At 39.5% G+C, this 144,179-nt stretch overlaps 3 protein-coding genes across 7 annotated transcripts; all 3 read right to left on the reverse strand.

Annotated features, from left to right (window-relative positions):
- Positions 1-3,664: 3,664 nt before the first annotated feature.
- AFTPH (aftiphilin) lies at positions 3,665-68,365 on the reverse strand. 5 transcript variants are annotated; one of them, XM_007189738.3, is made up of 11 exons: positions 68,119-68,364; positions 43,828-43,917; positions 39,059-41,025; positions 28,722-28,873; positions 26,782-26,908; positions 26,317-26,373; positions 23,320-23,442; positions 17,278-17,338; positions 15,667-15,750; positions 11,671-11,794; positions 3,665-4,803 (listed from the first exon to the last, which is right to left on the reverse strand). In XM_007189738.3, the coding sequence occupies exons 3-11, from the start codon at positions 40,991-40,993 to the stop codon at positions 4,659-4,661; spliced, it is 2,808 nt and encodes a 935-aa protein (XP_007189800.1). In that variant the 5' UTR covers positions 40,994-41,025; positions 43,828-43,917; positions 68,119-68,364; the 3' UTR covers positions 3,665-4,658. The 5 variants fall into 5 exon arrangements, 4 of the variants coding, with proteins under 4 accessions (XP_007189800.1, XP_007189799.1, XP_007189802.1 ...); XM_007189737.3 differs by lacking the exon at positions 43,828-43,917 and having other exon boundaries at positions 68,119-68,363; XM_007189740.3 differs by lacking the exons at positions 15,667-15,750; positions 43,828-43,917 and having other exon boundaries at positions 68,119-68,362.
- A 33,908-nt stretch (positions 68,366-102,273) lies between these two features.
- On the reverse strand, positions 102,274-103,728 carry LOC103020077 (probable RNA-binding protein 46). Its single transcript, XM_028168434.2, is given in 1 exon segment — positions 102,274-103,728. A coding segment is annotated over 1 exon segment (1,455 nt).
- A 24,727-nt stretch (positions 103,729-128,455) lies between these two features.
- LGALSL (galectin like) lies at positions 128,456-135,772 on the reverse strand. The gene is made up of 5 exons (XM_007189736.2): positions 135,325-135,772; positions 134,483-134,554; positions 134,254-134,342; positions 133,408-133,585; positions 128,456-131,580 (listed from the first exon to the last, which is right to left on the reverse strand). Exons 1-5 carry the CDS (start codon positions 135,358-135,360, stop codon positions 131,437-131,439), a joined length of 519 nt encoding a protein of 172 aa, XP_007189798.1. The 5' UTR covers positions 135,361-135,772; the 3' UTR covers positions 128,456-131,436.
- Between the last annotated feature and the right edge of the window lie 8,407 nt (positions 135,773-144,179).

Here is a 144,179-nt window from a genome sequence, read left to right on the forward strand (position 1 = left end):
TTAAAAAAGTGTCTGAAATAAAATAAATATGAGTCCCTTTCTAGTGATGAAGCAACATCTGGCCCAGTCTCAGGAGCACATTTTAAGAGGAACTTTGGTAAACTGGAACAATGTCCAGGGAAGGATGACATATATGGGAAAGGCCTGGAAACCATGTCATCCTGGGAAACTTTGTAGAAGAAGGGGACAGGGAACATGATAGTGGTCTTCAGTATTTATGGTAAAGGGATTAGGTTTATCCCGTGAAGCTTGAGAGGGGATGGCTTGAACCAACAGGAGGTTATGGGGAACCAGGCTTCCACTCAGTAGAAGTCCTAAGAATCAGTTCTGGCCAACAAAGCACGTGTCTTGGGGGGCAAGCGACCTTGTGAGATTCTGAGCACATGAGAGGTCCCTGCAAATGTTCAGGCAAAGGCTGGACTGGCTGCCCATTCAGAGGGGAGATGCAGGAGGGTGTAAATGAAAAGACCGAGAATCGGGAAGCTGGGTTCATGTCCTGCCTCTGGTTATAGATGAGTAATGTTGTGAAAGCCCATTTCCTTTTCCAGGCTTCAATTTCTTCAGCTCTGGAAGTTTAATCATCATTGGCTTTCGACGTTTGGTGGCAATGGAACCCTCTTATCAAATGAAATCTTCTGCAAATCGCCCTGCTCCCCGTATAAGCCCAGTGTGTTACTAGCGGACACGCCCGTGACTGCAGGGCTGAGCTCTCCTGCAGTGCTCCTCCTGGAGTGGTTTGCAAAGCACTGGGCCAGCTGAACTTTCAGTCCTAAAATTCTGATTCTCTAAGGTTTCTTCCTACTTTAGCTTTTGATTCTATAGATTCCACTCCCTCATTTTATGCATCAAGTACCTGTGACTCAGAAAAGGGGTTTATCCAAGATCTTACAGGTGACTGGTGGCAGAGCTATACGTAGAACACACAACTCCTAGCTTAATCCGCTGCCCCTTCTACCTCACCAGGAGGCTCCCTACTTTCACCCATGATTTGTCTTAGCATCTGTGCCCCCAGAAGGTACCGGTAAACCTGAGCTGCCCCCTATTGATTCTTTACCCCCTTGGAAAAGCACCAGGAAGGCAACAGATCCTGTTTGAGGCATTGCTGCAGCGTGAGACAACGATCCCAGATTTCATTTCACTGTGTTATTACTTTAGTTCCATGAAATACTGTTTGTGTGGACTGAGAAGTGAAAAACAGGAGTGACTCAGGCTTCCGGTTGTCCTACATGATCTGTTCTCTCCTTCCTTACTACTAGAGTCCCTTTTAGATGGCCACCCAGAATAAAGGTATTCCCCAGTCTCTTTTGCAGCTAGATATGGCATTGCAACTAAGTTCTGGCCAATAGGTTGGAATTAGAGAGACTTATGCAAAGTGTCCTTAGCAGGAAGGAGCATGCCCTTCGCCCATGATGGATGGAATGCAGACTTGGTGGCTGGACCCCCAGCAGCCACCGTGGACCATAAGCTAGAAACCATGTGTTGATAAGGGTGGAACAGGATGGTAAGAGCTTGTATCTCTGATGAGCTTATGAAGCCTCTTTACCAGCCCCAGACTGTTTCCTCATGTTTTACAGGCAAGAGAAATAAACTCCTAACGTTGAAGCCACCGTTACCATTTTCCATCAACTGTCATTGAATATAAGAGCAGCGTTATTTCATACATCACTAAGAAAAAGAAACTACTGCCAATTAAACAGCTACCCCATCCAGCTAACCCATTCCAACTTCAGAGAAGTTCGAATGTAGCAAAAGGATGAGTCTTATTACATGAAACGCAGTATTTTTGGTTTTTGTTACTCATAGCCAAGCCTAATCCTGATTCAAGAAACATGAGGGAGCAAAAAGACAAGTTCTAAATAAAGAGCATGACAATCATGTAGAGGGAAGAACAAGTCTCTATAAAAGAATGACTCATAAAAATAGTAGTGACACATGACTCAATTTAGGGAAGTTTCTCCTATAACTTCCCAGTCTGGCTTGAATTAACTGGGGAATTATGTATGGCTATTTGGATTTGGCCATCAAGTGAGATGAGACTCTAGGGGATGAGTGGGCTGGTTTTAAGATGTCAAAGACCCAAAGGGGATTGCTAAGCCAGTCTCCATTGTGTGTGATTTGGTTTTAGGGTCTCTGACTCCTTGGTTTCTTCTCCCCAACTCTGCAGGGTCCTCCTGGCTGACTTTGAGAAGGACAAATGGGCAGCTGCTGCCAGAAGCAGCTGATGACCAAGACAAGCTTGCAGCCAACAGGCTCTCCCTTAGCTGAGATTCGCATGGAGATGCTCACGGCTTTTCCAGCACCAGCCCTGCTACTGCTTTCCAGTGTAATTTGAGCCTTGATCTGGTGCAAAGCTGAGCACTTTTGGTCCTCAGGACTACAGCCCTGACCTTAAGCTATGGCAACCCAGTATTAATGTACCTGAGTGATTAAAACATTAAAGGCCAATATGACACACGAAAGGGAAAGGGAAATCTGGCTTATTGAAGATTGGTTATAAGATGGACTACCCACTTTGTGTGTCATTAAAGCAGGGGCACTTTCATGAGAAATGCCCACTTGATCACTTTTAAATTATAACACAATAACTTATTTTAAGTGATCCTGTCTCCTGCGACTGCATCTTCAATCTACCGGAACACCAGGGGCCTTTATAGATTTTGTGGACTCTATGCTCTGGCTATCGTTTATTGACGGTCTCCTGTGATAAATGTTTTACATCTATTGTTTAACACATCAACCCCACAGGTAGGTGGTTTCATTCCCATTTTTAAAGATAACTAACTGTGGCTCAGAGAAGTTGATTAACTTTCTCATGGTATCACACACAGCTAATAAATGGGCTCTGAACCTAGGTTGATGAAGGCTACCATTATCATTTAGTTGTAATGGACTGTAGAAGCAGCCCTTTAAGCTTCAGTTACTGAAACATGTAAAGGTCTGCTGAGGAATACTTTTATCCTTCCATTCAGAAGGTCCACTGGGCACTGAAGACTTGTAACTATTCTGAAGGAAAGCCTTCTTTGAAAAAAAAAAAAAAAAAAAAAAAGTTGGGGAAACGGCAGGAGATGGGATAAGCATTCTTGCTCCAGGCCTTACTTAAATTACACTCAGGCAACTGTTCCAATGGCCCGTGTAATAACCTGGCAACACAGGAACCTCTGTCAATGACAGAGGTGCAGAAGAGTTCCAATGGAACATTCCCATGGCTGATGAGGTGGGCTACTGTTGGGCTGATTGCCTGTTTTTACTGAAATACGTCATGTGACTTTTTGCTGAGGCAACATCTAATCTAATAACAATATTTTAAAAGTGCTTTTAAGAAATTTTCTGCTCACCTTAATTTCATGCATATATTTCCTTGGGAAGAAAAAAGTTCCCTACAAATCCCTATTTAACTTTGCCAATTCTGATGAAGATACATTACAATGATCATGGGAATTTCTTGTATGATCTAATGTTCTACATAAAAACAGCTCAGCTACTTAAAGGGTTGATACAAATTCTTATGGGTGAGAATCTAATTCTTCTTGGTTTTAATAAACTGGAAGCCCTACCAAATGATTTCCTCTGGATTGAAACACATTAAGATGAAATAAAACTTAACGTTCAAATTCATTACATTTTCCCTCAGATACCAAAGTACAGACACCAGGCTAAATTTCTTTTAAATTATTTTATTTTTGTGTAAGCTAAAAGGAAATTTACACACTGAAATCTCAAAAGACCTTGGGCATGCACATTAACCTTGTTAGAGGTTCCTCTACATGTCTCTTTTTTTCCATAGGAATTTCCCCAAACATTTAAAACCCATAGTTTTTACTGTATATACAGCCTAAACCATAGCAATCTATGATTATGTCATTTTACACTGTGCAAAATCCTCAAAAAATAGTGGTATGATAGAACAAAAAAATCAGTAACAAGTAAATTTCATGGTAAGACATTCATGTAATTTGGTCCTTCTCTAAACCAAACTGATTTAAAACAGACAGACACAATCTCTTTAAACCCCTTCAATCAAGTTCTGACAATGATCCATACCCTAGAACAAAAGAGCAATCGATGAAAGTACCTTGCAAAAGGTCAAACAGCAACAGGCCAGACTGTAAAGATTAAAAAAGAGCACAAAAATGGTAACAAAAGCCAGATCTGAAACAAACCCACCACACATAAAATTAAAAAAAAAAAAATTTAAACAGGGACTTGGAGCTTATTTATGAGAGCAAAAGTAATTCAGTGTATGATGTGAAAAATTAATAGGACAGTCAATGCAATCTGAAAAGACTGAAGGGGATTTCACAGACAGTGGAGATTTGACTTTTTAGTTTTCATTTTTTTATTTCAAAAGTTTTGTAAGAAGGACACCACCAGTGTATTTCACAAAGACATAAATGTATACACCCCAGCAACACAAAAAGAATAAATCTTCAAAAATGTTCACCCCGATTATTTACATTTGTTTCTAATATAAATTTAGGACTTCAGTATGTAAATAAATATACATTACTATGTATACCTTTCTAGTGCGGCTTACCAACAAATCAGCTGAACTTTAATTTTTTTTTTTTTTTTTTAAATTAGAGCAGGTATGCTTTTGATGGTGGGGAAGGGCTGGAGGGAAGGAAAAGCAATTGAAACCGTCCAGTTCACGTCAGTCATCAGTCTGCCTTCTCTTGGGAGCTTGTGGAAGGTGTCAAGGTGGTTGGGAACATCAACACCTTGGCATGCATGAACGTCAGGTCAGGAAGGCTGGCGATCACCTTGATGGCTTCTTCACTCAGGTGCTCTTCTCTTTTCGGTTTCCTGTTGACAAATGAAAAAAGAGAAGTGTGTTAAAGTGACTTTTGCTGTAGGTCAAACGGGAGAAAATCTACTCTCAAGGTGGACAGCAATCTGTGGGGACTTGAGTTATCTTTCCCTCTGCCAGTCCCTGAACCTCGTAATACCTTTGTGTTGAGTGCTTCCTGTGCCAGAGGCCAAATCTCTTACAAAGATTCACACTGAATTTATGTATGTTCATTACAGTTAGGCATGTACATAGACATTCACATGTACCTATGCACAGCTCACAGCTCTATTTAAGCTTAGAAGCATCTACCTAGGCATACTTTTAAAATGTTACTAGGGAACTCCCTGGTGGTCCAGTGGTTAGGATTCCGTGCTTCCACTGCGGGGGTCACGTGTTCGATCCCTGGTCGGGGAACGAAGATCCTGCATGCTGTGTGGCGCAGCCAAAAAAAAGTTACGAAGCAGAAATATAATGCTGAAGCCCTAGTTAATAACACTCTGCCCAACTGGATTTCCCCCTCCCCCCCGAGAAACTACCAAAGTTGCCTCAACATAAAGCAAAGTGTCTGGCACGGTCCTTGTAAGTCATTTTAACCTCAGGCTTTCTTCAACCCCAAAGGGGAATTCCAGGACAGAAAGCCCTCAGCTCAAAAACACCCAGCCTCTGCCCCACTGGGATGCAGCTAGATGGTTAGGTCCAAAGGCCGCAGCACTAGGGCCAGCTACTCATGCCGAGAATGCACCCGGGCAGGAAAGACTCAGGTAGAGGGGAAATCTCGAAATCTGTTGGGTCCTATAGATGAAATGCCCCTAATATAAGAAGTGAGCAGCGTGTCGACACAGGGAAGAAGAGCTCCTGCTGACCTGGGTCTTCCCAGCAGGTGAGCCACAGAAAATGCCAATTGAGCCTCGAATGTGGCTCAAATTGAGCACATGATTGTAATCCAATCTTTATTTTTTCTAGGATGTTAAATATACTGAAAGATAGCTGCAGTCATAAAGATATTAATTTTAGATCAAAGTAATTTAAAATTGTTGACTCTAAAAGGCCCAATTCTCTTTTATGGTAAATGATAGTTGGTACTCTATTAGGTGTGACACAAGTTATTTCTTCCACCTAAGTATTTTCTTTGTCCTTGGGATGAGGTGCAGGAGGTCAGGAGGTGAAACAAGAAAAGAAAAGATAGATGCAGGTCTTTGTTTTATACCTGAACTTTTCTGTTGTTACCACATTTAAGTTCAGGCTGAAATAAAAAGATTTTACGGAACGACTGAAAAATCAAACATCAGACTTTTAGGACCAAAGTTCTTCAATATGGGGGTCAGCTTCAGGCACACTGAAACCATCAGTAGATCAACCAATACTGAACTCAGTTCCAGGGTTTCTCAGAAGAATGGAATAGCACTCCAAATTTTTTCCAATTAAAATCTACATTTTTAATTGCACTTAAATCCTGGTAAAACTATTAAGTGGATGGTTGATAGGAAGTTGCCTATCTGCATCATTCCAAAATAAAACCAGATAGTTCACTTTTTTTTTTTTTTTTAAAAATGTGTTTGCCTTTATTCTTTTTTTTACTTTATTTTTTTGGCTGTGTTGGGTCTTCGTTTCTATGAGAGGGCTTTCTCTCGTTGTGGCAAGTGGGGGCCACTCTTCATCGCGGTGCGTGGGCCTTTCACTGTCGCGGCCTCTCATTGCGGGGCACAGGCTCCAGACGCGCAGGCTCAGTAGTTGTGGCTCACGGGTCCAGTTGCTCCGCGGCATGTGGGATCCTCCCACACCAGGGCTCGAACCCGTGTGTCCTGCATTGGCAGGCAGATTCTCAACCACTGCGCCACCAGGGAAGCCCCACTTTTTAGTCTCAAAGTGAAAAACTGGAAGACTACGTGGGAAAGGGCAGCATCTCACCATGGTCAGTCTTAGCATCACTCACGATGGGGTCAACCAGACATTATGTGTCTTCTGATGCGATACAACACCTATGATGTATTCCAGCCAAAAGGTTTTACCTGAATCCATCAAACCTTTAGATATAATGTCCAGTTTACAGGAAATAAGGGGAATAGAGAAATATTTGAAAACTACTTGAAGGAAGCAAATGGACAAATCCACAGATTGGGACCTTCTGCAGGACAAGTGGACCAATCTTTCCAACAAGCTAGTGTTACTAAACTGAAAAGCAAACAGAAGGGATGGGGGTAGATATACTAGGTTAAAAGTGACTTAGCCATAGCAGCTAGGTACAATAATCCTAGATTGGATGTTGATTTGGAGAAAGCAGAGAGAAAGGACATTGTTGGGGAATTTGAATACATATAGCCTGGGTATTAGATGAAATGAAAATTTACTGAAATCAATAGATGGAGACCACTGACTGCAAGGGAAGGCTCAATTCCGTATAGACTATAAAATCTCCTTTTTGGTTAAAACAACACCCATATGTGTATATTTGCAAAGATAAATACCTGAAAGAATATGCACTAAGGAGTTATAGTGATCTGACTGGTAAGAATGTGATACTTTCATTAAAAAATTTTTGTCTATTTTCTAACTTTCTACTCTTACTGCTTCTGTAAAGATAAAAATTAAAAACAGTAACTAGTAAAATTGCACCTAAATGGACTTCCTCATTTGTGGAGTGCAGCTGGGGTGTGGGGAAGGAGAACAAAGAAGAAGTTTTCACCCAGGGAATGGTTGGTAAATATTATTCTAGAGTTTCTACCAATTGCCTTATTTCAGAGACACTACTTGAAGGCTGTCTGAAGTTGTATTTAAAAATACGAAAAAGTTTACATAGTTCATAGTTTGTGCATTTATCTGTAGTCGCTATGCGTTGATGTGATCTAGTTTTCTTAGAATATAAGAAAGAAGAAAATGCTTGAGGGGAATTTGAAAATAAAAAGTTACATCATGACCTTTCCTCGAAGCCAAAGGCAGTGACCTAATTTTGATTTATACTCTCCCTAGTTAAGATTTATCCTTTTGGCCAATGCAGTACAATTAAGAGTTCAGAAATAAACCCATACATTTATGGTTAAACTGATTTTCAACAAGAGGGAAATGGGGCAAGAACAGTCTTTTCAACAACCAGTGCTGGTACAACTGGATATCCACGTGCAAAAGAATGAAGTTGGACCCCTACCTTACACCATATTCAAAAATTAATTCAAAATACATCAAAGGTCTAAATATAAGAGTTGAAACTTTAAAACTCTTAAAAGAAAACCTAGGTGTAACCCTTCCTGACCTTGAAGTAGGCAATGGTTTCTTACATATGACACCTAAGGCACAAGCAATGAAATATATATATGTACATATTTATGTACACATATATGTATATCTATATATAGATATATATACACATATACGCATATATATAGGGCTTCATCAAAATTAAGAAATGTTTGTGTTTCACAGGACACTACCAAGAAAGTGAAAAAACAGCCTGCAGAATGAGATAAAATATTTGCAAATCCTGTGTCTGATAAAGGTCTAGTATGCAGAATATGTAAAGAGTTCTTAACAACAACAACAACTTCCCTAAAGAAGAGATACAACTGGTCAATAAGCACCTGAAAAACTGCTCAATATCACTGGCCATCAGGGAAATGTAAACCAAAATGACAATGAGATATCACTTCATACCCATTGGGTTGACTATAATCAAAAGACAGTAACAAGCCTGGTGAGAATGTGGCGACATTGGAACCCTCAAACTTTATTGGTGGAAATGCAAAATGGGGCCACTGCTTTGGAAAACAGTTTGGTAGTTCTTCAAAAAATTAAACATAGTGTTACCATATGACCCAGAAGTTCCACTCCCAAGAAAATTGAAAGCATTTGTTCACACAAAAACTTGTACATGAATGTTCATGGCAGCATTACTCATAACAGTCAAAAAGTGAAAACAACCCAAATGTCCATTAATTGATTAATGGGATAAGCAAAATGTGGTATAGCCACACAATGGAATATTATGCAGCCATAAAAAGGAATAGAAAGTGCCAATACATGCAACAACTTGGCTGAGCCTGAAAACATTATGCTAAGTGAAAGAAGCCAGACATAAAAGGCTATATAATGTATTATTCTGTTAGTATGAAATAACCAGAATATGCAAATCCATAGAGATAGAAGGCAGATTAATAGCTGCCAGGGGCTGGGAAAACTGGCATACAGGGAGTGACTGCTAATGGGTACGGGGTTTCTTTCAGGGATGATAGAAATCTTCTGGAATTAGATAGTGATGTTCTGGAATTAGATAGTAATGTTCTGGAATTAGCAGTAATGGTTGTACAACCTTGTGAATATACTAAAAGCCACTGAATTGTACACTTGACAAGGGTGAATTTCATGGCATGTGAATTATATCTCAATTAAAAGGTCAAAAAAAAGAAAAGAAAAAACCATGCATGCCTTTTGGCAACTGGTCCTCTGGCCTGTATAATCTTCAGTTGGAGGTCTGTGCCTACTAACTAGCTGGCTACCCACTGATTAAGATTAGGAAGTAATTTTTCTCTGTATTAGAAAAGGTAAGCAAGAAGATGGAGCTATTTTAAAACTGAGAACTTGCATTTCTTTAAAATAAGAAGTCACTTTCACAACCTATGTTTAGAAAGTGAAGAGCACACGTACTTTCTCTTACATACGCAAAGGCATTTGGAAGAGTATGGGATGTTGTTTGCTACATGGCAAATTTCCTCTACCTAGACCACTGTTTCTTAACCTTTTCTTACCCCACAGTTCTTCAGTGCTTTTTCACTCTATCTTCTGTGTATTGACAAAAGCCAAGATTTTGCTGATGTGTACACTTTAAATTTTATTTTATTCAAAAACAAAAACAAAAAATGAAGCAAAACCGAAAAACAACAAAGATGCTTAAAATTCCTTTGGAATTATGCCACCCTGCCTTTCTCTTCCCTGTACAACTGAGAATCACTCATGGGGGCATTTTACAGTATTACCTTCTAATTATAAGACTTGTGAATATTTGCACTTCTCACCACTTTCAAATAGTTAATTCCTCCAAAGAGAAAACACAAAGTTGACAACATGTTTTCTTTGCAATTTATTTTGTTTTAAATGTGAAGCTGGACAGGTACCAGAGACTAATTCAATACAGTTACAACACTGACCCCAGGATACACACTATAGTTTCAGTTCATTCCAGAATAGTACAGAATAAGAGAAAAAATGAAAATAACTTAAAGTGGTAGGAGTTCGAAGAGTGCCCTAGTGTACAGAATGTTTTAAGGGTGAGTTGAAAAGTTAGGAGAGCAAGCAAGTTAACAATGTGGCTTAGAGCTCCTCCTACTGGCACAAAGAATGAATTCTCACCACCGGGACTTTCAACACTACTACAGTTCACTCAGTGAGACTGCAGAGGGAAAAAGGTGAGGAAACACTAGGACTGTCCTTAGAAACGGTTGTCCAAAAAGTAGCAGGAGAAAGCCCAAATGATAAAAGCATCAGTTTTTTGTTTGTCTGTTTTAAAAGCCATTAGCTTTTGGTTAACATATATAGAAAAAATGGATGAGAAATTTGTATAAGGAGAACATTAATTTGAAAATATGATTTATTTGGAAAGAGAAACTAGAAAGCAAGCAAAAAATCCACACTAGCTTCATTTACAAGCAAGTTCACTTAATAGGAGGCTTTAACAGTGCCAGGTAGTGTTACTACAAAGAAATAGGGGTGATAAGAACAAGGGAGAGAATCTGTGGCTAAACAAGAACGTGCAGACTACAAATCCATTCCCGGGAAAAGTTCAGGGTAGCCTTAATTATAAAACAAATAATAATGGATTTTCATGATTATAAATATTAATTGTATTAGTAATAATAAATATCTGTTGAATAGATACTTAGGCACACAACGCAGTTTTAAAGGTGATGTGATAATTCAAGCCAAAGTTTTAAGACAGGTAAGCATTTATTATTTGCAAGGAAAACACGGCTTTATTAAATGGATGTTTTTCTACAGAAGAATTGATTTAAAAGATAAATCTGAATTTGATGTGTGAGTGGAATGTATTTAAACAGGGGAAAGAGCTATAATATCTCTGCCTAACTGGGCAAAAACAGGTAAATATTTTCACTTTAAAGTGCTGATGAATCATAGATTTGGTACAGCAGAGTTGGTATGCCAATCAACCAGTATTTGGTCCTGCAGTAGTGATTTCCTGGTTCATAATGATTACCTTCTTATTAGAAACTGCCTTATTCTTATGGCTAACATGGCAAAGCAATGGATTATTCCAGTGCTTAATTATGTAAAACAAAAGGTTTCCTGAATCCTGCACACAACGCCCACATGACATTCCTGTATCTGAGATAACTGCTTTTCTAAAGGCCCTGCCCCTGAGGGGCTCCCAGAAAGCTTGTTAAAAGCAAGGCTTCACGACCCAAATCAGAGGTGCTACACATCAGCGAAAACTCAGAAAATAAAACAGTGGCCATTCCCTACTCTCTCTTAGCCCAGAGGTGAAAGGATCAGCCTAGGTGACTCTGGGAGTGTGAAACTGGGTTCCCAAAGATGATCATCTCAGTAGTTATGAAAGAAAAGGGGGAGCATTTCTGTAATGGCTTTATGATCTCCATTCTTTTATCAGATTCTGCTCTACAAAGTTGGGTGTAGGGGTAGGGAAGGAGAGAAAACATCTGTCAGCCCTTTCCAGTCTCTCATGAAATAGCTCCGCTCTAGTAAATCCATAATTAAACATAATTTGATACTATTTTCTGGAATTAGGCATCTATTGGTTTTATAAATGTAAAGTGAATTTTAATATAATATATTGAAATACTGCCAACTTATGTGCTTTCCCATCTGGGCTACTTTAACACAGAATTCAAAATTAGGGTGTAATGAGCACTAGCTTTTACCTGGTAGATGTGCTTGTCTTCTCTACTGTGGACATGAGTCTCGCAAATGCATCAGTCACTTTGAGGCTTGAGGTGGAGATTTCCAGCTTAGAAGTTGTTAACTCATACAACTCTGGATCCACACCTTATAGTATAAAATGATAGTCAGTGAGGGCACGCTGCAATGGGTACTCAGCCACAATCCAAGATGCAAAAGGCAATTACTCTGTAAACATCTGAGTCTTTATAAGCACAACACATCATTAGAACACTGTAATATTGCATTTATTTTTTAAATTATAAATTCCACTCTTCAGAGTTTTTATAAAGTAGGAAAATACTCTTAAAATTCCACTTTGGTGTAAATATAGCCTTAATTAATCTAACGTTTATGTATAAGATACCATCAAAATACTTCTCAAAAATTCTATCTGCTATAGAAAACTCCCTAAATTTTGTATTTGTGATATGAAGGTTATCAATGCTTTATAAATAGAATGCACATGATTTGTTACATAATATGACACTTCAATTTTTAAATTGACTGATTTAACCTCATTTTTTGAACCTCCCTTTTCCCTTACCTCCCTGACCATTTGTCCTCCATTATTTTCGTCCATACCCCCAAATTTGTAAGTTAATATAAAGTCTCAGATACAGTAAATGATTTGGTTTAAATATATTCTGACTATCTGAGGACATGAAATACTACCCAAAGTATCAAACTATTACTAAAGAAAAGTTATATACCACACTGTTCTTTCTTCAGGTAAGAAGTGGGGAGGGTAAAATATTTTCAGAAAAAGTGAAAAAAAGCACTACTTTTGAACAAAATGAAAACTGTCTCAAGGGTTATACTTCTATTGTCTCATAGCTGAACCTAGTGGCTAACAGTTCAAATATCTTGTTAGAAAAATTCAAAACAAAGCTGAGTTAGAGGATTAGATTTATTGTAAAATCTATTAAAATCCTTCCCATCTGACTTCATTAAAATATACATACATATTTAAAAACTTCCCTTGAACATTAATTTATATCAAATATGATGACTACAAAAAACAAGGAACAATTAAATATTTTCAACTCAAGCTAAGCTTTGGAAAATAAAGATAATCAGATAAAAAATTTTTAATCCTACACTCTCTTTGGTTTTAGCAAATTCAGTAGTTTCAGGGTATAATAGAAAAGCAGACTGTAAGTACAAATGTCTTACAGCTTCATCAATTTCTACTTATTATTTCTAAAAACGCCCTAAGATCTGTAGATAAAATTGTATATACATGTACCATATCGATATTAACAAACAAGTTTCCTCCTTTAGGATATTTCTAGGTTAAGAAAAAAAAATCAGGAACTGCCTTCTATTAACCAACTTTGTAGCTGACTAGCAGATGTAAACACAGATCTCAGATGTTTACAGAAATCATACTAGCAAAAGCGGCTTCCACAGTTACCATGTCCAACAAGGGAGGAAGGCTATAGAAAATGTTTGTTGACTCTCCCAAGTTTTTAGTATTTCATTAAGGTACAGTTTCAAAATATAATTTAAAAGGCCCTCTCTTTGTATTTCTATAATAAGTATTAAGGTTGCAATTAAAATGTAAAAATTTACAGATGCCTGTAAAGGGACCAGATGTACCCAAAGCACCTCCTTCCTCCACTATGAAAGGTTAGATTTCAAGTAACCACAAAATTTAAGCAGATGGTGAATGCACAATGCAGAGTAAACAATTGCATTCTGACTGGCAACAGAAAAGTGCTAGTAAAAATTTAGTTGGGTTTATACAATACTGACAACTTGGCTGTCAAACAGTGAAGTGGGAGATTTAAAAAAAAACCCTTCAACCTCCTCCAACCTCCCAAAACCATTATCACCAAAAAAAGTACTATGGCTATATTTTATACTTTTCAAAAACAAGACAAATATTTACTCTACACAAAAAACTGGAGAGTAATTTTTTTAATGGAAGAGTTTTTTTTTTTTTAACAGAACCTTAATGAGGCATAGTTTAGTTACATAAATAAAGCTAGCCAACCAAGTTCTATGCCAACCTCCTAAGTCTCAAACACAAAATAATTAAATAACCGCAAGCTAAGACAAAATGACTTTCCCAGAAACAAGTCAGAAAAAGTGCAAGCAAGTGGTGAAATGGAATACTCAGGAAAGTGTTGACACCTGTAGCTTGATGGTAAGTTTTAACAAAACCCAATAGCAATAAAACAAGCAAAAGCAAATTTATAGTAATCAGGTTTACACAGCAGCTAGAGTATATTAATGAAAATATGGAAGGAAAATATTTAAAAGGTTCCAAAGTAATGAGGACCGCCATTGACCATGCTAATTTCATTTCCATTACAGCTCTAAGCTTCTGAAACTGCTTGCTCTTCTCAAAGCTGTGTATGTATACTGAGCCTGGTTTATCAGGTCATTTCTGTACTTCTTTATACGGTCAGATGATTTGTGCTCTTATGGGTGACTTTTAACTGAGTTTGAAATGTAACCAAAAATTAAATTTAAACCAGACACCCAAAAATAGTGACCTCATTTAAATTATGATACAGTCCATGACAAAACAAAGCTGAGAGCAAATTAAAAATAGGAGCTTGGTAATTCATTCTTGGGATTACAGTAATAAGGAAACTGATACACAAGTTTTTGGGTTTCTTCCCCCCATTAAGTATTAAAAACTAATTAGCTCACCCAGGTCATTCCATAGCTCACATGTATTTAGAAGTAATTTAAATAGTGAAATATCATTTTGAAGTCAAAACCAGACACATTAGTTTTTCATATGCTTGTAAAATCTTGGAAACAATGAAAATGATAACCAGGGGATTAGATATGCGGAATCCAGTCATTCTACAAAACGGCCTTGGAATGTCTTTATAGCACAATCAGATTTCCATAACCAGCTCTTGGAGAAGGGCATTCTGGGTCCCAGGTTCACCCTTAGCTGATTGTCTTAGTCTCCCCCATTTCCCATCATGGCTCCTAAATTGCTAGAAGTGGGTGGCAGGGTTATCTAGCTGAACAAAACCAGCAGATTCTCAGGAACCAGGCTGGCTGTCTAACTGATCCTAGTGGAGACTGAGAGGGACCCTCCCTATGCATTCTGGGCATTGGCATCTACATAGCACCTCAACAGCCGTCTGGTATCAATGGGCATGATTACCAGATCACAAGTTGGGATGACAGGGAGTCATTAAAATCATATTAAATAAAATGTAAACATAAAAATGCCATTATATTTTAATCGTTTATTCAGTTAGAAAGTACATTAGGCCTTTGGTCAATGAACTGAACTTTTGCCATTTGGCTGAACATTAATTTAACAGGCACTCCAGTAAGTTTTAATTTCTAGCTTTTAGTATCTCATAGCAATTATTTTCTATTATTACCTTTAACATTTTTTTTTTCTCCATGGAAAACAGTAAACTTTCTATTCAAGAGCTACATAAAAACAGTAATAATTCTACGTGGGACTATATAACTAAGTGTTAGACTCCAACATTTTGGAACCTAATTATACATTTAGCAGCACTAATGAACAACTAATTGAATGCTAGAATTTGTAAAAGGTTCTATTATCACGGACACTATAATGTAAAGTCATCTTTGTGTACTAAAATATTCTTATATCTCTAAATTTGTATTTTTTCAAATGGCTTTGTAGAATATGCTTTAAAAAATAAGCATATAAAATATCACATTTTCTATTTACAGGGGGAAAAAAAACCTCTGCCTTTAACTGTGTAAGGACATTAGGGCTGTTTTATATCTAGAAACTACTTTCAGCTCTGAATATCACACTCTGACAAAGCTTTCCTTAAAATACATTTCACATAAGTCATTTGTTTTAGTTATACTACTAGAAAATAACAGTAGATAGATGAAAGAAAAGTAGTAGACATTATAGAGAATACAATCTACTTGTTTCCTTGTTTATAGGAAAGTCAAGTGATGTGGTCATGCTTTTAGTAAATAAACTAGAATTATGGTTTTAACACTCTGCTGACCTGGGATTGTGGTGCTGCTGCTAGAGCTACTGTCATCCACGGGCCCAAAGAAATCAAGGTTCAGAAGAGTGGAACCTCCACTAGCTTGAAATTCAGTGACCGTGTTGGTAGGCAGCCACACAGAAGGTAAGCCAAGGGAGGAGGGGTTATGTGTAAAAAGGGGTAAGACACACACTTGAACATGCAGGTTATAATTAGTAGTCATTACATATTTTAAAATCAACATTAAAACAATGTGTACAGTATTAGTTTTTCACTGCTAAAAGGACATTTCTAAAGTAACAATTTAATTCAATGTACATTTTCTCATGTACAATGTAAATAATTTGACACTTAGTAAGGTTTTAGTTAGGAGTTCGGTTCTTTCAATCGAAACTCGAAGCCATACCAGAAAGACCAAGGGGAAAGTGTACCCGTTAAAGGGAAACAATACTTTAATCTCAACCCAACATTAAATCACTGTACATGCCCAAATAAATCTTTTATGTTAGTAGTTTGGTTTCTAATTAATGCTTTTTAAAAGTGACAAAGTTGTCAGTTTCAGGACAGGCACCAATACATTAACTTAGCTTAAAATAAAATAACGTAATAAGGAATGTCATAACTGCCCTACCCTGATGTGCAACCTCAAGCTGTACTGTTCCCCTTTAACTCTGAAACAGTAATCAGAAATAGTATACATTTTTAAAGAAGTTGTTTGTTAATAAAAAGCATGATGATTTGACTGAATAAGACACCAGACAACAGCAGAAGGTGCATCCAGGCTTTCCTTCAGCACGGATGTTCAATTGGATGCTTTCCAGATATCCTGGGATCCCCCACTCTAAGGTAAAGCTGATAGAATAACAGGTGTTTTAGACCACGGCTCAAACAACTTATGAAGTATAAGGAGTAAGAGTAATTATACCTTAGAGTCCAATTAAAACTTGTGATGTCAACACACAGGAAAACTAGCATTTTGTATTATTTAAAAACCCCACCTTATTGGATTAAGTTAATCCTTTTTCAGGATTTTCTTTTAAAGCCATAAGTGAAACCAATTATTTCTGGAACTACCTACTAGTATTTTGAGGTAAGTTTTAGAAAAGGATCATGAAAATCATTCGTTTTTCATTTGCACATAAGTGCGCTACAAAATATTATTAAATCTGAAAACTACTTTGAGTCAATAAATATGGATCTATTTGCACATTGTTTTCGGTTAAATAATTGTGCTTTGTGCTTTAAAGCAGCCTCTACACACAAGACTTTGCATCCAAGAAAATTCCATAAACTAAAACTACAGAAAAAATTTTCAAGTAAATTGGTCTTACCTAAAATATCATTTAAACTGCCTAGATATTTGTGAAAAATAAAGAAGCTTGTTTTTGACTTGCGATAAAGAAACTAAAATTTTATCTGGCTACTACTACCTATATATGGACATTAATACTGTTAATAATAGTAACAGCTGGTTTCTTGAGCAATCACTATTCAGAAAGAAAGCCTGAATTTCCAAAGATAAGAAGTTATGTTCAAACAAAAAAGGAAGTCAGCAGAGAGAAGTCTGTCTGAACTTTGTAGCTTTCTTAACTCTAGCTCTGGTGCTAGAGGCTCTACGGAGAGACGTACCATCTAAAGGGTTAGTAAGGCCACTGCTACTCCAGTCAAACTGGACGGGTGGTAGAGACTCCTAGAGTTGAAAACCAAAAAATCAAAATTAATCAGTACAGGTTGTAGCAACATAAAGAATCCTTAAAAATAAAACGAAACACTATTATAGCAAGATCATTAGGCAATAAGATACCTAAAGACAAAACTGGGATAATTTACAATTTCAGAAGGTTATCTACAAATATTAACACAAACTGAAATTGCAAAATTTATAAACAGTACAGCTTGTTGACATTAAAAATGTTGTACCTGAGAAATGGAATTATCTTTACATTTTCAAACAGAAATTTATGGACTGATCCTATGTCAAGATTTCAATCTATTCTCAAATCATGATTTAAACTACTGGCTTGATTACAATAAAAATATTTAAAAACATCACTGATTTTTTTTCACTAAAGAGTTATCCACTTTATTTTAAATGACTATCCACTTAAAATTTCTTAATAGATGATATAATGCAATAGAGAAGGTACCACTGAAAGTGAGGCAATTTGGGTTATTAAAGACTAAGTTAACTAGTTGTATAAACATGTATGGTTAATTTAGTTGGTTTCCTTATATATAAAAATTTTTTTAAAATTAATCATCTTCTTTAATTTAGAAATTACTTACAATCAGTATTAGAATTTAATTTTTAAAATAATGTACTGAAAAGTATACTCAGAACTCATTTGAGTATTCTAGGTTTTAAAATTCTGTTAACTACTGAACACATAAAGATAAAATGAGCAAATGATACATAGAAGATGGAAGGTAGTACAAAACATTTAAAAATGATCACTGCTTTATTTTAAGAATATTCTTGACAAGAAAAAAAATGCCTTTTTTTCATTTTCTTCTTTTATTTTGAGGGTGGTGTTGGCAACAATTATTGAAATAACCTGTGTTTTATTAGACTCTTACTATCAACATGTTGCCATCTTTTTTTTTTTCTGTATTGCTCACCACCATGCTTTACTGTAAGGTAGGCACTTATTAAAACTTTATAATCGGGGCTTCCCTGGTGGTGCAGTGGTTAGGAACCTGCCTGCCAATGCAGGGGACACGGGTTCGAGCCCTGGCCCGGGAGGATCCCACATGCCACAGAGCAACACGCACACCTCAGCAATGAGTAGCCCCTGCTCACCGCAACGAGAGAGAGCCCGCGCACAGCAACAAAGACCCAACACAGCCAAAAATAAATGAATAAAATAATAAATTAAAAAAAAAACAACTTTATAATCATTTTTTCTGTGTAGACAAAGACATTGTTCCCTGTAGGAAGGGAATATGAATTGGCTATTTTTGAAAGTCCAATCCCATGACATTATAATACAATTGCTTTGATAACCAATTATAGGAATGTTACTATAAGCACTTAGTCTCCCCCATATAAGTCGGGCCTGGAGGTGGAGGGGCTAGGTATAAACAAAATAAAACACTAACATTAGTGGTTGCCAGGGGTGAGAGAGAGTTGTGGGAGCTGGAGTGGGGTGGGGCGGGGGCTTGGCTGTGGCAATGGAAGAAATGCTGTATGCTGACTGTGGAGGTGGTCACATGGAAAGATGACATAGAACTACACACACATATTGCACAAATGTCAGATTCTTGGTTTTGATCTTGTACTATGATTATGTAAGATGTAATCACGGGGAAAACTGGTGAAGACACAAGGCACCTCTTCTATACTACCTTTGGAACTTCCTGTGAATCTATAATTATTTCAAATAAAATTTTAAAAAATCCTGGTAAAAATCTAGTTTATAACCTACCTGCAAGACCGATAAATAACATTTAGAAAAGATCTTCTTTAGCTGATCTCAAAAACAAACAAAAAGCTCTAGGCATTCCAACAGATTCAACTTATATTATTCTGCTTCTAGATCAGAAACACCTTTAGAACTATTCAACACTGACTGGATGGACCAAACCCAGATTTACATAATAACAAAGTTTCTGGGTAAATGGAGCAAAGGTCTTTCATTAACATGTTTTACCTAAATGAAGTCAAGTAGCTGGATGTTTTGAAATATTTCAGTGATTTTCTGGAATTTTAGCTTCTCACAGAGGCTTATGGCCTTTTGAAGACACAGCCAATATTGTAATAATGAGGTGCTAAATCATGAATCAAAATTCAGTGGAAAAGAGATAGATGAAAAACAGATACCTAAATAATTATAGGCTAACTAACGGCACAGACAAGTAGGCAACTTAAAGAGAAAGCACTGGAATGAAACATTTTCAAACAACTTTAAGTAATGCGGCATGAATGATTACTGCAGAGACAAAAGAAAGGAGACAAGGTCATAATAAAAAGAGGGGGAAAGAAAAGACTAGAGACAGGAGACTCTGGTTCTAGTCCTAGCTATAGCACTGATGTGTGCTTTTGGGTAAATCACTTAGTCTTTCCTAATATGTTTTCTAAGTGTAAAAAGAGAGTACAGTGTTAGATAGTCATTTTTTCTTTCTTCTAACTCTAAAATTCTGATTCACAACTGAAATAGCAACATAAAGTAGCCTAAGAAAAGAAGTTTGCTAGTGGTGACTAGTTGGATAACTGCTAGCCAGAGAGCTGACTTTACTCAGCAGTGAACAGAGTGTGGTTAAAGTACTGATCTTAGAGGGGAATCAATAATGGCACCCTGAATGGTGTGACCTTGAAATTCAGTGGATAAAGAGGCAAACAACAAGAAGAAAAAGTATCACTACTGCTTTTTACCTATAAACTGTTTTTTCAGGTAAAAGCATCTTTTAAAAAAACATTAACAGTTGTTAGTAAAATATTAAATTCCTAAACAAGAGATGCAATGGCTATAAGACTGATGAGTACAAACTGATGCGGAAGATAAAAATTCAATGGGTACCAAACTGAAATAGAAAAGACAGACCAAAAAGAATGCAGTCATAATGAGAATTATACAACTATGCTAAGTTTGAAAGTCACTGTTCAATGATGCCAAAACATAAGAGGAAGGTCTGCTATATGTTTTGGGTGGGGGGGTGGGGGGGGGCGGGGGAAATTTAGGTATTGAACAGGTCTTTCCTGACACATTTTGCTAAGCTTCTAGCACTAATGGCTATGGCTGTTTCATCTGAAAATTATCACCAGGAGAAAGACTGCATGGCCAAAATGTTAAGTGAAAAATATATACATGTTTATATAATGTATATATAATATATACATTGCATGCCAAAGAATAGTGGTAAGAAATATCACTTTATATAGAGCATCTTTACAATGCATTTCAGATGTTTGTTAAGTATCTTCACCTGAATCAGAAGTATGGAGCCAAGCACAGGTCATGCAATCTAGTGATGGAGGTTAGGCATCTCAGCACAAAATTCTGATATGCATGCTGAACTCTTCAATTTGAATGTTAGAATGCAGACCTACACAGGCTCAAGCCAATTCAGAAATAAGTTTGAATTTCCACTGGGAAATATTGTTTTCACTGGTTTCCCAAAAGCCTAAAAGCTAAAGCCTGTGAGGATCACAAACTACCATAAAAAAGTACAGAATAAACTTGTTAATTCATTATTTATATGTGTATTTTTTAAAAAGAGAAATGTGTGCATGAAACAGAATAAAAGGACATATTTGCTTAAAAAGAGCTTTTAAAAAATATAAGTAGGGCTTCCCTGGTGGCGCAGTGGTTGAGAATCTGCCTGCTAATGCAGGGGACACGGGTTCGAGCCCTGGTCTGGGAAGATCCCACATGCCACGGAGCAGCTGGGCCCGTGAGCCACAATTGCTGAGCCTGCGCGTCTGGAGCCTGTGCCCCGTGACGGGAGGGGCCGCGATAGAGAAAGGCCCGCGCACCGCGATGAAGAGCGGTCCCCGCACCGCGATGAAGAGTGGCCCCCGCTTGCCGCAACTGGAGAAAGCCCTCGCACGAACCGAAGACCCAACACAGCCAAAAATAAATAAAATAAATAAATAAATAAATAAGAAAATCCTTTAAAAAAAAAAAAAATATATAAGTAGCAAGAGACCAAGTTCCATCTTCCAGCAAAAATGTTAGATATGCTTAAATGTTGCTGAAAATTCCTACACTTGCTTATAAATAGGGAGAGAGTCCCTTGATTACAAGTACATAGAGGTGTATATGTATGCATAGAGGTGGCAGCAGCTGAATACATATGGAGCTGCAACTAACCTCCATTAAATTAACACACATTAATTTCTATTAAAAATCTTCTGTTAAATTAACACACATGCTTTTTATTAGGTTATCTAGACTTTTAATCAAGTCTATAATTAAATTATATAAGAAAGATGATAAGTATGAGGTATGACTAGGCAAAAATGACAGGTGACAGCTAACTCTGATAAAATAAGCAATAACTTGTGGGGCTGTAACACGTGGAAGTGGTTGGATAGAGAAGAGGAGAAGGAGGCAAGTAAAAGTAGCAACAAGTGGCCTCAAGTAAGAACAGCTCCATTTCCAGAAAACATACCAGGCAGTTACTCAAATTACTTTCCTAATACCTAGCATTGTAGGAATAAGAATGTTGACTGAGGCAGAAGTGAGAATGTGCCGTGGGAGAAGTAATTTTGGAACCTGCATAGACATGGCAGGCCTGGGAGAGCAGCTGATAGCCAGAGGTCAATATAAGGCCAATGAAAAGAAGAGAGCTAAGGACAGATTCAACCTACTGAGACATTTTGCCCAAGGCACCTTGCCTGTTGCCCAACCATCAATAAGGCCAGGCATTTTACGCATTAGGTCCCCTTGCCCACTAATTCAGTGCCAGTAATAAACTGGGTTCAGAAGGATGTTTAAGCTAAGCCCAAGTATAAACCACAGTGGTACACAGCAGTAATATTAGATGTTTCTTGAAACACACCTGAAAAAGTAGGACCTTGCTTTACAAAATTATTTTCCAAAGTATGTTCTTCAGAAAAGGGTCCTGTGGCCAAGTAAATTTGAGAAATGAAGTAAAATTAAATAGGGTTATTCATTGCAAGATTCTTCAGAGTCCTTAATGTGTGGGTTGTGAATCTCCAAGGGTGGTTGTAGGGTATGATATGAAATATTTCCCAAACTTACTTCACTGTGGAACCCTTCTTTAGTGGAGCATTTCTGGGGATTAGTGTTCAATGGAACACACATTTTGGAAAAGGCTGTCCAAACATACATTACTGTGTTAGACATAATCAAAGATGATATTTAAGGTTAAGAAATGACAAACACAGCAAGAATATGTTTTAGAAATGGTAATGTTCATTAAGAATACTAATATTTTAAAAAACAATGTTTAACCAGCACTGAGTCAGTTTCTAATTCGATGTCAAAAAACTAAGCAAACCAAAGTGGCTATGTTCTCTCAGATAAAAAGTGAGAGGGAAGGCTCTGATATTAAACATATTAGACTGAAATACGATTTGTGCTTAAATGTCCCAAGGAGGTAAAGGATAAGAAAGGTAAGAGAGCTTTCTTTTTTTCCTAATCCACAGAATGTTTTGTTAAAGGCTACATCATTTTTAACTTAACAGCTTTATTCAAACTCTCAAAACAACAGTTTTTGATGTAATAAACACACCTAAATTTTATTACTTTATAAAATTTTTGCAGGCTTCAGGAAAAACACACTACAGCAGACTTGAAGAGCTGGTATAAATGCAGTGTTTTCCATTTTTTTGAAATCTAGCACTTACCAGATTTGTGTGTCAGTAATAATGATCACATAATGTTCAAGCCGTAAGGGATTTTTAGAGATGCTTGCTTCAAAGTCCTCATTTTATAGGTAAGAAGACTAAGTCCTGGATAGGTTTAAAGGACTTACCCATAACCAGCCAGTTCTCAAATTGCCTTTTCTATTTTTTAAAATTAAAGAGAATTTGCTCATTGTATTTCAAGGGATGTTAATAAGTAACTGAAATCACATCCATCATGAAACTAAATTTTAAAAATATTTTAAAAACTGGAAGTTATATATTAAGGGAAACAACAATGTGTGTGGACATACATGTATATACATGCATAAAAATATCTACATACATCCAGATATTTTTACCTGGAATTGGTCAGATGTACATGTGTTCATTTCTGGTGACATAGTGGTTGTCTGACCGATGGAAGCGATTTTCTCTGCAGCAGATAGTGGTTTCAACGGTTCCTTGGTGGGCTCTAACATACCCTGAAAAAGGCATATTAGCCATTAATGGGGGGGAAGGATCAGCCCATAAACTTTACAAGAAAGTTAATCTAGCAGAAAGCAGAAAGAAAACAGGTCATCTGGAAAGAACTGAAGACAAAAAGGAACTAGTCCTAAATTTTGCTTAGTGAAAATCTTATAGCACTATAATGGGAAATGTTTCATAATAATACCTTTGGAATCCAAACTTTCTGAAGCAAGACGTTGTAATTGAACTGGATTTGTTGTAAAGTGCCTGGTTATCACTGTCACACAAAAGCATAAGCACATGGGATGGTGGGGTTGGGGAAGAGGCAAGCAGAACAGTATATTACATCCATGCCCTAAGAATCCAACATTATTCTGATGTTTCAGATCTGAAACTGCAGGAAAGGGAACTCTTCATACACATTACACCAAGGTGGTGCTTGGAGAGGTGAGAGCTGATTCTAAAACACACCATATAATGTGATGACGTCTACATGCTTCAATGTGAATTTAGTGTTTGATCCTTGTTCCACTATAGATGGGAACCTTAGTTCTTGGTTCTTTGGACTGGCAAAGCAGAGACAGTCATTTCAGAGGGGAAAACATCTTACATATTCCACTATGAATCTAACACACTTTTTGAGTAAGAGAGAAAAACATTCAAGATGGATGTAGAAACAAAGAAGAAGAAAAAAATCAGCATTTTGCATTAATGTTCTACCAAACACTAAAAATAATGGGTAATAATCCAGGTTACTGGCATGAAAAAAGGCCCAAGCTTTTACAAATTTAAAAATAATACTTGATAAGCTCTTGAATAGTTATCAACCAAATAAAAGTCTCCCTTTACTACTGGGGAAAAAACCCCAAAGCTGCTAAGTCAGGAATCTTATAGTTAGAATCTATACATTTCTAAAACCAAGTTTTCAGGAGACTCCCCCTACGCTCATAAAATCAAGCATAGGCTAAATAAGCAATTTACAGATTTAGTTCTTAACAGTGCATGTGAAAGGCTTTAATCTAGCAGCTTGAAAAATGAAAATAAATTCATGGTCTAATTCAATACCATACACATTATACAGGCTTTCTAGTGTGCCCTTCTACAAAGGCTCCATGCATTTGGCAAACAATTACTAGTCTTAGCCAACTTTTCTAATGTGAGCTCTCCCTTAAGTCAGTGGTTCTCAAAGTGGTCCCCATCAGTAGCTTCTCTATCACCTGGGAACTTGTCAAATGTGCAAATTTTTGAGCCCTACCCCAGACCTACCGAATAAGGAACTATGGGGGTGGTGCTCAGCATTCTGTGTTTTAACAAGTCTTCCAAGCAATTCCAATGCACATTGAAGTCTCAGAGCCAGTGACTTAAATGACAATTTCAGGTACTATTCCTCCAGATGAGATCAAAAGATACTTAACATCACATGTGTGTAAAGCACCATGGGAAAAATTCAGGTATCATTAAAATTTGAAACCAGATATGAAAAAGAATAAGTTTCTAAATATAAGGCAACACAAAGATGGAGGAGGAGATGATACATTCACTAAACCAACTTTGGTATTAAAAGCTTACAAAAATGGTAAAATTACATTACTAATAAAAGGTTGTAATTAAGATAGGAAAAAAAGCATAGACATTAGTCTCTAATTCCACATAAAACTTAAAGAATTGGCTAATGTGCTGACCCTAACACAGAGCATTAAGTAGGTTACTGTCGCCAACATGCTGAATGAAAAGTGCCCACAAATTAAATTTCCTACTTCCTATTCAGAATGTGACAATAACACCACCAACAATCTCTAGAATGCTACTCCCTGAGGAAAGAGATCCACATAACCAGAAAGTTAAAGAAACGTTCTGGATTACATTTACCTACAACATAAAAGAGAGTAGGGATGATCAAGGTGTTTTGAAAATACAAGATAACCATTCACAAAGGAGTAGAAACTGATTTTTTTAAAAAGGTCAAGCACAGAAGTTTTTGTGCAATTCCACAAAACAAAACAAAGCAAACATTTCAATTTAATAACAATAATTAGAGCTTATTCATGGAAAAGTTTGCAGATTAAAAAAAGGTCAAGTTCCACAGCAAATTCATTTTCACATGCACATAAAGGGTTTTTAAACTTAAACTCCATACCAAGGGTTCCTCAGTTATTTTTTTCTCTATCTTAAACACAGTATTTTTTTCTTATTTTCAAGTTATTGGTGAAAGAATTTAAAAATATTTTTAGTTTGACAGGCCATTTTTATGCACCAATAACTCAAAGACACGCCAAAAACCACAAACAAGTCAAACTTTAAAATGTGACTGAGTCTTGATAAGGTACAGAATGAAAATTCCTCAGTTTTCCTGGACTACCTGGCATATCTGAAAAAACAAAATTCAACACGTTTAAAACATTAATGGAAAAACTAAATACCAATTATGGGTCCTGACTCATTTTCATTTGCTATAATTTGATATTTCCAAGCTTTGATATACATCCATGGCTTCAATACTGCATTATTTTAAAAAAATCGCAAATGCATTAAAACAAGTGATAGCTAAGGCTTCAGATACTTCAGCTTCTTCTTTTTAAAAGCAAATTAAAAGAGAGAGACTTCCAAAGGTGCATTTTACAAAAAGTTATGAGCACTAATATTACTAAGATAAAAAATAATCTTCAATCTAAAACAAAAGTGTCTATAATTAATAGAATACAGAAAAATATCCTCAGATCAAGACTTGAAGGGATTTATGAGATCGAAAAAGGATACTGTATTTATTCTCTTAATGGCCCCACAGTAAATGCCCCTTAAAATACACTTTCCATGTCGTGCTATGTAAGATGATTTTACAGAATAAATGCAGCAATGATAAACACATGCAAAGACATCTTTGTACTTACCAATCCTGCTGCATACATGGGCACTATAACAGGTTGCTTCTTATTGCCCGTGAAGAGCTATATATGTACGTTAGAGAGAAAGAACATATATTTAGAGAATGATCTGTCACAGAATGAAAGTTTCCAAAATATGCTTGTAATGCTTTATTACATATATCGTGAATGATAAATTGAAGAAACTGTTAAATTGCCCTTATGGGGTTATATTTTTGATCTCCTAGCCCAATTCCTTCATTTTATAGTTAAGGAAAAACACTAAAACAACTTTTCCTAAAAATAAGAAATATTACAGAAAAATCTAGATAGATTTATGCTTAAAAGTTGGCATATTCAAAAATACATGAACATGTTAAACCAACTAATATTTATTTTTCTGAGGAACTAGTTTCAACAGAAGTGTGACAGAATTTAAAAACATTTTTCATAGGCTGATTAAAGGATTTTCCAAGGTACTAATAAACTCACAATGTTTCGGGTGTCTATTCCCAAGGAGCACAAGAGCTTCTTGTTGCTATGGGAGCCGCCCCACTGATATCTCAAGCCATGTGCATCATGGATGTCCTGTAGCTCAGCCCACACATCCAGCAGTTCCCTGCAAAGGTCACGATGAAGCCACCAACAATGGGTTACTCAATAGCTTTCACCATGAATTCTACTTTTAATGTGACTGTGAAATATACATTTCAATTAATCTTGTGTCTAACATGAGTATATAAGTACTATCTGAATGAAATCAACAGCCAACACTTAGTCATTGGAAAAGTAACTAAGTTAAACTCATTTGAAACAATCAAGCAAAAATTGGGCTGGTATGTTATTCTTTTTAAATTGTAAGGCAAAAATATTTAAAAGGAGGAAAGATACCACCCAGCATCCCACCATCTTTCTGGAGCTATTTAATATGTTTTCTCCTTGAGTCTTGACCCACAAATACACAGTTGTAATTACAGCATATTTAAAATTCTGTATTCTATTTTCAGATTTTAAGCATTTCCTTATGTACATATGTATCTTTTTCAGTGGTTGTGTAATGTTCTATTAGACAGATGCATCATCATTTATTTAGCCACAATCCTACAGTTTTAATTAAGTTGTTCTTACTGTTTGGCTCCTATTGCTAGTAGTGCAAGAATATCTTCCTGTATTTTATGGTGTGTGTTATTGCAGAATTGTGTTATTTCCTTAGAATGAATCTCTTGGGTCTAAGAGTATGAACTATCTGCACAGCTAGCATATTTTTAAAAAATATCTACAGTTTAAAGATGGCAAAACATCAACCTTTTTGTCCCCTTCTGTTCTCAGAAATCACCCCAAAACAAAAGTCAAGAAGCAAAAATAATATTCATCTTCAATGAAATTAAGAAATACTGCCTCCAGAGGTGGGGAGTAATGAAATGTAACAGAAGTACCCAGGAATAAGAATAACTTAGAAATTAAAATTAGCAAGTCAATCTAGACCCTCTAACATCTAATAATTAATAGGAGTTCCAGAAAGAAAACGGAGGCAATGGAGGGAAGGTAATTGTCATTATAAGAGAATTGCTCAATACTGAAGAACAGAAGCTTCCAGATTGAAAGGTTCCTACCTAGTACTCAGTCCAATGAATGAAAAAAGATTCATATCAAGATACTTCATTGTGAAATTTCAGAACACCAGCAACAAAAGACCCTAAATTATAAATTTGATGTAGGGGTAGAATAAAGTAAAATTTTACCTCCTGTGTACCTTTTTCTCTCAGGAGGCTATTAGAGGATGTGCTCCACCAAAATGGGATTTAAGTGAAGGCAAGTCCCAAGACAACATGTGTTTAGGGGGCCTAGACTGATCCATTCCAGATTGGAAGGAATTGGAAGATGGAGGACTCCAGGTAAAAAATGGAATGGTCAGCTTGATAGGTTTTATCACAAGTAAAATTATATTAACAGGCTGTTGGAGGGTAGGGAAAGACTCAGTAAATGAAAAAGAGAGGCAATTATTAAATCCAGGAAAAAGGTATACTATAAAGAAAATAGTGGCTTAGCTGTGAACACTATATATATGATCATAATAATGAAAATACCAAATAACAATTTAACCAAAAACTATGATATAAGTATACTGGGAAGATGAAGAGAAGAGAATAGCAGATGTAAGATCTAAATTTTCATCTATCATACTAGGAAATCAAAAAATAATATATAAAATTGATTAGAATATCGATTTAGAATTTCTTTTTAAAAAGCTCAAAAATGGACAAGTAGAGAGTCTTTTAAATCATATCTTTTAGCACAATATAATTTTTTGAATTTAAACACAGTAATGTTTTAGAACCTTAATGGTTTAAGATAACCTTAGATAACCTTATAAATTAGAACACTTGATACTAACAAATATACATGCTATCTGAAAAGTGTCTACTACTTACCCACTTTCAGCTAAGGCCTCTCTTCTTTTTATTGGCAAGGTGCTTGTTTCCAGCAAGTGCTTCAGGGAAGTAACTTCTTCTTCAGTATCAGGGACAAATATGGAAGGAAAACATGCTTCGAAAATTCGCTCCAGGCGGTTTAGTAAAGCTGTCTGCATCAAAACACCCCCCAAAAGTTTATTTTCATTTTTGTAATTTTAATAATGTCATAGCTTTATCATTAATACACACACACACCCCCATACACCAATATCCTGTCCGCTACTAGGGGGTGGGGGAACTACCAGTCAGATACAGGAAACACTAAGTGAAAGAAGCATAACTACTCATAGAACAGCTTTAAATAATTGTGTAACGACAAATAAATGTTGTTACACACCAAGCATCATGCCTGGCACTTTACAAACATTATCTTACTTAATCTATTACAAAATTCTACAAAGAAGAAATTACTACCCCATTGTACAGTGAGAAAGCAATCTCAAAGTTTGAATAATCTGCAAGCAAAAACAAAACCAAAAAAACCAGACAGTATTCATAATCTTTCCATAACACTGGGGTGTTTCTTACTAGCACTCACATACTCTATAGAACAATAAGATTGGTGCTTGCAAAAAGTATTATCCTATTATAGTTGAACAGAACCTGGATATGAACACGTGAATTCTGAAAACCTTATTTACAATTTTTAAAAAATTTTACTGAAGTATAGTTGATTTACAATGTTTTGTTAATTTCTTCTGTACAGCAAAGTGACTCAGTTATACATACATATATATTCTTTTTCATATTCTTTTCCATTATGGTTTGTCACAGAATATTGAATATAGTTCCCTGTGATATACAGAATGACCTTGTTGTGAAAACCTTTTAGAAATATCTGCTAATAGAAGAAACCAAAGTAGGAAAGAATGTCTCAATTTTTACTAAGAAATTCAATGGCTCATTTATCATTTTGATGATCTGTGCTATCTTTTAGAAATTCCATTTCTCTACTCTTCTATGGTGTGCATATTTGTATTTCTGAATAGTACACTACCTTTCCTCCAAGCAAAGCCTGCATATTCCCTAGAGTATTTTCTCTGAGAACACTGGCATTTTTGCAGTATTTTTATTAATTAAAACTTGTTGGATTTAGATTAACTTAGATTTTGGGGGTACTAGTAGGTTTAGTCTACATGAGTAACCTACAATAACATTTATTCCCACTTTCCTAACTTTATTTCAGATACATGTAAAATATTTTCAACTCAGCTTACCTTACTACTTAAACATCAACTAGGAATACAAACTTTTAAGTCAAAACTTGTTGGAAGATTAAGTGTACTACTGAAATGACATCCTGTGTACAAGAAAATGCCACATCATGGTGGTACTTCCTGCCAAGTAACAAAACAAGTTAATGCTTGATTTCTGTTGTTTAGTATAGTCAGCAAACAGGAAAATTAAAAACAAAAGGAAAAATTTTCACATACATATTTTCCAAAACAAAATCTCTTTTGGAAGCAGTATCAGAGCAAAAAACTTAACGCTGCGTAATTGGTCTCAGGGTACACTTCTGCTATCTCTACAAAAGTTTAACACCTTCATTATATTCATGTATGTGATATGGGAAAAGGTTCTCAGTATCAATTATGAAACCTACAGTAAAGAGTAGACTCAAGATCCCAAGGCTTGTGAAACTTGAGTGCATCAAGGGGACCCATACTTAACTCACTTCAACAGAGGGAATGGACAGACATTACTTTTAAAGGGATCAGATAACCATCTAATTGGAAACATAATAAGCATTGGCTCCTCTTGGGCAAGGAGGGTAAGCAAAAACTCACATATGACCAAATTTTATTTCTCTGTAAAACAGAATCTTTCTTGTATCCTCTTTGTTATCCTTTTAATGGGATAGAAAAAACATTTATCTAAGGATGAAAGAAAGGACCTCAAAACATATTCAATGATTTGGATCAATCATTACACATAACTACCAGGTCTTAGTTATACCAGTGAGCAATTTCTCAAATTAGTGGAATGTACTTGAGGAAACAGAACATTATTTTAACCCAATCACGTTTAAACTTTCTTTTAAACATCTTCCCAACCTTTTCTCATAAAGAATAAAATTACATGGAAATTTTAAAAGAAAGTTCCATATGTCTTTAGGATTAGATATTAGACTCAATTGCTTCAAATCTTTTGTTGAATGAGGTAGAGCAGGAGTTGGCAGATTTTTCTCTATAGGGCTAGATAGTGAATATTTTTCGTGTTGCAGGCCATCCATAAACAAATAAGTGTGGGTGTGTTCCGATGAAACTTGATTTACTAAAACAGGCGGCAGGACAGATTTGTCTGCTAAGCCATAGTTTGCCAACCCTGGAGGTAGAGCCATAAATAAATTTTTTTAAATAAAGATTCAAACAACCAGAATCCACTAACTGACCAGCACCACTCACCACAAGGAGGAACTCCTCAACAATTCAACAAGAAAGCAGCTAATAGAATTAACAAAGATTTTGATTAAAATTAAATTTCCTAACATTTTACTTTTTAAAGTATATTAATTTCCAACTATCTACAAGACCAGTTTGATGCTAAAAGGGCTACTATCTTGTTCATGGTAATAAATAATGCCAAATTTCATTTACTACTAGTTAATTCCAGTAAGTAAATAGCTGATGTAATTATAACACTTCAATAGAGGACTGTGGACCCAAGGGGCTGAGACTCAGTTTCAGGATTTATAAACTGGAGCTCTCAGGGCCTACCTTACAAGGTGAAGAGTAAATGCTTGACACCCAGTGTGTGCTCAAGAAGTGGTAGCTTTTATCACTACTCTTGTTATTATATAGATGATACATACAGACACAGTGGCCTGCCAAGGAATAAATGTCAAAACCAGGTTCAAATCTCACTAAGGCTATTTCTCCACCACTATTTAGCATTCTAAATCATTATGAAAATACCTGTCTCAATTTATATCAATTTCTACTATATTATATCAAGAAATTAAATAATCCCAATATTTTGCATCCTCCCCAAGATCCTCCTATCAAGTTGGGAAAAAGGTACCTAATTAAAAAATATCTGTTGTTAAGAGCTGCTTATATAATGAGAACCTGTTACTGCTACTCCTTGGGGATTTTAAATTTTGAAAATTCGTGAACATTTTGGTTGATTGTTGGCATTTGTAACTTAAATCTTGATCACATTCTGAAAATCAAAGAGTGTAAACCACACATGAGATGTGTTAAGATGCTTTACTTCCCAAGAAGCACAATAAAGTTCAAAGATATGATGGAACATAGCCCAAGTAACATGGTAAGTAGAAGAGGTACAAGAATATAACTAACATTAACACTCAGAAGAAGAGAAACTAACTTACCACAAGAATAGTTTCTCTTATGACCAAGCAGATAAATTTCTTTCAAAAAAACAGATTTCCCAAAACACTGTAATCAGACACTCAATTTTAAAAAACTCATAAAATTTGAGCATGAGATAAAAGGTAAAGGTTGGGACTTCCCTGGTGGCGCAGTGGTTAAGAATCCGCCTGCCAACGCAGGAGACACAAGTTCAATCCCTGGTCCGGGAAGATCCCACATGCCACAAAGCAACTAAGCCCGTGTGCCACAACTACTGAGCTGGCACGCCACAACTACTGAAGCCTGTGCGTCCTAGAGCCTGCGTGCTGCAACTACTGAAGCCCACGCGCCTAGAGCCTGTGCTCTGCAACGAGAAGCCACCACAATGAGAAGCCCACGCTCACCGCAACTAGAGAAAGCCCGCGAGCAGCAATGAAGACCCAATGCAGCCAAAAAAAAAGCTAAAGGTTGATACTGGTAAAGGTTTTGGGTTTTTTTGTGTCTTGAAGATTATTAAATAATTTTAGTTGTTTTAAAATATATTCAATTTTTTCCTCAACATTGTCAGCCAAGGTAGTTTAACACATGCAACAGCCTTAAAGTCAGTAAAGTGAAATATTATTTAAACTTCGATTTATTCTACTGTGCATAAGCAAATTATTCATCTAACACTACTATTCATAGTTTCCAACAAAGCAAATAGTAAATTTTTACTGAAGAGCCAGTGCTGCACTCTAAATTAATGTGAGGGTAACAAAATAAGTACACACCCACTTAGCATATTAAATATTTAGCTGAGGTTACAACAGTAACTAAATAGCAAACTAAATAAGTTAATATTCACTCCAGTTACTTGAATTTCAAATGCCTTCAACTTCAAAGTCAAAGAGGAAAAAGAGTCATCAGTTCTCCCTTCAATTTGGAATTAGGAAACTGGTGATTGAGCCATGTCTGTCAATTCAAACACATATCAAATTCTAAACCCGCAAACAGCAGCACATCTGGCCATTAAACATTTTAAGAACAGGGGGCTCTGATAAATGCAGGGTTGAAAGGCAAATGCTTTTCTAGACAGGTACCAGACTCCCTTTTTATTTTCTCTATCGTTTCCAGCGCTAGGAAGCCAAAGGAGAAGGTCTGCTACTTGCAGACAAGCACACTTGTGCTCAGAAGAGTTCCTACCTGTCAAAACTATCCTGAGAAGGGAAACTAGCCAGAAGCAGCACTATTGCTCTCAAACTAGTCTGACAGGTGAGTATATAGCTGAACTAGAGGTACTCCCACACAAATTCTCATTTATCTCCCTATTACTTTTTGCTATTCACCAAAAAATCCAGTTGGCAACACTATTTGTTGTACCTTTGAAGATCATTTTCTAAGAAGTGCATTTCTGAGATTATTCAGTAACAGCTAACATTTATTGAGCACTAATTATGTGCAAGACACTGCGCTAAGCACCTTTAATATGCACAATTTCATTTTATCTTCATAATGAGAGTTTTGAAGTAAGTACTATTATTATTCTCTAAATCTCAGGTTCAGAGAAGTGGCTAATGCAAGTCAGTGCTGAAAGCTGGATCTGAATCTAGCAGTGTGACTCCAAAGCCTTGATTTTTAGGTACTATACTATAACCAGGGCCAACTTATGCAGTAGGCACAGGGCCTAGGGTCCACAATAATTTTAGGGGTTCATGAAAACGTTTTAATAGTTAATATTAACATACTCAACCTTATACCAAGTTATAAAATAGAATTTTAAATATCTTTTATGGGGAAGGGGCTCACAAAAGTCATATGTGGTCTTAGCTATACTACTCTCCAAAGGTGCACTGGCTTTTATAGGATTTCTCTCTTTCCCAATTTTCTCATTTCTCATATATTTGTTTTCCTATCAGGGTCCTTTATTACCTTGAATCCCTCTATATTTTATTTTTTTCAACCCATACAGTGTTTCTGGAAAAGCAAAAACGATTACCCAATGTTTTAATTCATCAGTGAGGGCAAAGCACTATGCATGAATTCACTTATACTCATTCCCAGTTCTGTCCTGTCTCCATGTCTGGGTTTGGAGGAAGAAAACCCTTTCATTTTATACACTGGTGTAAATAAGTCATATTATCTAATGCAGAGCTTCTCAACTGACGTGGCTCAGTTACAAACAGGTTACAGGTCTTCCAAAAATCCTGAAAGCTATATATGGATATTTGGTGTTCCCTCTTGTGACAGTTAATTTTATGCATCAACTTGACAGGGCCAAGGGGTGCCCAGACATTTGGTCAAACATTATTTTAGATATGTCTGTGAGGTTGTTGCTGGATGAGATTAATATTTGAATTAGTAGACTAAGTAAAGCAGATTGTCTTCCTTAGTATGAATGGGCCTCATTCAATCAATTGAAGACAGTTTGTGGACTACAGATCTTAGGACTTCATGATCATCTCCATAACTGCACGAGCCAATTCCTTATAATACATCAGTCTGTCTGTCTGTCTCTCCATGCATGCATGCATGCATGGTTCTACTTCTCTGGAGAACCATGATTAATACAACTCTATTTTGTAAATGACTACAGTGGAGTATAAAAAGATTGTGTATTGAAATTCTCATTCAGTTTTCCAAAGGAGTGTATAAGACAGCACCGAGGATCCTAGACTACGGTTCTGAGGCCACTCAAATGCATATCCCCTTTAAAGTATCTTGATTTTAAGGTAATTTCTAAAATTCCTTCAACATATTTCTAGTTAGTTTTCCTTTCTTCCTTACAAACAGTAGTTGATTAATGTCAATAGTTTTAATATTGATAGCATTAGGTCTTGTTCTTAAGTGGAAGTTTAGAAGAAACATAAAATCCACTGGGCAATTTAATCTTCCATTTAAGAGGATACCTTATGCCTTACCACCATTAAATATTAAGTAAGATATCAAGTACAATCTACAACTGTATACTTATCAATCCCCAGTTTCAAGCTACGTAGGAAGAGTAACCAATTGTAGCACTCACTACGCTCTAAAAAGATGGTTTGCCCCTTCTGCACAGTTTCTGGATAAATCGAATTAAAGTATTTCTATCTATTTTGGAATTAAAGACAGAATTTCAAATTTTCTGAGGGAAAATTAACAAAAGGAATTGCTGTCCAAATACTTCAAGCAAGCAAAGAGCTATACGGCCAAAATCTCAATTTCTTTCTTTCTTTTTTTTTTTAAATTGAGATATAATTGACATACTATATTAGTTTCATACGTACAACATAAGGGTTCAATATATATATATATTGCAAAATGGTCACCATAGTTACAAATTTTTCTTTTCTCGTATGAGAACTTTCAACAACTACTCTCTTAGCAACTTTCAAATATACAATGCAGTATTATTAACAATAGTCACCATGCTGTACATTGTACCTCCAGGACTTATTTATTTTATGACTGGAAGGCTGTACCTTTTGACCACTTAATTTCTTTATTTTGTTGCTTACTTATGTTTTCAGTCATAAGTTCAAGTGTTCACCCACATTAAGGAAAACCTGCACAAATCTTAGGCAGGTGATTAAATAAATGAAGATGAAAATGTAGTTACACTCAGTTTGAGAATGCTAACTTTCTGGTGAGCAAACTAATAACTTAATCTCAAAATAACATAAGCCAAAGTATTAGTGATTCTCTTCTTTTTCCTTTTTGTGATACTCAATTTTTAAAGCTCTCAAGATAAATCTTCTAATAACATTTTCCCAGTAGCATTATCAATTAGATGGCTAATAAAAGAAAATGACTCATAGCTTCCTTTTCTATAGCCAGTTAGTATAAAGAGATTACTTACCAATTACCTAAATTCTCAAATAACACCCAGAGCAATATTTTGAAAATTTTACAAAAGCTCAGAGTTTAATGCAGTGCTCATGACATTATCTCCTTTACCTTATACCTAAGAAAAGGCATCTTGGCTATTTCAATCAAGGCTCCTTTCTGGAACATTAACAGGTTAAAAAAACCCAAAAAACAAAAAACTGTTAAAACAATACATATAATGGTCTTTTGGAAAAAGAACTGCTTTCAAAGTAAGGAGATTTTTGTTTTTTGTTACTGTCATTTTATTTTGTTTTAAATCTTAGCCCCAAAAGTGAAGAATAATTTTGACCTTTTTCCAATTTCTACAATAGAGATACCACTAACTTGCTTTTCTCTACAATTTATAAGAATGTTAACAGGAGAATGAAATAAACTGAACTCTGCGTTCTCAGAAAAAAGTATTCACTGAAGGGGAAGAATATTTCTCAATAAATGGTCATTATGGCTTTTACATCAAGGCCTGAACCCTCTGAGGCTTGCTGGACTCACCATCTGAGAATTGGCTTGACTGAAAACATTTTATAAGTTTCAAAGATTTCTATTTGGTTGACTTTTCCCTAAGTAACAAATTATTGCAATAAAGTTGCAATAATTGATTGTCTCTTGACCCACGGAAGATATATTTTATTAAAATGTTAAGATATCCTTTTGGTAGGCTGAAAAAAGGAAAGTACTAAAAAAACAGGGACCTGGACAATGCCACATACATAGCAAAAAAGTCAAAGAAATTTGAAATGACAACTATACCATTTGTCTGACTTCACAAAGAACTGTTCCCCATGTTTGCTTAATTGAATTAACTGAGCTCTGAATTCTAAAAGACTCTCACAACATTCTGTCAAAACACAATTTGAGGGCACTCTGTTCAAGACAGAATTGTTGTATCCAGGTAAGATTCAACAGGGATAAATCATTTTATGATTAAAAAATCTAACTTTTAGTGTCATTAATATGTGAGGATTTCTGTGCTGTCCCCAAAATGGTGGCAACTAGAAGAAACATTTTAAGAAAAATATTAATAAATCTAATCCTCTCCTAGAGAACTAGATTAATGTGCATTTCCAGCAGATTCTGGAAAAGGAAGAAACTACAGGTCACAACCCTCCTTTACAACAGAAGGATAAGAATGGAAGTCACTTTCCAACTCAGTCACTTTCCATTTCCCCACCTCAATTTCCTTCCAAACTTCTCTTCTAGCACCCCTTCCAGCAGTTTCTCCTTTCCAACATGCATCTCCAAGTTCTGCTCATTTTGCATAGCCATTCAGCGAAAAGAAAAGCCTGAGGTCTGAACCACACAAATCTCAGGAAGTCAATGCATCTTGACACATCCATATAGTTTTTGTTTTATTTTTACAAAATAGAATCATACTACAAGATTCTTATTTTTCAATAGATTTTTTTCACTCGTTTTAACATTTACTGTCATTTTATCTTCACAAAAGTCCTTTGCAACAGATATTACCTCCTTTTTTACAGACAACTGAGTTCAGAAGTAACTTGTCCAAAATCATAACGCTCATATGACTGAGTCAAGATTCAAACTCAGATCTGTAAGATTCCATAAAGCCCTTGTACTTTATTTCCTCCTATATCCAGTTATCAGATTACACATAAATAACTTCAATCAACTTATATGATGCAAAAAATTCCTTTTTGAAGTGGTCATACTTTAAAAAATACATTATATGATGATGTTAAAAGTTCTAAGGCTATAAATTAAAGATTATCCAATACTAGTGTCACCCTATACTCTAATAAGATGAAACTAAACAGGGAAAGGATTAGGTCAAAAACCAAGAGTCTTCACTTTGCATTATATAATTAATTCATTCCTTGTTTAAAATTGTAAGCTTCTGCCTCAATAATGAATTACTCAACAGGAATAATACACATTAGCCAAACCATGTAATAACTGAATTAGCAAATTAAGCTATTCAGACACCCAATGTCAAATGAAAAGTGATTAGCTGTGCACTCCAACTGGTGGTACCACAATTTCTACAATATCTTAATGTATCAGCGATATCAAAGCAATGATGTATAACCATTTTAATTAACAGACTCTGGAAATATTTCCAATTGAAAATGGTTTGCTTAGCAAAAGATAATTGGAGAAGCAAAGTTTATAGATTCTGATTTTATTCTCAGTATTTTTAAAATAGGCCTGTGGACCAAGTGTTACATATATCAATAAAAAGCAGTGATATTCAAGGGAGTGCTCTCTTCCATACCCCTGGTTAAATTTAGCACAGGGTACAACTCAGGACTGGGGAACAATCTGGATATCAAACTGCACCTCCAGGGGCTACTTTAGGTCAAAATAAATCTTAATGAATCTTCTCTGAAAGAATCTGGACCAGAAAAGGATAAAGTACAGGGGCTAAGGGGTAAAAATATTCCTAACAATCCTACTTCCTAAGAGTAAACATAAATATACATTTGCAAGAAATTATAAGCAAATAAATAGTCACAGTACGGCTAAGTCAACTACGGCTGTTGCATGTTCTAGCTCTAACCCTTAATCCATCTGACATCCTCACCTCAGGCCTTTTATTAGCTGTTAAATTATGAGGCCCATATCTGCTTTTTTCAAATTCTTTTTCTATCCTTCAAGTCCCTATAGCCTTCAGCACAGATTGAGGTTTCAAACTCTGCTTGCTCTTTTTTGTAATCCAAACTAGGTCTTTGATAGACAAAATTAAGAGACATTATTTTCTGAAGCTTAAAAAAATCTTCTAAATCTCAGTTTAACCTTCTTTTAAAATCACTATAAAGGTAAAAACTGAAGGATTTGCTGGAATAGTTCACTAACTAATGAATTTTTACATAAGCGGTATTTATATTTATCAAAAAACCAAGTTGATGATTATTATGATTATTTAATATTTCTGTAAATATTAAAGAAACCCACTGAGATAAAGAAAAATCTTACCAGGCATTATTATAAGAATGTCTCTTTAACATTAACCAAATGATTGTGAAACATGTAACTAATCTACAAATCTGGCAAGCATTGTGTATCATAAAGAGATGCCTTAAACAGGTACCCAATTAAAAAATACTTCTTGAAAAGCTGAATTAGAAACCTCCACAGCAATTAATGTCATACAAAATAGAGAAAATGAGTAAATACCTGAGCTGAAGTGGCTGTTTCCTGTAAATGACCACCAGTAACTGCTCCTCTGGAAGCTGCTAAAGGGACACTGTGCGTTTTGGGGGTTCCTGGAGTATCAATCTTCTCATCTGTCCTATGTGACTGCCAGGCTTCCTTTCGATGATGAGATTCAGTAGCTTGCTGGTCTCCAAAAGCAGCCCAAGAGCAGCTATCTTTCTGTCCATCCTCAAAAGCATTCCAGTCTACAACCTGGCTAGGACCAGCTGAACTGAAGTCCGCAAAATCATCAGAGTCCTGAAAATCACTGCAGTCATCTTGAATGTTTGGCACAGAATCAAAATCTCCAAACTCACCTTCTTGCTCAATTTTCAGTTCTGAAACAGGTTCAGTGCCTGTCCCAGTAGATTTTCTTGCCAAATTGCATCCCTCTGATAAACTATCAGAAGTCTGTTTTAGAACTGACTCAGTAAATATAATTTCCTCTGGGCAAGAGAGAGCATTTGATTCCCCAAATTCTCCAAAGTCATCACCTGGTTCACTAAAATGTGGAAAGTGCTCTGAAGACTCTTCAAAAGTGACATCACTCATTGAATCCTGTGTACCAGTAACAAAAGGTGGAGTCGTGCCACTGGCTGTGCCAAAGTCACCAAAATCATCCTCATTGGTATCGTTGCAAGTCACAAAGTCATTACTACTATCACCATTTTTTACACTTATAGAATCATCCAAAACATTTTCTTCTGTAGGATCAATGCTGAGGCTTCGGGAATCAGTAAACTTTCTACTTTCTTCTTTGGAAGAACCAACTTCATCATCAGCATCATAAGTTTTAACAGAATCCATGCATAGGTCAGCACATTTAGAAGTAAATAAATCAAGTTTTTCCTCAGTTTTACATTGTTCTCTCCTACTGGCTTCTGAATTTTCAGCTGAGTCTACCAAACTCCAAGCCTTTGATTGAACACTTGAATTTAAAAATTCATCCTGTTGCAATGTTGGAAGGCTTTGTTTTTCACTGGTGAAAGCTCCATTACTCACCATGCTTATTTCTGAAACACAAACCTGATCCTCTCCAGCAGTGTCTTCTTTATCGTCAATGCTTCTATCCAAGGACACTTCTTTTACAGAATTCAGTTCATTGACTCTATTAATTTTATTGTTTTCCTGAATGGTAACTGCTTCCCTATCATTTAAAACTGCACATCCTATTTCTTCTAGTTGTATCCTTTCTTTTTTGGAAAATGTGGCAAAATCTGCAAATTCCTCCGCAGGACTAGGTGCAGAGTCTAAATTATACTCAGTACTGTGAGTGCTAAGAGGCTTTCGTCCTTTTGAATCAGCTACAGTGTCCAGATCATCTGTTCCCTGAGGATTTACAGTTTCCAATACTGCAAACCCATTTGTTAGAATCTCCAGACAAGGAGGCTTTTCACCATTGCAGCTCTCTAACTGCTTGTTTTGATGAACAACATTCATATCAGTTCTAAAATCTCCTGGAGAGAAACTTTCAGGTGTTCCAACATTCTGTCTCTGTTCCACTATTTCATTTAAATCTCTTGGACTTTCTATGCCATCAATGGAAGTATCTAAAGTTTTAGATGAAATTATTTCTTTGCTGGTGGTAGAAAGTAAAATATCAGACTGTCCTTTCACAGAAGAAGAAAGTTCAGCAGTGATGTCCTTATCATTATTACCATTTTTAATGGACTTAAAGCTTGTAAGGCTATCTACATTTTCTGAGAAATCATGAATTGGCATAAAATGGTTTGAAGGTACAAACTCTTCCTTGGGATGAGTATAATCTGGTGTATCAAAATCAACAAACCCTACACCAGAAGGGCTAACTTCGGAAAACCCACCAAATTCCCCAAATTCATCATCATCATCATCCTCAGCTCCATTGTCTAGTGGTGGTGGGGATGAAGAGTACATTCGAATGATGTCTGGCTCCATTGTTCAATTGCTTTCAAATAATTAATTTACACCTGAAAAAAAAAGATTTTTTTTAGGGAACTGATTACATAGAACAAAGTCTTTCAAAATTCTCTCAAAGAAACTTCAAAACTATGCAAATTTACAGTGCTCTGTTTTTTATCTTTTAAACTATTTTTATCTTAGGTGAGATTACACAGCTATAATATAATGGCAAAAAAAAAAACAAAAAAGAAAAAAAACACTCTCTTCTAGTGTATGTTTCCACGGGCATTGGTAGTACATTACTGAATCTGGGGATTCCAGAAAATTTCAAATAAACACAAAAGTATATCTACAAAAGTCTCTCTTGGGGCACTTGCTTGTTCTCTTAAGCTCTCTTTCTAGTTCATTGGGGACTCAGGGCTTGCCTTATGGATTTGTATGAGTTCTTTATAAATAAAAGACATGAAAATTTTATCTCTAAAAATGGCTATGAATATTGATATTTCCCTCACTTTACTTTTCAGTGTTTATTTCTGACCCAAGTTAATTTTTTTTTGTTTTAATAGACTTTATTATTTATTTATTTATTTATTTATTTATTTATTTATTTATTTGGCTGTGTTGGGTCTTCGTTTCTGTGCGAGGGCTTTCTCTAGTTGCGGCAAGCGGGGACCACTCTTCATCGCGGTGCGCGGGCCTCTCACTATTGCGGCCTCTCTTGTTGCGGAGCACAGGCTCCAGACGCGCAGGCTCAGTAATTGTGGCTCACGGGCCCAGTTGCTCCGCGGCATGTGGGATCTTCCCAGACCAGGGCTCGAACCCGTGTCCCCTGCATTGGCAGGCAGATTCTCAACCACTGCGCCACCAGGGAAGCCCGACTTTATTTATTTAGATGAGTTTTAGGTTCACAGCAAAATTGAGCAGAAGGTACAGTGATTTCTCATATATCTCCTACCCCCATTCATGCATAGCCTCCTCTATTATGAACATCTTCCACCAGAGTGGTATATTTGTTACAACTGATGAACCTACACTGACACATCATTATTACCCAAAGTCCATAGTTCATAATAGGGTTCACTGTTGGTGCTGTACATTCTATGAGTTTGGAAAAATGCATAAAGACGTGTCTACCATTACAGTATCACACAAAATAATTTTACTGCCCTAAAAATCCTCTGTTCCACCTATTCTATTCATCCCTCCCACTCCCCTGCCCTGGCAACCACTGGTCTTCTTACTGTCTCCATAGTTTTGCTTTTTCCAGAATGTCGTATAATTGGAATCACAGAGTATGTGGCCTGTACACACTGTATGATTGGCTTCTTTCACTGAGTACTATGTATTTAAGGTTCTTCCTCCATGTCTCATGGCTCGATAGCTCTTTTTTCTTTTTTCTTTTTAGGTACTGAATAATGTTCCATTGTCTGGATGTACCATAGTTTACTTAATTTTTTATAACTTTCAATTTTGAAATTGCTTAGGACTCACAAGAAGTTGAAAAAATAGTACAGAGAGTTCTCATGTATACTCCCACCCAGTTTCCCTCAATAAGAATATGGTAAACAACAATAGTACATGATCAAACCCTGAAACTGACATCAGTACAACCTATTAACTCAGCCACAGACCTTGTTTAGATTTCACTTTTTTTCTTTGTGTGTCTGTATAGCTTTACGAAATTGATCATATGTGCAGATTAGATTTAAGTAACTGTCACTATAATTGAGGATTAGAACTGTTGCAAAAATAGTTCAATAATACTCATCAATATAAAGAAAGTCCCTTGTGTTATCCCTTAACAGTCATGCCCTTCCCTAAACCCTAACTGCTGGCAACCACTGATCTATTCTCCATCATTATAATTATGCTATGTCAAGAGTGTTATCTGAATGGAATCATACAATATGTAACCCTTTGAAGTTGGCTTTTTCACTCAGCTTAATGCCCTCAAGATCCATCCATGTTGTTGCATGTGTCCACAGTTCATTCCTTTTTATTGCTAAGTACTGTTCCATTATATAGATGTTACCACAGTTTGTTTCTCCACTTACTCCATTCAAGTCATTTGGGTTATTTTCTGTATTTTACAATTACAAACAAAGCTGCTATGTACATTTGTGTACAGATTATCATGTGAACATGAGTTCCTATTTCTTTAAGATGAATACCCAGGAGTGCAAATGCTGGGTCTCATGGTAAGTGTGTGGTTAACTTTATAAGCCAAACTGTTTTCCCAAGTTAATTTTTAAGGGATCAAATTAATTAATTTTCCATTAGTAATTTTCTTCATTATTTTGCTATCATATAAGCTTAAAATTGAATACATTTTTATTTTCTTCTACTTAGAGGTTTTTTTTTACATTTAATTTTTAATACATCTACAATTTATTTGGCATATGGTCTAAAGCAAGGGTCTAAGTGAATTTTTTTTCTGACTAGCAATTATCATAATCCCATTTATTGAATAATCCTTCCCATGCCCACCTGTTTATGATACCTTCTTTTTCTATACATTTAATTCTTAAATGAAATCTATGTCTGGGTTATTTTGGTCCTCTGTATTAAACAGTCAAAAGTGTCACAAGACAAACTTAACATTAAAAGCAAAGGGAAGATTAACATCAAAGTCCTAGAACAAAAACAGCCCATAGATAATGAATTGATACTGACTGCAATTCACAGTTGTCCTTAGACACATAAGGAAAACGTTTACTACAAAATTCAACCAGTTTTGCAAGCTAACAACAACAACAAAAAAACTTTCTTCCAACTATCAGGATAAAATTTCATAAGATCTTCCAGTTTTACAGAGAAGGTACCTTAGAAACCACATAATTTAATTCAGAGATGAGGAAAATGAGGCCTACTGGTGAGCAACTTTACCAACAGTCATACAGCTGGTTAGTAGAGAACGGCTTCAGAATTTCGCAAAGATCTTTAGGTCAATGACTGGTCAGCTGCTGAGAGAAATAAGCGAGTCATGAGAAAAAAGATTCCATTGTAACATATCTACTTTTAATTGTTTACCTATGAAATCAGCATTATAAAGAAGGAAATAACTGCTTTAGTGCTAAGATACCTTCTTTTCTGCTGATTTAAAGAGAAAAAAAAAAAAACAGTAAAAGATACACATAAACCCTATTTTCTTCCCTTGTCTAGCATCCCCAATACCCCTTCTAATGCTGGGTGTACAGGGTCATTTGACCTCTGACCGTTTCCCTTTAATGATGAAGTTCCTAGTATTTAAAAATACTCTCCGGGCTTCCCTGGTGGCGCAGTGGTTGAGAGTCTGTCTGCCAATGCAGGGGACACGGGTTCGAGCCCTGGTCTGGGAGGATCCCACATGCCACGGAGCAACTAGGCCCGTGAGCCACAATTACTGAGCCTGCGCGTCTGGAGCCTGTGCTCCGCAACAAAAGAGGCCGCGATAGTGAGAGGCCCGCGCACCGCGATGAAGAGTGGCCCCCGCTTGCCGCAACTGGAGAAAGCCCTCGCACAGAAACGAAGACCCAACACAACCATAAATAAATAAATAAATAAATAAATAAATGAAATTAAAAAAAAAAAAAAAAAAGAATGTGCCCTGGACTATTAAAAAAATAAAAAAAATAAAAAAAAAATACTCTCCAATTGTTAATGAAAGTGTGGAGAAAGGGACACTTGTACACACATACTACTGGTGGGTGCATACATTGTTACAAGGCTTCCAGAAGGCAATCTGGCTATACTAAAAAAAAAAAAAAAAAAAAAAAGTTTTTAAAGTAAAACAAAATGCTCCAAAGGGATTACTTAAGCAAATTATGCTACACAGGATACTATGTACTCATTAATATCATAATTCCTTTTTTTTTAAATTTAAAAGCATTCATAATGATGGGAACATGTCAAAAGGACACAAAAACCAGCTTGAAGGGGTTACTGCTGTTAAAATCAGGGACAAATTGAGCATCAAAATAAAGATGATGATGGATTATAATTCACTGAATAAAATAATAAACTATCAGTCCTCATGGATATAAACATATAAGTGAATAAACTGAAAGTTAGATGAGGAACAAGGTACTGCGTAGTTTCAAAATATCCCTACAACATACTTAATTACAAAGGGAACAAGTGTAACTTTACCGTGGTGAAGCCTGACACTTAAGTGATCAAAGTGAACATCACTAGTAATGGGAATATCGAAATCATGCATCACCTGACAAGATGCAATGAGGACACAGACTCACTTCTGGAATATTCCTGCCAAAAATACATAGCCTGAATAAATTCATGAGGAAACTTCAGACAAATTCAAATTGAGAGTCTACAAAACAACTGGCCTATAATCTTCAAAAGTACTGATCAACGTCATGAAAGTTATGAAGAAACTGGAAAACTGTTCCAGACTGAAAAGAGAAGTGACAAGTAAATATAACACTTGTTTCTCAACTGGCTCCCCTTTTTATAAAGGTCATTATTGGGATGACCGTGAAACTTGAAGAGCCCAAGAATTAGACAGCAGCAATACACTGATGCTAATTTCTTGATTTTGATGGTAGTATTGTGGTTATATAAGAGAATGTCCTTGGTATACACTCTAAAATATTTGAAAGAGATGGGGCATCAGGTTGGCAACAGTCTCAAATTGTTCTGGAAAAAAATCTTATTTGTACTGAACCTGCAACTTATTTATAAGTTTGTGATCACTGCAAAATGAAAAAGATTAAAAGCATTCCAGGAGATTTATGTTTGCATTTAAAAATATGCCTATTTTATAAAAAACGTGATACTTATACAATAATAATGCTTTATTAAAAATTGTCGCAAGATAAGCATAACATAAAATTTACCATTTTAACCATTTTTAAGTGTACAGTTCAGTGGCATTAAGTACATTAACACTGTTGTGCAACCATCACCACCATCAATCTCTAGGACTTTTTTCATCCTCCAAAACAACAAAGTATCTCTGTACTCACTACACAATAACTCCCCATTCCCCCTCCCCCAGCTCCTGCAACCACCCTTCTACTTTCTGTCTCTATGAATTTGACTACTCTAGGTGCCTCATATAAGTGGAATCATACAGTATTTGTCCTTTTGTGACTGGCTTATTTCACTTAGCATAATGTCCTTAAGGTTCATACACGTTGTAGCATGAGTCAGAATTTCATCCTTTTTAAGGCTGAATATTATTCCACGGTATGTATATACTAACATCTGTCGACAGACGGATAGGTTGCTTCCACCTTTTGGCTATTGTGAATAACGCTGCCATGAACGTGAGTGTACAACATACCTTATTTTAAAAACTTTTTAGTTTGAAATAATAATAGATGAACAGAGTTGCAAAAATAGTAAAGTCTGTACACCCTTCACCCAGTTCCTCCTAATGGTGACATCTCAAATAGCTCTAGTACAATAGCAAAACTGGAAATGTTGGTATTACTATTAAGTAGACTACAGACCTTATTCAGTTTTCACCATTAAAAAAAACCCAAAACACTTGCATTCATCTGTGTTTGTATATAGTTCAATTTTATCCCACATACAGATCTATGAAACTACCACTATCAAGATACAGAACTGCCCCCACTCCCCTACCTCATTCCTGTCCCTGGGCAACCACTAATCTGTTCTCCATATCCATAGTTTTATCATTTCAAGAATGTTATGTAAATAGAATCATACAGCATGTAACCTTTTGAGGTTGACTTTTTTCACTCACTACAATGCCCTTAAGGTCCAATGTATAGTTATTACGTGCATCGGTAGGCCAATTATTTTTATTGTTGAGTAGTACTCCACTGTACAGATATACCAGTTTGTTCAACCACTGACCAACAGAAGGACATATGGGTTATTTCCTATATTTTACTATTATAAATAGTATATATACTACATTAATAATACATACACTAATAGTATATTTAAATAGTATTTATAATAAAGATGCTAAGAGCATTTACATACAGGTTTTTGTGGGAACATAAGTTCTTATTTCTCTGGGATAAATGCCCAAGACTATAATCACTGGGTCCTAAGTTAGTGCATGTTTAGTTTTGTAAAAACTGCCAAACTATTTTCTAGAGTGCTGTATCATTTTATATTCTCATAATACTATATTTTTAAAGAACCATCTGTGATGTTTAAGTAGAATCTGTTCATGGTTAATCTATTGCTTTTTCTAAAACTTTTCATTGTTTGAAAAATATTTTATTATTTCAAGGCTTATTTAAAACTCAGATGCTAAGGCAAATACAAAGATCTGAAATCAGGAACTTTGTAACCAATCCAACAACACAAAGTAGTTTTTCTTCCTGTCACACCTTGGCAAGGTACTCTTTCTCCTTCTAGGTGCAACAGGCTCTATCAGCCCCCCAGACTATGAACATTTCCACATTCCTCAAACCTGTGTCACCTATTGATGGGAAGAATATGGGCTGCACATTCCCCTTCAGCAGGTCTTGGCTCTGGCCCAACTCACCCTTCAGAAACCTAAGACAGTGCCACTGCTCACGAGTTTCAGCCAAGAATGCCAACCAGCCAGTGTGGAGGAGGCCTGAAATTTTTCAGAAAATTCTTCTGTGCCCAGGGCAATTCAGTAAAATTTGTTAACTGAAGTATATTTGTTCGTTAACTGAAGTATTATTTGTATAATGAATTTACATATTAAGTCTGACTTAGACAAATCTAACTTTTTTTTTTTTTAACCACAGGAAAATATGGATTTTAAAGTAGCTATTTCTACTTAACAGAAAAAAGAAAAAAAGATAGATGAGCTACTTTAATACAGTGTCTGGCACACGACAACCTCAGTAAATGTTTCTTCATCCTTAATGAACTACTTACTCCACGCACAAGGAGTCCTAATCAATCATCCAATTTCTTTACAACCTGAACAAGCACTTGTGCGTGTGTGTGCGTGTGTGTATATGTCTGCAGGGAAGGGGATGTGCTCAACTTGCCATTGTTTTGTCTGCTTATTCCAAGACCTGGTAGAGGAGAGTAAACAAGTAATGGGGATAGCCAGGAAAGATTCAAGTCATAGTACACACAAGGCTCTCATGACTGAGTAGTAACGGTAGTCCTAAAGGTAGTCAGAGCAGGCCTGTGCCAGAGTAGCAGCCAAGGTGACAGGGGATATAATGAGTGAAGGAGATTCAGTATTAATCTCTCACAAGAAGGGGAGCCACATTTGCTTACGGAGTTCTAGCCTCAAGTCTGAAATAGTCTTAGAAAAAAAAGATGGTGAGTCTCTAGGCTGAAAGCTCTGGGGCTAAGTGGCAAGATGGGCTTGGCAAGGCAGAGGAATGAAGAAGGACTGGTCTATCATCTAAGACTATCTAGCCATTTCAAAATAGTTTCTCAAGAAGGACAAAATTGGAGGATTTAACCTACCAGATACCAAGCCTTGGTTTAAAGCTATATGGCCACATGATAACAAAGATGCCAATGCAGTGTGGGGGGGAAAGAACAGCCTTTTCAACAAATGGTGCTAGATCAACTGGGGGAAAGGTCTTTGACTCTACCTAACATCTTACCCCAAAGCCAGCTTCATACAGATTGTAGGCCTCAATGTGAAAGGTAAAACAATCAACCTTCTAGGAGATAATTTAAGAGAATATTTTCATGACTTTAGGGAAGACAAGATGTTTTAAACAAGTAACAGAAAGCACTACTCATGTAAGAAAAAACTGATAAATTGGACTTAAGAGTAAAAACTTCTGTCCATCAAAAGAACAACATTAAGAGAATGAAAAGGCAAGCCAATGTCTGGAAGAAGGTATCTGCAATACTATATAATTGTCAAAGAACTCATATCCAGAATATGCAAAAAATTCCTACAAATCAATGTGAGACGACCTAAAAGAAAAATGGCCAAAATATTTAAACAAAAGAGTATTTCACAAAGGTGGATGTCCAAATGGCCAATAATCATTTGAAAAGTCGTCAGGGAAATGCACATTAAAACCACAGCAAGAGGGACTTCCCTGGTGGCACAGTGGTTAAGAATCCACCTGCCAATGCAGGGGACGTGTGTTTGAGCCCTGGTCCAGGAAGATCCCACATGCCACGGAGCAACTAAGCCCATGTGCCACAACTACTGAGCCTGCACACTAGAGCCCATGAGCTGCAACTACTGAGCCCGCATGCCACAACTACTGAAGCCCGCGCGCCCTAGAGCCTGCACGCTGCAACTACTGAGCCTACACACTGCAACTACTGAAGCCTGTGCACCCTAGGGGCCATGTGTCGCAACTACTGAGCCCGCGGGCTGCAACTACTGAAGCCCGCACGCCTAGAGCCCATGCTCTGCAACGAGAGAAGCCTCCACAATGAGAAGCCTGTACACCGCAATGAAGAGTAACCCCCCACTCACCACAACTAGAGAAAGCCTGCATGCAGCAATGAAGACCCAATGCAGCCAAAATAAAGAAACAAACAAAAAAAACACACCACAAAACACAACTACACACCCACCAGAATGGCTAAAATTAGAACAATTTAAACTATAGCCACTGATGGCAAAGATGTGGAGCAATTGGGATTCTCTTTGGAAGTATCTACTAAAACTATACCAGGTTTATACCCCTAATATATATATATGCACTAAAAGACATGCACAAGACTCTTCATGACAACTTTATTCTTAACTGAAAATAACCCAAATGTCCATCAACAGGAGAATGGTTGGGGCTTCCCTGGTGGCGCAGTGGTTGAGAATCTGCCTGCCAACGCAGGGGACATGGGTTCGAGCCCTGGTCTGGGAGGATCCCACATGCCGCGGAGCAACTAAGCCCATGAGCCACAAGTACTGAGCCTGCGCGTCTGGAGCCTGTGCTCTGCAACAAGAGAGGCTGCGACAGTGAGAGGCCCGCGCACCGCGATGAAGAGTGGTCCCCGCTCGCCACAACTACAGAAAGCCCTCGAACAGAAACGAAGACCCAACACAGCTAAAAATAAATAAATAAATTAATTAATAAAAATTAAAAAAACAGGAGAATGGTTAAGATAAACCATGGTACAGACAAACACGGCAATGAAAAGAACTATTACTATATGCAACAACATGGATGACTATCACAGACATAATGTATAAAAGAAACCAGATAAATACACACAAAATACACATTGTATAAGTCCATTTCTATGAACTTCAAAACAGGCAAAACTAATCTATGGTGGTAATTCAGAACAGTGGTTATTTATAGGGAGGGGGTAGAGTATTGACTGGATGGGGGCATAAAAGAGCCTGTTGGATGCTAATAGAGATAATGTTATTATCTCTTGACCTGGGTAGTAGTTACACAGGCACATACTTTTGTAAAAATTCACCCCATTGTACAGTTAAGGTTTGTGTGCTTTGCTGTGTGTATGCTATACGTCAAAAAGTGTTTCTCAGAAAATCAACATACTTAGATTAACAGCAGCTATGTTACAATTGAATGAATATATGATCAGAGTTTAAAATATACCATTCTATTAAAAAAAAGTTGTGCTTGTTTAACCTTGCCTTATTCTGGGATTTAAGGCTATATATGTATGACTCAAGAGGTAGTATGGTATGGGGGAAAGATGCTGGATCTGGAGTTAGACAGATCCTACGTTCAGATTCTGGTTTCCCCGTTTACTAACTATGTGAGTTTGCCCTCTCTGAGTTTCAGTTTCCTATCCATAAAAAGGGGCTAGCAGTCCCTACCTTTCAATGCTGTTATAAGTATTAAAGATAACAGACCTTAAGTACCTGGCACATTCTGTGCACTCAGTAAATTATAAACTATCATCACATTTGAACTTGCACCAAGTCTGTGGCTCAAATCATAGTCTACCCTTAACAAAATCTAAGCCAATGTTTGCTTAGTTGGCACAAACATTCACATGACTCTGCATATACTTCTGTAAGTCACTGAAAGAATAAATCATTAAAGAAAACTATTACTAACCACATTAAAGATACATGAAGTTGACTTTGCTTCTAATTTCTATAACCAATCCCTAGAAAATAGGAAACAATGCCCAAGGTTAAAGGACTGAGACCATATCCTCTGAACCAACTCAAAGGACCAATAGTAGTCTGTTAAAAGATGGAGGTTTTGAAGTGGAACAGGCCAAGGCAACCCAGAAGTTCTCACCAGTAGTACCTTGAATTATACGGCTGTAGATACTTTCAAGTTAGAGGAAAGACCACAAGAAGAAAAGCTTCTAAGAAGGTGCCTGGTTGGATTAGGATTCCACATACTCCTCTAAGAGAGAGTTAATCCTCGACCAACCCTCTACCCTCCATCATCCACACAAAGTGTTAACTACCCCAAAGATCCTTGGGCTCACATTTGGTGATAGTGGTGGGGTCTCTAAGAGGCCCTCTAGGAATCTCCCAGAATCAAACATTGAGAGTTCCTTCCAGAGAAGCTAAAAACCCACCAGAGAGAAATTCCCATCTTTTACAGGACATTAGCCCAGCTTTATCAACCTGTACATCAACTTTCAAGGCCAGATAGTACTTCTAGATGATACAATCCAGCTTTACCAAGGACCCTTTGCTCCAAACTTATTTTTACAGGGACTGGGACAGAAGTGGGTGGTGGTGGTGAAGAACACAAGCAGAAAGGTTAGTGGTAAGAAAAGGGAAAAGAAAGACAAACAATTGTATCTGAAGTTATGCTACTGACTTAAGCAGTACAAACCACACTAACAAGCCTTATTTAATGAAACACACACACAGACACACACATACACAAAATCACTACCTTTTTAACACAATATGTTTGAGGTTTATAATTAATCATTTGTTAAATCATTTAGGTGAAAAAAAATTTGTATTTTCTTTAGAAAAATGAATGAAAATATTACATAAGCAATTAACAACATCAATTTGCATTACAAATGTTGCCTGCTATTGCAGTAGTTCAAATTATTCAAATCTTTACTGTAAAATCCTCATGGGAGTTTTAAGATACTATCACTATCAAAACGCACTGTAAATGAATCTGCCCTGCCCATATTCCTGCTTAAGAGTCGTCTTGTCATAAAGAAACAAAAGGAAAAGCCCTTCTTCTGAGCGATATGAAGATTTAAATTTAGTTAACTTTTTGGTTTTCAATACATCTAGAGATGACTGGAATATGATGTCACAAAAGTTTTCATGCCTCTAATATTCAGAATCTACGAAAAGGATAATATTTTTTCTCTTTTTGAGTGGTTTGTCCTCAGCATATTAGCTCAATCACGGCTAACAAAACAAAGAGAGCCCCTAAAAATAAAAGCTTTTTAGTAAAGAACTGAGAAAGATGGTGTTGTTTGTTTGTTTTTAGGACTATCATCCTCCCATCAACATAGGCTGCAAACTTTAAGGCTACTTAATCACACTCCCACAATCTCAAAGCTGAGCATTTTTCAGAGATTTCAGAATTCCTTAGAACTTGCCAATTTAAAAACAAAAACCCAAGATACCACTGACATCAACTGTATCAATAATATGCAATATTATTTAAAATATCTTTTAAATAAATAGTATATTCCACATACTTTCATTCTCTGCTTCCATCAATAACAATATTAATATTTGTTGGGCGCTAACTATGTGTCAATACTATGTGAAAAGCACTGGTGAATTATCTCATTTATTCCTCACACTATAGTATGAGGTAGGAATGATTATCTTCATTTTACAGATGAAGAAGTAAAAGCTTAAAGAGGTTAAATAATCCCTCACGGTAGTATAACTAGTAAGCGGTGAGTCAGTCACAAGCTAATAAAATATTTGAAGAATGTCCTATCACAGAAATAATTGACATCAAATATTAGAATTACAAGAATCTTCCCTAAAAGTTTTCTGAAACTTCCACAACAATTTGGGAGAAAAAAAGATGCTTACGAGCTAAGATGAAGAAAGTATAACCAGGCTTTCCTGGTGGTGCAGTGGTTAAGAATCCTCCTGCAATGAAGGGGACACGGGTTCGAACCCGGGTCTGGGAAGATCCCACATGCTGCGGAGCAACGAAGCCTGTGTGCCACAACTACTGAGCCTGCACTCTAGAGCCCGCGAGCCACAACTGCTGAAGCCCGCGCCTAGAGCCTGTGCTCCGCAACAAGAGAAGCCACTGCAATGAGAAGCCTGTGCACCACAATGAAGAGTAGTCCCTGCTCTCGGCAACGAAGACCCAATGCAGCCCCCACCTAAAAAAAAAAAAAAGTATAACCAACAAAAATGCCAAGAAGTGAATTTGTTTCAATATTAATGTACATAGTGGTAAAAATGTGGTAAACAATGAAAATAAACAGCAAAATATCTTTATACCTAAGTTGACCACCCTCAAAAGGCCAGACTGCCAAAAGTGACAACCAAATTATCTGTCTTCCCTGGTTTCAATATAAGGATGAGTCACAAAAGTACCAATATACTATATATAAGGTAAATGACAATGTGAGCAGCAATATATATTCACTCTTCAATGAATGTTGCTAAACAGCAATAAAAGTTATTACTTTACAGAAGCTGGTTTTCAAAAATTCCTAAGAAAGAGCTTTTCTTTCATTGTATATTTTAACCTTCTATGCAAATCCATAAGGTATTTTACTTATTTGTACAGTTTCACAGTAAAAATTGAAGATAAATAAAAACATTAGAAACTGTTTTACCTTTAACTTGTAGTATCAACTGACCATATTTGAGAGTTTACTAGCTATTTTTCCCAGGAGGTACTTCAACTTGAAATTGAATAAATGACACTGGATAACTGTTGATAAAAAGGCAATGAAACAGAAGCAGCAATGAGGGCAGATGCATTAGCCCTCAGAAAACCACTTTTTCCCCTTTTTACCCTCTGCTCTTACATAGCTGCAGAATAAATTAGCCACGCTAAATTTCCACCCTAATATCCCTGAAACTTTACATTGAAAATAGAATCTGAAAGCAGAAACTACTTCAATTTCATGCCCCTTCACTAAAATCTTGCTTACATCCACAGTATTGTCTACAGATAATCCCTGGACCTTCTGTTTTCTTTCTCAACTGCTTGCTCAGGGGCCTCTTTTGAATTTCTCTATTACTATTGATGCTTTCTCATCAGCCTGTCAATGTTCAAGAATCTTCCATCCTCAAACAAATCAGAGCAAAACAAAACAAACCCCTCCCTTCTGTGCCCTTTTAGCTCACCTCCTCCTCCTCACCACCAAGCTTCTTGAAAGGGCCTTATTTATTCGCTATCTCTACTTCCTAACCTCCTATACTCACTCCTCAGCCCAGCACAATGTGGCTTCACCCTACCACTCCACTGAAACTGCTCTTCCAAGAGGTACTTTACTTGAGCTGAAAAGACTAGAAAGGTTGTGCAGGCACAGGCCTCTTTTGTTGACCACTGCATCCTCGGGGCCTGGCTCACAGTAGGAACTGCATACACTACTTTTGTTCTTGCTGGGGCATTTGGTCCACTGACCCTCTTGAGCTGCCACCTCCTCCATGCCCCCGCTGGATTTCTTATAACCCTAGCTCTGGTCTCCTTGTGCTCACCCAAAGAAGTTAGGAAATACCTAAGTTCAATCAAGGTAAGTAAGTGTGATTTGAGAGAGGCTGGTCTGAAATACGACACATGTGAAAGAAAACAAATCCAATCATTTTGCTGCAACCTGTCTGAGGAAAGAGTGTGTGGAGAGGAACAGTACTCACATGCAGCTATGGGAAAAAAAAACAGCCAAAGGACAAAAATTTGTTCGTGTGTTTTTAATAGACCAAATAACATAAATACCTGCTTCAATCTGAGGCCATTTCTCCGCATAAGTGGAGGTGTCAGCCGGTGTCACCCGGTGTCACCAGAGCGTGATACTACTCTGGGCAGTCAACTAATTTCCCTTGCTCTTGTTCTCTGCTCCCAGCAACTTTCTTCAGTACTCCATGTAAATCTTCCCACAGATTTTGCAATCAGCTGACATGAACAGCTGACATACTTTGAAAGAAATTTCTTGCTGTAAAGTTTTAAATTAGCATTCTGGTCAAGACTGGTAAATTAAACCTCAAGGGCCCAGGGTATTCTGGGAAAAGCAAACCAACCAACCCCAAAACCATACTTTGTGGGCTTTCAAAACTAAAGACATCATTTTAGTCTGTAACTAAAATCTGTACACCTTGTGAAGCTCTTGGCAGCTGCCCTTCTCCTGACAGTGTTACTCTCTGTATCATAACGCCCACCATGAGAGCAACTCACCTTTTGGAGGAAAAAGCATCTAGCTAAAGTTATAAAACTGCAACCAAATGCAGTTAGAATTCAATTATCTGAGCTAATGAGAAGGAAAGCAATGTCCTAGATAATCTAAAACTCACAAATTTGGCCTTAAACTATGACCTATGTAACAGAAGATTTACCTCACAAATGATGTCTTTCCCAAGTACTATTAGTTTTACTTTAATTTGTTCCCTGACCACCCATCAATTGAGAAGATGACCCAGAGACACATGAGGTAACAGAAGGAAACCAGACAATGAACCAGGCTTAGAAATAGTCATAAATTATCCACAGACAATAACATAAATGGCATTCTTGGGGTAAATTATCATAAAACAAAAGCTTTGTATATCTGAAAAATCAAATGTAAACACATTCCAAAACAGTGCTCATGAGTGTGTGTGTGTCTCGTGTGTGTGTGTGTGTGTGTGATATACAGGTACTACCACAAGTGGATCTACCTGTACTGATAACTTCATGGAAACTATGGAAGGAATTCCCATTACAAACAAATTTCTAGCTAGCTGACCTTTTAATGGTGTTATTGCTTGGTTTAAAGTTTTACTTTCTCCTAAGAGGTAGAAAGACTAAAGGGTAAAAAGGAAAAAAAAACAAAAAACAAAAAACAGACATTTTTTATTTACAATGTACTATTATACCTTTGGTTACAAATGACTTGAGAATTAGCCTATTGTATAAAGCAGAATTTTTCAAAAATTTCCCCTCTGTAACTCACAGTAGAAATATATACATTAAAAAACAAGGGCTTCCCTGGTGGCACAGTGGTTGAGAATCTGCCTGCCAATGCAGGGGACACAGGTTCGAGCCCTGGTCTGGGAAGATCCCACATGCCGCGGAGCAACTAGGCCCGTGAGCCACAGTTACTGAGCCTGCGCGTCTGGAGCCTGTGCTCCGCAACAAGAGAGGCCGCGATAGTGAGAGGCCCGCGCACCGCGATGAAGAGTGGCCCCCGCTTGCCGCAACTAGAGAAAGTCCTCGCACAGAAACAGAAGACCCAACACAGCCATAAATAAATTAAAAAAAAAAAAAGTTTCAGTATTTACTGTTACTCTGTGTACTCTTGATATTTTTTTAGTTCTATTGCATTTTTTCTTAAAAGCTGGTCATGATCCCCTATAGCGAATTTTACAAACCAGAAACAGGTCATAACCCAAAGTGTAAAAAAAAAAAAAAAAAAAAAGTCTGACAAAAAGGATACTAAAGAGTTTAGAGAAAATGACCAAAATTAACCTCAATTTCCCCCTAATATTGTTTGTATCACTGAAGTTAGGAAAAGGCAGTGGGTAGTTCCATACTGGTACTGTGAACAATGTCAGGTAATTAAACAAAATAAAAACAAGCTGTGAAATTTGTCCATAGTTTTTACCTTTAAATTATGTAAGCAGTACAATTTAGGGCAACTTAAAACTTCTGCAGTATTTCTGGGTATTTTCTAAGGCACTGACTCTCCTATGATCAGCTTTATAAGAATAACTCATTTTCCAGTCTTGGGGCCATTGCTTAAAGTCTATATAAGAAGAAAAAAAAAATCAAAATATTTCTGTCTAAAATCTTAGCACAGAATTTGTGTTGGTTATGTCATTATGTCTACAACAATGACAAGAACTGTTTGCATCCATTAATTCTGTTCAAGTTTAATTCACCTCACAATAATATTATCATTCTCCTTCCTTCTGATTCACTTCCTCTAAATCCAATTATTGCTTCCAGCATATAAGAAGAGGAAACAGAGCTTCTTTTAAAACAAAGAACTCCTTGATCTGGTGCATTCAAGGACAAAATGCATTCTTAAATTATGTTATTTGAATGAACCAAGTAATTTGATAAAATCAAAGTATTCCCTTTCTCTTTAAAGAATTTTACATAAAAGTAATAAATAAAAAATATTATTTATTTTTCATATTCATACTACCCTCAATCTAGGAAGCAAGCCACTTTAAAGATAAAATTAAAGATACTACTGGTGGGAGTATATATTGGTTCACATATTCCAGGCAATTTAGTAATATATCAGAAATTTTATAATGCATATTCTTTTGACTAAGCAATTTCATCTGCAAGAATGTATTCCACAGATGCATTCATATAAGTATGCAAAGATATTTCCACAAAATGTTAATTCCTGCATTGTTTGTTTTTAAAGAAGCAACTGAAAACGACTTAAATATCTATCAATAAGGAATTAGGGTAAATAGAAACTGTAACCATTTTTTAAAAAGATAAAGCTATATTGCTAATAGGGAAAGGTGTCTAAAACACATTTTTAAGTGAAAAAGCCTTTCTGAAGAGGCATTCTCTCTTGATTCTCCTCCTATCTATCATATCCTTTCTTTCTCCTCCTTCAGTGTATCTGCTTCTTCTGCTTGCCTCATAAATGTCCATGTTCCCCAGGCCTTGGCTTCCTCATATTCTTATCCCTGAGAGACCTCTTCCCCATTTTGTTTGATATTGTATGTTCAGTATGGCCAAACCTCTATCTATCTGTGGCTGCCCAACCTCTGCCTACCCAACTGCCTTTTTGAATCTCTCTACCTGGATGTCCCAAGTACAACTCATATCCTCCAATTCCAAAACTGAAGTCAACCTCCACTCAAAGAACAAACAGAAACCACTCGTTCTTATAACATTCTGAGCTCTAAGTCCGGAAATCTGAGTGTTACCTCTGACTGCTCCCTCTTTGCCATCTCCCTCCCTCAAATTAAATGAACCACAAATTAAGTCCTTAACAACTCTTCCTGTATTTAATATCCCACGACCAATATCGTATTTCAGGGCCTCATTATTTTTGGCCAGGATTCCTGTAGTCCACTTGAAACTCCTTATCTTAGCCATATAGCCAGGGCACTCCCTCTTTCCTCCAGCCAGACAACACTACCCCCTGGGTTCTCCACTGGCACTACATTACCTCTAGGTTGTCACATACGCCACTTCTTCTAATTTACTATTCTTATCTGTCCAGAAAACCCATTTACTAAGCCTTCAAAACCCTATTCAGGCATAGAGTTTTTCTGTGAAGTGATATCACCAATATTTATCAAGTTATTATGTGACAGGAACTGTGCAAGGTACTTATTCGTACACTATCCAATTTAATCTCAAATATCCATTTTTAGATAAAGGAACAGGCTCAAAGAGGTCAAAAAATCTGCTCAAGGTCCCACAAAGAGTTATGCAGCAGGATTCTAACATTAAAAAAATCAGTGTTCTTTTCATTATGTCAGGTTGCATGTCTGAATTAATTCTTCTTTATATCTATCTCTTTTATTACATTTAACAAAGTGAATCAAACTTATGTCCATGTTTTTCTCCTCTAGTAGGCTATAAACCAATGTGTCTCAATCTTAGCTTTGTATTAAGTATTTTTTTAATAGAATAGGTGGGCCTGAATATCTGTATTTAAAAAAAAAGTTTCAAAGATAATTCTGATGGTTAGCGAAGGTTAAGAACCACTGTGTTAAGCTTCCAGAGAATATAAATATTACTGGACTTCATAACTCGGGGGATAACATAAACATCTCTAAACTTCACTGCTGAACTCATTAATATAGGTAAATCAATGAAATAGTACTTTTTCTTATAAAAAAAGTTTTCCCTTACAGTGATTTGATTGTACAAATATTTCTTAAAGTTCTGTCAGTACACATACATGAGAATATCACTACAAAATTTAACTCTCTTAAGATTTCAAAAACAAGGACTTCACGATAAATTAGTACTTTTCTTAAAAATGAATATTGGAAAAGTTCCTTAAAGGATCAAATTTAAATTACTGCACTAATCCTTGAAACATTTATAATTATCTATATAATTTAAATGTTATAGAATTCTTGGGAAAAAAAACCCCACGTTTAAAAAATTAATCACAGTTTCACTTGCAGCTGAACACTAAGAAATGAATATGTGTATAGCAGCAACAACAGAAACTTTTCTCCACCTCCAGAAACCAAGGTCACTGGTTATCTGATAAAAATCTGTACATTTTATTCAGGTGTAACACTTGTACTGTGCTTCAAGTAAACTTCTGAAACTTAATGAGACAGAATGCTATCATCTGCTGGCTCATTATGATATAGAGGAATGAGTCTGAAATATGGAAAGGAGTAAGAAGAAATCATGATTTAACTACAAGTAAAAAATAATGAATAGTCAAACATTCTGTTTGGCTTTAGCTAAGAGAAAATTTGAATTTGATATCTGAATCTCTTGTATAATTTTTTTTTTAAGGAACAAAGATGCTATTAAAAATATTCAATGTAAAAAGAGTTAGGGAGTTCCCTGGTGGCCTAGTAGTTAGGATTCTGGGCTGTCGCTGCCATGACCCGGGTTAGATCCCTGGGGGGGAACTGAGATTCCCACAAACTGTGTAGCATGGCCAAAAAAAAAAAAAAAAAAAGAGAGAGAGAGAGAGTTAAATTATTTCTTAATGATAGGTTCATTACTTTTTATAAATAGCTACTAAAAATGAAAGCTTTAAGAGAGAAAATTAATCAGTGCTTCAGATTTTGAGTGTTGCTATAGCAGACGTGTTTTATCTGCAAATACTCCAGGTCAACATTTCTGCATGCACACAATAAACAATTATTATGCGAGATGATAAACCACAGCAAAACAGAAAATACTACAAAACATAAGCAATGACCAAGAAGAAAACAACAACAAAAATGTCCACTTGGGAGGGTGGGTGAGGCAGGAATGTTATTCACTTCATCCATTTAAAAAACTGTGGTCTCATTAAGATGTATACAAATATTAAAGATCCTACTCCTAGAAGTCTTACTTTGAAAAGTATCATTTGAAGTCAGCATTTAAAGAATAAGAAGATATGACTTAGAATGATTTCTATTACCTAAACACAGAATTGTTAATAAAACTGAAACAGCAATGTAGGGTTTTTACATTTATTATTAAGTTTATTGTTAGATACTTTACCTTTTTTTTTCTTCTGCTCATGTCTTATTTTCTAACTGCTGAGTACTGTTTATAAAATTGAAAGCTCTTGTTACTTGTACAGTATACCATCACATCATAAGCAAATTGGGGTAGTTTGACCTTTTCCTTTCCAATTCTTATGTCTCTTTTTCCTTATTGATTGGGTTGGCTAATGCCTCCAAAACCAGATTTAGTAGTAGTGGTGATAGCAGGCATCTAGTATTTCCCCTTAATTAGGATACTGAATTAAGGTACTGATGTTTGGTTTGAGTTACATATGTTTTATCATATTACAGAATTTTCTAGTAATTCTTATTTTAAGTTGCTTTCTTTTAAAAAAATCAGAAAATGGGTTTTTAAAGTGACTTTTCAGTATTTATGGAGATAATTACATAATTTTTCCTTAGATCTACTAATATAGCAAAAATACCAATACTTATTCATAAATATTCCCAGCCTGTTTGATGTTAGGGAAGCCCAGTTTGTTTTCTATTGCAGGAAAAAGGTATGTTTCCAAATAATCAAATAAGAATTGTGTTAGACTATCTACTCAAATACATATAAGTCAAACAGAAGTATTTAACTTATTTGATCCAACTTACTCCTTACTTTCACTTTTACAAGTAGGATTCAAAACAAACTGATATTTTCTTGTAAGTACTGAACATACTCAAATTAGTGGCATAAGTTCTTCCAGGTTTCATCTAGGCTCTGTTCTTACTCAACTCTCCCTCAAACAATCTCATCCATCTAAGGTTTAATTAGTACATTCTAGAACTCCCAGATTTTTCCCTGCAGCCCAGCCCTCAAACCTGAAACCCAGTCCAGCCAAGCCAATTCTCTACAGTCCTCTCCACTTGAGGTCCTCAAAGACCTGGAACTGGGCTTAAGAAGAACAGAACCCAAGCTTTTCTTCCTCAAACTTGGTCCTCATCCAGAGCTCTCTAACCCTGGGCTGATGACCCCACTACCCACCCAGTCACTAAGCCAGAAACTTCAGAGCCATTCTTGACAAAGCTCCCCACCCTCCACTATCTCTAAAGAATTATTTTTATCTCATGAATCTCTCAACTTTGGAATACCTGTACCTCCTTCCAACTCCCCTGACTCCATTCTGGTGTAAGCTTCCATTATCTAAACTAGTCTCCCTGATTAGTATTCAATCATGCCCAACCCAAGTAATCTTTTAAAAAGTCAATCTGGGCTTCCCTGGTGGCGCAGTGGTTAAGAATCTGCCTGCCATTGCAGGGGACATGGGTTTGAGATCCCACATGCCGTGGAGCAACTAAGCCCGTGTGCCACAACTACTGAGCCTGTGCTCTAGAGCCCGCAAGCCACAACTACCGGCCCACGCGCCACAACTACTGAAGCCCGCGCGCCTAGAGCCCGTGCTCCGCAACAAGAGAAGCCACCGCAATGAAGGGCCCGTGCACTGCAATGAAGAGTAGCCCCCGGGGCTCACTGCAACTAGAGAAAGCCTGAGCACAGCAATGAAGACCCAATGCAGCCAAAAATAAATAAATAAAATAAATGTAAATATATATATATAGAAATATCTCATAAACAATCACAACAAATAAACTTAAAAAAAAAGCCTATCTGTTCACATCAATCCCCTGCTTGTGATAAAGATTTTTTAAAAATCTTTAATAAAGTCTAAGCCATTCCCATCTCTCCATCACAGATTCCTTCTCCCTTCCCCTATTGTTCTCAAAGCTCTAAACTAGGCCTTCTTTCAGTTTTTGGAAGTCAGACAATAACATTCTTTTGTGCCACAAGGCCTTTGCACCTACAATCCTATTGCATAAAACATGCCCACACATGCTTCAATTCTTAGAAGAGGTATCAATTCCTCAAGTAAGTTTCCTAACACCCTCCCCCAATTCCTACTACACATATTTCCTTCAGAGCATAAGAACTGCAATAAGTTATAGTTTGTAATAAAAAACATAATTTGAAAAATGTGCAAACTGAGTATACTGGGAAAAACACACTGACAGGCTTAAACGTAGGAAGTAATTTTAAGAAAACTATTAACTACTTTCTGGAACAATGGAGTTATCTTGCATTTCTTTTCCATAGGTAAAAATGTCATACTCTAGAGTAGCACTCTCCAATCAAAATACAATAAAGCCACATATACAATTTAAAATTTCCCAGTAGCCAATTAAAAAAGAGGTGAAATTAATTTGTTACTTAACCCAAAGTATCAAAATATTATTATTTTAACATGTAATCAATGTAAAATCTATATTTTACATTAGTTTTTGAAATCTGGTGTGTATTTTATACTTAATGCACATCTTACTCTGGATTAGCTTTATTTCAAGTGGCACACGTGGCCACTGGCTTCCGTATTGCACAACATAGCTCTAGAAAATAATATCCTATTTCTTGTACTTAAATAGCTTGCTAACAGAATCAGAGCTATTTTTAAAAGAGCATGACATTAAACAATTTTAACCTCTATCAACAAGGATATGTCTCACGTTTAAACCCTTCAAAACATTTTAAATTATGCAAACATTCCACGCTGCTGAAAAGCCTAAATTCAAAATAAAAATTCAGGTAAACAATTTTAAAACTGCGTATTTATTGACCATCTGAGCAGATTAAAGCAAGATGGGTGCTCCCGACTATTGCTAGTAGGAGTGATTTTATTACAACCTCTTAGAAAGCAATTGGCTTTCACTTTGATTTAGTAACTCCACTTCTAAGACTCAGTCCTATGGAAATAACCAAATTACCTACAAACTTGTTCACCGAGATGCAATATGATTCATTCATATATGTATGTGTGTATGAAACTCGTATATCCATAGGGAAAAAAACAAAACTAAATGTAAACCAAAATGTTCAGTTATCTTTTTGTAGTGTGATGACTAATGACATATTTTTCTATTATTCCTTTAAATATATATATTTATTGAGTGCTACTCTGTCCCAAGTGTTAAAACAGATGGATATGTGCCACTAAGAGGCATACCAGTTTTCTTTACACTTGCCACATTTTCCAAATTTTCTATAGTAAAAGTGTATTACCCTTTCATAATTTTAATAACCAGAAGAATATGGAGTGAATGCTGATTTGGCCAAGTCAACTGTAAAGGGATATTTCTGAGTCAACTGGGGAAGAATTTGAATATGGCCTTGAATATTAGTTTAGATGAAAATTTCTTGAAGTGGTAAGGGAGTCTAACTGACTAAATCAAAACAACCTACAAAACAGTCTGTATGATAAGATTTCATTCTGGTAAAAAGTACACATACATAAATATATGTGTGGAAAGATATGCACTGAACTGTTTACAGTGGGATTCCTGGGTAATGGGAATGTAATTTTTTTTTTTGATTGACTATTTTCTACGATGCTTCTGTATGCTTCTGTAATAAGACTTAAAAAATTAAACTATACACACACACACACACACACACACACACACACACACACGCACGCACCTTACTGAGCATCTGCTACATACGATAGGTTCTATAAGGGGTAGGACTGAGTAATGGAGCCAAAACTTAAAGAAACTTACAATTAATTATGAGGACCAATATAGGAAGACAGGAAAAGTAATTAACACAAGGCAGAATATAAACACCAAATAAAGTAAAATGTGGTTTTAAAGATTCTAAGAAAAAGATCTCACTTGACTGGAAAGAGTGGTGAAAATGAGAAAAAAAAAAACTTCATGAAAGAGAATTTGAAATGCGAAGGATTTTAATTAACAGAGGAAACGGCAGGCACTAAAGATAAAGCATGGGGCAACTGTCAAAGAGCAGGAAGTCACATCACAGAGTTTGGCTGGAATGTAGGATATATGAAGCGAGTAGGCAGTATGCTGGGAAAGTAGGCTGTGTGGGCCTTGACTTTTCAGAAGGGAGTATGTACCTCTGAGTTTTTTGAGTTTAGCAATGGGGAAAATCTTAGAGGTTCCAATTCTAGTAACTGTCCTACCACTTCTCATCATCTCTATTGCTACCATCTTGGTTCAAGCCACTACTATCATCTATTTATTTTTAACTTTTGATGTATTATTTATTTATTGAAATACAGTTTATGTACAATATTGTTAGTTTCAGGGGTACTACATACAGATTTGACGTTTGTATTCATTACAAAATGATCATTTAGCTGTATTAGTCACCAACTCCTAATGAAATCTTCCTGCTTCCACTCTTGCACTCCTATAATCTACTTACTGTACAGCAGTAAGATCTGTCTGTACAGCCAGACAGATCCTTTTAAAAGATAGATTATGTCACATCTCTACTCAAAAACCCTGCAATAGCTTCCCATCTCACACAGTAAAAAACCAAAGACATTAGAATTTCTACGAAGCCCTACAACACTGCCCTCTCACACTCTAAATCTCTGATTCCAATACACATACACAAACATGCATGTGCACACACATATACAAATGCCAAGAAAGTGAAGCTCTATAAGGGCTATTTTTTTTTTAATTTGATCATTTCAGTGACCCTAGCACCTAGAACAGGGCCTGACATATAGTGAGTGCTCAATAGGTATCTGCTGTATGAATGAAAGGAAGAAAACACCATGATGTTAGTAGATATTTAATTGAAATGGTTCGTGGCATATTGTAAATATTTACATAAATAGAACATGCAGTGAATTTATTCTAATTTACTACTTAATTTTCCTCTGGAAACTACTCACCAAAATAGTGCTTGTAAATTAAGCTTTGAGCATACAGACAACCTTTAAGTTAGTTACTTGGAATAGGGGTGGTGGTGACTGAGGAATGATAGGATGGAGTCTTAAATCTCCTATTTTTCCTCTTTTTTCACTTTTCCCAAACTCCTTACTTCCCTGCTTCTTCCCCACATATAGTGTCTTCCTTTTCTCTTTCCCAGGGAATACATCTAATTGAGACCTGTAAGTCCTACCCTAGGCTAAGGCCAGAAATAGAAATTAGAAGTGTGATACAGGGCTGTTGAGATGGTTGGCAGCAATTAGAGAAGAGCCCAGGCAAGGGAAGTTACTGCAGAGGACCCTTGGGAGGGCAACAATTCTTAATTCAAATATTTTCAAATTAAAAGCTCCTTGTATTTTAAAAGGAAATCAACACAAAATAACACTAACTCCTTCCTGTCCTCTTTTTAAATATACACTGCTGAAAGATGAGAGTGATTCTTTGTTTTTAAATGAAAAACCTGAACTTTGTATTTTATTATGATTTCAAGCATACAACAAAGTTTAGAAAAATACATACAGTGAATGATCAAGTGCACACCACCTGGCTGTGTTATATCTTAATCTTTACCAAATCTGCTTCAGATTTATTTTAAAGACAGTACAGTTATGGCTGAAAAACCATGGACTCTTCCTAGATCCCTTATTCCTCTCCAGTTCTCCAGAGGTAACTTTAACTGATTTGGAATTTATCATTCCAATGCATGTTTTCATACTTTTGCTACATATTATACGATTCCCATAAAATATATCGTATTGGCGTGTTTTAAAAACTACATAAAGAGTATATAAATATGAAAAATAAAACTGTCATATCTTGGCTCTGTCACCAGCTGTTTGACCTCAGGCAAGTTACTTAACATCTCTGTGCCTAAGTTTCCTTTCTGAAAAGTGGGGATACCACCTCCTAGCTTACAGGGTTGTTGTGAGGACTAAATGAGTTAATATATTGCATATAAATCACTTAGAAAAGTATCTTGCTGGGAATTCCCTGGCGATGCAGTGGTTAGGACTCTGAACTTTCAATGCCGAGGGCTTGGGTTCAATCCTTGGCCAGGGAACTAAGATCCCACAAGCCGCATGGCACAGCCAAAAAAAAAAAAAAGAAAAGTATCTTGCTCACAGGAAGTAGTGTATACCAGTGTTAGTAACTATCATATAAAGTTGCAAAAGAATCTGTGACTGTGTGTGTACGTGTATGTATGCGTGTATATATATACTGATTGAGAAAAGATTAATTACCAAAGTGAAATGTATATATACTCCATATAACATCAGATAGTTCCAAAATTGTGTAGAAACCAGAAATACTTATAAATTTCAGGCTGGAAAGGTTCACTAGCCTACTTGAAGAGGAATTGAAAGTGCTAAGCATAGAGAGAAAAGGGTATTTTTTAACTTACAAATTGTAGGTAAAATTAAATAAGAATATCAACGTTTGGTTTAAATAATGTATGACTGTTTAAAAATGCCTAAAAATTTAATGTCCTCCTTTTATGAGTTTTTGGGGGTAGGCTTGGGAGAGAAGGGGTAATCCCTCAATGAGATGCTATTCAAAGACTTCTTAGATTGTTAAGGGAGGCACGTTAGAATTTCACACAAAATAAAACATTATTTGATAAATTTCACTATTTTCCTGAAAAAGTTTTTAACTTACTGTAAGTAGGAAAAAAATGAGAATTTAAAATGATGTTTTAAAATAGGATTCACCTAGATTACAAGATTTTTGTAGACAATTGGATTCTGCAAAATTTATCAATGCAACTGTGGATACATTTTCTTTGCTTTGATTATAGGATTATTTTTATAATAGTCTCTAGGTCAAAAGACCAGAAAACACTAAAATTTAATGTCCTACATATTATGTGAATATCTATACTTTTAATAGATATCTAGAAAAGGGTGTCTATGCCTTGAAGATTAATGAATATAATGATACATAAACAGAGGAATTCGATCTAATGAGCATTTAATAGGTAACATTTACTTGCCTAGATGTTTTACACAGGATCTGCTTTTTAATACATGTGAAATATCATCGTGGACAAAATTTAGAAGACTACCATAGATACTTTGTTTAAACACATCTACTTCTGCAAAGAGTTAAAAATGAGTACTGCAAAAGCCAATATTTAAGTTGGTAAAGCATATAAAATGTAGAGAAACTGTGTAGATTATGCCAACACAATAGCGTTGAAACAGTTGTTTCCCTTAGAGTTTAGCATATATCCATGTCTAAAAGTTAACAGAAAGCAACAATTAAATGTAACATCAAGGATTAGACTGTGTCTCCCTCCCATCCTACCAAAAAAACTAAAACGTAGCTGGTGAAAGGGAAGATTAAAGTTTAAAAGTAAAGTTTTACTTTTCTTCTCCTAAAGTGAGAACTTTGAAACGGAACTACTGATTTTGTTTCATTTGCTCCCTAGTAAAATATTTCCATGAAGGGGTTAGTCCTTCCCTCGGCCCCAAAAGAAGATTCAGTGGGAAACCAAGCTGTAACTTGAATTAACCAACAAGAGAAAAACCTAGTCATTCTCAGCACTTTCCTAATGGTGAAAGGATCCTACCACCGTTCACCCTATACTCCGTCCCCTGCCCAAGCAAGACGTAGCACGTGCCAAACAGGACACTTAAAGTATAATGGTCCAACTTTTCGCACGCAGTCTGGGGAGGGGACGCAGACTATTTCTTGAGGAGTGCAAGAAGGGAGCAGAAAAGGTCCTCTCAGGAAGGGATGAAGGACCTTTGGTGCCGTCTCCTCTGCCTGTTGGAGGACTCAAAATCCGCTTGCTTCAGAGACCCTAGGAAGCATCACATTCTGGTCGCGGCTGGCCTAGGGCCTGGGAGAAGCAGTCAGTGTTTACACCTGTCACGAGGGACGGGGAGAGAGAAAGAGGAAGCCGGAGCAAAGCCCCAAACTTCTTAACAAGCTCCCGGGAGGGAGCGGCCGGTGCGGAGCTGTAGGCAGGTGGAAGCTGCGGGGCAGGGCGAGACCGTGGCAGCCGGGGACGTTGGAAAGGCTCTCACTTCCCCGGCCGGTGCCCGGTATGGCAAGGAGGGGCCGTGTGCTTTAGGCGCCGCCGCCGGCGTCCCCGCACCCGCCGTGGAAAAGGACAGAGCCCGGAGCGCGCAGGCCCGCAGAGCCGGCACCGTCCCCGCAGCCCCCCAGCTCCGCGGCAGGTGCCCCCGGCCCGGGCGAGGATCCGGCCGGTGGGCTGGGCCGGGTCCCCCATCCTCTTTCCCCCGCGCGGCTGGGGGAGCGGAGCGGTGGCGCTTACCTGGCTCGTCCGGGGCGGCCTCGATGGGCATGGCTCAGGGGCCCGAGGAGGAACTGGCTCCCCGGGGAAGGACCGGTTATTCGGACGCGGAGCTGGTGAAAGCGGAAGGCAGGCTGCTCTCAGCCCTGTCAGCAAAGCAGCGCCATGGACGCCCACCCGGAGTTTCAGCGCTGCCGCGAGACCCCCATCCCATTACCCTCCGCCCTCTTCCGCCGCCGCCGCCGCCGCCTCCACCTCCTCCTCCGCGGAGACCCCCCGCCCACTCCACACACTCTCCCATCATGCAGCGGGAGAACCGCTGCCGCCGACACGTCACTTCCGGGCGCAGGTGGCTAGGTCGGGGCCGGGCGCTAGTGGGTGCTGGGGGGTGGGGGGGAGGACACTCCGGGGAAATCAGTGTCACTGAACGCTTACCCCTGCGCAGGCGCAGTCGCTCAGAGCGCCGGCGCCGTCGCTCAGAGCGCCGGCCGCCATTTTGGGTGCGGGCAAGCTGCCCTTTTTCTTGACTTCCTCGCGAGTCATCGAGCTGTGAGGGGGTAAGAAGTACTCTCGCACTCCGCGACTCCTGAGGCAGCGCTTCGGGAGAGGGACAGGTGCTCCTCAGCCGGCTAACGTCAACGTTCAGCTCAGGACTGAGTTAAGTCTCTTGCTCTCCAAGTAAAAATTGCAAAGGTTTTGAAATACGGAACCCTATCTTCTCCACCAAAAACCTGCTGGAGAGCACTTATCAGCTTGCTCTTTTCGCCCCGAAAAACGACTTTTTCGTTCACCGTCTAAGTCCCTTCCTCTTTCTAATTTAAGCTGACAGAAGAGGAAGCTGATATATTGAAATAACAAAGAAGAATTAAATCAAATTTAAAATGGAAAACAAGAGGGAAAGCAGCTGCCGAACTAACAAATCGTCTTCGAGACCAACAACAAAAAAATTGGGGGGTTTTGCTAACGTATTGAGACGGTGGTCATTTTTCATAGATGCTGCGGAAGACTATTCGATGAAACTAAAGAAATCAAATCAACTTCCGCGTTTCTTTAACAGCGGTCATAACATTTTTCTATCATCAGTCTTGGTCATTTGCATTTTTACAACCTTTCCCCTTCCTTTGTAATGTAGAACACCGGCCACTGTAAAAACCAGACCGCCAGGCTGCAAGGATTATTGTTACCGTCCGGGATGATGAGCCCGGGGTCCTATCCTGCAATCCTGAGCCCTACCGCGTGCTCATTCTGCTCACTTTTGCCAAACCTGCACCGGCAATTTGAATGATTTAAAATCGTTCCGGAATAGCAAAGCTCATCAGCTACGCGAAGAAACAAGGTTGGAAAACACCCCCTCAGCCACAGGGAAGTGGCCACCCCTTTGAGTGGAGGAATTATACAAATCAGGGGAAAGATAAGGACAAAAGCAGTTCATCAGGGTTGATCCCGCCTCTGCAATGTTCTAGACAACTTAACTTGGAGCGCTAAAATAGACACGCATGTGTCTCTTTACAACTCAGTCGCTGTAAGATATACGGAGACTGCATCACTTTAAATTGGAGTACCAATTGCTTTGTGGAGGTGCTGGATTTTTTGTTATTGCTCAGTCACTAAAGCAAGAAAAATCTATATAGTTTGTCAAATTTAATCCTATTGTATTTCGCCCCCTGCTGGTTTTGCTCGTGTGCAACCATATATATGCTATATATACGCGATATATATATCGCTATAAATGTTTATTGACCAGGAAGGAAAGAAACAAAAATATTTGTGTGTGTGTGTGTGTAGAAACTGGAAATGAATTGATTTTAGATGAACACATGCTTGTTCTAATTTGATAGCTCAACTAAACAGAAATATCAGAATAAGAACATATGACAAAATCCTAAAGCAGACCCTAGATCAAGAAAATGTTTAAACTGAAATAATAAATTTAAACATCAAAATATTAAAAAGAAAACTGCGTTCAGAAAAATATCTTCCTAATTTCTTACATAACATGATTACAAAATGATGATTTTTGTCAAGTAAATGCAGAAACCAATTCTATTAACTTAAGGACAACAATACAGAAATCAGTGTCCAACGTTGTATATAGAAATTGAGTCACTGTTTGGCCAGCTGACTTGTGAGCAATCAACGAACTTGTAATTGGTAATCTTACACATAATTCTGAAGACAGCATTCCAATGCTTATGAAATTGTATTACAAAAAGAAAGTATCTCTGAATGTTTTGAAGATGATGAAAACATTAACATTCATTGTATTTGCATCCAATGATAGTATTGTTTTAATTTGTTTTTTAAAAGTTATGACCATAACTACTCAAGATTTTTCATCAAGAAAAGAAAAATTAAATGGCCAGTTATCATTTGTTGTATTTACTTCTAGTTTTTTCTCCTGTGCAGACTTTTTACAAAATTGTCATCATAATGTAAGCCAATTTTGTATCTTTTTTTCACTTAATATTATGTTGTAAGTATTTCATCCTGTTGTGTTTTTTTTTATATAAAACTTTGATTTTAATTGCCTACATAGTATTCAGCTGAGTGGACATAACCATGATTTATCCATTATCCTATTAGTGGATATTTTCCACTATTACAAATAATACTGTATTGATGAACATTTTGTGCTTGTGGCTTTGTCTGATTTTAGGAATTTTTTTTCTCAATATAAAAACAATTGAGCCAAAAGGCTATGAATGTTTTATTGGCATTTCATCATCTCATATTATTTTCCAGAAGATTTATATCAATTTACAACACTACCAGTAATATAGGAGTATACCAATTTTACTACCTCATCACCAGCAGTGGATAATAATTAAAAGAGAAAAAAAGATTGAATTGTACTTTGTAGACTAAAAAGTTGAAAGGAACTTAACTCATATTATATTGTATAAGAAATCAACAAACAAGCAGGCACAAAACCCCACCCATGTGGCGTTCTGAAAAAGCAATACATAGACCTGGGTCTGTGAACAGGCTCTATTATCACTATGATTTTGTGTAAATTACTTAACCTCTCTGGAGCTCAGTCTTCTTACATGTCAAATGAGAGACTGGAACTAGACCACATGCTCTCCACTCTCTTAGGACATAACTATTTAACACATTTATCTCTTTGAGAATATGATCAAAGCTTTGGCCATTTCTGCAGAAAATGCTCATCCCACGGATGCTCAAAATTTCTTAGGCCTCTTAAATCTCATTCATGGAAGAGGTTCTATGAACTGCAGCTTCAGAAACCCTGTACCAGATGATCTCCAAGGTCTCTTCCACATCTAAACATTTCCTATGGTTTTATTTTATAACCCAGTAAATACTTTATGTCTAAATAATACTTTTTAGTGGATAAACGAACATATATTCATAGATGGTCACTATTCAGCACTCAAACTAGAACTATAAGTATCAATATGGTTAGATTATAAATACAAATATGAAGTTCAAAATGAGTATATATGATATGAATTTTACAATGTATGTAACTTTTTAAAATAAACCAATACTTCATTATTTATGGATGTACATTTTTATAATAAAGTATAAAAATATGGACTGGAATGATAAACACAACATTCATTAGAGGCTAGTATGGAATAGGTCAGAAAGCGCTAAAGAAGACTTTATGTTATTGCAAAGTTTTATATCTTTAAAAAAAATCTGAAGCAAATGTGAAAAACCATTTACATTTTTTGTTTCCACTTTTATTGAGGTATGATTAACAAATAAAAATTGTATCTATTTAAGGTGTACGACCTGATGTTTTGATCAAACCATTTACATTGAATTCCAGGTAGAGGGTACATGAGTGTTTGTTATATAATTCTCTGACATATTCTGCATTCATTTTTTTCATGGTTAAAAAATAACTTTTCCAGAACCAGTTAGTTTAAAACCATGAATTGTGAACAGTATCCTAGAGATAGTTTCTGATGTATTATGCTAATGCTGATATCTTAAATTTGCACAACTTTTCAAAGTGCTATTAAGTATATTATCTCTTCTGACTCTCACATAGACCCCCTTAGAATGAATTAATGCCATTTTATAGAAGGTGTGATCGCAGACATTGGGATTTTACAAAATTAAAAAGTTAGAGATGGATTTAGGGCTAGAACCGTGATTTCCTGATTCAAAATTCTTTCCCCCTACACCATTTGGCCGTCTCACTTTATAGAAGAGTAATAATGTAGTCCCTCAGATTCCTCATAGTAAAGACAATTTGCCTCATTTCATCATTTAATACACTGTCCCCATTTTCTTCATGTTTTCAAATGGAGTTTTTTTCTTCTCACAATAAGTGTGGTTAATAAATGGAACATGCCTTCACTATAATCTAAGTATTGTGTATATTGAATTTGAGCCATTGAAAACTTTGCTGAAAAAGTTTCAGCAACTTGAGAAATCATCTAGTCCAAAAGCAGTCTCATCCTCACCTCTCCCTTCAATTTTACAGGTAAGATTAATAATGTCCTAAGAGGTTAAATGACAGTGATGTCCTCAGTTATCCAATTGGCTTGTAGAGAACTAGGTATTAGAAGCTAGAAGCCAGGTTTCATGTTCCTAATCCAGTGTAATCTCCATTTTTACTCTACATTATTTCTTGTTTGTTATAATCTTCTCTTTTTTACCAAAGCACATAAGAAACCAAAACTATTTGGAACCGAAATGAACTTGTTTTCTATGCTCAGCTGGCTGCGGCCATAATATAAGATGTGCTGAAGATAAATATTCATGTTAGATATAAATTATCTTAATCATATGGAATAAAAGTATAAAAAGAAACTTGTTTCATAGTGGGAATACAATTAAACTTTTTTGTTGCTAATGTTTTTTTTGTTGGTTTGATGGGGATTTCACCATTTTATACTTTGTGGAAGTGTGATGAACAACAGAGATTTGGTTTTTTATTCATTCCGACTGGTCCTTCTTGAACTTGCTTATCAAGCTTATTGTATAAATAATGAAAATTACTATTTAATGTTGTGGTACTTTCTGGACTACTGGATAGCTAGAACATTCTAGAAAAATATTCACTATGTCAGGGCAATATAGACCTTTCCAAGGATGAAGTTTTGAAGGATAGGCTCCTGGGGGTCAGAATTCACATTAATACATAGCATTTAAATTAAGGACCCCAAAGACATTTCCTAGGTGTAGGGGAAGAGGGGTCAATGCCTAAACTTAACTCCTCTTTAGTTGCCTTTATTAACATATTGAAATAACCATCACAGAAGTGATTGGCTAATCAAATGAGCTACTTAAAAACAACTAGATCTACATTATTCAGTATAGTAGCCACTAGCCACATGTGGTTGATGAGCACTCAGAATGTGTGTAGTCTATATTGAGATGTGCTATTGTATGAAATACACACAGGATTTTGAAGACCTAATAGAAAAAATAATGTAAATGATCTCATTAATAATTTAAAGATATTATTACATGTTGAGATAATATGTTAGATATATTCAATTAAATAAAATCTTTTGAAATTAATTTCCCCTGTTTCTTTTTATTTTTTTTAAAAGTGTAGCTACTGGAACGTTTTACATCACATATGTAGTTCGAATTATATTTCTATTAGACAAACTAGAGTATTACTTTTATGAAAAATTTCCATCTGTCTTTAACTTTGTGTGGTAGCAGGATCCAGGGAAATATGACAGAGAAAATTTCATGCAACTTAGACTTGCACGAGGGCAGAGATTTCTTATTCACTTCTTTGTTCCCAACTTCAAGAACATTGCCTGGCACAGGGTTGATGACAATACACATTTGTTGAACAAATGACATTCTCTTGGATCAGTAGGATGAGTGTTTCCAGAAAAAACTTTGAAAAATACTTGTTACTAGCTTTCTTGAGCCTTTGCTGTTTACTATGTTATTCAATGGTTTAAAGTTATCCTGTCCTTGATTATTTTTGTAATTTGTCTTTTAAAATTAATTAACAACTTACTGAACACCTTTATGCACTCAGCATTGTGCTAAAGGACTATAAAGAAACAGGCCTTGGTTCTTGCCCGTAAACAAGAGTTTACAGTCCAGTTAGGGAGACAAGACCAATATACCTGAAACAAGTGCCACCTTGAAACTTCTGATTCTGTAAAACAGAGAACAATTAAATGCCGAGCTGCATAGAACTGGTGAAAGTAACTGGAGTTCAGAGAAGAGGAAGATCTGCTGGAGTAGTTGGAAAATGCTTCACTTCAGATATGTGTTTGCCCCAGTGTATCTGATTGGTTCTACTGGCAGTGGGGCAGCTCTCCAGACTCCTCCAGGCCCAGTGCTTCAGGCCCTGCCCCTCCTTCCTAACTAGGGTATCCGATGAACTTCTCTCAACTCTATGCTGTTTCCGTGGAAGTGCAGTCTGCCCAGGTACTGTTCTCACACTGCAACTCCTGAATTATCTCAGGCTTCTTTGGAGCCAGGATCTTATACATTACTCAGAGAACTTAAGGATAATCTTCTCATCGTTATTTCTCAGGGACCCAAAACGTTTGCCCTTCATGTTTTTCACATGTTCCCTGTTCTCCCAACTCTCATGCCAGGTCTCTGCAACCCTCTTGGCTATCCCTTCCTCATGTCTTTTGTCAGACCAGGTAGCAGCAGCCCCAGGAAGACCACCGATGGAAACTTCCCTGTGCCCCCGAACGACCAGATTAATGATGCTGAGCTGGAAGTTGCTCCCTGCCCCGAGCTAATGCTCCTTCAGTTCTTCCCCTCACACCCCTCACCTACTTTGAAGCTCAGTGCCTGCAACCAGGCCTGGGATGCTGGCATTCTGGCAGCTGCTCCCTGCTATCAGAAAGAGAGGCAGCTGGGTATATGGATAGAGAATTCGATTTAAAGTGGAATAGATACTGGTCAGAACCTTAGCAACATCACAGAACCTTGCTGAGAAATTTTCTCAGCTGTAAAAATCGAGACAGTACCCCTACCTCACAGAGCCGCTATCCAGACGAGATGCACTAATGTATGTAAGAGATTTCAGTATAGAGCCTGGTGTTAGTCCCTCAGTGGGAAACCCTACTGCCACCTAACTGATCCTTCCCCCAGACCAGTGATTCAAAACCAGGGGCGATTTTGCCCCCTCTTCGCTTGCCCAGGCCATTTAGCAATGTCTGGAGAAACTTTTGGTGGTCACAACTCAGGTGGAGGTGCCGCTGGCATCTAGTGGATAGAGACCAGGGATGCCATTCAACATCCTGCCATGCAGAGGGTGGCCTCCACAACAAAGAATTATTCAGTCCAAAATGTCAGTAGTTGCTAGGTTGAGAAATCCTGCTCCAGACCACCCTGGAGCTGCCAGGTGCTACTGTACTGCTTTGGCTAATTCTGTCCACTGGGTCTGTTAATCCTGGGCCCCTCAAGTGTCTGCTACTGCACTTAAAAACTTAAAAGCACTCCAGGAGCCAAATTTCTGCACCAGCTTTACAGAGGGTTCCTTACTGCCATTTTGGGCTTCTTCTGGTGTGTTAGAGCTGACAGAGACAATAATTTTGGTGTCTGGCCTCTGGGCCCACTTAAGTACACCAGACCCTAAATTCTCACAGCTCTGTAGCTCCCATGAACTAAATGTTGCTGTACTGCTTTCCTTGTTAGAAAATCAGGCCAGACTTCTCCCAGGACGGAGCAAGAAAGACTTGTTCAAGGGCTATGCTGGGATCTTCCTCTTCTCTGAGCTAGAGAGGAGGACTTGTCTTCAGATCCCAGAGAGGGTCTTTTCCTCCCTTCATTAATACCATCAAGATGAGTGTCTCTCAGGTGAGCAAGTAAGCCTGAAGCTTAGGGCTCAGAAGCAGACAGCGTCCCTGTGGGCTGGTTATCATTCCTCTCCACACCTTTAGTCCTGCCATGACCCTGTCTTAGATTATTTTGCCTCATGAACCTGGCATATATTATTTTTGCTTTCCCCTCCCCAAACTAAAAGACAAAGACAATTGGCCACAATAAGCCTCCTGATATGATGCAATGTGAAGTACACAGATCACAGATGAAACATACAGGTCACAGAGGTACACAGTATTCTTGCCAAATATATTTAGCCTGAATCTAAATAAGCCTTTAAACCTATGTTCCATTTTACAGGAAATGCTGGAGGAACCAGTTGAACAGGACTACAAAGACACAATCATACCAATCCAGTACCTGGATTATTGGACAAAACAAACAACTTGGTCTCTTCAAAAGGGATATTCTAGATTAAAAGAGACAAGGGAAATAATAACCAAATGTAGTGCATGGTTCTTAATAGGATCCTGATTTGAACAAAACAGTTATAAAAGACATTTTGGGGGTAACTGAGGAAATCTGAATGTGGATGGCCATGAAATCCTCTTGAGAAATTATTATTCACTATTTTAGATATAATAATGAAATTATGGTCATGTATGAGAACTTCCTTACTTTTTGGAAGTGACTAAAATATCATAATAAGTGTAATTTATTTTAAAATGGTTCAGAAAAAAAGACCATGTACATAGAGATAAGGAAAATATGGCAAAATGCTAGCAATTATTGAATTGAATCAAGGTGGTGGATATCCTGGTGTTTATTGTACTATTCTTTCTACTTTTCTCTATTTTGAATATTTTCATAATGAAAAGTAAAAGAAAAGACTATTAAAAATGCCTGAGCATATGAGGTTTGGATTTCCCTTACATTTATTTCCAAATTACTGCACACCCTAGGCAATCATTGTCAAACACACATTTCTGATTCTGGAGCAGATCTTGTAAACAGTGATCTTGTAAAGTGTTTTAAAGATATAGAAAGGAGAAAACAAGCAAGGACTGCAACTCCCAAATCAATTGTAATTAGTTTAAACCCTCTAATATGTGCAAATATGGTAGAATTACAATTCTGTTCAACAAGGAGCAGTTCTAACGCAGCATTAGCAAGAAAACAGCAAGAATTATGTTATCATGAGTACTGCACTATTTAAGTGGCAGTATCAACTGAAGCCCTCTCTCTGACTTTCCAATACTGTTTCCTCTGCATGGAATGCCCTTCTTTCTGCTTCTCACAGTGGTCGGTTACCTTTTTGTTTTTGAGAGCTCAGCATCTGAACCCCTTTTCATACATTTGAGACAATTGCTAACTTATGAGACTAGGTGGGAGGCAAAGCCTTCCTCCAAGTATAAGAGCTGAAAGTGCCAGTATGGGGACTTAAAGACAGCTGCAGGATTTTTGCCCCTCTTTGCATTTTGAGATGGAGTTTATCTTCCTTCTACTTGAGTGTGTGCTAGCTTGTGGCTTGATTTGACCAACAGAAGTGGTGGAGACGGTGCTGTGTAACTTTTCAGGCTGAGCATTAAGAGATCTGAAGCTTTTGACTTTGCTGCTTGGAATGCTCCCACTTTGAAGGGAGACACCATGGGAAATCTACAACTTCCCTGAGAGCACCATGCTGTGGGAAAGCCCAATCTATGTGAAGAGGCCCATTGAGGAGAATTGACTTGCTACAGTTCCATCTCTTCCTCAGTCATATTTTTTCCTCAATCAAGTAATGCTCAGCCAATCAAATTGGCTAATTAAGCAGAAAATAAATTTATTAAAATAATATTAGATGGCTGGCTGAGCTCCTAGCCAACAGCCAGCCATGTGAGTGAGCCATCTTGGATGAGCCTTCAGATGATTTTAGACCCAGCAGACATTACTTGGAGCAGAACTGTCCATCTGAGCCCAGTAAACCTACAGAATCTTGAGACATATTGTAATAATTGTTGTTGATGTTTGAAGCCACTAAGTTTTGAGGTGGTTTGTTATGCAGCAGTGGGTAAAGAAAACAGGAAGATGTTGACTTTCCTAGCTTCCTTTGCAGCTAGGTATAGCATGTGACCTAGGCTTTGCTGACCAGATGCCTCTCTCTAGACTTTCATTTAGGAGCTCATGACACACAGAAACACGAACTCAGAGAACTTTTGCTGATGGTGATGGTAGCAGTTGCAGCAAGACTGAACTTCTGAGGCAGCAGGGACTAGTTGCTGTTGAATGTCCAGGGCCAGTGGCACTGGTAATACCAGCTTCACCAGCATCCTTACTGGACTAGATCTCTGGCATGATATGGGGGGATGTTTCTGGCTGCATGTACTCTGAGCCTGGTTCTTGAGTCATTCAGGAAGTTCCGTGAGCTATCTACTATCATTTAAATACATTTCTTTTCTATTTAATCAGCCAATGTCAATTTCTGTTGCTTGTGACTAATAACTCTGAATGATACGTCTTTTTAATTTTTTCTTTTGGCTGCACCGCACGGCATGCGGAAATTCCCTGACCAGGGATCGAACCTGTGCCCCCTGCAGTGGAAGTCTTAACCACTGGACCACCAGGGAAGTCCTCCTTTTATTTATTTATTTAGTTAGTTAGCATTATTATTATTACGTATGATACTCCTTTTAAACCAGCTGGCTTCTCTTTTTCCCTTAAGATAAAATTCAAAGATCAAGAATTACTCCTCCTACTAACCTTCACTGATATCTTCTCTGTACTTGCCCCCCTACTCAAAGGTTTTGTTCCTCTTCTAAGCCCCTGCAGTGCCTCGTGTATACCCATGATATTGTTCTTATCATAAGCATTGTAATTTCCAATTTCTTAAACTGTCTACCCCATTAAACTCACAACTTTAAAGGAAAGAACTGTATTTTTCATTACTGTATCCCTAGTGCTTTGTGTAGCGTTCATCTAACAGCTATTGGATGGATGAGTAGTTGAATGAATGAAATTGATGGTATGAAATTTAGTATGTTAAAACAGCTCTGGACATAAATAGACATCATTTCAAAGTTTCTTTTTTTTTTTAACCATTTACATTCTTGTCATAATAGAGCATTGATAAGGTTCTACTGACAATAAAAATAGAGCAAATTTTAAAGGACTGCTTTTATAAAATACCGCTATAAATTCTTTAGATATTACTTATATCCATAATCTTAATGGATTCCTTTTCAACCTAGTAACTATTCTCTTTTTATGCAGTGCCAGAGAAATTTTCATTGTTATTCCAATGATTACTTTTATTCTTTTTGATATAAAAATGATGAAAGTGTAGGTCTAAAAAAAATCCATTTAGTGATATTCCCTAGAGTACCTTAAGTTTTTGAGAGGAAGAGTTGTATAAGAAAAATCATTTTAGAAGCAAAGAGCTGATAGATACACATCATGGAGCTTCTAACCTTATGATTTAGTAAAGCAAATGTGTTCTCATTTGAGAAGAGCATAGGGTTAAAGGTGAGTGAAAATATTTGCATGGTCAAAAATTTAACTACCGAATCAAAATTCTCCCACAGCATCAGTCCCCAGGCTTGGGGCACTGGGAGCTGTGTCAGTCGAAGTTCCACAGGTGATGGCAAAATGCACCAGAAGTTGAAAACTACTAAGACAAGGGACCATTCCTTTTCTTTTGGCTATTAGCTTATTATTTTACCACTTAACAACATTAACTGGTATGTCAAGGCTCAATCCCAGGTGCCGTGGGGCATGAAGGTGAATAAACTACTCCTTGTCCTCCAGGAGTCTGCAGCCTGGTATCAGGTACATGTAAAGATTTTTGCATGTTTTATGCACTTTTCTATAAGTTTTATGCCTTCATAAAACAATTGCTGAAAAATAATAGTCCCTACCTCATGGATCTACCTGAGGTCTAGGTGAGATACTGTAAATACAGTATTGAACACAAGGCGTGGGACATGAAAGTACCAGCAAATGTTAGCTGTTGCTGTTGTCATGGTTATTCCATGGGTGTTGTATCTCTACCATCTGAGAGATAGAGCTCATCTCTTCTTGCCATATCAGCTGCCTGGAATTTGAGATGGACAAGTCATGCCAAGAAGAGGATGTCACATCCTGAATAATGTGTTTCATCTCAGGACTCTTGAGCATGGGTTCAAGTGGATCAGTGTTCCAGGTGTCCCAAGGTCCTTCCTTCCCTATTGTTCTCAAAGCAGCTCCTGGAGTGGGGTGAAACAGGGTTGAATCTGGGTTGTACTCAGGTATGAGGGAGAACCTGTAAAATCCGTGCACTAAGGAAACAGGGTTGGTGATTCCTATCTCCTGGGAGCTTTTATGAGCTTGCCATGGTGCTTTTACCCTTCCATCAGTATAATGCACATATGATGCTCAAATGTTTATTCAATGAATGACCATGTATGTCTCAAATGCATCAGCAGTATCAAGTCTGTGTTACCTTCCCCAGAAATGTGTCCATCCTGAACAACTGGAGTACTGATCTTACCACAGCACCTTCTGAGAGAAACTAAATTATCCATCTTCTGTAACACCCAACCTGGAAAAGTGTTGCTGAAGCTCACTTTTCAGCTCCATCACAGATCAGCAACCAGGATCTGTAGTCAGGCAGATTCTGAATATTTTGGCCATGTAGGTGGGGTATTTCTTAAGCTTCCCTTCGTTGACTCTGGTCTGCAGGTCACTTCTGGATATGCCGGCCACCGTGCCATCCATCAGTTTTTTGGCCAGTCCAGCCTCCCCCGATTAATTGCTTCCAGAGTGACCTATATATATATATAACAAATGTAATTGTGTCGTTTATTACCGAAAATGCTGCTCTAGTTTCTTCCAGCCTGTCTGAATGATAAAAACAACTCTTTTGCTTAGTAAATAAGATCTTTTGTAATCTGCCCTCAGCTTCCTGTCGTGTTATTTCTTCATTTGAACTCAATTACTTGCAGCTCCCTAAACATTTTCAAGCATGCATGCATTTTCTCACTTCTTCCCTTGCCTACTTGGTTAATGACTATGAGTCCTTTAAGAGTTGCTCAGACATCAGCTTCTTTGGCAAAATGTTCTGACTCACTCATCTGAGAATGCCCTATTTCTAAGGCCCCACAGCACACTGGGTGACACATCATATGGCATGGGAATAGTTAAGGTCCTTGAGAGCAAATACAGGTAGGATTAGGGAATCTGAGTTATTGAGGTCAACACAATCAAAATTAACCATACCTGCTGGTAAGGCCCGGGGAACATTCTGTTTACACCAGTGCTGCTCAGACTTTGTCACCTAGAGATCTTGTTAAATTACAGAACCTGATTCAGTTAGTTTGGCTTGAGACATATGATTCTGCATTTCTAACAAGCACCCAGGTGATGCTGATGGTGCCAGTTTGCAGCACGTGCTTTGAGTAGCAAGCGGGTTATAGTATGTAAAGGGCACCCTCCTAGCTGCTGGGAATTCTAAGGCATCTAACACTTATTTCTGACAAGTGGCTTATGGGCTAGTTGGGGAGATAGGTTATATACATAAAAAGACAGATAGCATAAAATTCAATTTCTCTTTTTAAGGGGCAAAGAATCGTTATCACTGATTTTGTTGTCTCTTTCGTCTTGGTATAAGGTTAACATACCCTAAGGAATCAAACCATACATATCTAGAGACATTTGAGACCACAAATACTCATAGAATGATGGATATGTTCTATGAATAATAATTTTATCTTTATTTTAATAAATAAAATATTCACTTAAATGTTTCAGAGTTCATTCTGAAGAAGTTCAGAAAATACCTATGCCAGTAACTCCCATGAACCATTCCAGCATCCGTGTCCAAGGAATAAGTAAAAGAATATCCATTACAACTCTGTTTATAGAAGTGAAATAGTGGAAACAATCTGTTATCCTACAGGGGGATGGGTAAACAAAATGTGGTTATTCACACTTAACATGAATGAACTAGATTTACATGTACGAATGGATAAATTTCAAAAACAAGATTGATTGGAAGAGAAAGCAAGTAGCCAAAGGATACATGTAGCCTGAAACTGTCCATGTAAATTTAACATAATACTATGCAAGCTATTTTACAATAATAGAACATGCATGGGAAATATTACAGATTTCAGGATAATGGAGAAAGAGCTCTGGAAAGGGAGATACGGGTTGGAAGTCTGGGCTGATTTCTGAGAAGGGAGATGAGAGGAAGTTTGGGAGGGAGGCCTTCATCTTATCTGCCATATTTTATTTTTACAAAAGAGAGAAATATCAGTGACAATTAAGGCAAAATGTTAATATCTGCATATTCTCAAAAATGAGTAGGCATCTGTGATGAGGAATCAGCGCTTCCATAATCGAAGACCTTCACGTTACATGTTCTAAAAGTTAAAACAGAGTTCCTTATTGTCCTACTGACTCTTGTTCTTTGAACAAATACTGTGCCTCCCTTCATTTTCAAATGTATACTCTCAGTTTCTCCTCTCAAATAACTGTCTGAATTTTTTTAATAAGTGAGTCATGTGTCCCATGCTGTCCACCAATTCTGAGAATGGGTGGAGAAGGGGTCTCTGTTATCCCACTTCTATCCTTCAGGTTGGGCATTTGCCAGAGATGGACAGCCCGTGTTTTTCCAGCAGGTGCTTTGTTTGGACCCATATTCCAGGTGTCACAAGGCCTTTCCTATGGTTCACAAAGCAGTTCCTAGAGTAGTGTGGGGACAGGTTGAATCTTGGGTTGTACTTGGGTATGAAAGAGAACCTATAAAATCAATGCACTAAGGAATTGGGGTTGGTGGTTCCCAGCCACTGGCTTGTAGCCCTCTCCTCCTTCCTTTTGGCAATGCAGTTCTTATAAATAGCAAAGGCTTGTGTTTAAATTGGGCCTGTCAAATTTGCTTATCCTTACAATATATATTTGTAATTTTTGTACCTTTATGTACATAATTAAAAATTAAAACATTATAAAAACGCAAATAACATCCAGAAATATTTTTAATCAGATAATACATTATAATGGAAATACAGAAAAAGGGAAAGTGTCTCCTACCGTAATTCCACAATTTCCCCTCCTTAGCGATAACCAGTGTTAGCAGCTTGCTAATATATACACACCTGTGGGGGCGAGATAGGTAGTTATAGGTTTTTTGACTTATATAAACACAAACATTAAAAAAAAAGGTAAAATAATATTATAAATACTATTTTATGATTTTTTTTTCCTATGGAATCATGTTGGGTACCTATTTCCATGCAAATATATAAAAACTTATCCTAGCCTCTTTAGCAGCTGTGGTGTATTTCATTGAGTGGATATACCCAATTAATTTAACCAGTCCCCTGTTGAGGTATATTTATGTTTCAATTTTTTAAATATTAAAATAGCACTGCAACATTTCTACCTATCCACATTTGAAGACTTATCCTACCATTTCTTAGAATTAGAACTGCAAGATCAAAGGGTGTATACATTTTGGAGGATCTACATTGTTAAAATTAGGTGGAATATAATTGTTGTATGAGTGTCAAACTGTCACATAGTTGCTGTATGAGTGTCAAAACTATAAATATAGTTGCTGTAGAGTGTCAAACACGCTATGGATCAAAGTAGGAATACATGAAGTTCTTCCCAAACCGTCATCATAGGTCTTAATATGATTGAAGGCACAAGCATACTGCAGGATATGTCACTCAGAAAAAGGTTGGCCAGCAATGGACACATGGGAAACAAAAGGAGGAGAAACAAATGCAGCATTACCTTGTCCTTTGACCGTGTGCTGTTTCAATTGGGTTTTTCCTGTAGTGGAGAAGGGAGCAATGAAGCATCACAGTTTGATGACACTTCAGCGAACTCTTCCCACACACCAAGCTACCTTCTGATGATAATTTGGTTTCTCAGAAAGGTTTGGCCACAGACAAAATACACCAGTATCTGGTCCACCTGGTATTTATTCTTCTTATTATAAAGTAATTAATTGACATTTTAGTCAGTCTTTTGTAAATGTGGTCAGCAGGCATCAAATTACTGGAGCCTGACCATCCCTAGATGTCCATGGGAAAAGTAAAAATGTAGACCATCTCCCTTTTGAAGACGAAGAACATGAAACTAGGGTATCTACCAAACCTGCCACAGGTGTTAAATGTAGTGGTAACATTTTAGAAGCATTCTCTTTAAAATCAGGTATAAGACAAAGATGCCTACTCTCACTGCTTTATTCTGCATTGTTTTGGAGGTCTTAGACAATGTGGTAAGATAATAAATAAATAAATAAATAAATAAATATTGGAAGAAAAAAGAAATAATATGAATGGCAATATAGAAAATCTAAAATACTTTATAGACAAATTGTTGGAGCTAAACAAGTTTGCCAGAAATAAGATTAATATGCAAGAATCGACTGCATTACTGTACATAAGCAACAGTGAGAAAAGTGTAACTTAAATAGAATATATGTCATTCATAATAACAACAACAACAAAAATGAAAATTTAACAAAAGATGGGCAAGATTCTATGGAGGAAGATCATAAATCTTTTAAGAAATGTACTAAAACCACCTAACTAAGTAAAGAGGTATACTGTGTTCATAGAAAGGAAGCTGCAATATGGTAGAGAAGTCAATTTTTCATGAATAAATTTACAAATTTCATGAATTCCCAACAAAAATCCAAGCATGTCTTATTTTGCATCAAATTTAACAAGTTGATTTAAAATTTTGTTTGGAAGAGCAAAGGGCTAAGACAAGTAAAAATTTGAAGAACATGGCAGGGTGATTACCCTTTCAGATCAGCCATAATGTAAAGCTATGGTTTTGAAAACAATATCTATCAGCTCAGAGATACACAGGTGAACCAATGGAATAGATCAGAGAGCCCAGAAACAGATCTACACAAACACAGAAGATTGATATATATGCAGACCAGTAGAGAAAAAATGGACAATGCGATAAATGGTACTGGGGAAATTGGTTATCCGAATTTTCCATTCAGGTATAAAATTAGAACCATGCTTCAAAATAAATGAAAAATAAATTCTAGATAGATTAAAAGTCTGAAAGTGAAAAGCAAAATTTAAAAACTTTCAGGAAAAATATAAGAGAATATTTCATGAACTCATGAAAAGAAAATATTTCTTAAATAAAATATAAAAAATACAAACCACAAATTAAAAAAATTGATAAATTTGACTCCATTAAAATTTTAAACTTAAAACCTCAATAAATCAAAAGTCATCATATTTTAAAATTTATTTTAATTTATTTTTTGTTGAAGTATAGTTGAATTACAACGTTGTGCTAATTACTGCTGTACAGCAAAGTGACTCAGTTATACATTCTTTTTCATATGGTTTATCACAGGATATTGAACATCATTCCCTGTACTATACAGTAGGAACTTGCTGTTTATCCATTCTGTACATACCAGTTTGCATCTGCTAATCCCAAACCCCCACTCTTACCCTCTCCACCCCCCTCCCCCTTGGCAACCACCAGTCCATTCTCTACGTCCCTGATTTTGTTTCTGTTTCATAGATAGGTTCATTTGTGAAAAGACATCATATTTTATTTTATTTTTTAAGATATATTTTATTTATTTATTTATTTATTTTGGCTGTGCAGGGTCTTAGTTGCAGCATGCAGTATCTTTAGCTGCGGCATTCGAACTTGTAGTTGCAGCATGCATGTGGGATCTAGTTCCCCGACCAGGGATCAAACCCAGGCCCCTTGCATTGGGAGCACGGAGACTAACCCACTGGACCACCAGGGAAGTCCCAAGACATCAAATTTTAAAAGTGTAAAGATCACCAAAACCCAAGAGAGGATAATTGTAATGTATTTACCAAATATTAATATCCAGAATATATAAAGGATTCCTAAAAGTAAACAGGGAAAAGGTAAACATTCCCAATATAGAACGAACAAGAATATTAACAGGTAATTCACAGAAGAAGAAAATTCAAATGTCCAATAAAAATAAAAGGATTCCCAACTTTGCTGGTCGTCAGGAAAAAAAAAAATTAAAATCACACAGTAAGACACAATTTAACAGCTATTAGTTTGCCAAATTAAACAAACAAACAAAAAGCCTGACAGCATTGCATGTCCATTAGAATGTGCAGTACCAAGAATTCTCATTTTCCTTTTGGTAAGAATGTAAATTGGTACCTCCATTCTGGAGAGCAATTTGTCAATATCTAATAAACAAATAGCCAGACCATGAACCCTGGCAACTCTACCTCAGAAGTACATCTCAGAGAAACCCTTGCAAGTCAGCATAATAAGACAAGAATATGAATGTTGATGGCAACATTGGTTGTAATAGCAAAAATTTGGAAACAACTTATGTCACTATCCAAGAGAATTATGGTACAGTTACGTAGTATAGAACAGTGAAAACAAATGAAAACCATGGAGCTACGTGTATTAACACTATAAATTTCTTTTTTTAAATTGAGGTATAGTTGATGTGCAATATTACGTTTCAGGTGTACAATATAGTGATTCACAATTTTTGAAAGTTATACTTCATTTATCATTATTATAAAATATTGGCTATAAGCCCTTTGCTGTACAATATATCTTTGTAGCTTATTTATTTTATACATAGTAGTTTGTACCTCTTAATCCTCTACCAACTTCCCTCTCTCCTCTGGTAACAGTATATGTTTCCTAAATGTGATGCTGATTGAAAAAAATAAATGGCCAGAGGACACATATAATATTATATATTATATATATAATATCTGAAAACCTTATGATATCATCGATCATTTAGGGATACTTATACAAATGTAATAAAAGCATGAAAACATACCTGGAAATGATAAACATCAAATTCAGGACAATGGTTTTCACTGGCTGTGAGTCAAACAGGGGTGAAATCATGGAAAGATTACACAGAGGGCTTCAACTGTGTTCGTAAAATTTTGTATCTTTTGATGGTGGGTATATGGGTATTTACTATGTTACTCTCTATGTCTTTTTGTCTTTTTGAAATTTTTCATAAAGAAAAGAAACCTGTGAGAAGGTTTTGTTTTTAACAGCATAGAATTGGACATGGTGACCGGAAGAGGTACGGGTGGAGTGGTTGGCAGGGTGCATCAGGAAGACTGTGGAGCTGGCTTGGAGCCTGGTGGCGAGTAGATGGATGCTGCACAATTCGAGTGGGAGACGACAGTGAGTGGGTTAATGGACCTGGTGCCTCCATGGTGCCTTGTTTATTTCCCAGGTTCCTTTGCCAGTGGCTTCTGGGTAGCTTCAGGTCATGGGAGGCACCGGTGAGAGGTCAGACAGAGGGTGGAAGGAGGAAGCCTGGGTCTTTCTCCTGCATCCCCTTTGTCTGTTTCTAGTGGCCTTTCCAACAGGGGCTGTGCCTCCTGCATGGTCCAGCTGCCATGAGAAAGCCCCTCTTTGTAGAGCCACATCTTACCAGGCAGCCCTGGCTTTGGGTTCTATTACTAATTTTATCCCTCCAGCTATTGCTAATCCCTGGGTTGCAGCACTGCCCCTGGTATCTCAACTCTTCCAATGCTGGTTACTGGTCTCTGTATTGAAGCCCCTCTATTGATCTACTGTTTCTCTCATTGGACTCTAACTGACACAGAAACTTTTGGGGTGCTTTACACTCTGTCTTCTGTGGGAAACAGAGGCTACGGTGACAAAATGATCAGGACCAAGAGGCGAGTAAAACTTATTGAAGTACTTTTTTTTTTTTTTTTTTCTTTTTAACAGATGGTGGAAACTACTGAGATGCTGGGAAGACATGGCTTCTTCCAGGGATATGGTCCAGCCAGGCCAAGCCAGTCACCAAAGTGACCCTGCCACTAAAAGCAGATATCTTGTTTGAGGAAACACGCTGATTCTTCTTTGGGAGAACACAGCAGTGGGGAATGTTTTGGATAATTCAGAAAAGACTGTATTTAAATTTGAAACAAAAAACCAGAAGTATATTTACCCTTAAGAAGTGAATCCGTTTTTTTTTTTTTCATGTTCCAACGAAACTTTATTTACAAAGACAGGTGGTATGCCAGGTTTGGCTAATGGGTCAAGATGAATAGTTTTTGTATTTTACCAGTATACACAATTTGGAATGGGTTTATGTATTACCTAGAAAAAGACTTATTAAATTATCCAGTTAGTCATTTCCAATTTTATGATAGCTAAAACTGTGTATAGGTTTATTATTTTACCTTATTAGATCTGAATATAGTTCTATTCTTTTTGGTGAATAAAATTTAGCATATATACGGGTCTTGTTTTTGTATCCATTCAGCCAGTCTGTGTCTTTTGGTTGGAGCATTTAATCCATTTACATTTAAGGTACTTATAGAAATGTATGTTCCTATTACCATTTTCTTAATTGTTTTGGGTTTGTTATTATAGGTCTTTTCCTTCTCTTCTGTTTCCTGCCTAGAGAAGTTCCTTTAGCATTTGTTGTAAAGCTGATTTGGTGGTGTGAATTCTCTTAACTTTTGCTTGTCTGTAAAGGTTTTAATTTCTCCATCTAATCTGAATGAGATCCTTGCTGGGTAGAGTAATCTTGGTTGTAGGTTTTTCCCTTTCATCACTTTAAATATGTCCTGCCACTCCCTTCTGACTTGCAGAGTTTCTGCTGAAAGATCAGCTGTTAACCTTATGGGGTTTCCCTTGTATGTTATTTGTTGCTTTTCCCTTGCTGCTTTTAATATACAGACAAAATCACACAAAGAAGCATACACATACACACTCACAAAAAGAGAAAAAGGAAAAAAAATATATATATATAAAAAAGGAAGAGAGCAACCAAACAAATAAGCAAATCCGCCAATGATAATAAGCGCTAAATACTATACTAAGGTAAACATAAAACCAGAAACAAATTAGACGCAGAAGGCAAACCCCAAGTCTACAGTTGCTCCCACAGTCCACTGCCTCAATTTTAGGAACATTCGTTGTCTATTCAGGTATTCTTCAGATGCAGGGTTTATCAAGTTGATTGTGGGGATTTAATCTGCTGCTCCTGAGGCTGCTGGGAGAAATTTCCCTTTCTCTTCTTTTTCTCACAGCTCCTGGGGTTCAGCTTTGTGTTTGGCCCTACCTCCACGTGTAGGTCACCCTCAGGTGTCTTTTCTCCACCCAGACAGGAGGGAGTTAAAGCAGCGGCTGATTAAGGCTCTCTTGCTCACTCAGGCAGAGGGGAGAGGGGGGGAACGGTAGTCATAATTGGAATGCAGGGCAAGCCTGAGGTGACAGAGGCCAGCGTGACGTTGCAACAGCCTGAGGCGCGCCATGTGTTCTCCCAGGGAAGTTGTTCCTGGATCTCGGGACCCTGGCAGTGGGGGGCTGCACAGGCTCCCAGGGGGGTGTGGATAGTGACCTACGCTTGCACACAGGGTTCTTGGTGGCAGCGGCAGCAGCCTTAGAGTTTCATGCCCATCTCTGGGGTCCGAGCTGATAGCTGCATCTCATGCCCATCTCTGGAGCTCGCTTAGGTGGTGCTCTGCCTTCTGTGGGCACACAGAGAAGGAATTCCCTCTCCTTGTGCACCCCGAAACAATGGTTTCTTGCCTCTCCAGCAGGTTCAGACTTTTTCCTGGACTCCATCCCGGCTAGCTGTGGTGCACTAGCCCCCTTCAGGCTGTGTTCACCCAGCCAACCTCAGTCCTCTCCCTGGGATCTAACCTCTGTAGCCTGAGCCTCAGCTCCCAGCCCCCACCCGCCCCGGCAGGTGAGCAGTCAAGCCTTCGATTTTGTTTATTCAGTGTTGTGTTGTAAATGCCCTGCTCTTTGCTGATAAGGAAGCTGAAGTGAACACCCAATGAACTAAACCAAAAATCTTCGTTAGCTGACTTACAGGGATAGTGATGAAGGTCTCAAATTAGAATAAATGTGTCTGTGCACTGATATCCATCAAGGCACAGATTTTCTCATTACTTATAAAGGGATAAAACTGCCATTGTTGTCAAATGGTTTTTCTAAAAATGTAAACCTGTTACAACTGTATGGACACGAAGGCTTGTGATAAAGGCTTAAAGAGGCGTGGAAGGTAATAAAACAATTGTAGGAGATGATGATGGTTTGTACATTGCCTATTATTAACACATGGAAATATAGACATGAACTTCCATTAAATTCAAAGCATTTTTCTCCTCCTTTCTCATTGTTCTCCAGGTTTTTCTTCTTTAACACCGTACAGTGTGATTTCTGGTGTTTGAGGCAGCAAACACCAGCTCTGTTATTTTCCTTCTGAGTGGTTTATAAATGAGTAAATGAAAGTTCTTCTGACAATTTATAAACCTAAAACCCAGTGAGGAGTTTTGTTCTTCAATAGTGTGCAAAAAAAAAAAAAAAAAATCTGAGCTGAGAAACTGACTCTAGAAAGTGGCAATCACACTACAGCCCTGATGACTTGCAGCGTAACTGTCAGGACATCCCTGAAGTAGTTCCTCTCCCTATGGCATGGCGTCTCTCTAGCCCTTTCTTTTCTCCCGCCCATCCTCCTCCCAAACCCACCTCCTCCTAACCTCTCTGAGGGAAAACTGACTCTGGTTCTCCACCACCTCCACCTCTAGATCCACTCAGTGTGTGTAACCCAACTCAGCAAGGTGAGTCTTGGGCTCTCGCCAAGCAGACCATCTGTTGTTCCTCAAGCTTACCCTTGGGGTCTCAAGACATCTATCTATACCTTTTTTGTTCTGTTTTATTTATTTTACGAAGATGGAATCATCTGACTCCAGACATACTTTTGGGCAAATTTACTTTTTTTTTATGATTTAAATATTATTTATTATTAAAAGTAAATTTTATATTTAAACAAACCACACTGGTTTTATTTAATCAAAGTACCTGCAGAAAATTCCAATAATAAATATTCAAAATTAAGATGTTAAATAAAGCCTTGACTTTCTTTTGTTTTTGTAATTTATTTTTCACACACACACACTGTATTTTATTTTTACAAGAGATAAATAAACTGACAAGCATTGTAAATGGATGACCACAACAAAAGCAACAATGATTGCAATTACCAAACACGAAACACACTCATACTATGTCATAATATTGACATTCAGTCCAGTAATCCTCTGCTGTAACAGCTCCTTTACTTTGCAGTGATAATTGATTTGTATATTTTTTGCCTCTGAGTCCTTGTGGGATTTTTTTTTTATTCAAACAGAAAGTCACAAAAATTATAATCATCCTCATCAGTTCACTCAGTCCCATGTAATTAATTTTTTTTTCGTCTTGATCTTTTGTTAGCACTTTTATGAATTCATCAGTTTTCCATTAGAGTTCTGAAAAGGCTTATTCATTCAGTTCAGCAGTATAGTCAGTTACCAGAAACCTGTACTTGTCAGAGTCTTTTCCATGAATTCCTTGAAGATGAAACCCTTTTACAGGAACATTTTTGCAAAAGCATCAGAGTACACCCAGAACTGTCTGTAAATGACAAAAGACTTAAAAATGACCACGGTTAAAGATTTGATGAAAGTTCATAATAATGCAATTGACAAGGAAATTTAGTTATTTCTGAGATATACATTTTAAAGTAATAACTAGAATTATGACTTATAACATTATACCAGAACATATAAGATTTTTAGAAATTTCATGTAAGCAAATTTGCTTTCTAAGAAAAAACTCAGCAATATATTATGGACATTTCCCCCATCAATTTACACAGTGCTTTCCCCTTTCTATGCCGGTATGGTACTCCATAATATGCTGCTATAATTTTTTAACCAATTCCCATGATGATTAGCATGACGGTGTCTCTGCTGTGTTTTGCTGTGACAAATAATGCCATAATTTCTTGATGGATTTGTCTGGGGAGTGGGGCAGAAAGTGGAAGGAAAGGGGGTAGTAATCTGGAGGATGTCGAAGAGCTGCAAGCCTAGTTTTGGACGTGATGGTAAGCACCTCCAGAGTACAACTGGATGCCTTGGAAATGGGGTGAGAGTGAAGGAGGGAGGAAGTGGAGAGGGCAGCAGAGGAGGTGGGACAATGCCTGGACCCATGGGCAAGCCCACCCACCCACCATTTCACTCCTTTTTAGGCAACCAGTAATTTCTATCAATTACCAACATGGTATTAGAGAGGCCCATGTTAACTCATCTTTTCCCAACCTAATGCCTTACCAACTAGCTCTTCTATGCCTTAGTTTGGAAAGGTAGGCTGAGACCAATCCATGGAGGGCTTTTACTTCTGCACCAACGGGTCTACAGCAATTGGGAAGCTGTAAGTGGACTTACAGTTCTTCAGTTCTCAGCTCAGAAGTTGACTTTGCAAATACCAAAGTGTTCTTAAGGGATAAACAGCACAATTAACGAACAGCCAGCCTTGGGAAAGAACACAGTATATCACCTGTCTGGTTGTGCTTCAACTCAGTTGTTTATCTTTATCTCCCGGGGTAGCCCCATTCTATTCATTTAATTCCACATTCTTTGTATTCTTTAACCGTCCATAACTATGTCCCCATAGCAGCTCCCTTCCTTATAGCCCTGCTGGTTCCTTCTTTTTTTGTCTTCCTTTCTTCCTTCCTTTCTTTTTCTTTCTTTCTTTCTTTTTACCATCGGTGGATTCATAATAATTATAACACATATGATCTGTATATACTAAACTACACGTCTAACTGCAATCTAACACCAGGTCTCAAATAACAAAATGCCGCAAATTCTAAATTTTGTAGAGTATTACTGGAGCCTTTAATTTAATTAATTCAATCTTCTGTGCAGGGATGACCACATAGGAGGGCTTTCATTCCCCTTCCTTCTATTGCTGCTCACCTTTTGGTCAAAGCATGGCTCTGCTTCCCAAGCCTCCTCCAACTTGCACTCTGTTCTTGGGTTCCCCTTTGGGCAACCTGCCATGGGGCTTCTGGTTGACCTGGGGCTTCGCAGGCTGTGTTACTCAGTCTTTGTTCTTAGGACCAAGTAAAGGCAAGTCTCTTTGCTGTTTCACACAGGCTGCTATTGGCTGAAAAGCCTGAGCCCACGGAGAAGCCCTTTAAGGCTTGGAAGAAGGTGCTGTCATCATTCAGTATCTTGTTTCTAGAATCAGTCTCTTACGTCTCTCCCCCTGCCAACCTTTTCCAATCCCTCTCTGGAGACCTGTCTCCCTCCCTGCCAGGGCTTTCAGCCTTCATTTCCTCAGGAAATGATTTTCTCAGTCTCTCCACAAAAGCCCAGGAGGAAAGGAACTGGCTTTTCGTTCATAATGGGCCACAGTATGATGAAGGAGTAAAAGTTGTCCAGTGTTGACATAAATACATCTTCCCACAAAAACCAGCCGCTGCTGTCACTGGAGCTGGGAGAAAGCTTACTTTGTTTGGAACCATCAATGATAGGGTTAGCAGAAAGTCAGCGTGTCAAAGAGTGACTTAGAGTATCTAACCAGATGAGGAAATGAAGATCCATTTATTTTAGTCATGGTGTGTATGAATGGGTACGTGTGTGTGTGTGTGTGTGTGTGTGTGTGTGTGTGTGTGTGTTTGTGACAGAGAGAGAGATTTCTTTCCTTTGTAAAGGAGCTAGTTTCTGAAATGTGGAGGGCTGGGCTCCAAGGGGATAATGAGGATTTTAACAGCTTACTGTGAGTGGAACATTTCATTTCTTTAAGTATTGAGAAGTGCAGGCTAATAGTTATCCCAGCCATTAGTTAGTCTGCCAAAGATTTCTGTCAGACTTAGACATTCAGATAGATGTTCCAACCAGCACTACGGTCAGCAGAGACCTGTAAAGACTTTTCTGGAGGAAATCAATCTGTACCCAATGCATTATCCAGGCATGTTTGTTTTTCCGATTCATAAGTCATTTTGTTGTCAGAGTAGCCTTTTTATTCCTCTTAACTTTTTATTGAATTCTTCAAGGCAGCTGTTCCAAATCCTTTTCATTTTTCTCAAAGAACTTCTGACCTCCCCCACCCCCATAGATGACCTCCACACCTAGTTTACTGAGGGGGTCAAGGCCTCAGCTCTCCTCTCCACTCTCTCAATTTGATCTGCATTGTCATCCATCCTTTGCTTTTTTTCCTTCATTCTTTCTACATATTTCCAGAGAAGCCACATCCTATTTTTGTTCCCAAAGCTAATATTTTCTGGAGTTCTTGATTTTACCAGTAACTCCCCACCTCCACCTCCATCAACCATTATCTCCCTATTTCTGGCATCTTCAAGATCCTGTTCTCCTCTAGCTCATTGAAAACGTACCCCAATGTCTTGACTGCAAAAACCTACAGCATGACTATGCTTCCCTATCAGAATCCAGGCTCTAGTCAATTTATCTGGAACCACAATTTCTATTAAAACTGGCCTCTCGTAAGTCATCAATAGATAGCACATCCAATGACCTCAGTCCTTGACACTCCTGACTGTGGGCCATGCTTAGAAAAGGGGAACAGTGAAGATTTGAGAGTGAGAAGGACATAAATGAGATTCCGGAAGGGAAGGGCAGTTTTGCAAGCAGTCATTGAAGAGGTAAAGCTGAGTCGAACACACCAGGCCCTTGGGCTTTGTTCTTTTTGTGGGGTCAGAGGGGGCAGAGTTGGCTCCCAGGCCCTACTGTCGGAGCCAGACAGAAGGTCCTGTCCATCCTGGTGGGCTTGGGTTCAGCACTGCTTGGGCAGAGGAATGGCCGTGTGGCTTTTGTTTTGGGGGTTTGAACAGACATCCCAGAGCCCACAGGGAGGTTTCCCCTTACTTTATGGACTTAGGCATACTGCTAATGCTCACCCCAAGTGAGCTTTATCTAATCTAAAGAACCCAAGTTACTCCAAATCCAACATTATATCCAGGAGTGGAAGATAACTTAGATGTTCTCTCTTTCTTCGGATTCTTACTACGGTTTCCATAACACCATGCTCTTCATCCCTCTTGCCTTTCTCTCCCACTGGCTTATCAGTTGCATGTGCTGTAAAAGTCAAAACACTTTAGGCTCCCACAAGTTGAAACGGCAGAGCCACAAGATGGAAATAACTTGGCCCCTGGAGTCATTTCATGAAGGACAGATGCCTGGAAGAATCACTCTGCTCCTGTTGGATTTTGTGTGAACAAGAAATAAATCTTCTGTTATATTAAGCCACTGAGCTGTCAGGGTTTACCTATGACTGTAGCCTGGTCTATGTAGCTACAAGAGCTTAAATGCCTGCAGGGGCCTGACCAGGAGGCAACTGAAATGAACGGAGTAGCTGAGAGCCTAACAGAGAGCAGGGACTCGGGTGGGGAGGGGACTACCCTGACTGTGGGGCTAAGCTTGTCCCATTACAGGGGAAGAGCTGCTGCTCAGATCTAGCTCATTCTCTTATGGGATACTTTGGAGCCAGCACTGCCAGATCCTAACTGAATATTTTTTCAAGAAAAGCTGGGAATCTGGATGTTGATGTGAAATCTCCCAATTTTTTAAATGCTGGCAGTTCATACGGATTAAAAAACCAAAACACAGACATCTTTGCTGTTTCCTAAATGTCTTAGGTATATTTCTGCTTCAAGGTTTTTGCACTTGCTGGCCCTTCTGCCTGGAATGTTCTTCCTCTAGGCACCTGCAAGGCTTGTTTCTTCTTCTCCCATGCCTTTGCCCAGGTGTCACCCTCTCGGCTTTTCCCAACCACCCTCTTTAAGACCACAGCTCACTCTCCCTCGCACCTTATACTGTCTCCTCCTTCCCTGTTTTTTTCTTCTCCATACTATTTATTACCTTCTAAATAGATAGTAATTTTAAAAACTTATTGATTGATCTGCCCATTCCTACCATTATGATCAACGTATATGAGGGCAAGGATTTTTTCATCCTGTTTTGTTCACTTTTGTATGCCAAGTGCCTAGAATAGTAGTACCTGGGACATAGAAAATGCTCAACATTTATTTGTTAAGTAAATGAATTTTTAAAAACACCCAGTATGTGGGTCAGATGATGCATAGCTGGAGATCTGATTTAGTTCATGGGTCATGAGTTTACAACTTCTGTTTTAGACCCTTACTGAGAAGTCCTTGGAGAAAAGTGCCATTTAGAGCTGCAAGCAGTTTCCCACCTCCCACAAAGTAGATGTTTGATTTATTTTGTTCTGGGAAATAAAACACCAGGAGTTTCAGGAAAAGTCTTATAAATTCCAGGGAGTCCCAGGCCTGCCTGTATCTTCACAGAATACTGTGACAGCAGTCTATTTCTCATCTTGTCTCTGCTCAAAATCCTAGAATTGTTCACAGCCAAATTTCTGTCTCAGTCCTGGTGTGGGGACCAGTCGTGGTTCCCATAGTTACACCAGCCAATACATTCCCTTTTGCTTATTGAATTGGTTTGAGTTGGGTTTCTGTCACTGTGAATGAGAGTCCTGACAAATTTAATGTGACTTTGGGCGAGCTGTTTCACGTTTCTGAGTCTCAGCTTCCTCACTTATAAAAAGGATGGGGTCAGATTAGATAAGCAGTAAAGCCCTTTCCAGGATTTTAACATTTCAGAATTCTAGCACATTTAAGGTCACTGATCTATGGAGCCCAAACATTTTTTGACTGTGGGCAAACTTGGTTCCCTGGAGTCACATGCCACTCTCGGCCCCCATTACCAGCAGCCCCTCTGACTGTCTATTGCTCCCACCTCCTTTGGGGGGTTGGTTTTTCTGGTCACACGTTCAGGACTTGCTCCTGTTGGTAGAGCCACATGCATTGCCCTTCCAGTATCTCCAGATATGTCCTCCAGCATGATCCTTGTGGACACATTTTTCTTCTTCCTGACCCCAGCTCCTATTTGTCTTTTCCCCTTTCTTGTCCCATGCCTCACTAAAGTCACTGCAGCATTTAGACATTTTTAGATCTTTCATGCCCTATTGTGTGTCTAGACTGTTCTTCCTTTTACTGCCTCCTTCCATTTTCCTCTGGGATGGGTAGGAAGCTTACTTTATCAACTCAGGTTAGAAAGCTACATTATTTTCTTTAAATCATCATAGACTCTGCCTCTGAGTCCCCATTTGGCAGGGCTGGAGAGAAATTCAGTCTTCGTCATTATTAGGGATACCTCCCTTCATTCTAGAGTCAGGCAAAGGTCTTGGGGCTCTTATCCAGAGCAAAACATTTGGAGGGGTCCCCCCAGTTCAGGGCAAGCTGGCTACTGTGGATATGCTCTTTTCCTAGCCCACCTGGAAATCCGGTATCTGGTAGCTGCTGGACCACACTTGGGCATGAAAATGATAATAACAATAACAACAACAACAATGTTTATGGGACGTTACTAATGTGCCAGGGACACAGCAGTGCTTTACAAAAATAATTTCATATGAGCCAACTGCTCTTTGGCCTAGAACATACTTTTCCCAGATAACTCACAGTTCTCCCTCATCTCCTTTAAGTCTTTGCCAAATATTATATTCTCAATGAGGCCTATCCTGACCACCTGCCTCTGTGCCTCATCCCCTACACTCGCCATCCCTTTTCCCTGCTCTACTTTTGTTCCCATAGCACATTCTAGGCTATATGATTTACATACTAATAGTGTTTTCTGTCTGCCTCCCCCCAGTAGAATGTAAGCTCTAAAAGGGTAAGATCTTTGTTTACTTCTATCTCTCAAGCCCCTAGAACAGTACCTAGCATATAGTTCAATAAATGCTTTGGAATATGTGATTTTAATTTTCATGGATGAGGAAACTGAGGCACATAAAGGGAAGCAGTTATCCCATGGCACATAGCCAACCAGTGGCAGAGCTTGAGTTTAAGCCCAGGCCACCTAATTTCTTTTAACCACTACACTGTCTTTGTGTGAAATGGGTACCCCCAGACCCCCATCTAGCCTCCTGAGGTGCGTCACTCCTCCCACAGGCCCTGCCGTATCCCTGGGGCACTGAGAGAGTACAGTGTGGGTCCCAATCCTCAATGAACCCATGAATCTCCCTCCTCCTTCAGCTCACCCCCCATTCCCTTCCCTAAACACTGCCCACTTCCAGAGTAATAGAATATCCTCAAGGAGATTAAAACTTTCATTTAGTCCAGGAAAAGAGTTTATCTTCTGGAAACACCACCTTTCCACTTAGCAAGTGCTCTTGAGGCTAAGAAATATAAGGATTGGCCACTTCCTTGGAATGAGGAGGTGGGGTATCCAGAAAACAAAACAGAATTAGCTTTGAGTGTGAGTGAGTGTGTTTGTAATGAACATGCCTTTTATACCCTGAGCTCCCTTTCCCACACCACTGCAAGATCGTCTCTTTTCTTCTTTTAATTCCAGTTCCCAAGTCCAGCCATGCTACAAATACCTGCTGAAGCCCCTCTGAATGGAACAGGCTTGCGCAAAGCCCACCTCCCAAGAGGGGTGGAGGGAGTGGAGCTCTCACCGCAAATGTGAAAAAGGATTGTCCTCCTATTACTGGAGGATTTCCCCCAGTGCTTCCTCAATAACTTCAGCTGCAGCATTCAGTTAAAGCCTCCTGCAAAAATGACTCCTCCACATTTGGTGAGAAGGACAGCTTTTCCTTTTTATAAAGTCCCCGCCACTACCCACCCTGCGCACCGGGTAAGGGGTGGAAGAGTGTGTGTGGTGATGTTCTGAAACAGAGGAGCGTTGGACCTGTCGCAAAGGCTGTAATAAGTGGAGAGGTATCAGGACACTCTGTGGCTGAGTGCAGCATTTAGAAAGGGGGCTGATTGCTTTTTGCAATCTTCGAGAGAAACTGTGTCTTCAAGGTATAATCTCCCCTTGGGGACCCAAGCCCTCTGATGATGTTAACAAACATACTCATATTAATAGAGATGCTATTCTTTTCTCCTTTTTCCCTCCCCTCATCTCCCTTCTGGAAAACCAAGGCTTGTGAACACTGTGAGGAGAGGGAGGCAGAGCACCCCCTTCATTCCAGCCCCCCAGAAAGACCCAGGCGCTCATCTGCAGAGACATCTGTGCCCGAGGGGGACGCGTTTTCATCCTTGAATGTTTCCTGTCTTTCTAGTGACTTCCTATCTCTCTGTGATTGGCAAGTAGTTTTAGATGCTGGAGACTGACAAAAACCAAAACCAAATCCTGTGGTGATCCTTTCACAGCTGGGCTCTTCCTGGTCCATCTCTGAGTGGCAGGCAGGACCAGTGTGATCAAAAAGGAGAAGGCTGAATGGAACATGGCTCAAAGGAAGAAAAGAGAAGGGGAAGGGGCTCTGTCCCAAGGGCCCAGAGCTCCGAGTCCTCCAGGCACAGGCGTGGGAGAGCCAGACCCGCAGGAGAGGCTGGGCAGAGCCCCCAAACTCGGAGTAGGTAGGTCTGAGGAACCCCGGGAGGGTCACATTTACTGGCCTTCCTTTTCCTCTCATGTAATTTGGGAGGTTTGGGAAAGAATTCCCTGACAGGATTGCCTTGGGCAAACCACACCCTTGCACCTCAATGTTCTCATTTTAAGGGGAAGAGGTCTGCAGTAGGTACCTCTGAAAGGCTGTGGTTCTGAGGCTGATATGAGGTAGGAGGTGCCGAGTCTCATGAAGCCAAGCCATAAAGTAGGGCCCCCAGAGGTGGCCACACCGCTCTCTCCAGACCAGTGGTTCTCAAACTTGAGGTGCATCAGAATCCCCTGGAGGACTTGCTAAAGCAGACTGCTGGTCCCACTCCTGGAGTTGCCTTTTAGTAAGACTGGGGTGGGGCCTGAGAATTTACATTTCTAACAAGTTCCCAAGTGTGGCCCCTGCCGCTAGTCTGGGGATCACGTGTTGAGCATCACTGGGAGCATCGCCCATTTGGGGGAGCCCTCTGAGATGAAGGTCACCTGGGCGGAGCACAGCCAGCCAGGGCTGCAGTCTTCAGGATGCGTACCTCTCCCTCCTACCTGTAGGGGGCAGCCTGGTCCTGCCTCAGCCCAGCGGAAGCACTGGGATAACTGCTAAATTAACTCCTGAAAAAATACTCCCGTTTCCTGCAAATCCTCGATAGACTCTAAGCCTCCCTCACGGGCCTGGGTCTGGACCCTTGGCAGGGGAGCCCCTTTAATCTGAGTGTTCCCAGCCGGGGCTGGCTAGGGCTTTGCTACCGAAAGAGGGCAGCTCTGCTAACGCTGGACTCCCGGGGCGGGGAGTGTGATTCATTGCGCCTGAAGGCTCCCACTGCTGGCAAAGTGCTGGCTCAGCGTCAGGGGCCAGGAAATGTTCCACGGGCGAACAAATGAAGACCCTGAATATCTGTGCAAGAGCTGGTGAAAGAGAGGGGCAGAAAGTGATGGAATGAGTTTTAAACAGGGTCAGTCTACCGGGGCACTGACCATTGTTTCGGAAAGGAAAAGTATCTTCTGAAGTTGGCTGATTCTCCCCTGTGAACCTGCGCAGGGCTTCCCAAAGGCTAAACCAGCCAGCAGGGGGAGACTCTACATTTGCTCCTTGGGCTTTTCGCCCTAAGCAAGCTATCCCGTCCCTCTGCTCTTATTTTTTTAAAAACCCACTGTACTGAGAGATGCCTCAAACTTTTATTTAAAACAAAGGTTTTTTTTTTTTAAAGCATCATATATTTAATGTCAAAGAATTTGAATTCAAGTACAAAAATTAAACAACACATGATTTCAACATTAAAAACCGTAACACTTATTACTCAAAGAACTATACAATGAATATCAAAAACACAAATGGAGTATACCTATAAAAACCGTAAATACATTAACAGCAAAATTATAATTATTTCTACAACAAACAATTATTAACTAAAATATTTATAGTTATTTTCAAGGACCACAATGGTAGATTGCTTTTTCTTTAGTACTGCATAAAATTTGCATCTTAATCTTTTTGCCTTTCATTTCTTTCTACATAATAATTAGATGCTTCTGTTTATATAATTGTTCTAATTGCTAATACAGATAGTGATCCTTGGTAATCAAATCTAGTGTAACCATTGTCTGCAAGTACTTTAATACTTGTGAAACTCTATTTAGCAAAGTTATAATGAAAAAATTTAATGTAAACTTCTGGGTTCTACTGACCACTCAGGAATCAGAAGTTATTTAAAATCCCAAAAGTTTAAAAAGAACAGCAGTTTGTTATACCTTTATCAAGAGAAATCACTGAGTAACTTTTAAAACTTAGCATTTTTACAAGTTTTACAATGGTAGGTTATCCTGAATTGTGACTGATATTTACTATGTTGAAATAAGTATATAATTATCATTTTAAAACCAAATGTACAAACCCGATTCTAAAATAAAACAGTATTTTAATTTGCATGCTTTACAAGGAAAGTTTCATACTCCTGTTTACAATATTTTCTTCAGAAGAATGAGGCCTGATTGGAGATATATAGCCGCTGTCCAGCATGGCTGCCATTAGCAAGTGATACTGTTGGTGACAAAGGATAGCTTGGATAAGAATAAAGCCTTGAAGTGAAAGGAAGTACACTGGGAGTCCCAGAAGAGAGGGTAGCACTAACAGGGGAAAGACTATTTATTGAACTGCGACAGAAATTGTAGTCTGTAAATAAATACGTTACAATTATGCTTTACATCTTTATGGTTACAAATTTAATTCAAAGAGACAAAGCATTAAAACTATAATCACATAATGTTCTAACATTCAAAATCCTGATAATCTTATATTGAAAGACTGTTTCAGCATTCACTGCATTGCAAATCCTGAGAGTTTCATCAGTCAGTATTAAGTAAATTTTCACTGACACAATGCTTCAGAGATCTTACTAGAATGCATTCTTGGATATGTTTCTTGGATATCTGTTAATTGTTTTGTGTCTTTATGATCACCAAAAAAGGGATTCTCTGATTTCTCTTGCTCTATCCACAATGAAGCTCCTTTTAAATTTGGTACTGACACTAAGGGGTCGTCAATAAAGAAAAGATATAAAACAGTGAATTCATATTTGCTTCTTTTTTGAAACTGTATTAGGTATCAAACCAGCAGACACATTTACCCCTGGACTACAAAAACTCTCTAATATTTCATTATTTAAATACTAATGTAAACATTTATACAACCCGATAAACCAATTTAACATTAGAATCCTACTGGTACCATAAAACAGTAAAATGAATCATCTTTATAAAATAAACTTCAAGAAACCATTATCAACTTACAGTACAGAAAAATCCAAAAATTAAACCAAATTATTTCTTTAAAAACCAACATTTGAAATATTACTGTTCCACAATAAACATTCATCTTATGTATCAATAATTTCTTGCTTCATTAGTTATAATGTTTGTAGATGTGTGTGAGTACTAAAAACCACATCTGTAAATCCTGTACTTCCCAAAAACTCAACAATGTTCTTTGGTGTAGTGTAAGCCAAGGGTGTGAAAATGACTATGAAGTGATTATTTATGAAATGTACGGTGTTTCTAGGAACAGAAGAAATTAGGTCATCTAATGCACAGGTAAAGTTTTTTCTATATTTTCCTGGTGCTATAAATGAGGGCTAAAAATGAATGTTAACTTAGTGTTGTCATGGGACTTAATATTGAGCCAACAGGAATGAGATCAACTGCAGAAGAATAAGCTCAAGCAACATCAGAAAGGACCTGTTTATTTTCTCCAAATTCTTCTACATAGGTCCAGGCTGAAGAGATTGTGTTCCCTGTCCAAATGAAGTAATGTAAACTGGGCTGCCAGTTCCTTTGCATCTTCCAACGTAGTACGGAGTTTGTCTGGCATGAAGTAACTCTGGGATCCATTTGCAATAGCAGGAATAACGATTTTATATGCCAAGAGTACTTTCCCACCTTGACTTGTTGAATATAAATAATACTCTGGTGGTGCCCAATTATTTTTGTGGCAGTAATAATCCAAATGCATTACTGCAGAATTGAAATGATTGGATTTTAAAGAATACATACTAATTGGAGTAAGCTTTGTTCCAGGAAAAAATGGATAAGCGCATCTTTCAATTTCAGGGGGGCTTGGACCATGCTGGCCATTGAGACGAGCTGGAAGAGTTGGTGGCATGCCTAGAGTTTTTGGGTGGCTCTCTTCTTTGTTAGCAAACACAATCAGGTTTTCCGAATTGGGGCTAATCTGACCATTAAGATGCTGTCTCCAAGTGTTTCCTTTATTTACAGGTTTTCCCAGTGTTACCTCAATACTTGCTCCATCAATGCATTTTCCATTCATAACAGACATAGCAGCCACTGCATCTTCTCGGTTGAAAAAGTGAACAAAAGCATAATCTCTAAGTTTCTTTACTCATTCAACTGCACCAGGTTTGAATTTATTGAATTCTGCTTTAATTGTTTCCTCTGTAGTTGAGATCATTACATTTCGTACATAGAGAACTTTAACTCTCTGCGTGGTTTCCTCATCAACCTCTTTCTCTGGGTCAGCCCAATCTACCTGAATGGTATGGCCCCACAGTTGGAAGTTTCCTGGAATTAGTTTTCTCCCAGCCATAGCAGCAGCTCTGTGAGATTCATACTCAACAAACGCAAAACCGCGATTTTCGGTCTTATCACTTGCGCTTGGGTAAACAATGACATCTACAACTCCTTCTGTAACTTTCTTCATTTCATCCAAGATTTCTTCCTTCTACTTTTCCTTCAGAATAGCTCCAATAAATAATGTGCAATTATCCAAGCTTACACACACACCGATAAACTTCCCTGGTCGAATCTCATAATTATTAAGAATCCTGATGGCTAACTGGGCTTCTTCTTTTGTAGTACACATCACAAAAGAATAACCTCGATTTTCACCACTAAATTCCATCGTAAGTCGAAATTCATATATCTTCCCAGCTCTTTCAAATACAGGAACTAACTCATCTTCATACACATCACGAGGTATTTTTCCTACAAAAACTTCACAGCCTATAGGTGGAGGTGGACCTTCCCAACCTTGAGGTGGACCACCAAACTTCCTTTGCCCATTTTCTTGAACCATGTTGTATCCAGTCTTTTCCATCAAAGCAAGTAATGCTGCTTCATTCTGAGTACCAGTTCGGACTTTACTGCATCCATTTGTTCCATCTGTATTTTCTTCATTCATGGTTGCAGTTCCCCTCGGGTCTTCAAATGTTGGTCCTAAATGCCTGGGACCAATGACCACAAGCCGCCGCCACCATTTCGGGGCCAGTCGGTGGGAGCGGGGGTTGCTGCAGCGGGGAGGGGAGCCCACGTGGAGGAGCTCGCGAGGTCCTCGCGTCTAGCCTGGTCTCCCTTTAATTTATTTTATTTTTGGCTGCATTGGGTCTTTGTTGCTGCGCACTGGCTTTCTCTAGTTGCGGCGAGCGGGGGCTACTCTTCCTTGCGGTGCACGTGCTTCTCATTGCGGTGGCTTCTCTTGTTGCGGAGCACGGGCTCTAGGTGCGTGGGCTTCAGTAGTTGTGGTTCGCAGGCTCTAGAGCACAGGCTCAGTAGTTGCGGCGCATGGGCTTAGTTGCTCCGCGGCACGTGGGATCTTCCTAGACCAGGGCTCGAACCCGTGTCCCCTGCAATGGCAGGCAGATTCTTAACCACTGTGCCACCTGGGAAGCCCTCAAACTTTTATTTAAAGCAAAGTGAGAATAAATAAGCCATACAAAACAAAACAAAACAAAAAAACTTCCAAGCTGAACGAAAGCCTTCTATGTGTGCAGCAAACAGAGACAGACAGCCTACCAAGTCCAGAGGTAGACTGCTCCAACAGATAACAACTCTCCCACTCAGGAAGCTGCACGGCTAATAGACTTGCCTAGTATGGAAAAGGAAGGCGTTCTGGGGACAAGGAAGGAGCAGCAGAGGCTCTGAGATGGGCAGAAGGTGTTTTGGGGGGAAAGAGAGAAGACTAGGCTGCTTGGAAAGGATTCCTCTTCCCCCTCCATCCCTCAGGCTAGGAGGTCAGATTTGAGCAGATACTCAAGGCAGGGCCTGAGGATGATCACAACAGTCAGATGACCTACCCTGGTGTACTCAGTTTTCCACTACCAGTGGATGTCTGTCTAACCTCTAGATATTTAGATGTGCAAGTGGTACACGCAGGGACCACTATCAGTAAAAGAGGCCTTCTGGGTGGTCTCTAAGGGGTGGGCCTAGGCTTGTACTGCCCCATTCCTACACTCTCAAAGTTCCTATAGTGACCATAGTGATCATACCATGGGGCACGATCAGCATCTAAGACCAGCTGTGGATGTGGATCAGAGCAACCTCACGTGATGCAGCTGGAGGTCAACCCACAACAGATCACTGGAGCAAAAAATGACCCTCGTTAGCAACGTTATCTGTCCCCTGCACTAGTAACAGGACATATCATTATATGGCATCTTTCACTAAAGTGGTTCCTCATGCTTTTTATCTCCCCTTCTCCAAAATTCTCCTCCTCTGTATTGTCAATCTTCTTTGGTAGTGTCATCATTCACAAAATCACCTAAAGAAGAAATTTTCTAGTTATTTTTTGCTGTCTCTCCACCAACCACATTCTGGCCAAGCCAAGAAATCCTGATTATCCTCTCTCTTAAATAATCTCCATCCTCTCTCCTCCACAGCCACTAGTTAGTACACATCTGGATGGCTGCTGGCCTCTGTCTTCTCTAATTCCATCCTCATCACTGATTCTAGATGCTCTAAAAGTCATATTTGATCATGGAGCTCCCATGCTTAAAAACCATTAGTAGCTCCCCAGGGGCTGTAGAATATGAGGCTGCATTGCTTTTGGGAACCAGGCAGGGTATAGATAAATGAATGAGTGAATGAATAGAAACAAAGAGATGGGGAAGAGGAATTAGGGGTAAGAGAGTTTTATTGAATTCCTGTCAGGGGGGGAGACCACCCACCCACTACTATTCCCTGTAGTTGAATTCCAATCAACACAAGGGGATAAAAATTGTATTTAAAATCTTTTATTACTCTATTCATGCTACCCCAGCCAGGCATGCTTCCAATTTCCTTCCCCACTCTCCTTATAGATTCCAAAAGCACTTCATACTGCTTCCCTGAGACCCACACGAGTGAGAAATGAAGTGCCGTGTGGTCAGCCCCGTGACTAGCAGACTGTCCCCCAGGGTGTCTTTCTGTGGTTAGTTGGGTGGGTGCAAAATTCTAACCAATTTTCCCTTCTAGCCCTGCCTAGCCTCTAGCTGGAGAGAAGAATGTGGTCCTAGAAGGGGAGAAATATTTCCTCTTTTAACACAGTCCCTTGTCTTATACTCACCTTAGAAAATGACCACTTTTTCTGAACACTCACACACAAACACACACACACTGCTTAGCTTCCTATAAAAACTGCTGTTATTGTGTTTTTGTCCTTAAGATCTGCATTTTGGGGGTGGTTGGCCCTTGCTGCTGCACTTGACAGGAGCTGACAAGTAACCACTTGTGGGTGTCACAGATACTGTGACTGAACTGTCTCAGGGATGAGGTGATGAGAAGCTGGTTTAGTGTTTGTGCACCCAGGCAACCGTCGTGTTTACTTGCTGTCTCTTTGGTAGGCTTCCAAACCAGCAGCACCACACCCGTTAACACTGGGCTCCACAGCGGTTACTGACGGGTTGTCCTGCCAGTTGTGAGGAATTATTACTTTTCGCTTGAGCAATTGGTGGTTTCATTGGAGGAGTAGTTTCACAGACACACATCAGAATTTCACCTGACAAAAATCCTAAATGCCCAACGAGGCGGTGTCCTGGTTGGGTGTGTCCTGGTCCCAATCAGACTGTCTGCTCCTCTGCTTGAGAGGCTGATATATATTGTGCTTATCAACCCATTTGGATCTGTTGAGATCCTACTGTGTGTTTGGCATAGATCTAGACCTCAGGAACCCAAAGATAAATAAGGTATGGTCGGCCAGGAGTGATAACTAGGTGAACAGGTGAATATATTGCAGGGCCATAGGGCTAGAAAAGCAGGCAGAACTAAAGTGCTGTGGGAGCACAGAGGAGGTGGAGGGCAATTGGGGACAGTTTGTGGAATGGAGGATATTTGAGCTGGGTGTAAAAGGCAAAGAACATTTGAAGAAGAACAGCACATGCCAGGTACTGTGCTTGGTGCTTTACCTCCATTGACTCATAGGAACGCTCACAACAGCCCTGTGAGAAGGGAACTATTATTACCCCCATTTTACAGATGAAGAAGCAGAGGCTTCTGGAGGATAGGTCACTTGCCTAAGGTCACATACCTAGTAAGTCAAGGAGCTGCAATGTAAGATATTGCCAGGTGTGTAGTACACACTCAGTAATCATTAGATATTATTATTTTATTATTATAATTATTAAGCCCAGGGCTACTGCCTCTAAAGCCCATGTCCCTGAGACAGTATTATCATGGCTCCAGCAGCATGTGAAAGAAGCAAATGTCTGAGTCTTACCCTGGATCACTAAAGCATGAGTCCTTTTTGGTGGCATTCTTAAGGTTCTGAGTTAAAACTTGGAGCCTTGCTAAATTATGAAGAAGGCAGACTTGTTCTTTGGATTCCATAGGTCATAGGAGTGCCCCTGACCCCCTTGTGCATTCCTCTTCCTTCAGGCTGCTCCTTCTACTCATTCCCCACTTCTGAAAAATCTATTTCTTGATAAAGGATCAGACCGTTCAAGTCCAAATCTTAGAAATTGAAACGTGGAAAAAGCCATGGAGATCATTTGGTTTAGCTCCTTGATTTTACAGATGCAAAAACTGAGGCTGAATTAACCAAGTTTCTTTTTGCTTCAAGAGACATAACCCAGTTTAAACTATCTCAAGTGAAAAAGGGAGTTACATTAGCTTTCAGGGGTGGAACTAGCTTCAGGGGGTGAAAAACAAATGTCATTAGTTTATTTGTGCTCTCTTTTTAATCTCAGATCTTTTGTCTCTACTTCAAAATGTGATGTCTTCAATTGTTCCTGGTAGAACTGGAATTCTTTTTTATGGTTGGTAGAGGATATGGCCAGAGAAAACCCCAGGCTACATCATTCCATGTTAGTGATTTCAGATGAAAGAGAGAACTTCTGTCTCCTTGTTTCAGTATATATAAATCCCAGGGAAAGACTCTGATTGGCCCAGCTTGGGTCACATGGCTACTTCTTGGACCAATCACTGTGGCCAACTGGATGTGCTGTGATGATTGATGACCTGGGTCTCATGTTATCCCAGTGTGGGGTGGGGTGGGGATGGCAGGTATTATGGAGAGTGATCTTACCAGAATCATATGTGCCTTTATAGAGGGAGGAGGGTTGCTCTCACCAGAAGGGCAGTGAGGTAATCAGCCTTCTAGGTTCCCAGTGATCACCACTTCCAGATGTCTAGGCCTTCATGTAATCCCCTCCCCTTGAGTGTGAGCTTGACCTAACGACTCACTTCTAATGAATAGAATATGGCAAAAGTGATGGGATATTCCTTCTGACATTATTTTAATGAAGTCTGTGATTCCCCCTTTTTCTCTTGCTCACTCGAATGAAGCCAGCTCCCATGTTAAAAGCTGCCCTATGGAAAGGCTCATGTCGCAAGAAACTGAGGATCTCCTCTGGCCAATAGCCAGCAAGGAACTGAGACCCTCAATCCAATAGCCCAAAAGGACCTGAGTCCTGCCAATAACCACTGACTGAGCTTGGGAGTGGATGCTTTCCCACCTGAACCTTGAGTGAGGGAAGCCCTGGCCGACTCCTTGATTGCAGCCTGTGAGAGACCCTGAGCAGGATGATCCAGCTAAGCTACACTCACATTCCTGACCCATAGGAACTGTGAGGTCATCAATGTACATTGCTTTAAGCTGCTAAGTTTTGGAGTAATTTGTTATGCAGCAACAGAAAACTAAAACAGGGAGGAAGGACATTCAGCAGACAGAAAAAGTACACAGATATCCGCTGCAGAACCTACTAGTACACAAAACACCATCATTGTTCTGGTTTCTGAATGTCCTGAGCTTTCCTTATCAGACTTTTCCTGCCAGCTCTGTCTTCCTGCCTGCCTGTATTACCCTTTTATTCTTCATAACTTTTATTTCTTTCCATTCTCCTTGCTTTTGTGGGAGCCAGCAGGAAAGGGAAAGGAACAGGGAAGAGACATACGTAGCAATAGCAATAATGAGGGCCTACTATGTGTCAAGCACTTTGCAGCCCACTTTCCATGACTGGTCTCATTTAATCATTTCCCCAAACCCTATGAGGCTGGTTTTACTAGTTCTATTTCATAGATAAGAAAATTGAAGCATGGAGAGTTGACATCACTTTCTCAAGATCACTTATCAGGAAAGTGGCAGTGATGGGACACAAGCAAAGCATGTTGGTTCCACTGCAGCACGCTGCCTCCTGGCATGCAGGTAATTGTTTTTATCCAATAATAGGTCCACTTGTTCCTGCTGATGGGGCACGGGGCTAACTCCAACATTAGGCCTTCATTCAGGGAGGGCTGACCAGTTTGACTGTACAGCTTTGACAGAATTACTCTGTTCTTTTCTTTCTGTGCCAACAGGTAAATTTCTAACCAGAACTGCTGCCAGCTAAACAAATCCCTTGGGGAAGGAATCCCTTCTTCACTCTCCAAGTCAGATTGCTTCTGTGTTAAGCCAAAGGCTGAATGTGCCAGGGAGGATGCAGTGCCACCTGCTCCCATGGGTGCCTGCAACAGCCCACCCCAGTGGAGAAGGACAACCAGGAATTTCGGGGCCCAGAGAGATTGTCCCAGGCCTCCTCACCAAGAAGCGGGAGCCCTCAGCCTTGGCTTCTGCCACAGCAAATGGGACACATGATGGAGTGGAGGGGTTCTATTTGCAGATATAACTCTGATTCCTTCACCAAGATGGCACCAGAAAGCCTCATCAGCTGAACAAGAGAAACCAAGAACAGAGAGTAGACTGTAGGCCTAGTTTCAGAGACAGAGAAAAACAATTTCCCTGAAATGCCGTTCTGGGCCATGTGAGTCATAGCTGAACTGCCAAGGGAAGCATTTTTAGAACATCACAGAGGGGACAGTCATAGGCCTAAGCCTTTAAAGAACTACATTTTCTTAAACATCAACTGCTTTTTCCCTGGAGGGCGTCCTTCTAATAGGGAGTATAGAAATGGATAATTAATAATTGTGATATTGAGAAAGTGGCCTGAAAAAGGAAAAAGATTACCTGGAACCAGCTTCTCATCCAAGACATGCCTCTTCCCTCCCTGCTTTGCTCTGATCTAGGGATGCAGTGATGCTTAGCTCAAGTTTCCAGACCCCAGCTCTCACAGTCCTTACCCACTTACACTTGCATTTCATCATCAGTCATTTATAGAGCTGAGAGTCACATTTTATCAGGGAACCACTAACGTGGAAATGTATCACAAATTCTTTTTCCTCCATTTGTATTTTCAGTATTCTGTGTTAATTACCATAATCTTTTCCTCATGACAAACACGTGATGTATTTGTGTGTGTACCAGTGTGTGTACCAGTAGCCTAATTAGAAAAAAATGGGGGGAAGGAATTGGATGTATTAGGTTTGAAGGCAGAACTGCCTCCACATTTCTGGACAAGTCACTCATTTTCAGTTTCCACCCTTTCCTTAAGCATTTCTCCCAGGCTCATCTTCCATCTCCACTGCCCCTGAATTCCAAGCTTTTTCTGTCCCTGCTCTTTGGGCTGTTCTGCTGCCTCCTTCAGATTCTCCAAGGTCCCCTCTCTGCTGGGACTGTGACCTGCTGAGGCCACATCTTCCCAATACTGTAGCTGACCCCAGAATGGATGAGATTCTTTTTGCTCAGCTCCTGCAGCTGGGGATGTTCTTGTCAGGCTCACTTTCCAAGAGTTGCTAATAATGAGAACCATCGTTGTGCGCTTAGTATAGGCTAGGCTCGTGCTAAGCTCTTTATGTGCTTTGTTTTCATTAATCCTCACAAGAAGCTTGTCCCTCTTGTCATCCTCCTTTACAAATGCAAACACTGTGGAACAGAGATGTTAAATAACAGGCACAGAGGCGCAAATCCAGTAGTGGTGCTGGAAGTTGAATGCAGTCAACTGGCTCCGAAGCCCCTATTCTGCACCGTGATGCTATTGGTTGGTTCCAGGTCTTAGCCCATTTCCTGAAGGGTCATTTGGGTCCTAGTTGTTTGGGTCAGGTACAGCTGTATCATGAGATAAGACAGGTATTCTATAAATTCTATTGAAGAAGCTTGTGTTGAACATCCACTGGGGGTGCAAAACACTGTTAACTAGCAAACCTGGGGTGTGGGTTTTGGTGTGGAGATGAAGCATGCTAATCTTTCACTGAATGATTGGGAAGGGAATCCTTTTGCTTGCAAGTAGATCTGACCTGAGACAAAATTATGAGGTCTCTGTGTGTCCCATTGTCTGGCCCTTCTTGAACTCTGTTCTGTTCTGTCTTCAACTTAGCTGGCTTTTCCTTTTCCTCTACCCTGTATTTTCTCTCTGTGCTCTCCACCCAGCACTGCATTCAGAAATAGGTCACATGCACCCCATTGCATCTTTGTTGTAAGCCTTATCTTCGGATTATCCAGGAGTGCATTCTTTAACATTTATTTAGCCACCTGGCTCTGGAGAGGTCGTGATGAGTCACAGCGTCCCCAACTTCACTGAGCTTATACTTTGGTAGGTGAAGGCTGACATGAGTTCTTATAATAAGATAAAATGAAATGAGAACTCTAAAGGGGAATACATAAAATAAGGTAGGACCCCAAGCTGATTAATAAAAGGCATTGTTATTTTCTGGGGTGATGGAAATATTATAAATCTTGATTGGAATATTGGTTGCATAGGGAATATATATCTTCAAAGCTCATCAAATTGTGCACTGAAGACCTGTACGTTTCTTTGTGTGTAAATATTACCTGAGTAAAACCTGTGTTTTGTTTTTTCTTCTTGCTTTTGTTTTTTGTCTAAGAAATGAAAAAAGAATCATCAGTAAGCAGACACAGAGTCATTCCCAAGTGCCATTTGGTCAGTCATCTAAGAGCCATTCATTCAGCAAATATTTATTGAGCACCTAATATGTACTAGGACTGTTCTAGAATCCATCAGTGAAGAGACAAACGTCCCTGTCTTCATGAAGCTTACATATTAGCAGGACCCTTTGGGGGCTGAGGAGAGAGAGATTTCCCCTGGTCTCAGCCGGAGCGCCGGGAAGCTCTGATCTCAGATGGCCCAGTGATCCATGAAAAAGGAGGATTAGTGAAAAAGACTCACAAGGCAGGAAACAAGAAGTCCTCACAAGCCTCATAGCCTAGAACTTCTCTTTCAGGTGGAGCCCAGAGGGAGAGTCTGCAAATCTTCCAGCCCCACCCCCAGAGTCTCCCAGTGACTTTCGGGGTGCAGTATCCACATCACCTCCCACCAGCCACTCCATGGGCTGAGAAGACAGCGCCTCCACCAGAGGGCCTGGGCTCCCTTCCGGCACATCTGCGAACAGGGCGTGGACTCTGGCCAAAGCCCCAAACCAGAAGGTGGAAACTTTTTCTGAGCACTGGGAGAGGCGGGGAGGGGTTGGTGTTTTACAAACCAAACCTATGTCCTTAGAAACACCGCAGAAGGGCTCGGCAGAGCAGCTAGGAGTTGGATGGTGCTGCAGTGAATCACAGAAACTCCAGGGAAGAAGAGGCCATCAGAGAGGGGAGGCAGGCTCTTTTGAAGTCTCAAAATCTTTATTAAATAAAGGATCCAAGAGACCTTGATCATAGAGCAAAGTTTAATAACGTTATACATAATAAAGGAAAATGAAGCAACATATAGCTATTGTTAGTTAAAAATGACCTAAGTGATGTATAATCTTTGAATTTACAAAGGTAGCACAACTTATGCAATAAATGATATTTGCAGTTAGTCTTTTTTTCAGTAGCAACAATAAGATGATTTTACAGGGGTAGAGTTGGGGTTGCAGTTTGTGAGACTTGTCATAACATTTCTCAGCTCTCTTTCCAATTTTTGCTCTTCCTATAATGCTTTTTTTTTTTTTTTTGTCATTTAGTTGACCACAGTCACATTGTCTGCTTTCTCTTCCATTTTTGAAAACATATATAAAACTTCCAAGTGATACGGGAACTTCATTTGGAGGTTGAATAAGTGAAAGGAATTAAATTCAGAAAGTTTCCTTAAACCTAAAAACATGGAAAACTTCAGCAATGTTATGAAAATGACCAAAATGCCCCAATGACCCGAGGAATAAGCGAGCATCCAAGTTCTTCCCCAGCACATCCGAACCCTTCTCCAGAGGTGGTCTCATCCACTGGTTTGCACAGCGCAGCATGCTGTACCGCAAGGGGAAAGAAACAGAAGAAAATCACAGTTCAGAGAGATCAACACACTTTCGGAATTTGGAAAGCTGATGTATTTTTGCAGGAATTGTCAAATTTTTCTGTAAAGATCCAGATAGTAAATGGTTCAGGCATTGCGGGTTACTGCGGGCTCCGTCAAAATTGTTCAACGCTGCCATTATCACAGGAACGCCGCCAAAGACAATATGGGCGTGGCTGTGTTCCAATAAAACTTTATTTACAAAAACAGGCCATGGGTCGGATTTAACCCACAGGCCGTTTGCCAGTCTCTGGATTATTGGTTCCATGACAGCAGGCCAGAGACAACTCCAAACAGGAGTTGGGGAAGAAGGGCTGAACAATGGAGTCAGGGACTGCTATGTTCACTAGCATTTCCTTTTCCTTATGGACATGTAGGTGGCCTATATTTTCCCAGCCTCTCTCATAGTTAGGTGGGGCCACGTGACTGAGTTCTGAATACTAGTGGCATATGAACGGAAATGAAGTCTGCCATTTTCAGGCCTGGATCCTTAACAACATCCCAGGAGATCTCTGTGTTCTCACTTGCTCTTCCCTTATCTGCTGGCTGGGTACAGAGGATCCAGTGGAGAACTCTGGGGCTCTGGAAGTAAGGTACGCCAAGTGGCAAGAGCACTTGGTAGAAGAAACCTAGGTTCCCAGATAACGGGGTGGAGCACAGTTTCCTTGCCAACACCCTTGAACTTTGACAGGAAGTGGGCATTAACTTTTTATTTTGCAAATCACTGAGAATTGGGGGCCTGTTGATAGAGCAGCCAGGGTTATCGACTGTAATAGAGAATCCAAGGATCGTGTTACTTTGTGGTACAGCAACCCCCCTCTGAAAACCCAGGCATTGAATACAACATGCACTTTTGAACCTGTGGTGAGGGTGGGATTGAAATCAGCAGAATTTTTTGAATTTGGGGATTTAAAAAAAAACAGTCAGAACCTGAGATCCTGCCCTAACTGCAAATTCAGGAGTCTTTTAAAAGGAGTTTTCAAATGTTTTGTGTAAAATGAGTCTACTTGATTTTCATAGAAGCTTTGTGAGCAAGGGTATTCATTAGAACTCTTCGGTTATGAGAAGCCGAGACCATTTAAGCTAGCATGAGTAAAATTGGGGAATTTATGATAAAAAGATAAAAGCATTTCCTTAGACTTGAAGATAGGCATAAAGCTCAGCCTCAGGCCAGGCCAGGCCAGGGTTCAGGAACTGGAAATCCGTCAGGATTGTCTCTCAGCTCTGCCTCTCCCAGCAAGCTGCTCTGTTCTTCTGTAGCCCAGCTTCTTCTCTGGCCAGCTTCCTTTCTGGCCAAGCCCAGAAACTGAGGTTTTTCATTTCTTCCTTTCAAAAAATCAACCCATTCATCTGTCGATGGACATTTAGGTTGCTTCCATTTCCTGGCTATTGTAAATATAGCTGCCACGAACATTGTGGTACGTGCCTCTTTTTGAATTATGGTTTTCTCAGGGTATATGCCCAGTAGTGGGATTGCTGGGTCATATGGTAGTTCTATTTTCAGTTTTTTAAGGAACCTCCATACTGTTCTCCATAGTAGCTGTATCAATTTACATTCCCACCAACAGTGCAGGAGGGTTCCCTTTTCTCCACACCCTCTCCAGCATTTATTGTTTGTAGATTTTTTGATGATGGCCATTCTGACTGGTGTGAGGTGATACCTCATTGTACTTTTGATTTGCATTTCTTTAATGATTAGTGATGTTGAGCATCCTTTCATGTGTTTGTCGGCAATCTGTGTATCTTCTTTGGAGAAATGTCTGTTTAGGTCTTCTGCCCATTTTTGGATTGGATTGTTTGTTTTTTTGACATTGAGCTGCATGAGCTGCTTGTAAATTTTGGAGAGTAATCCTTTGTCAGTTGCTTCATTTGCAAATATTTTCTCCCATTCTGAGGGTTGTCTTTTTGTCTTGTTTATGGTTTCCTTTGCTGTGAAAAAGCTTTTAAATTTCATTAGGTCCCATTTGTTTATTTTTGTTTTTATTTCCATTACTCTAGGAGATGGGTCAAAAAGGATCTTGCTGTGATTTATGTCATAGAGTGTTCTGCCTGTTTTCCTCTAAGAGTTTTATAGTGTCTGGCCTTACATTGACAGATGAATGGATAAAGATGTGGCACATATATACAATGGAATATTACTCAGCCATAAAAAGAAACGAAATTGAGTTATTTATAGTGAGGTGGGTGGACCTATAGCCTGTCATACAGAGTGAAGTAAGTCAGAAAGAGAAAAACAAACACATATATATGGAATCTAAAAAAAAAAGGTTCTGATGAACCTAGTGGCAGGACAGGAATAAAGATGCAGATGTAGAGAATGGACTTGAGGACATGGTGGGGGGTGGGAAGGGAAGCTGGGACGAAGTGAAAGAGTAGAATTGACATATATACACTACCAAATGTAAAATAGATAGCTAGTGGGAAGCAGACACATAGCACAGGGAGATCAGCTTGGTGCTTTGTGATGACCTAGAGGGGTGGGATAGGGAGGATGGGAGGGAGGCTCAAGAGGGAGGGGATATGGGGATATATGTATACATATAGCTGATTCACTTTGTTATACAGCAGAAACTAACACAACATTGTAAAACAATTATACTCCAGTAAAAAAAAAAAAAAAAAAAAAAGGTTGGGGTGTACTAATAAAAAGAGTAAAGTTAAAAAAAAAAAAAATCAACCCAGACTGAGCCTGAACCTCCTGGGCTTATTCTAAAATCCCAGGAGAGAAAGTCTGATTGTGCCTGGGTGAGGGTGGTGTCCACTCCCAGTCCGACCAGTTGTGGCCACTGGATACAAACATGGCCCAGCCTGGGGCAACTCCCCATACAGGTAGACAGGGCAGATATGTTTTCCTCTTTTCATACAATTAGACATATAGGCAGGGCAGACGTTCCCACAAGGGAAGTGTGGCACGGAGACATTAATGACTTTCTGAAAGCCACCCAGACGCCTCAGCAGGGCTGGTACAACAGCCACCCTTTCTCTTCATCCCATTGCTCCATCTCTCACCACAGGTATCCTGCTTTCCACACAAATTAGTAATACCTTTTGATATTTCACAAAAGTATAGCCTTCTCCAGAAGCAGGTCTTGCTTTCCCTACTGCCCTGCCAAAGCTTTTGCTTGGTTTCTCATGACAAGCAGGAGTGGGGTGTGGGAGAAAGAGGTAGGAGGGCCATGGGTTTCAGCACTGCAAGGTGCTTTGTAGACTAGAACGTTTGGAGAGCCTCTGGCATAACTCACCTCCTGGACTCTAGACTGAAAATTACCTAAGTAGTATGGTTAGTACTATTTGTACTATAGTACTAAATAATACAATTAAAAATTAAAAAAAAATTAAAAAAAAAATTGTACAAGTAGTAATAGACCAAAAGTTCTGGTGGGCAGGAACCTTATCTCTCAGTACCAACCTAGCACAGCCCTTGATACCTAGTAGTTACTCAATACATATTTGTTGAAAGATTGAATGTATTTATGTTTCCTGCAGAAAAATTAGAGCGTACTGAGCAGCAAAAGGAAGACAATAAAATTTACACATAATCCCACAACTACCTCTTGAAATGTGTCCTTCATACATTTTTACAAAAATAAGATTTTATGGTACATACTATTTTGTTTGTTTCCTTCCTTCCTCTCCCTCTCCCCCCCACACCTTTCTTTCCTCCTTTCTTTCATTTTTACAATATTTTGGGGCATCACTTGTAGTGGCAGCCTAGGTAAGATTCATCTTATCATCACACTTATATATTGAAGCTGCTCTCCTTTAAGTTGTTTCCAGCTTTTTCCCTTTTCTAAACAGGCTGTAATGTATTCTCTGGCATCTCAGTCTTTAGGCATATCTTAGACTGTTTCCTTGGGGTAAGTTCCTGGAAGTGGAATTCCCAGCTCAAATAGCAGATGCACTTTTGATGCTTTTGATACTTTTTGCCAAATGTCTTGCCAACCAGGCTCTCCAATGCACGCTTCTCCTAGCGCTGTTTGAGAGTGTCTCTTTTCAAAGGTCTGATTTTCAAAAAGTGTTCTCTTCTGCTTTATCAAATGCTTTTAGGAAGCCTGTCTGTTCTTCCGGTCCAGGTGAGACTCCTGACCGGAAAGACTGGCCCGGGCATCTTGGTGCTTCAGGAGGCTGTGTGCTGGCAAGTCCGTGGGAAGCTTTTCAGGAGGGCTTTGATCTGGAACAGCCTCTTGGCCCATCAGCTGCCCTTTGCGTTTCAGAAAAGGAACAGAAGAAAGGAAGTCTCAGTGTCCATACCCTCTGAAGCTTGCAAAGTGTTGTTTGACAAGCAGAGAGATTTCTTTTTACAGTGTTTTCAGCAGAAATTGAACCCTTTTGAGACCAGAGGCCACAGGATACTATGGCTACAGGTATGTCTCTCGTTGATCAAGTGAGTGTAGCGTGAGTCCGAGGACCACACAAGGCTGCCACCTGGCTCCTTCCCACCTGGGAATGGAGGTGAGCCTGAGTCCTGCTTGGGCCAAAGCCCTAGATAACCAGGTTCATCACCAATGACCTGAGAATCACCAATGAACTGAGAGCCAGAATGTGTTACGCCTGATGACAAAGCCTACATCTTTAAAAAAAATTTTTAACATCTTTATTGGAGTATAATTGCTTTACAATGGTGTGTTAGTTTCTGCTTTATAACAAAGTGAATAAGCTATACATAAACATATATCCCCATATCACCTCTCTCTTGCGTCTCCCTCCCACCCTCCCTATCCCACCCCTCTAGGTGGACACAAAGCACCGAGCTGATCTCCCTGTGCTATGTGTCTGCTTCCCACTAGCTATCGATTTTACATCTGGTGGTGTATATATGTCCATGCCACTCTCTCACTTCATCCCAGCTTACCCTTCCCCCTCCTGTGTCCTCAAGTCCATTCTCTCTGTCTGCGTCTTTATTCCTATCCTGTCCCTAGGTTCTTCAGAACCTTTTTTTTTTTTAGATTCCATATATATATGTGTTAGCATACGGTATTTATTTTTCTCTTTCTGACTTACTTCACTCTGTATGACAGTCTCTAGGTCCACCCACCTCACTACAAATAACTCAATTTCGTTTCTTTTTATGGTCAAAGCCTACATCTTAAAGCACACTCACACTGAGGATAATTTAATCATAACAATGACCAAAATCAAGGCCACAGAAACAGTTCATAACATGTATGAGTTGTCCTAGGTCACACAGCTAGTAACTGGCAGTTGCAAAAGGGGGAATCAGTCTCCTGATCCTTTATTGTTTGGCTTTCCCACTGCCCTGTGCTGAATATGCTCATCCTCTCTATGCCTGATTACACCATCTTCAACAGAACCAACTCCAGAATGAGAACGCTAGGTCCGTTTATTGAGTGCTTACTGCCAGGGTGACTGGTGACTTTCTAAACGATGGAGGCTCCATCAGCCTGGATCTTTGAATGAAGATGATGCAGAGCCCAATACTCTCCACTGACTTGAGATAGACATGTAGGGATGAGCATGATGTAAACCTTTGTGTTTTCAGTCACTAAAACTCAAGGGCTGTTTATGGCTGCAGCACACGGTCTAAAGTGAAGAGGGCCGGGGAGGTTGGTGAGGTGCGATGGAGAGAAAGTTCCCTAGCAGCAGAGCCAAGCCAGGTTCCGCTTGGCATTGGTGTCTACTACTACCCACAACTCCCACATTAAATTATTGGTCTGTTATTGGAAGGAGGACGCTCATCCTCTTGGGCATGTGGTGGTGAAGAGGAGTCCAGAAACTGGAGGGTCTGGCTGTGAGGACAAGAGTCTACCTTGCAGAACCATGCGTGCCCCAATAGCAGGTATGTGGCACTGCAGAACTCAGTACCCTCTCTCTGTTCTCCTCAGCCTTAGTGATGGGCACAGATGCCACAGGCTCAACTCTGCAGTTCAGCCTCAGTTCAGCCTCCTGCCCGCCAGGGAGCCAAATACATGCACTGTCCCTCCTCCACATGGACTGTTCAGGGACCTGCTTCAGGGTATGAGTGCGATCCCAATACATTTAGGGGAACTTGGGGCCCAGCATCCTCTTCTTCCTCATTGTCCCCGCTCCATTCCTCTCATGGTCCATATTCCCATTTGCTGACCTAATATGGAGGGCCCTTAAGGACTCTTGCCCTTCCCCGTTTCATAGGGATGAGCAGTCCTCTGCAAGGTGGAGAATCCCAGGACCCATGGGTGAGTCATCCTTGCAAGCCAATGGCTGTTGGGAGTGTGGGTGGTGGGCATGTCTGGCAAAGCTGGTCTTTGGCACCTGTCTTTGGATAACCATGTCATTCTTAGATACCACAGATGATCAATTTATCTCTATTCACTTAAAACATACTTTCTGCTGGAAACATCTCTATGGATCTGAACTGCCTGCAATGCTTCCATCAGACTGCTGTATTTGCATACAGCCTCCCAAGGTCACCTGACAGTATTTCATCTCAGCCCTTCTCTTTTTTGGGCATCTAACTAAATTGAATAGGCCCTTCTCTATTTCTGCATCTTTTTTCCTTACGCTTGAAGCAAAATTCAATTTCTTGGAGGGTTGCCTTCATTACTCTCTCTAAGCTGGGATAATCCCTGGAAAACACGTGAAGTATCTGGAGTGCCCAGCTCCCTGCCTTTCAGTGCCTCTCTAGCAGCCTCGGAAACTCCCATCTCACCTCTACTTCTCATGCTGCCTTCTCCTGCTCCTGGTTTTTCTCCTGCAAAGAGTCCTGGCCTAGGAAGCAGGATTATGGCAAACTGTGATTTTAAGCAGTTGACTTCATCTCCCTGGGCCTTAGTTTTCTAAAATGGCAATATCAGATCACTTTAAGAATGATCTATGCCTGCTGTCAGTTCCCTCTCTCACCTTAGAACTAGCCTTCCAAGTCCCAGTCCTGCAGGGCGAATATGCTGTCCTTCCAGACACTTTCTTTGAATTCTTCCCAGGTGCCTTCTAGAGGGAGGGCCACGTCTCCAGAGTGACTCTCCTGGTGGCAACAGCACACCCTGCATCAGGTGGGTGAGTGATGTTCTGGAGCCTGATTTTGTGGTGCCCACCACTCATTGCAAACAAGCAGCCGCCCAGAACTTGCTGGTCTCAGTGGTGTTCTCCTGGTATAGACACCCCACTTGTACAACTTCATGTGTAAGTAGAAGTTTTCCCTCTTTTAGGCCATGGGTGGAGTGGGTTGGACCTTGATCCTATTGCAGTGTGAACACAGATCAACTTTCTCTTTAACTTTCGTGGTGGTGTCTCATATACAGTGTTGTTCATAAAAGCCTGTTCAGAGCACTCCATCCTACCCTTCTGACCTAAAAAGTGTCCAGTGCTTTGTTCCTTGCTTAACCAGGGAGTTAACTTTTTCTAGGAAAGAGAAAATCTGGCCCCTTTCTCCTCTAGAGTCCTGGGTGGGTCGTCATAGGTTCTAGAATGGCTTCAAAAAAGAAGTGTGTGCTCTTTGGGTTAAAGACGGAAGCCATTCAGGTGAATGGAAGGCAGTCTGAAACCCGGCGAATGCAAACCGGCTCATAGTCTCGCATTTGCAAATGGCTGAACGTCTACCCAGAAAGTAGGATGTGACAGCCTGGATGAATAATCAAAGCAGGAGCCTGCCCAGTGAGGAAAACCATAAAAAATGTAAACGAACAACCCCCCTCCCCACAAAATGCCATAACAAACAAAAAACAAGACAAAACCTAGAAAACCCAAACAACAACAATAACAAGATGGGATGATTAGTAAGGCTCTCAGGATTCCCCAGAATCACAGCCGAGCAAGCTCATTAAGGCCTAAGTGGTTGTTTTGCATCTGGCAGTAGCTCCTGGTAGCTCTCCCTTCCTGAACTGATTCCTGCTGAGTGTCCTCGGAGAGCCCTGCTCAGGATCCCAGCAAGCAGTGAAGAGCAAAGCCACACCGTGGACAAGCCACCTAAGCGCTCTGGACTTGTTTTTCTCGTCGGCAACAAGAGAACCTTGCCAGCTCCACTATTCAGGTAGCCTCAGAACTGCTAAGCTGAGGTCCAGAATATAAAACATCAGGTGAGGGAGATGTCACTCTGATGTAGTTCTTACAGCAACCATTTATTGAGCTCTTATTACACACCGGGCACTCTGCTCAGTGCCTTACGAACCTTCTTTTGTTTAATCCTTACGAGTGTCTTGCAAAGAAGATTTGTGCAACCCCATGTTACAGAAGAGAAAAATGAGGGTCAGACTTGTCAAAACTTATACAAAGAGATCATAGAGCTGGTAAGTAGTGGGATCTTAGAGCTGGTAAGGCCCATCTGTCTGTCCTAATGCTCTTTTCCTTTGCACAGTACCTCTGAGTAAAGAGAAATTGATTCCCCTCAAAAATGTTTCCAGATACAAAGAAGGCACTCATTATAGAGCCCCAACCAAGCCTTCAGATGCCTGCAGCGCTGGCAGGTAGTTTAACTGTCACATCGTGAGAGGCCCTGAGTTAGAAACACCCAGTTAAGCTGCTCCTAGATTCCTGACCAGCAGAAACTGTATGAGATAATAATTGTTCATTGTTGTTTTAAGCCTATAAATTTTGGGATAATTTGTTGCCCGGTAATAGATAACTAATACTGCATTTGTCTACCATTCATTCATCTGACAGACATCCATTCATTATTTATTGTGACAAGCCCCAAGCTACATGCTTGGGTTGCAGTAGTGAACACGATCAGTATGGTACCTGCCCTGATGGAAATGATCATTTGGCAGGAGAGATGAACATTGAGCAAGCAGACAAACAGGTAAAAGAACATTGAGAGGGAGGAGGCATCTTCTTTAAAATTAAGTTGTTGGGGAAGTTGAAGAGGAAACATTAAACCTGAGTCTTGAAGATAGAAAGAACCAGAAGGTTCTGGCATTTTCTTCCCCACCCGTCTTGATGTCCTCACTTTTTGGCTGCCTTGAGTTCTTCTGGAAAATGACACAGGGTGTTAAAGAAACTAGAAATTGAAATGATAGAGAATTCTTATTTCTCTCAGGGGCAGAATCTCCCCTATGGAGGAAATGACCTTTGCTGGATGAATGCTTTAAAAATCCCCCTGGGAGAGCTGGTACAGGTCAAATAGCTCTGCATAAGGAAGGGAATTAGGGAGATTTAAGAAGCAGCCAAGGAGAGGGTTGGAGAGGGCTACAAGCTAAAGAAGGACTCGGGGAGAAAAAATATCTAACAGGGATTTTTATTCCTTTGTTTCTCAAGTAATGTGCGGTAAAATGCTCTTCCTCCCAGTAAAATCTCTTGCTTGCTAATGCTTTCTGGAGCAGGTTGGCTTTTTGAAGATAAGACAAAGGAGAATATGTCTTCCTTCAAGACTGACTTCAGGGGAACCCAAGGCTGTTCACAGGAGACCAGCCACTTACGGGTTAAATAAACACATAAACACAGTGGTGTTAATCATAAAAAGAAAAAATGCTTCCGATCATCACTGCAGTTCCAAAATGGACAGGTGTGTTCCTGACGCTCGTCGGTGGCATCAGTGTCACTGCTGACAACTGTACAGAGGTTGCTGAAGGCTGAGGCCCAGGCAGGTGCTGCAGCAGCTGTCAACGCTGCTGGCATCTGGCACCATGCCTGGCACTTAGGAGAAGCTCAGGAAATGGCTGAACGCGTGACTGAATGCTGCCTGCGCTGCCGCTGCCTTGTCCTTCAATGCTCCAGGGAGTGGGGTTCATGGGGAGCAGGGTATGTATTGCAGCCCCTTGTTCTGAGATTCAGGAATGCCTCCATTGAGCTGGGCCTGGGACAATGTCAGTGACAACACGGAAATGACCACAGAGTTGCCACTTTCTTCTGAAGCTTGCCTGTCTTCTTGAAACAAACCACCTTGTGGACCTTTTTTTTCCCTGGGGTGAATTCTTTCCCAAGGGCACCTTGGTCTCTTCTATGAATAGGCCTCCACTACTCCACTAGCCTTGAGGAAGTGCCTAGACTTTCCTGAATTTGAGGGTGAACATGGCTTAGGTTCAAACAGAAACTTCTGCTACCTACAATATTCCCTGGAGATCTAGACCAAACATAAGCCCAACAGGGCCTGATGTTCTAGACCTGAACTGTCCAATATGGTAGCCACGAGCTACATGTGGCTATTTAAAGTTGTTAATGAAAATTAAATAAAATTTAAAATTCAGTTCCTCAGTGGCACTAGCCACAAGTGAAGTGCTTAATAGCCCATATTGGACCGTGCAGATTATAGATAGAACCTTTCCAATACCACAGTTTTATTCGACAGACCTGTGTCTAGAGCCAGAGCTCATAAAATGGATTCTGCTATCAAAGAACTGACCATTATGTATAAACAAGAAAACTATTCACTCGAGATAAACAGAAGTCTGTCTCACTCATGGGTTAGGCACAAAAGTCAGCATATAAGACAAAAATGGCTTCATGTCAAACTTTCCCTGGAAAAATCCCTTAGGAAAATGTCATTTTGGAGACTAGCTCTCAGTAAATTCAAGACTGCAGTATTTCATCCAGCACTGGAGCAGATCTTTGTTTCTTTGGCTGAGCGCCAGAAGAAGGATCTGATCTGTAGTTAGGAGCAATGCACAAGAAAGATCAATGATATCTGTGAACACTGGTGTGACACCGCAGGGAGCTAGCCTTCAGCTGTGAGAGACCCAGAAGCACCTGAAGGCACATCTGAATCACATCCGCATTCTCAGGCTCTCTGCTACTTCGACGGATGACAGGTGGAATTGCCCACAGTATTTAAGGGTTCTCTCTCTCTCTCTCTCTCTCTCTATATATATATATATATATATATGGTGTTTTTTGTTTTATGCTTTGGTGCCAAATGTGTAAAGGTGAAGTTGAGTACATTAAACGCATTTACAGTACGATTTCCCCACGCACATTCCATGAGGCCGTCCTTTCTTTGCTGGGGGCTTGGTTAAAGGAAGGGTCTCCTCTCCACCGGAGACCCATGTGTTTTGTAGTTAAAGAACACCAGGTTTCTCCTTGAACTCTTTCTTTGGGAGGCCAGAATTTCAACTACATCACTGAGCTTTGGAAAACACAACACTGGCCCTCAGACCAAACCTGAAGTTGGCCTATATACTGGGCTGTTTGGGGGCAGCACAGAGGGCAAGGAGCATTCAGGTCCTTGGAAGCCCAGCTAAAATCCTTTAGACCCAGATGCCCTCCTGAGTCACCCCAGAGAGCGGCAAGCTGTGTCCCCGGGAACTCCTGTAAGGTGCAATGTTCTGCCCGCTCGGTCTGGTCCCATATATTGACAGTCATCTTTATGTATATTTTATACATACAACTGTCTTTCCAGTTAGATCATAAATTCTTCAAGGGCAGATGGCATAGGTCTTTTCTCTCTTTTTATAACCCACAGTGTCTAACACGGTGCCTTCATATAAAAGTGCTCCCTTCCTATGTAGCTTCATTAGCAACAGTTATGAGTGATTCTCTCAGGATATGAACTAACTCTATAGACATGCTTTAAGAGCACCCACTACATGAAAAGGCCAGTATTTGCCCTTTCAACTTAGGAAGCTGAATTTTTAAAATCATTTACTTAATTTTGAAGTTGAGGATTGCAAGGGGGTTCCCAAGTCAGGAATTCACATCATTTGCAAAAGCAAAGAGAATGTTAGTTGCCTTAAAAAACCCCAAACCGTGAGGTAACCTCAATATTTGACATTAATCAAAGCCTTACCAAAAAAGCAGATCTGTTTCTAACCTTCTCAAAGAGAGAGGCTGTGGTCTTGTGCTCCATATATGTATGTGGTTTTTTGTTTTGTTTTTTTAATTTGAGGATTTAAAAAATGCGGGATAAATGAATGGTTAATTAGAATCTTAAGAGTAACAGACCACACAACTCCAGGAAGATTCTCATTTAAAAAAATTATTTCTTTTCAGTAGTTTCTCATCATGTTGTGCATATCTTCCTTGTTCACCTTTTAACAACATTAAAAATCATTTTATGTTGAACTAAATATCATTTTTATTGCATTAGGAGAAATCCATGCTTTCTAATGTTGGAACAGCTGTAATAATTCAGAGTAAAAAATCCCTGAGTACGTTTTACAAACATCATTCTAAATATTGCCTCATACACTGCTAATTTTGGCTAGATTTTAAATAAAATAGGCTTCAATGAAATGATATGAAAAGCATGTTCCAATGGATTAGACACAGTCTCAAGGATTAACACTTTTAATGCTGTTTCATTACAAAATCATGGAAGATTATTGTAGAAATTGGTATCATGATTATTTTAACTTTGGCCTTATCAGCTGTAAGAAATGTTTTACTCCGTTGTCACCTATGGCTCTCCAAACACAGCGTCACAAGTTTCATTATTTCCATTTCCCACGGGAGGCAAATTTAGACTGGAGATTTAGAGTGCCCACCTGGGACTTCCCTGGTGGCACAGTGGTTAAGAATCTGCCTGCCAATGCAGGGGACATGAGTTCGAGCTTTGGTCCAGAAAGTCTCACATGCTGCGGAGCAACTAAGCCTGTGCGCCACAACTCCTGAGTCCGCATGCCACAACTATTGAGCCCGCACGCCTAGAGCCCGTGCTCCGCAGCAAAAGAAGCCACCTCAGTGAGAAGCCTGTGCACCGAAACCAAGAGTAGCCTCCACTCACCACAACTAGAGAAAGCCTGCGCGCAGCAACGAAGACCCAACGCAGGCAAAAATAAATAAATAAAATTTATAAATAAATAAAAATAAAATGCCTGCCTGAACACACACAACAAATCCCTGAGGCCCAGGTGCCTCTTCCTTCTCACCTTATCACAGCCTCACTGCTTCTCTTCTTCCCCTTTCAAGACCAACTGTTCAGGTAAGCTTTGATTATTTGCATCTGTCATTTTAGAATTAATGACGGAATACTGACAGAAAGGGAGGTGCTGGAGTTACTGGCAAATGTTTATTTTTGTTCTTCCTCATGAAAGCTTGGAAGGTCCCCAAAACCCCACATCATCCCCAAGGCCTGTGGCTGGCTTGCCACTTCCCAGGGCCCATTATTTAGAACTGTCTGTGTTGTTGCCTCCTTACCTTCTGTGTTTGCTCACCTAGTCACCATCATCTTTCCCTGGGAGATGGAAGTGTATATCCAAGCAAGAGAAAGCGTCAACGGCTATTTCTTCCCCTTCTCTCTCTCTCGGTTGAATATTGCTTCGGCACCTTGTATATACCCATTTAAATTCATTATGAAATATATGCCTTTCAAGGCAGTTCTTTGCCTTTTGCAGGAGACTTTTTCTTTTTTAGGAAAAAAATCATTGTGAAATCAATATGGTGATTAGGAAGCAAGTTAGGCATGCAGTACCTTGTACAAACTCAGCTGCATTTAGTGAAAGGAAGACTTGAAATTCATTTCCAAAATGCTGTGAAAAGCTCATTTGGGCCATAACCACTTGCCCTCTGCCCTCTTCACAAGTTATAAGCCACCTTGTGTATTTGCCTTATAGAACATTTGGGACCCACCGTGGCGATTCTGCAAATGAATAACTAATTGAAATGCTTACCAAGAAGTAAGGCAGGCTTCCCCCAGAACCTTAATCTTCCTCAGAGAATCCACTGCTTACAATAGGTGTCAGGGTTCTACTGAGGTCCTAAACCAACCCCAATAAGGAGGATTTTTTACAAAACTCGATTGAAAGGCACTTCCTTTTACTACAGTGTTTGTATTGAGGTAGGGGCAGGAGTGAGGAGAGGTTACATCAGGGGTGAAGACACTTAGCTGTAAAGTTATAATGAAAGTTGCATGATTGTTTTTTGGCAGAGCAGGATGCCCCAGTGTTGAAATGAAATTTCCACAGAAAGATATCTACAGATCAGAATTGCACAGCGTGGCACAATTCAAGTTTGATTCAGCGAATGTTTTTGGAATTCCCAAAGGCAGAGCTTCTTAATTTGGGATCTGGGACCACCAACACCATACAGGGTGTTTCTTAAAAATACAAACTCCTGAGACCTTCTCCAGACCTACTGAAACATAATTTCCCTGGGTGAGATTGGACTTCTACTCCTGGGTGATTCTTAAGCACACTAAAGTTTAAAAGCACCAGAGTCTGTTTTACTCACTGATGTATCCAAGTACCTAGAACGGCAATTGACAGAGCTCAAAAAATACCTGCTGAAAAAAAAAAAAAAAAAACCTGCTGAATGAATGAAGGTCCTAAGTGTTTGTGGCACTCGGAGGCTCCAGTTATACATATCTTCCAGACTGTCTAATTCAAAATGCTGTCATAGGACAAGTATAATGTTATATCCCACAGGGGCAGGGGAAGCTCTCCTATCTCTGCCCAACAGCCTAAGCAAATTGTCCCCACTTTGACAGGCCTTTCCCTGCCTATACTTCACTGCAAAAGCTGTGACAAAGACTGGTCTCACAGATTTGCATCCTTAAAAAATAAAAATGAGGCTTCCCTGGGGGCGCAGTGGTTGAGAGTCTGCCTGCCAATGCAGGGGACACGGGTTCGAGCCCTGGTCTGGGAGGATCCCACATGCCGCGGAGCAACTAGGCCCATGAGCCACAACTACTGAGCCTGCGCGTCTGGAGCTTGTGCTCCGCAAAAGGAGAGGCCGCGATGGTGAGAGGCCCGTGCACCGCGATGAAGAGTGGCCCCCACTTGCCGCAACTGGAGAAAGCCCTCGCACAGAAACGAAGACCCAACACAGCCATAAATAAAAAAAAAATAAATAAAATTTTAAAAAAATGAAAAAAAAATAAAGGAAAGGATTAATAAAACCAACTAAGGTATAAGTAGGTACCCTAAATCCAGCATATTGAGAAAATTATCTCCGCTAAACCACCCATAACTGAAGCTAGGCAAAATTCTATAAGCCAGTTTTATTTGTAGTCAAAATAGCTAAGGGATCAAGTTTCCTTCCTAATCATTCAAACCACAGGGAAGAGAAGGCAAGAGAAATGCAATCTTGCTTTTGTATATACACTGTTCTAATAAGACTACATTAATGATTTATTAAGAACCGACTGCATTCTTAACAGGTGAATGAAGAAACTGGTACATCCAAACAATGGAATACTACTCAGCAATAAAAAGGAAAAACTTGATACACACAATATGAATCTCAAATGCATTATGCCAGAAGCCAATCTCCAAGGATTATATACGGTATAATTCTCTTTAAATGACATTCAGGAAAAGGCAAAACTACAGGCAGGTGGAATGGATCAGTGGTTGCCTGATTAGGGCTAGGAGTGGGGGGCAAGTTTAACTACAAAGGGGTAGCACAAGGGAATTTTTGGGGGGTGATGGAAGGATTCTACATCCTGATTGAGGTGATTGTTATGTGGATCTATGCATGTGTTAAAACTCGTAAAACTGCACACCAAGAAAAATGTGTATTTACTGTATGCAAATTATATTTTAAAAGAACCCATTGCACACACAACATGAACTCATTAGGTCTCTGAGGGCCCTCAGACACTTTCCTTCCCTTGATCAGTTTATTAATGTTGGCAACACACAAACAAGTGGTCTTGGAGTGTGTGCGTGAAAGTGAGGGAGGATTGCTCTACCACACGGTCCATGCTAAGTACATTACACCCCATGCCAAATTTAGCACCTTATAAACTGGAAACCATTTTGTAGAAAATTCCTTTATTATAGTGCAAATAACTTCCAGCAGTGACATAATAATGTTAAGAACACATTTAGCAACATTTTACACCACGCAGTAAATAAGAAAGTGTTTCTTTGAAAATATGTCATCATAGGAACATTATTTCTACATTAATAATGTAGCTGGGAAATGCCAAGGCTGTTTCTCGCAAGGCAACAGGGCTCTCTCCCTCTTTTTGGATATTTGCTTTTTAATACAAATGAAAGGATTTGCCATTTTAACAAATCACCAACAATTCTAAGAGTCATCTCTTAGGAGGTTTTGAACTGAGGTTGGCAAGATATGAAATGGGGTCTCAAATTAAAAAAAAAAAATTTAAGACAATTCTGAGATAGCCCAGAAAGTAGAAGTCACTTCTATTAACTTTTAAGTAGATATATACATTCACTCCAATTTTGATGCAGAAATGAACAGATTGTCTAAAGCCTGCCTATTATTCCCCCAGAGCCTGATTGTTATTTATGTTCCTTGGTTTTGGTCATATTGCAAAATTAGGGCTCTGGTCAGAAATAACACCTTACATACCCAAATACTTTCCTGTGAAGCTTAAAATTGCACTTTCCATCCTGAATTCCCACCTTAGACCTCACATGTTGATGAGAGGATGTGAACATTGTTTCCAGTTTACAGCTAATGATTAGTACAGCTGGATTAGCCCCTTGCTAATTTAACTATACCTGAATCAAATCATCACATCATTTAGATTAATTCCAGTAGGCTTAACCAAGAGGTTCCCACTGACCCCATACAGAAACGAAGGGTTAACAGTGAATCTTTACACTAGGCTGCCTAAGGGCTTGGCTGCTAACCAGTTAGCTGATAGGTAGAGAGAACAGTGTCAGTTCCAAACAGTTAACACTCCCAACTCCTCTAGTTTCTGCTGAATTATGCAGTGGGTGGGAATGGATGGCCACTCAAAGGAAACCTCCTGTGGGGGTCTTCCACCATAAGGAGAATCAAAACCCCTACCAATGTATTTCAGGGTGCCCTCTAAGTCTCTCTACAAACACACGTCAAAACCTAGTGGCTCTACAAGTTAATCACAGGCTCAAAAATAGCCAGAGCCACAGAACAGCCCTCCTGGCTGAATATGGCTGCTTAACTCAGCTGGTACATAAAGCTTTTCAATGCTCAGCCAGCCTTGTTGGATAAAGCATCTTCTTATATAACACAATGGAACTGTGCTAAACAGTTTAAAAGTTGAGAAGAATCCAAATATATCACCTATAAAAAATTCATGATTTTAGTTTGCTTTTTCTTAGACTTTGGTACTGAAACACTGTCTACATTCTCGACACATGAATATGACATGGCCACTTCAGTGCCTCTGCATGTTGTGTAAAAAAACTCAAAAGCAAAGCAGGAGAAGGACTTGTCATAACAAGACACAGTATGCTCTACAGACAAAACCTAAATTATATATAAATACACACCCCACCCCAGCACCCCCTCTTCTCCCCACCAGCTGACCAAAGCAATGCCAAGGGTCCTTCTCTCCAGGGCCAGTGCAGTTTGTGAAATCCAGCACCCAGGACTCCAACCATCCCTTGCTGTGCGGTGACATCTGTATCACTGCAGGCTTCTCCTGGAGACTCCCTGCTGTCTAACCAGTTCCACAAGTACAGGGAAACACCTAAAGCTTAATTGGAAGCATTCACACTATTGGCTGGACTCAAAGACCTAGAGTCCTGGGAGTTAATTTTTCAGATAAACTAACTGGATCATTTCCTAATTTGGATCCTGCCTTATCCTAATATCTCAGCAGAGCCAACACAGTAGGAAGCGTCCTCTACTCTGAAGCTCCAAAGGCATTGCTTAGGGATATCAGTGAGGGTCACATAATAAAAGTGATACAATGAGCTAACAGCTTAAGTTGATATAAATTATTTCCGGGTAAGTTATTTGGGGCCATTTGCTTCTGCTTTCCACTGCATTCCAGAATCATTTTCATACTACACTTTTAAAAGTTTATATAATAGTCATTTAAAAATTGTCTATGCAATCACCTCTTACGTGTTTTCAATTAGCTTAATAACAACTTAATGAGCTATTCTGTAGGTCTAGGGAAAAGTAGTTAGTCCTAAGGAAGCCAATACTGTGCTAATTCACAGTAAGGAGAAAAAGCAATGTAAATAATCCTCAATAACTTGAAAAGCAGTCTTACGAAACATTGCAAAGTTTTCCCAAAAGCACTTAACAGCAATTTATATCAAGATATCCTACGTTTAGGGGTATGGACGATAAGACTCAACTCTTTAAGGTAGAAATTCACCTTTATCATGATTGTAATAGGTAATTTTCCCCCTAAGACCTAAGATAATTGTACATTCAAAAGTTCACAACTTGCTGTTCTTGAGACATTAATCATTCTCTAATACATACACTGAGTAGAAATAAATAACTACAAGAAAGCTTTAAAAATCTGAATTAACATTATGCTGTGCAACAAAACAAAACAAAACAAAACAAACCTTGAACAACCTACATTCTATGTTAAATACCCTGACTAAAATGTCGGTTGTGCTACACAATTCCACTTCAGTGCAGAAATGAGTTGACTTCTGTGTACCGTCTTTGTTGTTGTTGTTTTAAGTCTTTAGCACTTTTGTTCTAAACATCACCTTGCTTTGAAAAGATGAATAACTTACTACCAAATCACAAGTCCAGTTCAGTTTAGTCTGAATAAAATCCAGCATAACTGTATTACTTTGTTCTGGAAATAATGGCTCGGTGTCTTTGTTCCGACAGCTTCCTAAGGGCAAACCACCGTTGAAGTCATTTTGGGTTTAAACTGCACAGAAAGAAGAGACGGTGAAGTTTCCCTTTTCGTTTTTGTTTTTTTTTAAGTCTTCAGATCTTGCTAGGACACTTCTTCCAGACCAACAGTCATATAGTTGTGGCACCTGATGCTATCTGAAACAGACGTGGTTTAAACAACATCAGCCAAGCTTAGTGATCTGGAGGTCTCCGTTTATCCTTATGGTGTCGATTGCAGATAACGTTTGAATGCGGTGGTAAAAATCAAAAAGTTGGTGTCCATCCACAAACACTCTGAAACGTGGGTGCTCACAAAGGATTTCCACCTGCAAGAAACAAAATAATAACCTCAGTTCATAATTTCAATGAACCCTGCTGGGGAAAACGAACAAACAGTACTTCATTTTGGAGAAAGGCAACATCCTCAGTGGTTCTCAAACACGGGAGTGCACTGGGATCATACAGAAGGCGTGTTAGAACACAGACTGCTGGACTCCACCCACCAAAATTTCCATTTAGTAGGGCTAGTGTAAGGTCTAAGAATGTGCTTTTCCATCAAGTTCCAAGTTGATGCTGGTGTTGCTAGAATAAGGAACACACTTTGTGAAGCATTGCTCTACACTATTCAATGTCCTTTAAAGATTTAAAATTGCTTTACTATTTCTCCCTTCTCCTTGCATGCCAGAAAGTGATGTAAAGTGGCAGAGATTTATTTATATGGCACTTAATGCCTCCATCCTCATCCCCTGAACAATTCTATGCCACCTTCAGAGAAGCCCCTCACAAAGCAGAACTGGTACCCATTAGTAGCATGTGATAATAGTCTAGACACCCCTAAACACTAAGCAGAGAGAAGGTTACGCAGTAATTACCATTCGACCAAGGATGTGTAATTAACAAGGCTTTGTTAAGCCAAACAGAAATACTGATTCCATATGGTAAAAGCTTTTTCTTCCTCTTTTTTTTTAACTTAAGTAATTCACCATAGAGTTTAATCACTGGTTCTGTGCTATGTATATATTAAAAGCATTTGTGTTCATCATGCAAGGAGAGACTCCGTATGTGATATTAGTCACATTTAATTCGTATTATTACTAAAATTGTATCACCAAGAAGGGGTGATTTCATTTCAGTTTTGTTGTTGGGGAGCACTATTCCTCCTGGCAGAAGCTTTGGTTACTCACACTCATGAGCTCTGCATTAAGATTCACCAGTAAGAAACTGTCACAGTTCAGGGGAGCCTCAGGGTCATTACCATTCTAGAGAAGGGTAGGGGTGTCTTCCCCAGGCTACAATTAGAATGGCAATTAGTCTATCATTGATGTGACAGTCATGGATTCTTGTTTTCCCCCCAGACTGTAAGATGGGAAGAAAAATTATGACTTATTCATAGGCCCTTGTAAATTTTTAGATGAGGAGCAACAGGTTAAGGGTAGTTCTGCTTTGTTAGGTGTTTATGCAACAGGGAGCTTTTAACTGGGTTGTCATTATTGTGATGTACGTTAACAAGGTGTAACATAGACACTTCATCACCAGGTCTGACATGTCAGTAAATTCTTTCCTAACACATTACTGACTTGCATCTCTTACTTGGCATTGTCCTTCATAGAGGAAGGTGCTGCTAATGCTGCTTGATTGAAATGGAAGTTTGGGCTGTGCTTCCTGCCTGACAGATAGTGGGGAGCAAATCTATACTCATCCAGGCCCGAGGGAAGGAATCTGTCAGCCACAGAGACTGTGACAGTGAAACAGACTGACGCTACTTAACCCAGAGAGGGAAACAAGGACATGACTAGTCCTCACTAGCAAAGGGAACAAGAGAAAATAAAATGATAATCACTAGATTCTTAAAAAAAGACATAACTGATATGGTTTGGTGCTACTTAAAGGCTGAGAAAAAAATGAGGAAAATTCTAGATACTTATTATTATTTATTAATCAAACAGATATTTTGGGACAGGTGTCTATTATATGCCTAGTATTATGTTAAATACTACATAGAAAAGTATTTATTTTTAACAATCTAGACATGTAAATATGGGTTTATTTACACGTATTGGCTGAGTAGAATTGCAAAAATCCTGGCTGCTTAAAGTGTTCTTTAACATCACCATCCTGCCAGTGGTTGGAGCGGAAGCACTCGAGGCACTCACCCTGAATGGTTGGTCTGGGATGAATGGGAAGTAAGGGATCGTTGACTGTTCTTCACCCCTTTCCCCAGATATACAAGAATTTCTGAGTAGCTGCCGGTCTGTGAACACAGCTTTGAGTTCAATTGCCACATCGGCGGGAGGATCCTCCGAATCACCACAGGTCAAGCTGATGGCAAAGCTGAAAAGAAAATCATCTCATTTATTCATGGTTGAGCAAAACAACATTAACAATGACCCAGGCTCCCATTTCCTTCTTCTTCTTTGGATTTGTCAGCTTTTAATGGGCCACTACTCTTCATACAGGGGCGGGCGTTGGGGGGTTTAGACTATGGAGAAATAGGATTACAAAAACTGGTTTATTTTGTTACCCAGAGGAGGCCCTGGTGAAAACTTCAGTGGAGATGAAAATAACTAACTGCAGACATTTCATATACCCCAAACTGCCCATACATCTGTGTCTTAATCCATTTCAGAAGACTCAAAAACAGCCCCATTAATTGACCAGGGGAAACAATGTCTTGTAAAGTTTGGTTCTCATTTATATTGATAGTTCTTACTCCAAACACCATGTTTCGGGAAAAAAAAAAAAATCCTTTAGCCTCCCTAAGGGTCAAATAGAAAATGATGTGGGTCTATATTTATAATCTCTGATATAAATAGCTGTCTAGAGAAATGATGGCTGGGATTCATACACATTCTTTTCATGGGAACATAGTACTTTCTTGGCACTTCAAACTAGCAACACTGGCCACAGGGGTGGGAAGAGGAGGGGCAGTAAACCACAACAGGAGTGGGCAGGACCTTGTAACTGCCTGATAGGTCTAGGTGACAAGAACTCTGCCTTACCTCTCAGGGTTGAGGTCTACGATGCCCATCACTAATACCTTCTTGCCTGGTCTCATGCCACCTTTAATGTGCCCACAAAATGGCACGATCTGCAAAGGATGAGAGGAGAAACAGAAAGTTTACAGCCTGTTAAGGAAGAGCCAAGGCCTCAGATCCTTAGGACCTGACCTAAGGAAAGAAGAAAGAAGAGGGTACAGGCAGACACAGAGCACAGAACAAAATCATTTACCAGTCGTGGGAAGTACACGTCGGCTTGAACTGGAGAGCCCAAGGAGTTGTTTAAATGCCCATCATCTAGTTTCTAAAAATAGAAGCACACAGATTGGCTTTCCAAAAGCTTTTGGAGGGGGGTGTTAGAGGGAGCGGGGAAGAACCTACACAGATCTGGAGGAATCCAGCAGCCCTCCATAGAACACAGGCAGCCTCTGCAAAGGCTCCCACCTCACAGCCCACTGAATAACCGCATAAACCCCCGAACAAAACCCGTCCTTTCCATCAGGTAGCTAAGCCTCTGATGATCCTCAGACCCTTCAGATCTAGATCAAAATGAAGGTCGAGGCCCACTGGGGAGCCAGAGCCCCGCGCCGGAGGAGGGAAGGCCCCTCTCCAACCGCAAACGCCCATGGAACCGCTGTCGCCCAGGCCTGTCCTCGGGGACATGGCTGGAGTGCAGCGGCCGCGCTCAACTTCTCTCGCGAGCCCCTGGCGCGGACCCATCTCCAAGGGGGAAATCCCCGGAACGCCGCGGGGCGCGCGCGCCGGACACACACACGCGCACACTCACACGTGCAACATGCACACACCTGGCTGGAGGCTGCACGGCGCGGAGGGGGCTGTCGGTCACCCCCACCCCGCGGGTCGCCCCCAACACCTCCCCTCAGCCAGCGGCCCTCCAGCTGGGGCACCCCTCCGGACCCCACGTCCGCCGCGCACAGCCGGCTCCCGCTACCAGGTACTGGGGCGCCTTCTCACGCGTGGGGCGCGGAGCTGGGCCTCTGCCGGGCCGGAGCCGGCGAAGGGGCCGTGCAGGCTGCGGGAAGGGGGCGCCTCGCGTGCGCCCGCCGCACTCACCACCACTGCATCGCTGTCGGCCACCGACCCCGCCATCTTCTCGTGCAGCACGGCGGGGGACGTGGGACACGGCGCGCGGGCTGAGATTCAGAGGCGGTCCTGCGCCGGGCGGGGGCGCGGGTCCGAGACTGGCTCGAGCGCGCACACACACACGGGCGCGCGGGCGTGCACTCCCGGGGGCCCGGCGTCGACCCGGCTGGCGGGGCCGGGGGGAGGGGGAGGAGAAGGCGGGGGCCGGGAAGACAGCGCGGGCCCAGAGGTCGGAGGTGGCCGCCGCAGCCCGGACCGCGCTGCTGAGTCGAGGCTGCTTTCCTCCTCGGGGTGCTGCTGCCCGAGGAAAAAGGAGTCGAGGGCAGCGCCGTGCTGGCCCTGGGCTGCATTTAAAGGCCGCCAGAGCCCGGCTGGGGAACCGGGAACAGGGCGGGGAGCCGGCTGCGCTGCCGCGGCTTGCTCAGCTTGCCCTGCCCCTCAGCCATTGGACGGTGGCAGGAGGCTGGGGCGGGAGGGACTGGCCTACCAGGGTCGGGGCGTGAGGGAGGGCGGGCGCCCGGTCGGCACTCTTCGCCGGCAGGGTGGGTGGGGCTGGGGCCTGCCAGGTGACAGGTGCCTGTGACATCACCGTCCCTCCCCTCCAGCCACCCCCCCCCCCCCCCCGCCTTCCTTCTCAGGTCATGTCTTGAGGCAGGTGGGACAGTGGAGGGCGAGGTCAAGGGAGGATTGGAGGTGGAGGTGGTATTCCAGAGCTCGAGATTTCTTTCAGAGAATGCCAACAAAGAGCGAGGAAAGATTCATTCGGCTTTCTAGGGCAGAAAGATAATGAAAGGCCTCTAGGCTTGCATAAATAAATATTTGACTTAAAAGCAAGAGGCAGAGAGGACTCACAGTAGGGACTTTTATATTCCAGGAGATGTACAGAACAGACCTCCCTCCCCTGTGGAAAAATGGGCAAGTCTGGGGGTCCCTGGAGGCTCTCTCAGGCAGGGGTCTGGTTAAGTCTTACCAAATTGAACTGGGCACAGTGACTGCTCTCAGAAAGTCTTCATTGGGCCGTTTTTTACAAGTCACCTGTCCAGTCTAGGCTAGTGAATTTCACACTGAAAATCTCCTGATATCCTTTGTGGAGTAATTCCTAGGGGGTCCACCTCTCTTTATTCCAAGGCACAAATTCCTTTATGGCGTTTCCACAGTAGGACGATTATGTAACTTCTCAGGTAAAGCTGTATCATAGCCTCTATTAGGTGACATCTTGGCTTAAACATTCCATTGTGTGAATCACCCTGGTGTGTACCCTGGTGTGTATACTAATAAGCAGGGAGCATGTGTGACCTGCTGCAATCCCAGAGGGGCCCTCAGAGGCTCCCTTCCTGCCACTGTTGCTGGCTGTGTGGCCTGGAACATCACTGAGGCTTTTGTGTCTTAGTTTTCCCTTTATGGACCAGAGCTAATCATGGTAATCTCAGTTGAGTAGGGAGAATTACCTGCACACGCCTGTAAACCAAAATCATATCCTTTGTGTGCTCTGAACTTGAGGCTGAAGTGCAGCACAACTGCGGCTCACACTTTTGCTCTTGTTTACCAGTCTTAGCTCAAAATCATACCTTATTGATTATTTTAAAATGTTAGGCAGTCATAGGAAACAACTGACATTTTGAAAGCACACTTTGATATATCTCAATTTCTGAGAGTTTGGTATAGGGGACACTCATTGAAGTATTTTTTTTTTTTGTCATTAGCTAAGCTAAGAGTGACAGAATACATCATGGTGGTTAAAGAACGTGTGCCCTAGGTTCAAATCCTGGCTCTACAATTGACTAGCTGGGTGATCTTGGACGTGTTACTAAACTTCTCTGGGCCTCAGTTTCTTCATCTGTGAACCAGAGATGACAGCAGTGATGACAGTAGTGCCTATCTTGTGTTATTGGGAAGATTAGGTAAATTGGTTCCTGTACCTTCCTTAGCATAGTAGCTGGCACTTAGTAAGCGCTACTCTTCATATCTACAAACATCTCGAGGGCCTGCCATGTACCAGGCACTGGGGAATCCAGTGGGGACTCTTTTTTGTGCTTCTACTTTATTATTATTTAAAAATAGTTTTTTAAATTGAAATATATTTGATGTACAATGTTGTGTTAGAGTCAGGTGTACGGCAAAGTGAGTCAGCTGTTCTTTTTCAGATTCTTTTCCATTTTAGGTTATTACAAGTTATTGAATATAGTTCCCTGTGCTATACAGTAGGACCTTGTTTATCTATTTTAGATATAGTAGTGTGTATCTGTTACTCCCAAATTCCTAATTTATTCCTCCCTATCCCTTTCCCCTTTGGTATCCATAAATTTGTTTTCTATGTCTGTGAGTCTGTTTCTGTTTTATAAATAAGTTCATTTGTATCTTTTTCTTAGAGTCCACATATAAGTGATACCATATGATATTTGTCTTTGTCTGACTTACTTCACTTAGTATGATAATCTCTAGGTCCATCCATGTTACTGCAAATGGCATTATTTCATTCTTTTTTTATGGCTGAGTAATATTCCATTGTATATACATAACACATCTTCTTGATTCATTTATCTGTTGATGGACATTTAGGTTGCTTCCATGTCTTGGCTATTGTAAATAGTGCTGCTATGAACATTGGGGTGCATATATCTTTTCAAGTTAGAGTTTTTATCTTTTCCAGGTATATGCCCAGGAGTGGGTTTGCTGGATCATATCGTAACTCTATTTTTAGTTCTTTAAGGAACCTCAGTGGGGATTTTTTTGTTGATCTTACATTCTAATGGCGAAAGGCAGTTAATAAACAAATATATAATATGTCAGGTGGTAAAAGTATTAGAAAAAAATAGTAAAGCAAGTAAGGTGAAAGAGAGAGGTAGGAGGTGGGGCGATGCTGTTTACAGTGTTATCAGGGAAGCCACCTATGGTAGAGTGAGTTTGAGGACCCCTAAAGGGAGGGGTGAGGAGGCATTTGGAAGTCTGGAAGAAGAGGTTGCTGGCAGAGGGAACTGCAAGGGCAAAGTCCCCAGGGTGGAGTAAGGGAAGAAAGTGTTGGGTGCAGCTGGGGTGCAGTGACGGAAGAAGTAAGTAATTAGAAATGGAATAAGCCATGTAGACTGTGCGAAGATTGGCTTTTCCTTGGGAGAGGTGGGAAGATATTGGAAGTTTCTGAGCAAAGGAGTGACATAGCTTGCCTTCTGTTGTGGATGTATCCCTCTGGCTGCTGTGTGGAGTGGTCTCTGTGAGGAGGGCAGTGTGTAGGAGGCAGGTAGAAGCAGGACTTAGGAATCTCCTGCAGCAATCCAAGCAAGATATAATGGTGGCTTAGACAACGGTAGGAATGATGAAGATAAGAGAAGCTGTGCGCCCTTGAAAAGTCCTAGCCGTTGTCATTACATAGCTCTGAGAGTTCAAATTGACTTCTAAGCCTCAGTTTCCTCACCGCAAAATTAAGAGGTTGGGCTCATTCATCATTCCTTCTTAGCTCTTAGAAAGTTCCTCTGGTTCCTGAAAAGCTGTGTAAATGCCATATAAATTTAAATGGTTTGAAGGTAGGTGCTGCTGAATGAAAATAATCTTGGGTTGAATCTTTCAATAAGTGGTTTTGTAGGGTGAAGAATAACCCTTTGATTTACATTGTCAGTGGAGTAGAAGATACTTGGATTGCTTGAGATGTTCTTTACATTCCTAAAATTCTTACATTTTAGGAATATAAAGAACGGGAAGGTACTGAACCTGCCCAGAACATTTTAAACTGGAAAATTGCCTTTTATTCCAAAAATGCTTTGTTCCTTCTCAATCATTCTATAGAATAGTTCATTTTCAATATGGAGAGCAGGGAGAAAGCCTAAATGAATTTTTTGTTATAATTAAAGCTGAGCAGAGTCAAACTACCCCTGACAGGGAAATTCATTAGCAAATAAATGAATTATAGAGCTTGAATTTTTAAAAAAGTTGTAGAGAGAAGGACAGGCAAACTTTGCTCTGGGCTTTGATTATGGGCACTTTTGTCTAAAAAACATTAACCAAGATTGTGACCCTTTTATGAAATGCAACAGTGAACTGTATTACTGCTAGAAACTACTAAAAAGACTAAAGAAAGTCAGCATCGAAAAAGAAATATACTCATGTCTTTGAAGATAGACTTTGCTAAATGATCTTCCCAGATGAAAATAGTAGATCACATCCTTCTCTCCTTCCCATTTAATATGTTTTATTCAAATGTAGGCATGCAGAATTTCTAATGCTGGGGGGAGAATATGGCATTGACGTCAATTCGGCAGCCATGTTATGAGCATTGCTAGGTGCTGTGATACCCTGGACCAAGAAGAGATATTTGAAAATGCATGGGTCTTGTCCTGAAGAAGCTCACAACTCACTCTGGGGACCAATGTAGAATGCAGTGGGTAAGATAATAAAGGCCTCAGATCTACAACCTGAGCACTGAGCGGGGAGAGTCACTCCCATCGGGAGGATTAAGGCAGCTGTCTGGAGGAGCTGGCATATCTCTGACCACAAGCATGGCAGCCCCTTCCACCGTCCCACCAAAGCAAGTCTGCAAAGACTGCACAGCAGCTCTATTCATGGCCCGAATTCTAAACGCACTCCTTTGCCTGGTCTGGTCACCAGCTGAACCCTTGTTCCCAGAGGCTAGTTTTGTCTCCTGCCCTGGTGCGAGTAGATATGTGCCCTCTTCCTTTACACTGTGACTGTGGGCCCCGATCCCCTAGGCCTGCCTTTGACTTTCAGACCACTTGTTTTCTGCGTATATATACACATTGGCAGCAGCAGGGTTTCTCATCCTCAGCGCTATTGATATTTTAGGCTGAGAAATTCTTTGTGGTAGGGAGCTGTCCTGTGCGTTGTAGGATGTTGAGCACTAGATGCCAGTAGCGGCCCCCCGGAAGTGGTGACAACCAAAAATTCCTCAGACATTGACAAGTGTCAAATGTCCCTGAGTGGGGTGGGGAAAACTTGCCCCCAGTGGAGAACCAGTTATCTAAAAGGTGCTTTAAGATTCCTCTTACTCATATATATGATATGAAATCCATCCGATCTAATCTGGAATAGAAACTTGCACATCAGAAACATTTGCCTTTTTATTTGGCAAGTCATTGCTTCCTGATATTACGGGAGCACTTTACAAATGGTTCCACAGAGAACCCCTACAATGAAGGAGGACCTGTGAGGACCCCTGTGGATGTAGCTGGCAGCTCAAAATGTCTGTAATATTGAGAAATTTGTGTGACTTTTGCACTCTGTTCAACAGTATCGCCATGTTTATTTTTGATATAAACATAATGTGCTCCCCACACCCATAAATACAGCAAAATTGAAGCATCTAAATGTTTACCCTGTTCATCTTGTGGCTTGATTCCCTCCCTGCCCCAGACCCCAAAGGGTGGCTGCAGCCCACTTTGAGGAAAAAGATAATGCACCATTTTACAGGCTGGTCAGGCTTTCAACTCTCCATAATTGTTTTAGTCAGGCCAGTTTCTGCTCAGGATAAATATTCACGTAGGCAGAAAATATACAAACTCAGCATTCTTTGGTTACCTCATTAGGTAGGAGGGCAAACAGTTATCAAGCTATTTTTCTGTATTTCAATACATGATTAAAGTTCTTAATTATTCTAGGAACTATGGTCATGGTTATCAAATAATTATTTTAGACACATGCAAAAATTTGTGTTGTACCAGTGTAATTAGGGGACAACCATAAAACTTGGCAGTCAATGTCAGTAGCTAACATTTCATTATTTTCAGTTTATTTATGAGGAAGCTAGAACCAGACTCCTGCTTGCGTTTTAATTACTTAGCGCAGGAAGGATTGATTTCATAAAACTTCCAGACTGAAAAGGGTAATAATGAGCCCATTTCCCAGGAGGAGTTCAGGGCTTCAAAGGTATGCACTGCTTCCTACCCTGGGGATGTCACTGTGGGCCCTTTATCACGTCTGAGATGTCGCAGGAGTGCACCCCGAGCTGGCTTACTCCTGTGGAAGGTAGCAAGAGTCCTCGCCCAGAAAGAAGCACAAAAGAATTCTGCTTCCAGTCTTTGGAACTGGCAGCATGAATGAAAGATATTTTAAGATACAGGGCTTTGTGCTGGGACTGATAGCCAAGGATGTGCTTCTGTGCTTCCTCTCCAGCCTTACCTTTCAGCAATTCCAAGAGGCAGATCTGTGCTCAGCCAGCCCTGTACCAGTAAGGAATGGGACAGGCCTACCTGGCGGAGCCCCGGGCCTCATTTCACTCTTCTCATTATGCTTGACGTTTCTGTTTTCATCTGCTGGTTTATAGTCCTCCTTTTTATTGCCTCTGTGATTTTACTTTCTTGGTGTCAAGTGGCATAAAGGATTTCTTAGTTTGGTAGTTTCATGGAAACTCGTGTGGCTTGGCTGCGTGGAAGGAGACGAAGATTCAGATTTAACAGTCTGCTGGAAATCCTGACTAACGGGCAGGAAAACTCAGGAGGCAGGCTGCCAGGTGGTCATTTGATTTTTAGAGGAAATGTGTTCGAGTGGCACAGATTGCTAGATTTCTTAAAAGGTGAACCACACAGAGGAGGGATTAACACAGACAGCTTCTGAACAAACCACCATCCAGGAGGGACCTGGGAATTTAAACTTGGCATCCAAATTTGACTAACCAAAGAGATTCAGAGAAAACAGACTTCATTTATTTATTCAACAATTCTTTATTGAGCTGGGCTCCGTTTTAGTTGTCATTATGATCATTTTTTACTTTCTTAAAAAAGGCCCAAACAACCATACACATATTTGTACTTAAAATACTTGCCCACCTTTTCCATATGAGTTTCTTCAGGGCATCTCTATCTACTTCCTCATATTGTAGGTTCCTGCCTGCACACTGCCTGTTCCATCTGACAATATTCAGAATGGGCCTAAGAGCTCTGCTGCCAACGTGGCAGCATAGCCCAGAAAATAAAAATAAAGTGTTTTGAATTCAGAGGCTGGTTTCATTCCACCTCCAATCAGATAACACATTTTCTATCTAAATTTAGTTTATCTGGTACATGTTAATTTTTAGGCCTGAATTGTTCAAATGATTAATTTATTCCATAGAGAAAGATTAGTTGAAGAGTTGAAGAAAATGTTTTAAATTGCAGAAGTTCAAATTGGTAATCTACACTGATTAAACTCATCACATTTCATTCATTCACAACCTTGGCCTTGGTTGGCTCAGTGTTGCTCTTAAACTTAAGAATTAATTGGAACTCTATAAATTCAGGGGGGTTTGGTGTTAGGCATGATTTTTTAAGATTGCCTGGTGTGTGTGTGTGTGTGTGTGTATGTGTGTGTGTGTGTTTGTGTGTGTGTGTGTGAAGCCAGTTGGAGTGGGGAAGGAGGGAAAATTTCACCTTTTCTTAAAAGCCAATCCTCATTTTAATACCAGGAGTAGATAAAAGTAACTTCGGGAGAGGAAGCAAAGTCATTATCTGTGCTTGTTTTTGATTCCATTGATTTTAATGCCAGCAAAAACTCCATCAAGAGAAGAGAAGAACCTCATACTTTTCTTTAGATGAGTGAGGCAGATATACAAGTATTAAATTTTTATCCTTTGACACTTTCTCTGCTAACAGGTGTTCTCCTTGACACTGGTCTGGAATCTTCCCTCACACAACTCGATTCCCGGCCAGTTATGCCCACTTTACACATCAGCCTCATGGGCACTTTCCCCAGTAATGCCAGCTTCTCCCCTGGACAGGCTTCCCCACTTCATTGGTGGCCCAGACTCCTCCCCACTCCTTCCATTGGCTCTGGGCTCTCCTCCTGGGAAGGCTCCTCCTCCACAGCATGTCTTCAGTGAGTAGACTCTGACGAGACTGAAAGAGAAAATTTAAAACAGATAAACACATTGCATTTACAAATGGTCCTTCTCTGGAACGCAGGAGTTGCTGTTTTTCAGGAGGCCAGTATGCATCCTTTTCTCTCTTAGTCACTGTTGACAGACTGATGCCATAGCCAGGACAGGCCAGAAAGTGTGTCATCCCATTTCAAGCCAAAGTGATACAGCTAACAGTTATTCTGGAGAAGCTACAACTAAGGGTTGGCTTTAGATGATTTATACAGATTATCCAATGTCAGGTGATATTCTATAATTAGAAATAAGAAGGGATGAGCTTAGTGAGAAGAGAGGATGGGTGGAATTTCTAAGTATGGGCAGGATGAGTGTTTCTTTAGGTCTAGTGGATGGTTTTAATCTACAATGTCGTTTATTCTCAGTGCCCTGATAGCAGCTCATAAAACAGCCACAGTTCACCCAAAAGCCCTTAGAAATTACTACACAGTGCTAAAATAAGGCATCGCCAGGAAGGAATCTGAGAGTACCCACATCTTTTGTAAACTGTAATTCAACTCCCTTCTTCAATGTTGAGTTCATGTTAAGTCAGCATGGTCTTTTAAAAACGTAAATCATGTACCCATCAACCCTTCTTAAAATCACCTGGTGGGTTCTCATGGTTTTTAGGATGAAAGTCTAATTCCTTTCCATGGCTTTTAAGGCCCTTTGGGGTCTGGCCCTCTCTCTCCACCTTCACTTGGAGGCCACACTCCTCTCCCTTGCTCACTACTCTTCAGCCAATACTGGCCTCCGTGGGGTTTTCCCAACAGCCGAGCACACTCATTCCTCAGGGTCTTTTCACTTGCTGGTCCTCCTGCCTGGAGCGTGCTTCCCCAGGCACTTTTTTGGTTTCTCATTCTTAAATTCTGCACTCAAATGTCACCTTCTGTGAGAGACCTTCTCTAATATAGGCCCCTGCCAGGGTTCTTTTAGCACATCCTCATCTCCACATCTTACCTCAATCTTTAATTGTCTTGTTTATTACCTGGTGTGG

The sequence above is a fragment of the Balaenoptera acutorostrata genome, chromosome 12 (genome assembly GCF_949987535.1).
Source record: "Balaenoptera acutorostrata chromosome 12, mBalAcu1.1, whole genome shotgun sequence".
Taxonomy (NCBI): Eukaryota; Metazoa; Chordata; class Mammalia; order Artiodactyla; family Balaenopteridae; genus Balaenoptera; species Balaenoptera acutorostrata.

Coding starts and splice junctions, on each gene's coding strand:
- AFTPH (XM_007189738.3), bottom strand. CDS start 40,993: ATGGAGCCAGACATCATTCGAATGTACTCTTCATCCCCACCACCACTA. Junction 26,909..28,721: donor GAGGCCTTAGCTGAAAGTGG/GTAAGTAGTAGA, acceptor TGACCTTTGCAG/GGAACTGCTGGATGTGTGGG. Junction 15,751..17,277: donor CCTTACTAACCCTTTAGATG/GTACGTCTCTCC, acceptor CTGAATTTCAAG/CTAGTGGAGGTTCCACTCTT.
- LGALSL (XM_007189736.2), bottom strand. CDS start 135,360: ATGGCGGGGTCGGTGGCCGACAGCGATGCAGTGGTG. Junction 134,555..135,324: donor CCGACAGCGATGCAGTGGTG/GTGAGTGCGGCG, acceptor TTCTATTTTTAG/AAACTAGATGATGGGCATTT. Junction 131,581..133,407: donor TCCCAGACCAACCATTCAGG/GTGAGTGCCTCG, acceptor TGTTTCTTGCAG/GTGGAAATCCTTTGTGAGCA.